The sequence below is a fragment of the Folsomia candida genome, unplaced genomic scaffold (genome assembly GCF_002217175.1).
Source record: "Folsomia candida strain VU population unplaced genomic scaffold, ASM221717v1 Fcan01_Sc014, whole genome shotgun sequence".
Taxonomy (NCBI): domain Eukaryota; kingdom Metazoa; phylum Arthropoda; class Collembola; order Entomobryomorpha; family Isotomidae; genus Folsomia; species Folsomia candida.
The window spans coordinates 3,406,335-3,547,730 of record NW_019091206.1 but is presented as its reverse complement, the minus strand read 5'-3'; the positions used below and the strand labels follow the sequence as shown (position 1 = coordinate 3,547,730).

Here is a 141,396-nt window from a genome sequence, read left to right as displayed (position 1 = left end):
TCTCGTATAAAATTAATTAATCAATTCCAATTTTATTAGAAATTTTTATTAGTTTAAATAACACAAATTTCGAATTTTGCAATTTTGACAAAATTTTGTAAGGTTTAACGCCGTTATAAATTTAATTGGGTGATGTTTTTACCTAACTAATTATTAGATTAGTTTTTCGAAGTTGGAAATCGATTACTGATCGTAATCAGTAAGCTCGTATAAAATCAATTAATCAATTCAAAAATGTCAATTTTCTATATAATTTTCAATCAGATTTTGACCATTGATAATTTTTGAACGGGTAGAACTACGGAGTCAATCTTATTTTTTGAAATTTTGAATTTCAAATTTTTTAATGGATGTTTTTGTTATTGTGGGTTTGCTACATTTCTTGCAGTGCGAAGAAAGCTGCGGAAAAAATGCGAGGTGCAAGAAACTGGGAGAAAGTGCACGAAATATGCGCCACCCGCCGTATGAAGGATAGCGGCGGGGCATAATTTCTTGCACCTTGTATTTCTTGCAGGTCAAAAATTGGTGGATTTGGCGTTTTTTTTTTGCGCAAGAAATTTCGAGGGACATACTTATTTTGCAAACCGATATTTAACACGTGTATTAAAGGCTTTGTCACCATACCTGTTCAAAACTTCAGTTTTCATTCAAAAGTCAGTCATCCCGATTGTTGACTGAAGATTTTCATTAACATTCAGTCATTTTCGTTCAAACTCATTCATTTCACTTCATCTGACTTCATTTCTTACTTCGCCCATGGATTAAACATAGGGTGAAAAATGAAATGAGTGAAAAATCCTTCATTCACAGTCATTCATCTGAAATGACTGAATCTTTCACTCATTTTCATTCAAATCACGGGAAATACATTTTCACTCCATCATAATCATCATAATCACTCAAATGAATGAAAGTGAACAGGTACATATGGTCACGTGGATTGCAAGCAACCGTTAAATTTAAACATGACCGTGTTTAGATGCAATGCTGTGGGGCGTCGAATTGGACGGACTACCTGAGTTCGAGAGTGACCCATTTGGAGCATGACTACCAAGCGGGACGGATTTTAGACCCCACCAAAGCCCAGAGACTGTTCCCCTTCTCCTGCTGCAAGGCCTGGTGGGTGAGAAACCTCTACTGCGCGGACAACGCCCACATCTGGACTTATCCCAGCACGAGTCGCTTGGAAGTCAAGAAATTTAGGGAACGGATTCATGAAGTGGTTCGTTTTTTGCGATATTTGGGCGATTAATTTTATGCAGATTGTGTCCGTTCATTTTACAATATGTGAATTTTGAAATACTCTAAAAACTTATACTAATTTTTAACCGAGTTGAAATATTTATGTTCCCGAAAAATATGTGTATGTGACCAAAGTCAGGCAAGGTCCAAGCCAAAAAATTATGTAAATCGGATGGAAAACTGGCGAAATTACGACATGGCGATTCATAGCGATGGGCGCCGTATTTCGACATGTCGACAACATCGAGGAAGACGTTCTAAATCGTCTAATACGTAGAACTTCGAGGTTCTGAAGAGGATCGTTCTCCATTTTTATTATCAGTGACCTCATTTGCATAAATAAATCTTACAGCGTCCCAGACGATACTGCATCAAATTAATCTCCCCCCCCCCAAAAATAATCCCCAACTTCAAAAACACTAAATTACAGAAGTTCGTTCCTAATATTTTGTTAGGGTTGCGCCCCCAAAGTGTGGCTTTCCTGTAAACGCCTCCTCTTCGACTTGGGTCAAGGCCTCTTCGTGTGGACGCTTTTCTCCGGAATTCTCCTCGTCCTTGAATCCTTCTCCATTCATTTGCAAATCCGCACGCTAAATACGGTACAAAATTTTTTGAAATCATGATTATTCAAATTTAGCTAAGCTTATGGCTAATCAGTTTTTTTAAAAGGCAATTCGATCCATCAAACAGCAAGAATTCGGCGTCAAACGGGCACGTGGCTTTACAAACGATGCACATTCCGATGATTTTGACGACGACGACGATGACGAGAAAAAATCAGCTCAGGCTTTCGACATGGAAGAATCCCCCTCAGAAATCGCTCCCCCCACGGAGGACGAAATCCAACACGTCAAAAGCAGAACGCCCTTCGCCCAGTTTCAACTCCGCATGCGACACACGGAACTCGGAAAGCTGTTGCAGGTTGGTTGGTTGTCAGTGGCCGCGGAAGGGTGGGGACAGAGGGATAATGTCCCCACTGTTGTTCGATGTCCGTATCAGCTGCCCATGTTATATATGTCCCCACCATACCTGTTCAAAAATTCAGTATTCATTCAAAAGTCAGTCATTCCGAATTCTGACTGAAGATTTCCATTCACATTCGGTCATTTTCTTTCAAATTCATTTCATTTAGCTTCACTTCATCTGACTTCATTTCTTCGCCCCAATGTTGTAAGCGTAGGGTGAAATTTGAAAGGAGTGCGAAATCCTTTCATTCACAGTCATTCATCGGTTATGACAGAATCTTTCACCCATTTTCATTCAAATAACAGGAGATTCATTTTCACTCACTATCATAATAAGTCAAATGAATGAAGCTGAACAGGTATGTGTATGTGTCTTGCAGACCGCGAGATCCGCCATGATTCCGGACGATGAATACGAGGACTCTTCGCATTTTCACCACGACAGCGACCATGACCACGAAGACGGCGAATTCGCCCTTAGTCATCACGGAGCGTCAAAATCTGGACATGTCTCAGTTTTGCGGAGGTCCCTAGTCTACTCCGAACTGGAGGAAGACATTCAGTCAGTTTTTTTAAATAGATACAAAATTGTCCAAAAAACTTCGAAATTTCGATTGAATTTTGACTTGAATCTTTTTCCCGAATTTCTTATAGGCGAGTGCGTCTCGAAGACCGGAAACGTGAGGAGGAAATGCAGTCAGTTATTTATTTTTTACTACAAAATTGTTCAAAAAACTTCAAAAATCTTTGTTTTGCTCAGAATTTGCAAGTGACCATTTGCAAAAAAAATATCTACAAAAAAGTGGTGTTTGCAGATATTTATTTTGACCTGCAAGAAATTTACTGCGCAAGAAACTACGTCCCGCCGCGCGTATTTAGTACAGCGCGTGGCTAGATGGCGCTTGTTTTTTGCACTTTCTTGCACCTCACTTTGCAGTGCAAAAATTGGCAAATCCGCAAGAAAATCTGTCACAAATTTCGAATTTCCACTAAATTTTGTCCCAATTTTCTTTTAGGAAAGCGCGTCGCCTTCAAGAACAGAAACGTCTCCTGGCTCAAAATTCCTTTTACTACGCGACCAAAAAGAAGCTGGAAAAGAGACGGGCCACCGCGACCAATCTTGATTTGTTGAGTTTCATCTCCATCCCACGCGCATCATACGCCGCCATCGAGCCCTTGGAGGAAGGCGAAGTTCCTTCCGTGCAAAGCATCGCGACGACGACGCGAGGTAGCAAAGCCAAGTCGACCACGTGGTTCCAGACGCCAGAGAAGAGAGTTTCGTTGGGAGAAGAAAGTTAGTTGGCCTCAGTTCTTTAAAAAAAATCACTGCAAAATATTGCATTAATGTATATGACTCATCCCAAAAGTGGTCAAAATCAGCACATTTTAAATTATTTCTCGCCTCTGGGAACTTATTTTAAAATTCTGGACACAAATTTGCCGTCAATGAGTTGATTGATGGAATGGCGTCGAGTTTTTTGAGCCAGTTTCGACGAGTTGCAATTTACTGAAGGTTTCTTAACCTTACTATACTTGACATGTATCTCTTCCTGTAAAAAGTGTCAAAATCTGCAGTGTACATTTTCAAAAAATTGACAATGGAAATTTTGACTTTCAATAACTTTTAACCCAGACTAGACTTTTATCTTCACAATCGGCAAAATCAACATATTTGTAATCCTTTATCATATCGGGAATGTATTTTAAAATTCTGGACGACAAATTTGTAAGCAAGCTATTGTCAATTTTTTACGAATACACACTCCAGATTTTGACCCTTTTTGAAGGAGGAGATCTCAAGTTTAAGAAGCCTTCAGAAAAATTGGACCTGGTTTCAAAAACTCAACGCCATTCCATCAATCAACTCACTGACTACAAATTTGTCATCCAGAATTTTACAATAAATTCCCAGAGGGGAGAAATCATTTAAAATACACTGATTTTGACCATTTAGGCAAAGAGTCCTTCGTCAAACTAAACGTAATAATTTGCAATTCTTTCACCCAGGAAAAAGGTTTTCTGCCCCCCAAACCCCCACCGACTACGAGAGCATGTCCCACGTTAATTTTCCCCTCCGAAGAAAATCCGATGATCAGCAACCCCCTCGAAGCTCCACGAATTCCTCCGCACTTCCCGTCCTGACGAAAAAGAAAAGGAAATCTCCCCACAAAAAGAGGCGAGGAACAAGCGTTGGATTGAAATTGTTTTCCAATCCGGAAGTCGGTATGCTAAATTTTGTTTGGCATCAGTGTTTCAGGTGCAAGAAACCACTTGCAAGAAATAATGGGTAGAAAGTGGTTTCTTGCAGCTGAATATTTTGACCTGCAAGATAATCAAGGCGCAAGACGCCCTTCCGCTATAATTACTTCATAAGTCGCGTGGGAAGATGGCGCTTATTTCTCGCACTTTCTCCCAGTTTCTTTCATATTCTTGCATTTTTCTGCACTTTCTTCTCTTCCAGTTCTTTCTTGCAGTTTCTTGCTTTGCAGTGTAAGAAATGTTGCAAAATCGCAAAAAAACAAACACTGCTTGTAAGAAAGTGGGTTTTTTGCAGCTATTTTCCCCCGCAAAAAAAATGCAAACTGCAAGCAACTCCTTCTTCCCGCTTTACTTGACACAGCGCCTGGCTAGATGGCGCATATTTCTCCCAGTTTCTTGCACCTCGCATTTCTTGCATTTCTTGCTTTGCAGTGCAAGAATTGTGACAAACCCACAAGATACATACGAAACACTACCTGGTTTAATTTTCTAGAAATTTGTATTAAACTTTTTTTTCAGAAAACCAACATCGCCGGGATGAAACAACCCTTGGAGGCGGAGGACACGGTCATCATCACCGAAGACCCAGCATAAATCCGTCCCATAGACGACGCCGGCGTTCCACTGGTCACCACCACCACCGGAAAGACTCCAAAGATAAGAGCGGCGCCATACTGCATGATAAGCCCTGGAACGAGTATTAATTCAAATACTCCCTCCACTTTTTTTGTTAACTTGCGCCATAGTTAAAATATTGGTGGCAAATTGTAAATGTATATAGATTTTTGTTTTAAATATTTTCCAAAATTTTATAACTAATTTCAACGATTGTTTTTTTACTCAAAGGAATGTAACCACAAAAAAATCCAATAGTACAAATTGTGTGAAAATAAAGGATTTTGGAAACTATATAGATAAATCTTAATCAAATGGAAATTCTGAAAAACCGAGGCCACCTTGAAAATGCAAAAAACAAACGGGTAAAAAAACAAGCTGAATGAAATTTTCCAAACACGTTTCCAAAAAATATAAATATATCAGCAACACCGATTTTCAAAATTATAAATATTACTAAAATACAATTTTTTTTAAAGCCGATGCCACCAGATCAATTAAACTGGTACGATCTGCATCCCTACGAAAAAAATCCAATTTAATATTAATTAAATTTGTGATCGATTGGCACTATAATGTGTTCAAAATCAGGGGATCCACTGTTCGTATTTTTGTAGATGATTTCATGTTGAAATTGTTCATGTTCGAACATTTATCAAAATTTTGATAAAATTTTGTAGCCTTCTCTGAAATCTGCTATCCTTCAAAGCAGTAAAATGTTTAGAAAATTTGGTAACCGACGCTCAAATTGTTATCATTTTATTTACAAATACTTTATTATTAATTACTTAATTCATTAATTCATTAATTAATTAAGATTGTGAATTTCTCTCCTCAGTAGACATCGTACCATTTACCGTTAACAAATTTCTGAAACTTTCTCCGACTAACGGAATCCGCGCAGGAATTTTCATCCCAGTTCATAATCCCGGTTACGACGTAGCCCCCACCGTCCGGAAATCCCGGCCCTGACCAGAAAAGCAATCTTTATTATCGCAAAATTCGCACTTCGTTGGACTCGATAACTCATTGCCAAAATCGTTAAAATCAACACATTTTAAATCATTTCTTGACTCTGGGAATTTATTTTAAAAATCTGAACAAATTTTTGGAGCAGCGAGTTCCCAATTTTTTAAAAATATACAATCCAGATTTTGTCCCTTTTTGAAGGAGGAGATCTCAAGTTTAAGAAATCTTCAGAAAAATAGAAACTCGCCGAAACTGGCTCAAAAAACTCAACGCCATTCCATTAATCAACTCACCGACTGGAAATTTGTCGTCCAGAATTATAAAATAAGTTCCCAGAGGAGAGAAATCATTAAAAATTTGACGATTTTAGCGATTGATCATCAACTCGTACGTTAATTAATATTAATTAATTAATTAATTAATTAATTATTAATATGTTGTCATCCAAACCCACCATGCCAAATGTCCGTCGTCTCTTTACTCCCAAGTCGCACATCGGTCACAACGTTGGCCGCAAGTTCGCCAACAAGTCGGCGCAAGTCGTCCAATTCCATGCGAAGTTTTGTAATTTCCTGAAAAAAAGTATAGAACATTTTCCACAAAACTTATTAAAATTTCCTCAAATTATCCCGATTTCCTTAAAATTTCATAAAATTGATTTAAAGTATTCGCAACTTCTCTTTCTTAAAATTGCATAACTTATACTATTCGTAATTTCTTAAAATTTATTTAAATCTTGCAAAATTACAATTCATTTCTTCAGATTATTCGCACTTTCTTTAAATGCATTTTGTCCCCTTAATTTTTTTTTAATTTCTTAAAATTTTTTTAGCTTATAAGTATCCATAATTTTTTTAATTCATTAAAATTTTTTCAAAAGTGCATTTTAAATCTTAAGATTTTTCGTAATTTCTCAAAATTTTGTTTTTCATTTCTTAAAATTGCATTCCTTAAAACAATCCTCAATCCATCGAGCCAATAATCCTTTACCTTTTTCGTCTTCACGACCTGCAATTGCACGACTTGTTCCGGTACGAGTTGCGAAATTTGGCACACGACCAAATTATGCTTCGTGCACGGAACGTTATACCAATTTCCTTGGTCTCGCGAAAAAAATGCGTTTGGATTCGGTCCAGGATCCGCACCGGGAGATGATGGAAATCCACCTCCACTCCCACCACCCGGCGCCGAGGGCGACGACCACCACGAACTCGGATTCGGCGGGGCCGGATCTCCCCCGCCCCCTGACGCCCCCGCCGACGCCGGCCTATTTCCGCCACTGGATCCCAGATTATAGTTAAAATTGTGATTATCTCGTGACCTCAGTTCGACACAATTCTTCATAAAATCTCCCGTCGGATTTCCATACGCCCATTTTTGATAAACCGAAAAATTGTTGAGGGATGTTCCTATTTTCAAAATATTTTTTTTTCTTTTATTACATTTCTGATATTAAGGTTTATGTATATGACTCGTCACCAAAAAAAAGTCAGAATCTCCACATTTTTAAGGATTTCTCGCCTCTGGGAATTTATTTTAAAATTCTTGACGACAAATTTGTAGAGCAACGAGTTCCCAATTTAGAAAAATATACACTCCAGATTTTGACACTTTTTGAAGGAGGAGATCTCAAGTTTAGGAAACCTTCAGGAAAATTTGGAACTCGTTGAAACCGGCTGAAAAACTTCAACGCCATTCCATCAATCATTTCACTGACTACAATTTGACCACAATTTTAAAATAGATCTCTCCAACGCAATGCAATGATTTTAAATTTACGCATCAACAATTCACCAAAATCGGGATAATCAGCACATTTTTAAATAAGTTCCCAGAGACAAGAAGTGACCTCTGGGAACTGATTTTAAAATTCTGAACGACAAATTTGTAGTCAATGAGCTGATTAATGGAATGGCGTCGAGTTTTTGAGCTAGTTTCGACGAGTTCCAATTTTTCTGAAGGTTTCTTAAACTTGAGATCTCCTTCTTTAAAAAGTGTCAAAATCTGGAGTGTATATTTCTTTAAAAAAATTGGGAACGACTCCCGCTCTACAAATTTGTCTTCCAGAATTTTAAAGTAAATTCCCAGAGGCGAGATATGATTAAAATGTGCTGATTTCTCCAATTTCGACCATGAATCATCAATTCCTACTAGTAGGTTAAAATTTTGCAAACAAAAATAAAGTAAATTTTGCAAACCGTCCAGCCAGCGAAACTGCGCACGTGGTCCGTCTCTCACAGCGCCGAGCCAAACATTATCCGCATATCGGGATATGTTAAAGAGCAATTTGTCCACGAATTCCTCCTCGTCTTTCGAACTTATCTGAAAACATTTTTGATCAAAATTTTGATTTTTTGTAAATAAAAAAACTTATCTGAAAAAATTGGAAATTTTTTTGACCAAAATTTTTTCGAAATTTCTCTCTAAAAAATAACCGCACCTGCAGCAGCGTTGCGTGCAAATTGACTTCGATCAAGTCGTCAAACAAGAGCTGCTTTTGACACGAGGAAATCGCAGCGGAATGCGTTTCATACAGGTTCAGAATTTTCAAACATTTCTAGTTTCGAAAATATTACACAATTTAAATTAATTTCTTAAAATTTAAAATTTCCTAAAATTTCTAAACCTCATTTTTGTACGGGATCCACCCAGAATGCAGACATTTGTGGTACGTCGTCCCCTGCCCGGAGACTAAACAAATTCATAAAATTAACAATTTAAACGTACAGAAAGGTACAAAATTTTATGAAAAATTTTATCAAATTTTTACCCAGCGTTGAGATCACAAAGGAACAAATAGTCAAAATTACGCAGAAAAAAGTCCACATTTTATTTATTTTCACTCGGTTTTTACCCAGTTCAAATTTTGATTTTGCACATGTTTGACTCCAAAAGTAAAAAAAAGTCGAAATAAATAATTCTAATGTGACATGAGATGTTTTCTGCTTTGACTGCATAGATTATTTTTCACAATAATTTCTTGATCAATTTGACTCCAAAATTTGCCAAATTTCGAAATGAAAATAATTGTAAAAAAAATCCTCCACCAATATATTTCCGTAAAACCAATAAAATAGTTTGTACAATCACAATAATTACTCTTGGCCCCAAAATTGGCAAAATTGCGACATACAAAAATCTATAAAAATTTACTACCAATATAAATATTTCCGCAAAATCAATAATATTTACTTGGCACGATCCCAATAATTACTTAATTATCTTATTTTACTCTTCCAAAATGGGCAAAATTTAGAATTAGAAATAATTCGAAAAACCTACTACTTCCAATTTTTCGTGAAATCGATAATTTACCCAAATCACAATTAATTGATTAATTAATTATACACGTTGCCCTCATTAAACGGCTGGGCACAGAAATTCTATTCCACGTCCCACAACGCCAACGTTTCTCCAGGAAATAAATGAATTCTGGATTTCCTACCTCGCCGCCTGCTTCCTTAACACATTAAAAACAGAATTGTGGTGCAAGAAAATGCCGTAAATTCCCATCCATTCAATTTTACATAAATCCATCCATCCGATCGTAACTCATGCTAAATATTTCTGCGATTGATGAGACTACCGCCTGACAGTGATTGCTTGTAGTACACGAGCTCAGAAAAAGATTAATTGTGACGACTTTATTCATCATCGCCCTGGGGAATTTATGGCTTCTCACAAAGAAACAAGCCTCTCTTCTGGCTGGAGATATGTACAGTCGGCTGGCTGGGTAATAATTTCCTATAATTGTTACATGCAAATTCAGTGGCCGCGGAAGCGTGGGTGAGGACAGAGGGACAATGTCCCAATGGTTATTCGATGTCCGCATCATATAAACCCTTCCCTCCCCTATCCTACAATGGTAATGTCCCCACGGCTTCCGCGGTCACTTAACGTAGGTATCACGTCTAAATAAAGTAGGCAGTGGCCGCGGAAGCGTGGGTGGGGACAGAGCGACAATGTCCCCAGAGTTAATCGATGTCCCCCTCATCTCCCCATCTTATACAAACCCGACCCTCCCCCTATCCTACAATGTTAATACCCCCAGATGTCTCCACAGCTTCCGCGGTCACTTAAAGTAGGTATCACGTCTAAATAAAGTAGGTAGTGGCCGCGGAAGCCTGGGCGTGGGCAGAGGGACAATGTCCCCACGGTTGTTCGATGTCCGCATCATTTCCCCATGTTGTACAAACCCCTCCCTCCCCTATCCTACAATGTTAAGGTCCCCACGGCTTCCGCAGCCACTGTGCATATATATTTCGTCCTGCAAAACCTTAACCTTGCCCTTTTCTCTACTAAAAAGTGAGAATTTAGGCTGCAGGCAGTATATGTACATAAATATGTACAAATACATACGTGGAGTGACTGGGTCACGTCCGGATTAGATTTCCCACGAGATTTTACAACTTATTAAATACCATTCACTTCTGCGTTAAGTTTGACTCGTTAGTGGTAACACCGACTTGAGTTAATTTAACCAACGCTGTGTGTGTACATGCATATTTATGTAGAGCACAATTAGTGCTTGAGCTTGAGGTGGACGACGGCGACGTTGGTGGTGGTCTGGTCTAGTTAAGAAGATGAATGAGTGATTGCTTTGTTTTATGGTCGCCGTAGTATTGTTCTTATCATTTGTCATATCGGTATCATTGTTTTCCCAATTTTTACCATTTTTTTCTACACTTATTTATTTATTTGCACATGTTTAACATTCCACTAACGAGGGTATTTCTTAAACATTACAATGAGCAGAATTTATTTATAATAAGTATTACGTTATGGCATGTAAAATGAGGAAATGAGGATAAATTTGGATGCAATTTTTGCTTAAAACATGATGATCACTGGATGAGATTCTCAAGTTGATCTTATAAGTAAATGAAAAACAAATTCCATCCCAATTTTAAAAAAAACATTCCAAACTCTAAAAATTTACGGAAAAACTTAAAAAAATATAGTTACTTAATTTTTATACACATTTCTTCGCAAAGCTTTGCCTCTAGAAGTATTAAGGTTGCAAGTTTATAACGTAATTAAGTGAGACAAGGTGTTGAATGAAGCCTATTCTGAACTTATAGTTTTTCGTAAATCAATAATTTAACAATGCAAATGATTAATTAATGGATTGTACATTTGTACATGATCAATTAACGGAATCAAAAACACGTTCTAACATTGGCAAATTTACTGCGCGTAGTTTTCCTCTTCAGATGCAAATATCTCTGCCAAACGTCTCCCAGCATATGCCCCCGGATTTTGAGTAAATTAGTGTCAATCAATGACGAATTTAATTAGGATGAAATTTGCGAAAGATACGATCTCCCAATGGGCACGTTTGGCAGAGATATTTGCATCCAAAGAGGAGAAAACGCCCTCTAAAGTTGACAAATTTTACATTTTCCAAATTTTTTATTGAGATGCTTCAACGTGTAAATAATTAGTTTCATGTTTCTTATTAAACTCCATTCATTCAAAATGCTTGGGACCGAAAGCGATCTGATGTTTAAATTTGGCAAGAAATACCAGTTAACATATTTGCATCCAAAGAGGAGAAAACATCCGCAGTAAATTTAGAAAGTGTAAAATTGGTAGCCTTTTAAGCGCGTTTCCTTCTCTTCGGATGCAAATATGTTAACTGATATTTCTTGCCAAATTAGAACATCTGCATGACTTGCGGTCTCAATCATCTTGAATGAGTTGAGTTTAATGAGAACCACAAAACTAATTATATAGACGCTCAAAATCGGAAAGCATACGTTAAGAGGCCTCCATTGCAAGAGATAGAAATTCAAACCTGTTCACTTTCATTCATGTGACTGATTGTGATAGAGAATGATGGTGAATGAAAATGAATTTGCTGCGATTTGAATGAAAATGACTGAAAGATTCCGTCATTTCAGATGAATGACTGTGAATGAAAGGATTTCTCACCTCTTTCATTTTTCACCCTATGCTTAATACATGGGGCGAATTAAGAACTCAAGTTCGATGAAGTGAAGTGAACTGAATTTGAAAGAAAATGAATGAGCGTGAATGAAAATCTTTAGTCAGGAATAGCGATGACGGAACTTTGAATGACAAAAAGCTTTTTTGAACAGGTATGTGGAAATTAAGGAAAGCAGAATGAAGCACAAAATGTTAGTTATGACAAAAAACGAGAAATTTTAACGCCGGATAACATGAATTTGCCAACGTTTACATAAGTAATCGGGGAATGGAGATGACTCCTTCTTTGTTTGGGACGGTTTTACTGAGAAACGGATAAATTTCCGCACATCTGGTTTGAGTTGTGGTCGGACTTCCACCATTATGTAACCGGGTTCCTGTTAAGTCAATTAGTATTATTTTTTAAAGTAATTGTAGATTTGAATAAAATTCTGAGTCATTAATTCTCTTTCTCGTCCGATTCATACCTGTTCAAAAATTCAGTTTTCATTCACAAGTCAGTCATCCCGATTTCTGACTGAAGATTTTCATTCATATTCAGGCATTTTTTTTTAAATTCATTTTATTTCATTTAACTTCATCTGACTTCATTTATTACTTCGCCCCATGTATTAAGCATAGGGTGAAAAATCCTTTCATTCACAGTCATTCTTCTCGAAATGACAGGAAATTCATTTTCACTCACTCACTATCATTCACCATCATAATCCCTCAAATGAATGAAGGTGAACAGGTATGGTCCGATTTATATTTGTCCGCCACTGCTTCTCCTGCCAAATGAATATGGATCAACTGACCTCCCAGGTCTCATCTCACAAGTGAAATTAAATTATGGACTGATTTATAAATTAATTTCAATTAATTTTATCAACATATTTTTATTTATTTTTTATTTATGAACAAATTTTTTTTAATGTTAAAGTTTGGCGTCGTATGAAAATAAAGTTGGTGCGTTAATACGAAAAACTATACTTTAGATAAAGGATCTAATTTGATTTATGGATTGATTTGTTATTTCATTTGAACTAATTACCGAAAAATATCTTAGAAATATATTTTTCCAAAGTTTCCTAAAAAGCATATTTCATTAAAATGCATGTCCTAAATAAATCCTAAACTTTAGCGTCGTATGGAAATAAATTGGGTGTTAATTAGAGAAAACAATAGTCCAGATGAAACGTTGCGAAGAAAGAAAAATTCTAGTTATGAACCCATTTTTATTTTCCTTTTAATTAATTACCTAAAAATTTCTTAAAAATACATATTCCAAAGACTTCTTCAAAATGGCATGAAAAATAATACCCAATTTAATACAGATAAATATTAATTATATTTTTTTACACACACATATACACACTAATTACACACTAATTTTCCCGGATTAATCAACTTTATTCGACTGAATTCTTTCCCAGTATTCCTGTTCACTTTCATTCATGTGACTGAGTATGATAGAGAATGATAGTGAATGAAAGTGAATTTCCTGTGATTTGAATCAAAATGTGTGAAAGATTCGTCATTTCAGATTAATTCAGATGAATGACTGTGAATGAAAAAATTTTCACTCATTTCATTTTTCACCCTATGCTTAATACATGGTACGAAGTAGGAAATGAAGTCAGATGAAGTGAAGTGAAGTGAAGTGAAGTGAAATGAACTTGAAAGAAAATGACTGAATGTGAATGAATATCTTCAGTCAGAAATCGGGATGATTGACATTTGAATGAAAACTAAATTTTTGAACAGATATGGTTGAAAATTGTTACTCAAGTTTGTTTTCAAAATGTACAAATTCCAGAGGTATGGAAATTTCCATTTTTGCTATTCCATGCTTATCAAGATGTGGATTAGATTAGGGGGAGAAAATAGAAAATTTTAATTCAGTATTTAGGAGGAGTACGTACGACCTTTTCAATGCCAGATCTTGATGCCCTTTGTATATGTCATAGGTCTATACGAGTGTAGAAAAAGTGAAGCCGGGTTAAGGTCCATGGGCCCTAGTTCGCCAGCCACACCCCTTTGAAGGGGCGCCCAATGCCAAACTAGCCGTACTAAAAAATTCGCCAAAAATTCAATTTTGCTCGGAGTTTCAAAATATTTACATATTCTTGATCCCAGATAGTTGCTTTATCATATCCAACATCAAACCCAACTTTTTTGAAATTTCACACTTTTTCGATACATACCCCTAATCAGAAGATTTTCAAAAATTTTGAAAATTTGAAAAGGGTCGAATTTGATGTTGGATATGATAAAGCAACTATCTAAGATCAAGAATATGGAAATATTATGGAAATCAGAGCAAAATTGGATTTTTGGCGAATATTTTATTGCGGCTAGTTTGGCATTGGGCGCCCCTTCAAAGGGGTGTGGCTGGCGAACTAGGGCCCATGGACCTTAACCCTCCTTCACTTTTTCTACACTCGTATAGACCTATGACATATACAAAGGGCATCAAGATCTGGCATTGAAAAGGTCGTACGTATTTCTCCTTAGGATTAGTGAGCAAATGTTTGTTACAATTTTTTTGAGGGTTTTGACGTCGACATGTGAAATTACGAGAATAAGGTAGAGAGCAATTTTATAGATCAATTATTACAAATTAGGATTCATTCAAGTTTTTACATAAGTTTTTCGAAATGTCATGAAAATTTCCATTTTTGCTGTTTAATGTTTTCCATAATTGTTTTGTGCTTATCAAAATCTGGATATAGAGGTTTAAAAAGTGGGAACATTTTTGTTAGAATTTTTGTAGTTAATTTGCGAAATATTGAAAATAGAGTATTGTTAAATAGCAAATCAGGTTGGGTGGATCATTCCGACCTAACAATGGAGGTCTCCCAGCGTATGCTCCCAGATTTGGACCAAACTAGCGTCAATCGATCACAAATAAGATCAGGATGAAATTTGCAAATGACACTATCTGCCAATGCTCAAGTGTAGCGGATATATTTGCATAAAAAGAGGAGAAAACGCACCCCCAAGGCTGGCAAATTTTTTATTTTCCAAATTTGCTGAGCATTTTTTCCCCCTTTGGATGCAAATATCTCCGCCAAACTTGCGCATTCGGAGATAGTTCACTCTTTATAAATTTGATTAAAATTTACTCAATTTTGAGTAAAATTTACCCTGGCAAAGGTGAAATTTACTCAAGGTTGAAAGATTTTTGCTCAACCTTGAGTAAATTTTACCTCTGTCGGGGTAAATTTTACTCAATAGTTGCTTTGGTGGCAATTTTACTCAACTGTATTTACAGTGTTCCATTTGCAAATTGCATGCTAATTTAATTTGCGATTGATTGGTACTAGTTTCTTCAAAATTGGAGATCATACGCTGGCAGAACTCCATTGTAATAGATGGAAAAGAAGGAAAATCAAAATGAATAAAAAAAAATGTCCCAAAAAATGAGAAACTTTAACGCCAGATAACGTGAACTTACGTAGATTTACATAAATATGGATTCGTTACAGGTAATATATTTTTTAGTTGATGACACTTGATGTAGACAAAAATTGGCAATTTTACATCTCACCTCGTAACGTTTGAGACGCAAAAGTTTAAAGTTTAGAAAGCGATGCATCCAATTAAATGGGAAGGATTGAATTATTTTCAGTTTTTCGCAAGTCAATAATTCGTTTATTAATTAGTTATTTACTATCGGATTATTTTATTTATTGATTAATTAACTTTCTACTTAACACATGACGACATTACTGCTCAAACTAGTAGACCCAGCATTACTACTCCGCCCATCATAAAATCCACCCCCATGAATCCACCTTTATAAAAAAATCACCAAAATTAATGACCCCGTTTCCTAAAATTGATCAACGTCCACGTCCACGTCGACCTTGTGGGGTGGTAATTGTATTGATCTGGATTTGTTGTAATGGTGGTGTTGGTGGGAAATGTGAGATTTGGCTCGTTCTGTTGTGGGTGTGGCTGTTTTACGGAGGATCTGATACAGTTCCGCACATCGGAAGGAGATGGTGGTCGGATGTCGCCCGTTATGTAACGGGGTTCCTATTAAGGAAATTATTATTTTTTTAAGTCGTTGTTTGACACGCCATAATTTACTTGGTTTTGAAAAGTGTAGCCGATTAGTTCTAAATGAGTTGGCCTCTACATGGTTGAGATTTTAAGCATTTTTGGACTCCCAAATAAATTCTGGATGCAATCATATAAATTCAAATGAAATAAAAAAAAGTTTCAAATTTTTGAGCCAGCTTGTTTAAAACTGATTTACAACTCATTTTGAACTCATTTAAAACTCATTTACAACTCATTTCGAACTCATTTACACTTTGGTCTCAAATTAAAAAAGTTGAAAATTTTGTACGTATTTGAAACTTGCACTATTTCGTTCAAAATTTATCTGGAAGTCCAAAAATGCTTAAAATATCATTTCTGCACGAGTTAATGACTAGTTATAGCGAATTTAAGGTCAACTCATCTTTCACTCATTTATAACTCATCTTTCACTCATTTATAACTCATCTTTCACTCATTTATAACTCATCTTTCACTCATTTATAACTCATCTTTCACTGATTTACTCACTTCAACTACACGATGCATGACGCCCATCGTTCTGATCGTGTTTACGCTATACAAAGGTGATCATGTGGAGGGAGACTGTGTCGAAATTTCAGGTAAATCGGCCGAAAAATTATGGGAAAGTTCATGGAAAACACGGTCACAGCAAATTCACAAAATTTCACAATTTCCGAATTTATTTATTTCCACAATTTCCACAATAAATATTTAAAATTTTCGAAATTGCCGTCTAAATTAACCAAATTTGAAAAAACCTGACACTTTTATAATTTATTAAGGTACTAATTATCAACTTTTTGTATATTTTTCGGATCTTATTCTATTCGAAGATTAATTTCACCTAAAATAAGGTAAGCCTTTATCAAACAATTTTCATAATTTGTATAATCGGCGTTGCAAGTTTCAAAAGTTTTACTAAAATAAAAAATATTGAAATTATTAATATAAGACAAATAAGACAAATTTCCTAAGAATCTAAAATCTATGAAGATGAAACATTTCTTTTAATGTTCAACTTCAGCGTCGTTTGGAAATAAAGTGCATTAATAAGAGAAATGCATATTACAGATATTAAATTAACGGAGCGAGAATTATGATTTGATTTTTATTAAAAAAGATCAATTTCCTAAAAATTTCGCAGCAATAAAATTTCGAAAAATGTTCTAAAAATTTCCTAAACATAAATTTCCTAACTCGTCCTCTTAACTTCAAACTGTACACCGCAAAACTGAGAGGATCAGTTAATTTCATTCCTTTTACCCGAAAAAAGAGATACACATTTTCCTATTTCGTCACAACGAAATAAAATTATGAATTGATTTATGAACTCGTTTTAAACAAATTTCCTAAAAACTTTTCCCAAAATTTCTCAAAAAAACAAATTTCATACACATAAATTTTCTAACTAGTCTCACTTCAAAATACACCTCATATCATTGCATCCCTTTCACCTATAAAATAATGTACATTTCACTTGTGTATGTCGTCACACACAACGGAAATTAAATGAAAGTTTTAATTATTTTTTTCAAAATCGTATAATTCTTTTATTTATGAAAAAAAAACATTTTAAAAAAAAATGTTAAATATTAACGTCGGATGAAAATAAAGTAGATCTGCATTAATACGATGAATAAATTTTTCAGGTCACAAATTTATGGATTTTTTTTCATTAAAACTAACTACGTAGAAATTTCTAATAAGTTTTATAAAAATTTCCAAAAACATTTATAAAAATGAATTCCCTTATAAATCTTGAAATATGCACCGCAAAATTATTTCATATCATCTCTCGAAAAGAGGTTCATTTCCCGTATTTCGTCAATTTAATTTTGTATTGATTAATGAATTCGTTATATTTTTATTCTCAAAATATTGTAATTTTTTGAAATTATGAAAAATGCATTTTATAAAAAATGTTGATCTTTGGCGTCGTATGAAAATAAAGTGGATGCGTTAACATGTAAAAACAATATTCTAGAGAAAGGCTGAGGTGACCTTAATTCGACTTATATGAATTCATTTTTTTTAATAAAATTAATTGGTTAAAAATTTGTTAGAAATATATTTTTGCAAAAATTTCCTAAAAATGCATGTCCTAAATACTTATATCTTGCTTTAAATTAATTACGTAAAATTATGAAATTAAATTATGGATTGATTTATGAATTTTTCCTAAATATTATTGAAGAATTATAAAAAATTAATTTTTACAAAAAAAATGCTCAACTAAGCGCCATATGAAAATCAACGGGTGTGTTAATATCAAAAAACAATATTTTAGATAAAAGTTAGAGTTACTGAAATTATTTAGAATTTCTGAACTGATTTATATTCCCAATAAAAAAATTAATTGTTTTCTAAATTCTTAGAAATTAATTTCCTAAAAATTTCCTAAAAATAAATTTTCAAAAAACTTTTAAAAAATGTTATAAAATGAATTTGCTAAATCCTCAACTTTACCCTCGTAAACAAATAAATTGGATGTTTTAAAACGAAGAAACAATATTCCAGATGGAACTTAGAAATAGTATTTATGAAATAATTTGTATTTTCATTTAAATTAATTACCTAAAAATTTCTTGGAAATCCATTTTCCAAGAATTTTTTCAAAATACATTTCCTTAAAGATTCCTGACACTAAAATCATACCTGTTCCCTTTCATTCATTTGAGGGATTACGATGGTGAGTGATAGTGAATGAAAATGAATTTCCTATCATTTGAATGAAAATGAATGAAGGATTCCGTCATTTCAGATGAATGACTGTGAATGAAAGGATTTCTCACTCATTTCATTTTTCACCCTATGCTTAATACATGGGGCGAAGTGAGAAATGAAGTCGGATGAAGTGAAATGAAATGAATTTGAATGAAAATGATTGAATGTGAATGAAAATCGTCAGTCAAAAATCGGGATGACTGACTTTGGAATGAATACTAAATTTTGGACAGGTATGACTAAAATTTGGATTGGGATGAAATTTGCAAATGACACGATCTCCCGTTTGACAGAGATGATTTCATCCGAAGAGGAGAAAACACGCAGAAAAGTCCGAAAGTCTAAAATCTGTCGACTTTACGGCACATTTTCTCCTCTTCGGATGCAAATATCTTGATCAAACTAGCCCATCGGGAGATCGCATCTTTTCCTAATTTCATCCTAATTAAATTTATGATTGATTTCCACTAATTTGCTCAAAGTCTGAATTCTTACCTCCATTGCAAGAATCGGAAACCAAAATAAATAAGAAAATGTTTTTTTCTTCACAAAAAATGAGCAACTTTAACGCCTGATAACGTCAATTTATGAAGATTTACATAAACATGGATTCATTCCAGATAAATCCATTTCAGTAAAATCCCCATCAAAATTTGTTGAATGTTGTAGAAAAAAGATGAACAATTTTAAGATTTTTTCCTCACTTTACAACGTTTGAGACACAAAAGTAGAAAAATTTGGAAAAATATTAAAATTAAAATAATTTGGAAAAATTAAAAATAAAATTTGGAAAGCGATGCATTAAATCCAATTAAGTAGAGAAGTAAGATGTATTTTTAGTTTTTTGCACAGTGCTAATTAATTAAGTACTCATTTATTCTTTAATTTGTTAATTAATTAACTTTCTATTTATTTAATAATACCAACATCTACTTAAAATATTGGATCTACCTCCATGAAAAAATCACCAAAATTGACGCCGCCGCCGCTTTCGAAAATTAACCTCCGACGCCGACGACGACGACGCGTTGTGATTGTGGAGCCGGATGGTATGCATAATCGATGCATAAATGATAAGAACTTTTGAGTGGTTATCATTTATAAATGTTTTGAATTGTTTTTTCGCAAGTCAGTAATTAATTAATTAACTCATTTATTCTTTAATTTATTGATTAATCAACTTTCTACTTAATACATGACGACATTACTACTCGGATTATTCGACCCAGCATTACTACTCCACCCGTCATAATTAAATCCTCCCCCATGAAACTGGGCGTTATTATTGTAGTTGTGGTGATTCTGCTGCTGCTGGTAGTGGTGGTGGGGGTGGCCACTAATTTGGGGGTAATTTGGGGGTGGGTGTGGTAGTGCTTGTTGGATAAAATGGTCGTCACCCCCATAACCATATGGCGTCGCCACAGATGTCGCCACGACGCCGGGCGTTATGCCTCCCTGACTATTAACTTGTGGCGTTGAATGGTAATGATGGTTAGTCGTACACGCGGAATAGTTGAGGTTCAAGTTGACCTCAAAGTTGAAAATGTCCGACGGTTTAAACGTGTCTTGGGAATTGTTAAACGCGACGAAACTCCCGTTTCCGGTGGGATCTTGGTTAACAAAGTCGTGCTGCGTCGTGGTCGTGGTCGCCACGTGGTACCCACAACTGCAGTAGAAGTGGGGCTGATTGCACCCCGGGCAGAGGGACGACTGGGGCGATGGTTTTGTCGTTGTCGACATGGCGAATTCTTCAGGGTGGATTTGACTTTGGGGAGGGGGTGGATAGTACCAGTCTGGGAAGGGGGAGGTTTGCTGCTGGTGGTTGTGGGGTGGTAATTGTATTGATCAGGATTTATGGTGGGGGTGTTGGTGGGAAAAGTGAGATTTGGCTCGTTCTGTTGGGGGTGTGGCTGTTTTACGGAGGATCGGATACATTTCCGCACATCTGGAGGGGGTGGTGGTCGGATGTCGCCAGTTATGTAAACGGGTTCCTGTTAAGACAATCATTATTTTGTAAGTAATTGTTCGCCACCTCATAATTATAATTTCCCTAAGTAGATTTGCATGAAATTTCGAGTCATCCTCTTTCTCGCCCTATTTGTACGAATTCTCGACACTGTTGTTCCATTATGTATTTAGAATCAAGATAGGATCTCCCAATGGGCACGTTTGGGCGATACATTTGCATCCGTAGAGGAGAAAATGCGCAGTAAATTTAGAAAGTGTAAAATTTGTTAGCTTTAAGGCGCATTTTCTCCTCTTCGGATGCAAACAAACGTGCCCACTGGGAGATCGTGTCTTTCGCAAATTTCGTATGGGCAAATATTAATGGTGACCCTAAGTGACTGAGTGGTATACCCTAAAAACTAACCCCTACGGTTGACTGAATGCCCTTCCCTAACTTGCAAATAACCATCCTTATTTATCTTAAACTTTACCCTAATGTCTCAACATATTTTATTTAACTAAATTATACACACTAAATAAAAATAAATACAATTTACTCAAAGTAAGTTCCTCTTCTAAGATTTCCTCTCAGAAGAGGAAAAAAAGATGATAAACTTTGTGCAAAATTTACCCACCCGTTGGACATTTTACGTACATAACTTTGGACAAATTTTGCACAATGATTGGATAAATTTGACCTTTTGGTTATGTCATCCTCTTTTTTTTACTCAACCTTGAGTAAATTTTACTTATTTTTATTTGGCATGCATTTAAAGCCTCTCCAAAAAAATGGGAAGTACCCTCCCAATATTTCAGAAGGACCCTCCATGGAAAAGTACCTCTCAAAGCTATTTTTGAATTAGGATTTTGGTGGCAAACTACCTCTAAAAATAATGGACGTTATGATTTTCTAACTTTATATAAAAAAGCATATAATTTATTTACAATTATAATTGGTGCTTCCAGAAAAATATATTTTTAACAATTACATGGTAATTAAGGCTTTTGTGGACTTCGTAGGTCGTCCACGCTTCCTCTTGGTACCCAGTGGTACAGTTTTAGCTTCAGGACAAACATCGAAATATTCTTTTTTAATTGCCAGACCAAGTACATGTTTACAAATGTAGTTTTTAGAAAAACTTGGACATGTGCATGTCGATTTTTTCCAATCAGTGCAATCAAATCGAACTAACCATATTCTACTCATTGTAAATTTATAAGAATCGAAGGATCTCCATGAACGTTTTTCTGTTAGGCGGAGGAACTTATTTATGTCTTCCTCCTTAACTTTCGGTTGATTATTTGGCGTGACGAAGAAGGTGATTATATTCCCACAAGTGCGATATTTAACGTCAGGTTTGCTCTGCCCCCAATTGAAGGCATCAGTTTGGAGTCTCAGGGTCAAAGTCGGGAAAGTAGCAAAAACTTTAGACTCAGCGTGGATAGGATTTCTTTGATTGGACCAAGCGGATGATTGATTCAACATGAATTTAAAAAGCTGTGCCATTGGTAGTCGCTCTCTAAAAGTACCGTGCTGCTTAATCCATTTATTTGTTGCTTCCAAACCATTATTGGTACTAGGATACCCCATCGCCTTTCCTTCATGCCAACCAGCACGTTGATTTACATGCTCTTCCACGAAGTATGTATAAAAGTCGGTCATCAAAGCATTATATGCGTATTTTTTACACCATAAGCCGGCAGCGATCGCAAAATCTTCATCCGACTTCGCAAGTTGTAGTAGAGAAATGTCACCCCGAACGTCAAACCATAGTTTTTTGTCTTTAACTAACCCTCTTTTAAGATCAATGTTTTTTGTTAGATGAAACCAACAATAAACACGAGTAAACTCATCACCAAAAACATGGGTAAAAGCCTTGGTGATAGCCTCAGCTGCATCCGCGATTAATATAGTTGGTTGATAATTCATCCTTCCATTTTTTATGCTGTCGAACAGGAACTCGAAATCTTTGGACGTTTCACTACCACATGCAGCGATCCCTACGGGATGGAAGACCTTGTCCTTATCCGAAATACCGGCAACAAGTACGGGAAAACCCTCCCAGCAAAGCATGTATGTGGCATTGGAGTGCAGAGCCTTCGACAGTGTTGTCAAATCAAGTAGTCTTTCCGTTGAAATAAAAACTCCGAACCATTTATTAATGTAGTCCACTTTATAGTTAACCACGTAAGCTGTGTCAATGTCATTAGGCTCGTGTGATAACTTAATGCACTCGGCTTCAAGGGCTCCGAGTGAGACAATGGGTGGAGCTTCCTTTCCCCGGTACGTAGTAAGGAAATTAGTTAATTGAGATTTTAAAGGAGGTTCAATTCCGCTCCGCTGCAATGCGTTGATAATGGCATTTGGTTTCTTTGTTCCATTCTCTAACAGCTTAATGATTTCCGATTTCAATAGTTGTGGTAAACCTAGTTCAAGAACTTATTTTATATTCGGTAAGTTTAAATGTGTAAAACAATTTATCAATTACCAACCTCTGACTTTCTTCGGGATATGATCGTGTCCAGTTACTGTTTTCTCTACGTTAAAACTGGTGGAGGTCAATGAGAGTACAATTCTCCATTTAGAAGAACATGAAATTGAATTCTTGCATACAAATTTTAAAACTGTACTGTCCTTTGTTTGATATTGGTTTTGGTAAACCCACTCCTCCTTCGCTAAAATGAATTGCTTTGCATCGTCAATATTATTTAGCTCAGCAATATGTTCCCACACACTATTTTTTTTTGCTTTTTTTATTACTGGGCCGTCCGACTCAGAGGATGTATGATTATCAAAATTTAATGTTCTAGTAATGTCAGCCATTTTTTCACTTTTTTAAAGTTTTTTTTAAACTGGAGGATGTGAATTGACAGTCAAATTGTGAATGAATGTCGAGTTGTGAATGAACCTTCCAAGGTTGTTGAGTCAGAAAGGTAATAAGATCAACCACGGATAAGAAATTAACATAAAATTATGATATGCAAAATGAGAGGCTCGTTCCATTTAACTGGAGAGAAAATTTAGAGCATTTAGAGGTTGCTTTCCATTTAGGCTACTTCTTAAATATTTGGAGGGTAATTCCCATTGTTTTGGAGAGACATTAAATTACTTCCTTTTTATTTAGAGTGTTTGTAGTTCGTATGTTGGTTGATTTCTCCATGTAATTGTCAATTATTTCAATAGCTACATATTTGTGAGCATGTACACAATAATCCGACTAGCATACATTCGCAGAGATTTTAATATCTCCCATATTTAAAAAGATGTATGTACCTCTTGGGTTAAAACGTGGACCAGGGAGCCCAAAGAAATGCAAGCGAACACTTGTTGTTGCCTAATTTTTTATTAATTTAAGACCCAATTCTAAGAAATGGTTTTGATAAATGAGAATCGAGATGGAATTGCCTTAAAAATTATGTAAATTAACGATTTTTAACCCTGAGAACGTTAGGGTCGAGATTCATTTATTAGCTATTATTTTCGACCTGTTAGGGAAGGCCATTCAGTCCACCGTAGGGTTTACTTCTTAGGGTATCCCATTCAGTCACTTAGGGTCGCCATTAAATGTGACCCATTTCGTATTAGTTAAATTCGTTATCAATTAACGCCAATTGGCTCAAAAATCGGAGAGCATACGCTGCGTGACCTCCATTTTGAGAAAGTGGACGAGGCAAAATTTCATGCAAATTTCATAAATCTTTCCGTCAATAATGATTTTTTTTATTTCTTTCTGAATCGTACCTTTTTAATTTTCCTCGGTTTTCGGGTCGATTTCAAATTTCGAAAAGCAGGGCTCTTATTATTTCGACGACCCCCACCGACCCGGTGCGGTGTTGACCTTGAGCCTGGTACGCCCACGCCGTCCCCACAATTTTTGACGACTTTGATCCCCACGGTTTTCCGAACCTCGACGTTATTGTTCTTCACTTCGGGGCGGGGATGGTCGTGAACTCCTTTCGCCTAAGGAAACATTTCACATTTATTTACATTTCTTCAAAATTTATTACGATTTTCAAAATATTCTTAACAAAATTTCATAAATTATGAAAAACACATTTTTAATGCACAACTTTAGCGCCGTGTGGAAATAAACCGAATATGTTATTTAGAAAATACTAGGAACTTAGATTATTCTTTTCTAGAAATTTAATTGCATTTATTTAAAAGTTTCTTGGAAATGCATTTTTGAAAAAAAAACTCCTAAAAATTTCGAATAAAAAAAACTATGCAAAATAGATTTTTATAAGAAACATGTGAAATTTTAGCATGAGAATAAAGTGGATCTGGATTAATTCGAGTAATTAGTATTTTAGGTTGATAAAAGATTTAGCTACATAGATTTATGAATCTTTTTTTTTCATTAAAATTAATTAATTAAAAATTTCCTAGAAATATATTTTTCCCTAAGAATGTTCCCAAAATGTATTCCTTAATCTCGAAATATGCAGTGCAAAACTAGCTTAATTTCAAATTTCCTAAAGATAAATTTCCTAACTCGGTTTGAAATACGCCGCAAAACGTGCTTCATTTCATCCTTTCTACAAGAGGCATTTCCCATACATCGTCACAAGTGAAATTAAATTCTGGATGGATTTATGAAGCTTTAATTATTTTTTGAAAAATATTTGGATTTTTTTTTCAAAATATTTTAAACTTTTTTGAAATTCATGAAAAATACATTTTTAGAACAAAATGGTCAACTTCAGCGTCACATGAAAATAAAGTGTGTCCGGATTAATACGTTCAACCAATATTTCAGATGACTTAAATTTTCTGTTCCTGATTTTTTTTGTTTTCATTAAAACTAAATACCTACAAATCAATTTTAGAAAATTTCCGAAAATTGTTATAAAAATGGATGCCCTAAATTTTTGTAAACCGTAAAGAAATTAAGTATAGATGCGAATATGTAAACATTTGTGCGTTTCAAATTATGAACAGCATTTCTTCCCTAAAAATAAATCCTTCATAATTTCTTCAAAAGTACAGAAATTTCCTAAAAATAATCCCATTTCGAAATACACCACAAAACTGGATTAATTTCGTCCCTGAAAAAAAGTGCATTTCCCTTATGTTGTCACGAGTGAAATATTATAAAAAATTATGAGAAATTGAAAAATAAATTTTTACAACAAAATGGTCAACTTTGGCGTCACATGAAAATAATGTGGATGAAGTAAGATTAAGAAACAATATTTTATTTTAGATTCGAGGATAGCTGAAGCGACCGTTTAATATTTTCCTAATCACCTAAAATTTTCATAGAAATTTATTTCCTTAAAATTTCCTAAAAATAAATTCTCGTAAAATGTTTATAAAATAAATCCTCAACTTTAGTGTCGAAGAAAGTAAATAAATTGGAAAGAATAAACAGTATTTCTGAAAGTTTCTGAAATTCTGTTTATGAACTAATTTGTATTTTCTTTTAAATTAATTACCTAAAAATTTCTTGGAAATACATTTTCGAAAAACGTCATCAAATTGTAATGAAAAAGTTTTACCTAAATCTTGAACTTAAGCTAGATTTGTGTCCCAAATTGTACTAGAATTATGAATTAAATTTCTTAAAATAAATTCCTCAAACGTTCTTATAAATCAATTTCTTAAAAATAAATTTCCTACAGCCAAATTTCCTAACTCATCATTCCACTTCGAAACTGATAATGGAGGTCTCCCAACAGATTTTGACCAGACTAGTGCCAATCAATCACAAATTTAATTAGCATGAAATTTGCACTTCCCATTCTGAGAAAATCCCTCGAAAGAGGCATTTCCCGTAAGTCGTCACAATTTAAATTTAAACATTGATCGATTCATAAATCTGTTTTAATTATTATTTTTTAAATATTGTATTTTTTAAGTTATGAAAAATACATTTTTACAAAAAATGTTAAACCTTAACATCGTATGAAAATAAAATAGGTCTGCATTAATGCGACATACAAATATTTCAGGTTACTAAAACTTAACAATTCTAGTTTATTATTTTAATTGAAATTGAATTCCTAGAAATCAATTTTAGAAATATTTCCTAAAAATGTTATAAAAATGTATTCCTTAAATTTTTACAATCGTAAGGAAATTAAGTGGATGTGAATATGTTGACTAAACATAACTCAGATGTGCTTTTCAAATTATACTAAAATTATGAACTACAATTCTTCCCTAAAAATAAATTCCTCAAAATTTGTGAATTCGTTGTAATTATTTTTTCAAAATAAATTTAAATACATTTTAGAAAAATTTCCGAATTTTCTAACAATGTCACAAAAATGAATATTATAAATGTTTAACTTTAACGTCGTATGGCAATGAATTGAACTTGTTAATATTAAACAATATTTAAGATACAAAAAAGTTAGAACAAGTGAAATTCGACTGATTTTATTTTCAGTTAAATTAACTGCCAACAAATTTCTTGGAAATACATTTTCGAAAAATTTCCAAAGAATTAATTTCCTAACAATAAATTTCCTAGCTAATCTCATTTCGAAATACACCCAATTTCATTTCATCCCTCTCGTTTGGGAAAAGCTAATACTTCTACTAAAGCTAATTTACTTCTCCTACATATGTCGTTACGCACAAGTGAAATTATGGATTAATTTACGAATTTGTTTTAAATAAATTTCCTAAAAATATTTTCAAAATTTCCCAAAAATAAATTTCCTAAATCGTCTCATTACGAAAAACACATTTCATTTCATCCCTCTCACCTGGAAAAAGATGGCGTTTCCCGTATGTCGCCAGAAATGAGTGCATGGAAAACCTACATAATTTTTAAATTAATTCCCGTCTTATCCTCCGCCTTGATAAGACCTTATCAATCATCCCCACATTTTCCCTACTTACCCGAGTTTCCTTTGCACGCGATAAGTATAAGCGAGCCCCCGCCACACTTTGGATTTGGACAGGGTCTCCCCAACTGTTTTTTTCGCGCCTTGTCGCAAATCGCGGGGCGCAGGCGCAGCTCGCCGCACGCCGTGGGGCCGCCCAACTTGCACCTTTTCGAACACATGAGGACGCCCAAGCAGGATTTCTTCAAGATGTGAACGTTATGATTGTTCGTGTTCCGCATGGCCCAACCAGAACTGCGATTTTGGATTTTTTTAATTAAAATTTTTGCAAATTCTGCCTCAAAATAAGTTGATAATTAGATAGAATTATGTTTTTATTATCAAACTGGTAGTTCGATTTAGTACTAAACGGTAATAATAATTATCTCGAAAAGGGTGAACAAAAATGGTAACTAAATTCCCAACGTTTTCACCATTTTTTTACAGGATCAAAAAATTTCAACCCTTAATAATTATAAATTTTAGATTATTTGTCCAAAAAATTATTATTCAAAATCGTACCAATATCTATTACCAATTTTATTACCGAATTTTGCTCTAAAATTTTATTGCCAATTTTATTACTAATTTTGCTGAGAGAAATTCCGTTACCAATTTTGCTACTGAATTTTGAATTTTGAATTTTGCTCCCAATTTTATCACTAATTGTATTAATTCTATTAATTCCAATTTCATTACTAAATCTGCTACCGAATTTTGTTGCCAAATCTTATTACAGATTTTATTACTAATTTTGTAAATATAAAGTTTTATAACAATATAATTCTAACTTTACTACCAACTTTTTCCATATTGCTTACCTGTGACGCCGAGCTGTAAAAATTCACAAAAAGTTAGTCGTTCCAATTTAAAAAAAAGGTATTAAAAAGTTAGGTTTGGGATTTTTCTTTATTTTTGCGATAGGTGTGAGATTTTTCTGGTGTCAAATCCGATATATTTTTTTTGTATTTAAGAATTTTTTAAAATTTTAAAAACCTAAATTTAGGTTCATGTGCGTGGGATTGGATGATTCTGCGCCAAAATCAGGACATTCTTTTAAATCATTTCTTCACTCTGGGAATTTATTTTAAAATTCTGGACGACAGATTTGCCGTCGGTGAGTTGATTGATGGAACGGCGTTGAGTTTTTTGAACCAGTTTCGACGAGTTCCAATTTTTCTGAAAGTTTCTTAAACTTGAGATCTCCTCCTTCAAAAAGTGTCAAAATCTGGAGTGTAGATTTTTTTAAATTGGGAACGACCTGCTCAACAAGTTTGTCGTCCATAATTTTTAAATAAATTCCCAGAGTGGAGAAATGCTTAAAAATGTGGAGATTTTAACTATTTTAGCGACGAGTTATCGAATTCAGGTCGTTGTCGTTCCCAATTTTTTAAAAATACACACTCCAGATTTTGACCCTTTTTGAAGGAGGAGATCTCAAGTTCAAGAAGCCTTCAGAAAAATTGGAAATCGTCGAAACTGGCTCAAAAAACTCAACGCCATTCCATTAATCAACTCACTGACTGCAAATTTGTCGTCCAGAATTTTAAAATAAGTTCCCAGAGGCGAGAAATGATTAAGATTGTGCTGATTTTGACCATGAGTCTCATTAAGTCCTAAAGAGCATCCACTAAGGTTTTTGACTGACGCAATAAAATGCTCAGAACTTTTTACACAGTTAATGTAATTTCAAAAAAATTGCATATGTTTACTACCAAAGGGTTTGGATTGCCATACAGTTCAAATTTTAATGATTCAATTCCGCCGTCTGCTACAGATTGCATTTTCTTCTTCCGATTTCGCGTCAAATTCCTCCCATAGACTGCACCTTCTTTCAAGCTGATTTTCTTCCATGTGTTCTTAAATTTTCGTAAGGTGTCTGGCGTTTCTGAAAGCTTAGAATATTTGGACTTAGTCAGCGCGCAGAATTTCTCAATTGGTCGCAGTTGAGTAAAATTTGGTGGGTTTCCAGTTTTTGGCACAAATTCAATTTTTTTCAGATGTCGGTACTGAGTGACCTTTTTGGCGTCATGGGACCTTGCGAGGTCAGGCCAAAAGAAAACTTTATTTTTTTATGATCTTTGGTAATAAACGATTCCAATCCCCCTTTAATACATGATTAAAGATAAACCCCCTGGTTTATAGTACCCTCCAAAATGACGGGATCGGAAACATGACCAATGCAAGACATGTGTTGCCAAATTCTTCATTGTTTTGTGAATTGGTCTTTCTTTTGGACTTTGTCTTCATAATTTACTTCACAGGGGTTGGAACTATGAAAAAAATGCCTTCCTGGAAGATTTGAAGTGTCATCTGTGACGTGGGGCTCATCGTCCATGATGACCACGTTTGCCCGAATTTTCTTGCATCACATATGAATCATTTCATTTTGTGTTGGTTTGTAATTTGGTGCTGGTTTTTTTCCCCTGGCTACAATCCCTAGTTTATGGACTTTGATTTTGCTTAGATAGCTTTTTGAAATGTTGACCTTCCTTTCCGCTGTAGCCATTGTCGTTGATGGATGATTTTTGAAGATTTTTTAAATCCGATTTTTGACTTTTGCCGTCGCTAGCTTCACAGGTCGACCAGTAGGGAATTCGACTTTATTGGATTCCTCGTACTTTTTTATGTAAGAATTGACATTTGAATGCGGAATACCTTCTTGCTAGAAAAATTGCCAAGTGATTTTAGAATCATAGTTTGTTCGATTTTTATGAAACTCAATCACTCTTGTTTTCAACTCTTGCCTTTCAACCCAAGTTTTTCTAGTCTTAGCCATGACTGGATAATTGGTGACATATATCGATGGAAAGCTTATAACTTGGTCTATTCAAAAATAATTTTTTTGAAATTTAATTTCGCTGTGTTGGCCCCTTGCGCGCCTATGACGGGGCAGTCAAAAACCTTAGTGGATGCTCTTTATGTTCACATTTTTAATTATTATTTTTTTTCATACCGGGTTCGGAATTGATGGGGTAGACGAGTCGGATGTGGTCATCGGGCCAGTCTTGATAAGCGTCGTGGTGGTTCACCGTGTTCGGAATCGTCGCGTCGTTTATGTCCCATTCCATCATGCAAATTGACGTCCTGCTCGTGGGCATATAATTTGTCCAGAATTTTGTATCCCCTTAATTAGTATGCGGAACACGTGCTAATTTGTTGTATACAATTTTGAAAAAATCTAAAATTGGAGAAACTTGTCCTTTATCATTTTGTCCTCGTTTTAGGAATTTTTTAATAAAGCAATACAGAATTTTTTACCCCCTATTATGTAGACCACGTGCTAATTTTTTGGCCAAAATTTTGAAAATTTCATCATTTGGAGAAACTTACAAAGAATCCTAAAAAAATCACTTTCTCATTTGCAGAATTCTTCTATAAACTTGTGCATAATTTTTTATGCTTTATGCGCGTTAATTTTTTAAACAAAATTTTAAAAAGTATTTTAAAAAAATTTGAAGAAACTAGTTGCTTAAAAATCACTATAAAAAATCACTTTCTCTTCATTTTAATAATTCTATACATATTGAGGTTTTTCAGTTGGACAAAATTTAATTTTCCAATTTCGAAATTTTACAGAAATTTCTTTCTCAAAATTTGTAATAATATGCGAGAGAGATATTCCATGTAGAAAACTGTATATATATCAATTACACACGTTTAATCTCACATTTCGAAACGGGGGCAAGGTGAGACTTTTACCGTAAAATGCACAAAAAAACCACACTAATTTTATAATATAACTAATCCCACAATACTTCCGTGTTCTCTTATCATTTTAAAAAGTAGACATGAGTGCTCCCAGAAAAATTACGTTATCAATTAATTAAATTCACGATTAAATTCTAGCCTTTTCTCTCACTTTCACCAATACGTTCTCCGAAAAATGTGTAATATATATTTCACTCTTTTACGTAATTCTTTAAATATTAATCCGATTTAAATTTTGGGTATTTTTTTTTATTTTCACTTAATTTCCAGTAATTCTGAATTAATTATGTATTAAAATCCGACCTGTGAAATCTCCACGTCCCACTTTACCAACTTCCTTTAAAATCGTAAAATAAATATTTCACTTGTTTAATTCTTTAAATAATCATATCTTAATCATATCTATAATCATATGTGGATTTAATTCTCTTAATTTCACATAATTTTTAAAATCCGATCCTCTGCAAATTCCCGAAATCCAACTTGAGTCTCACTTTTATCAACTTTCTCCAAAAAAACGTGTAATTAATACTTGATTCGTTTAGTTCTTTAAACAATTACATGCTTAATTACATGACTTAATTTTCTTAATTTCACAGAATTCCTTTAATTACTCTGTACTAAAATCCGATCTGTTTCCGAAATCTCTGTGAAAACTTTTTGTCACGTTGGTTGCACTTGATCTGGACCCGAAGCGAGACAACCCTTCCACTTGATCCGACCGGACATTTTATCCACCCCGTCATCGTATCGGGTAGTCCATAAAGTAGCCCTCCCATCCTCAAGGAGCCAAGTGCGTACGTAGGTTTACTTGACCCAACTAAATCTCTACCTCATCTCATCTATCTCTCCATAAAACTCACCGTGTAATCTAATCAGTAGCAGTAAGACCAGAAAACCAGCTTCTGTCTCATGAATCACGTATGTATAAAATCCAGTAAAATCTCATCTCTTCTCTCATTCCGTTATGGCTGAGACGGAGGCAAACTGAGACTGGAAATTTGCATGCAAATACATTTGTACGATAAGTAGTTATCAAAATCTACACCAATTCATAATATATATACATGCATTAAAATGTTATTACTTACTTATCAAACTTGTTTTGTAGAAGTCTATAACTTGCTACTAGGAGGGGTAGGACAATGGGGAAAAGTGAGACTGGAGATGCCTTTACATCGGTTAATCTTTACATAATTAAGTTATGAAAACCAATATTAATCATCAATTTACACTAAAATTTTAGAAAATCAATTTTGGAAACTCGAAATTGTAAAAATTATCAAAATCATTGTACATTTTTTCTTTCACTTGGACGCCGATACGAAAAAATGTACAAAATTGGTAACATTTATTATACATTAATCAGGTGAAGTGAGCTTTCCATGTTTAGATTTTGTATGGATGCAAAAAATCCGAAAAATGAATTTCGATCCGAAAAATGTAATTTTTTGAAAAATTTTCCAGAAAATTTAATATTAAAAAAGTATAAAATAATGCCACATAAGAAATCACTACATTAAACATACGCCGTTATTGAAAAAATGTAATCAACTAATATCGTAATCTTCGAAAGATCAAGTCAGATTCAACTGATTTTAATGAAATTTCATATTTTATATTTTTTTCGAAAAACTTTCTCCCACAAAATTTCACCCCTTTTAATGAAAAATATACCAATAAATAGCGTGACTTCAAAATTTACTCGTTATAAATTAAACATATTTATTTTATCGGGCCACCAACCAACAAAAGTATCTCTAAAACCTGCGGCATCTTTAATAGATACATAAAAATACCAATATTTAGGTTATCAAAATGCTGTACAAATCTCACCTAAAAATCATTACGCATGTAAATATTCTATCCCAGGTGTCGAATAAATTAGCCAAATGCCCTTAATCTCTGGTTCTCGTGGGGGTGATAATTCCAGGGTGAGTAAAATACACGTAAAATTAAATCAGGAAAGTAGAGCAAGCATAATGAAAGGGAGCCCTTTTTGATCAGATTGTGGATCAGACCACACCAAATTATTACAAAAAAACAGGTTTACATATTCTCTTAAGCACGAAATGGGTGTCCCACTTAATTGATATGTTTGGCTACTGAACCTGTCAAAGAATTAAAACCCTTCATTTTTTCCTTACTCAAGTCATAATTCATTCATTCCCAAACTAACGCACGTAACTCTATGAATTTATATTTTATCAAAATTTCATCAAAACTTAATAAAATTTCAATATTTCAAACTTATTGTAACAAAAATAAATACGTACATATTTAACATTTCAAATAACGTTTTACTCTAATTACAAGATATTGAACTAATTGATAAATGTGGCTTACTGAAGCTGTCAAGGAATTAAAACCCTTCATTTTTTTTAACTCAAGTCATAATTCATTCATTCCCAAAATAACGCAAGTAACTCTATGAATTCGTATTTTATCAAAATTTCATATAAATTTCGAAATGCACCCTTGTTTTTCTTCTCATCGTTCGTATTACATAATTCATCAAGGTTTTAAAAATCTTCACCAATTAAATTTATTCATCGGCTTCGCCATTTTATTAATTTTTTTTCACTCTGAAATATCAGAACTTACTTTTGGAAAAAAATATAAAATTACGAACCCAACGAATAAATTTAGTTGGCGAAGATTAATACTTTGTAATAAGATGAATTATGTAATACGAACGAAGAGTAAGAAAAAGAAGCGTACATTTTTTAATTTATATGTAATTTTTGTGAAATTTTGATATCATTGAATGGGAAAATACATATTTCATCACAATTTCAATTTAATCATTCAAAACTTTAGACGCTTTTTTATCGAACTCTAATTACAAAATATTTAAGAATTAAATATTTCGATACACATTAAACTTTCTTAAATACAAATTTCTCAAAATCTCATAATTGTACCCACATTTTGTTTTCTATTTACCAACAAATTTAATAACCTAATTCCAAGATATTCAAGAAATTTCGAAAAGCTAAATATTTCCATCGACCTTAAACTCTCTCAAATTTCGCATTTTTTTTTTTACTAATTTTTGTTTCTCTTCATCTTTAAACATTTTTCTGTATTTACAATCCGATTAAAAAGTTACAACTTTATCGACATTTCAACCGTAAACAAGCTCATGAAAAACTATTTCATCAAAATTTCGTCAAAATTGATTCGCTCAAAATTGTACATGCGCTTTTTTATCAAACTCTAAATTACAAGATATGTAACTATTGTAACAATTAAATTTCAAAATAATATTAAATTTTTGTTTAACACCAACATTTTTTTTTCTATTTATCTACAATTCTGAAAATCCAACGACCTATTTCCAAAATATGAAAAGCATCTCAAAAAAAGCTAAATATTTCCATCGACCTTAAACTCTCTCAAATTTCGCATTTTTATTTTACTAATTTCATCTTCATCACCAAACCTTATTTTTTGTATCTACGATCCGATTAAAAAGTGACAACTTTATCTCACCCATAATTTTGACCGTTATAAATATCAATAATTACAGGGTTGCATTTCCACCACCCACTTCACTTCATCCTCCCATCTCTCATTTGAATATTAAATATTGGTCAGTAGCCAACAATCAGTAGCTGGATTGTTGCTCGGTTCTCAAATAATTTCATAATTTATGACACCCTTCGACTTGGTCAGTTCATAAACCGAAAATGCTCACATCACCTGTTGCAGATGCATTTAGGTGGATTCATATCCTTCCTTACTAAAAATCAAACTTATGCATGTATGTAGATATGTTTCACATTTACGATAAAACAAAGCACCACCCACGTGTAGGGAACATTTACAGAATTATATGTGCATATTACATGTATTTAATTGTGTGCAAGAAAAACAATGCAATTCGTACGCTTTACCACAACTTTTGATATTTATTAAACATAGAAATCTCAATCCTTAATCGAGTAACTAGAGTTGTACAATTGGCAGGCATGGTACAAGCATACCTGTTCAAAAAATCTTTTTTCATTCGAAGTTCAGTCATCCCGATTTCTGAGTGAAGATTTTCATTCACTTTCACTCATTTTCTTTCAAACTCATTTCATTTCACTTCATCTGCCTTCATTCATACTTCGCCCCATGTATTAAGAATAAGGTGAAAAATGAAATGAGTGAAAAATCCTTTCATTCACAGTCATTCATCTGAAATGACGGAATCTTTCACTCATTTTCAGTCAAATCACAGGAAATTCATTTTCATCATTCTCCATCATAATCAGTCACATGAATGAAAGTGAACAGGTATAAATACAAATATGCTGGGAATTTGTGGCACAAATCGGCAAATTAACCTTTAAATCGGGAAATTTCCAATTTTTCTCAACTGTGACGCCGGGCCGAAAAATTAATAAAAAGTTAATTACTTCACTTTCAAAAAAGTTACATATTCATCATTTTTGAGATTGTTATCTGACAAATCTGACATATTTTGTTTGTCTTTTTATAATCATAGTTTGGACGAAAGCTTGCAAATAAATTAGTCAATTAATTCGATTTATGGCATAAATCTGCTACCAATTTTGATCCCAAATTTTATTTCAATTTTGCTTAAGTAGAGTTGTAAATACTATGGTCAGGGAACATAGTGTAGGGAATTCACGGCACTAATTTATGGGAATTTAACCAATAAATTGGCAAATTAGCGTATAAATCAGGAATGTATAGCGTAAATCGAACCAACGCTACTGACAAATTTTTCTCCCAAAATTTCCAAATTTTCTCACCTGTGACGCCGAGCTGTAAAATTAATAATAAGCCTAACGAACATAAATATGTAGTTCGGCTAGGTGTACTAGTCCGATTTTGTGTTTTTACAATATATTTGTAATCCTGGATGTAAGTTTGCATTCAGGAATGGCATAAATCGAACCTTTTTTGGCATAAATTGGACCTTTTTTTGGCATAAACTTTCCTTAGTCATGATAAAAACACTGGCCTTACGGACATGTCTAAATTTACGAAATATTAGGAAAAATTGTCATAAATGCCTAAAATTCTGGACATCTCACATCCCTACAACTCTCTTAAAAGGTGACACTGCTTCTAATTTTCACCTGAACTGAACTGCTGCATCCCCAGTCAACAAATTGCAGGTGTGTCCTCTCTCTCCCTCTCATCTTAATTGTTTTAATCTGTCGGAAGCAGTAGCAACACGATTTATTTACTTAATACTACTTAATACAGATTACAATACTTTACTAAAGATGAGATGACTACATGATGACGATCTAAATGATGGGGGGACGTCCCACTGCGTAAAACAGTAAAAATCGCCACGACATTACGTAAATTATCCACGAGTGGAGGAGGAGGGTCCAGTCTGCTGCTCTTACTTGCTTGCCAGCAAACAACTTTATTAATTTATCGTCCCCCGTCAAAAAGTGATTGGTTTCTGGGCCACGAAAAGAGTGCATGCATATTCATTCTTCTTCAGGAAAAATAGGGCTTATGTACCCGTCATGGTTGTCCGTCCGTCGATTAAGCTCGTATTTTAAACTGGTCCAATTAAATTGAAACTTTGCGTATATGTAGACTCATACCTGTTCAAAAATTTAGTTTTCATTCAAAAATCAGTTATCCGTTATCGATTTATGACTGAAGATTTACATTCATATTCGAATGTCATTTTTGTTCAAATTCATTTCATTTCACTTCATCGGACTTCATTTGTTACTTCGCCCCATGTATTAAGCATAGGGTGAAAAATGAAATGAGTGAGAAATCCTTCATTCACAGTCATTCATCTGAATGTCTCAGTAAATAATTTCCATTCAACTCACGGGATATTCATTTTCTTTCACTTTCACTCACCATCATAATCACTCGAATGAATGAAAGTGAACAGGTGTGCACGTTGTATATATGCAAAATTAGGAATTGGATACATTATAAGAACACAAAAAAACTTCTAATTCAATAAATCTCTACCAAAATGGTAACAATCCACCTGACTTAAATGACTGTTAATTAAATATTTTTCTTTATTTTACATCTCGGCGTCACAGGTAAGGAAAATATAGAAACATTCGTAATAAAATTTGGGATCAAAATTGGTAACAAAATTTGTAACAAAGTTGGTAACAAAATTTGTAACAAAGTTGGTAACAAAATTTGTAACAAAGTTGGTAACAAAATTTGTAACAAAGTTGGTAACAAAATTTGTAACAAAGTTGGTAACAAAATTTGTAACAAAGTTGGTAACAAAATTTGTAACAAAGTTGGTAACAAAATTTGTAACAAAGTTGGTAACAAAATTTGTAACAAAGTTGGTAACAAAATTTGTAACAAAGTTGGTAACAAAATTTGTAACAAAGTTGGTAACAAAATTTGTAACAAAGTTGGTAACAAAATTTGTAACAAAGTTGGTAACAAAATTTGTAACAAAGTTGGTAACAAAATTTGTAACAAAGTTGGTAACAAAATTTGTAACAAAGTTGGTAACAAAATTTGTAACAAAGTTGGTAACAAAATTTGTAACAAAGTTGGTAACAAAATTTGTAACAAAGTTGGTAACAAAATTGGTAACAAAATTGGTAACAAAATTGGTAACAAAATTGGTAACAAAATTTGTAACAAAATTGGTAGCAAAATTGGTGACAAAATTGGTAACAAAATTTGGTATCAAAATTGGTAACAGAATTGTTATTAATAAAACTCAAATAAAATTGGTGGATTAAGATATTTTCTGTAATGTTTAAAAATAAAGGGTTACATAAAATTTTCTAAATTCTTTCGTTTAAAATCCGGCATAAACTTTGGAAAAAAACTTAATTTTTGTATCTTTATTATTTTGTGAAAAAATATGTTATCAGTGTTTCATTTCTTGTTAGTTGTTTGCCACATTTCTTGCACTGTGAAACAATCCACGCAAGAAATGCGAGGTGCAAGAAACTGGGAGAAAGTGAGAGAAATATTCGCCATAAAGTACAGCGTCGGGGCGTCATTCATTTCTTGCAGGTCAGAATAACTGCAAAAAAACACTTTATACCCATTATTTTTTGCAAATGGTTACACATTTTCACCTGAAACACTGGTCATACACTGTAAAGCATCCGGTAGAATCACATATGTACTGCGGGCTGGTATTGATTTGGTAATAATTCATTACTGAATTTGTTATAGATTATTTGTAATTTATTTGTTATTTGTTTTGATTCTGAGTGGTAACGATTTCATTACCACCACATTACTACGTCGTAACGATCGATATTACGGATGCCGTTAGAGTCATATATGTACTCCGTCCGGTAATGATTCGTAATAATTCAATACCAGTTGCCTAAGAGTATACAAATATTGGTGGTGTTATACCCAACTCAATTTAATAACAACATGACTCGGGCCAAATAAGGTTACACTCTGGTCTTTAAAAACTTATAATTACAGGTTGCACAATATGCAATTGACAGATTTTGTTTGCTTATAACTCATTCCCATAAATTACATAATGCATGCATGCACATCTTTTTGGAGAAAGTGTATGCAGTAATTTTGCCCAATAATTTTTATTTAATGGCAATTTTTCTTAATTTTTTGCACCGTAGGGACCGCAATCAGATCCCAATTTGGCCCGATTTCTCCCCTCTCAGCAGACCCCAGATTATGTAGCTAGCTCCCATTTCATCATTAATTAGTGGGGAACGTTATCTTCCTCTTGTAAGCGAGGAGGTGAATGAATAGGTTCTTATCTCCACTTCTGGTCCTGACTCGTACTGACCAAAAGATATCTCGTGCAGCACAATTACATACTTAATTACGTCAACCCTCAACCGCTCCACTGCTAATACGTAGCTCTGCAACCGAAAAAAATTGGCACAATTTACTACCGAACGGTGACAATAATGCATGCAGAAATTGAGAAAATTTAAGATTATCCATTTTTAAAACACGTGTTTTCCACGTGGTGAAAATATTATTCCCTAATTTCTCCCTGCAATGTGTTACTAACTAGCAGAGATCGGCTATGTATGTATATATTTATGAACAAAGTGCAAAAAATATTTACGAAATAGGTACGATAAAATTAAGAATTTTCGCAATTATAGCTTATGTAGCTCCCATTTCATCATTAATTAGTGGGAAACCTTATCTACTTATCTCTTGTAAACGTGGAGGTGAATGAATAGGTTCTTATCTCCACTTCTGGTCCTGACTCCTCTCCTGACTGACCAAAACTTATCTTGCAGAGCACAATTACATACTTAATTACGTCACTAGCTCCACTCTAATAATTCCGTAACCACAAAATTGGCACAATTTGTTACCGAACGGTGACAATAATTCATGCAAAAATTGAGGCAATTTAAGATTATTCGTTAAAAACACGTGTTTTCCACGTGGTAAAAATGTTATTACCGTTTTGTCTCTGCAATATCAGAGGGCGGTTATGCACATATTTAATATTTTCGAAAAATGCCAAAATATTTACGAAAAAGTAAGGGAAAAAACAAAATTAAGAGTTTTCCCAAAATTTGTGCACATTTTATTACTAATAATTCTGCAGGCGAAAACTATTTTGACACAAAATACTGTGACAATAATTCAAACCTGAAAATTTATGGTTATCCATTAAAAGCACGTGTTATCCACGTGTTATCCACGTGGTGACAATGTCTTATTTCTCTCTACAATGCGTAGCTCACTATAGCAGAGGTTGGCTATGTATTTCATGTTTTCCAAAAATGCCAAAATATTTACAAAATATGTATATGAAACAAACAAATTAAGAATTTTCCCAAAATTTGCACATATTTAATTACGATACATACCAGTCCAGTCAGAGCATGATCTTTCCAAGTTGTTTTAAACTCTGCATCTTTACAAACCTCAATTTTGGCGTCATTGATTGTGATTTTTTTTTAAATCTTTTACAAATTTCAGGATAAACTTGCTGTAAACTAACAATAAATAAAAATAAATAAATAAAAAATTCTTTCACGTAAATGTAAACATGTATGTACTTATCTCAGTTTTTCTCAGAATTGTTATCAATACCGAACAGTAACAACAATAATTCGAGTTAAGCTGATCTGTTAATTTCGATTTTATTACATTTCTGGGAAGATTTTGATTCCCCCAGGTTGAAAATAATTCGTATTAAGCATCCCTGAAAATTTTGGTTTTATTAAATTTCTGGGACGATTTTGGCCCCAGATTTTTTAGCGTGTCCGTCCAGTCTCTCTTAAATACTTGGCATGGCTGCATTTCATGAAAACGAGAGGAGAACAAAGCAGGGATGAGATGATGATTATCACTAAATTAGTTGGTTTACAGGGATTAGAGGGAGTTCGTAGGAATAAAGCGAGTCTGCATTTATTTACAGGAGCAGCAGTTCCGGGAACATTGGGAACATTGGGGCGTGGAGGAAGGGAGCAGGGAGAGAGAGATATAAGTGTCACTCAGCAAACAAAACGGCGAGGACAAAGGCCCAATTATCCAATTTCTCGGATGGCTCACTTTACACAAAAAACTTGAAAAGGGTTCAAATCCTCCTCGGCAACAAACAACTATTAAGCAAATCTATGTATGTATGTATCCCCGCTTTTACGTAGTTTACTCCGGCGAAGAGGACAATTCTGGACGGGAAACTTTCATCTTTTTAAATGTACGATGGAAAGGTTGAGTTGTGTAAATACGAGCGAATCAAAGATATATTTCATGTCGTTAATTACATAATTGCGTAATATTTTCCACTATAAAGCCCCGGTTGAGATCGAAATCGGACTAAATTATTAAGAACAAATCCCATAATTTGTATATTTAGAGCATATTTGTGAATTAAGTTTTGAAAATTTCCTACATAAATTCTGAAAATTTCGCAAATTTCGTAATTTTATAAATTTACTTGAAAGGGTTCAAATCCTCGTCAGCAACTACAACTATTAAGAAAATCTATTCCCGCTTTCATGTACATAGTTTAACCGGCTCCTACTCCTGCGAAGAGGATAATTCTGGACGAGGAACAAGTTGGAGGACAGGAAACTTTCATCTTTTTATGGAAACGACGAGTTGTATAAATAAAAGTGAATCAAAGATCTATTTCATGTCACTAATTACGTAATATTTTTCATTGTTGTTAAGTCACAACTCACAATGGAGGTCTCCCAACGTATGCTCACAGATTTAGACGAAATTAGTGTCAATCGATCACAAATATAATTAGTATGAAATTTGCAACTGGAACTATCTGCCAATGCGCAGGTTTGGCGGAGATATTTGCATAAAAAGCAGAAAAAATGCGCAGGAAATTTGGAAAATGAAAAATATGCCAGCCTTGGGGTGCGTTTTCTCCTCTTTTTATGCAAATATCTCCGCCAAACCTGCGCATTGGCAGATAGTTCCATTTGCAAATTTCGTCCTAATTAAATTTGTGATCGATTGACACTAATTTCGTCTAAATCTGTGAGCATACGTTGGGAGACCTCCATTGTGAGATCAAAATCAGACTAAATGATTGAATTATGCACAAAAGCTCAGAACTTGTAAACAATTAAGATTATATTTCTAAAAGTATTATAAGTTTCGTAATTTTTATAAGTTTTGTAAATTTCGTAAGTTTTGGTAATGTGTCTTATCGTTAGTTTTCTTAATGTTTTGCGTTTTTAGCACGCTAATGTTTGTTATTTGCGGAATTTTATTGACTTGCGTACGTTTTTTAATTTTTGTAATTTTGGTAAATTTAGTATCCTTTATAATTTTCTTAATTATTTGCTTTTTTTAGTACACTAGTTCTTGTACGAAAATTTTATTGGGTTAAATTGATTTTTATTTATTTTTAATGCCAAAAAATCATTTTCTACAATTAATTTAATAATTCGTTTTAATCACTTTTTGCACATTTTTAAGCACAAAAAATAATTGTACAATTCGCCGCCGTAATTTTTAATTAATGAAATTTAATCTCATTACTTGTAAAATAGATACATAGGTTCGGGAGTTAGAACCAAGTTTCATAATAATTAAATACATAATTGTGCAATTAATTAATTCCGATAAATTTAAACTTTTTCTCAAAATCTCAACCCATTCTCTTCTTTAAGAAAATCTGATTTTTTAAATATGGACTGTACTTCCGGTTGAAAATACATTTTGGTCTGACAAAAAATAATTTTTAAAATTAGTTAAGATTTCAACGCCGTAATTTTTAATCGACGAAATTCAATTCAATTACTTGTAACATAGATAAGTGAGCTTAGGATTATTAAATATACACAATTACACAATAATTACATATAATAAATAATTAATTAATTCCTAAAAATGTAAACATTTTCCAAAATCTGAACCCACTCTCTTCTTTAAGAAGACCTGATTTCAAAAATCGTGTCCTGTACCTCCGATTGATAATTTAGTACATTTTGATGAGACAAAAATAATTAGTAAAATCAATTGTAAATAAATTCAACGCTGTAATTTTTAATTGATGAAATTCAATCTCATTGTTTAGAAGATATGTAGATAACCTCTGATATTAGTACTAAATTATTCATAATTAAATGGATAATTGTGCCGCTAATTAATTCCCGTAAATTTAAACATTTCCCAAAATCTAAACCCAATTTCATCGTTAAGAAGACCTGATTTTAAAAATCGTCGTGTCCTATATCTACTTCCGGTTGAGCAGGTTAATTCCTGAAATCCTTTGTCCTCCTGCCACTTTCTCTTTGCTTGCAGAGTTAACGAGGCGGTAGATTTGTTAAAAAGTTTCTGAGCGAGGAGACAATTTTGTTATTTGCATTTGATGAGAGCACAACAGCAGTGGTAAACAAGGACCCCACCAGAAAACACTCATTACGAGGTCCAAATCCGTCCTTTGTTGTAAATAAAAGTGGTAAAGAGACGAAGTTCATGATTTTGGGCACACAAAAAAACGAGAGAAACACAGACAAAAACTTTCTCCACCTGCCGCACATATTTATTTTCATTCTGTTCTGCACAGAGGAAAAGTAAAATTTTGGGAAATTTTGTAGAATTTGAAAGTTGACATTCGAATTTTTTTCTTATTTTCTGAAAGTCTGATTAAAATTTAGGTAAAATTGTGATATTAATAAAATTGTGAAAAAATAAGAAATGCAGACAAAAACTTTCACCCATCATTCACTTTTTCCCTCCATCTGCAACGCATTTTTATTTTCACTATGTTGTGCAGAGAGGAAAAATAAAATTTTGGGAAATTTTATAAGTTGGGATTTATTTTTTTTACTGTAGGACTTTAAAATTTTTTTTACTGTAGGACTTTAAAATTTGCATGATTTTGGATAAAAAGAAAGAGAGAAATAAAAAACTTTCACCCTTCATCCACTTTCTCCACACTTTTTACTTGGATGCGCAAAGAGGAAAAATGTAATTTTGGAAAATTTTTTGAAACTTGAGCGACACAGACTTATTTATTTTTAATTTGATGATTTTAAAATAAAAACAGGTCTGTGTTTTTCCACTGAAGTTCTAAAAAATGTTATTGAAAATGAAGTAGAATTGTAATATTAAGGAAATTTTGAAAAAATAAGAAACATAAACAAAAGCTTTCACCAAACCATCCACTTTCTTCACCTGCCAGATATTTCACGCGTTTTGTAAATAAGGAAAAAATAAAATTTTGGGAAATTTTGTAATAAGAAAAAAATTTATAAATTTTTTACAATGATTTTTACAATGTTTACATTTATGTTTTTTAGAAATTTGTAGGATTTTAAAGTTGGCAGATCTCGATTATTTCCTCTAATTTCCTAATTTAGAAAGAATTGTGAGATAAAGGACAAATTTCGAATTTTTCACTCTTATGAAAAATGTAGTAATGCTATTTACAGGAAATTAAAAAATATATATTAAAGAAATTTTGATAATCTTGGAAAAATGTGTAAGTTGAGCGACACCGAAGAATTATTCTTTTGGAGGATTTTTAACTTAAAAGTTTCAGATCATTTTCCAGAAAGTGGGACTCAACATGAAAATGAAATCTGATATTAAGGAAATTTTATAAAATAACAAATTTTGCATCTTTCTGAAGAATGTGATGACATTATTGAAAAAAATATCATGAAATTTTGATAATCTTCGAAAAGTTGAACGGTACAGATTATTTTTTTACAGAAATTTGATACCCTTGAAAAGTAACTGATTTTGAAACCGAAAAGGTGATGCGATTCAAATGGTGAGATTGTTGCATAAAACAATAAAAATATTGCTAATATTTACAGGAAAAATATCAAAGAAATTTTGATAATCATGGAAAATTGTGTAAGTTGAGCAACACAGATGAATCTCATTTTAAGATTTTTAACCTGAAAGATTCAAGTCGTTTGATCTTATTTTCTGAAAATGAAAAAGAACTGATAAAATAACAATTTTTGCATCTTTATGAAAAATGTGATGACGCTGTTTACATTAAATTTTAAAAAATATCACGAAATTTTGACAATCTTGGAAAACTTTACAAGTTGAACTTGATTGTTTTTACAGAAATTTGATATTTTAAAAGGTAATAGATTTCGACACCGAAAAGTCCTTATATGCAATTCAAATGGTGTGAGTGATTGGTACATAAAACAATAAATATATCTAGGAAACTTTGAAAAAAATTGAATTTTTGAATACGTACGTTTTTTAATAATTTTTTATTCAACAAATTCATTAATTTCACGTGGAAAAAATTGTGCAAGGAAGCTGAACAGCGAAGATTGTTTTTTACAACTTAATCAGATTTAAAATTTTGCATATTTGCGAAAAAAGTAATAATGCTATTTACAGAAAAATTTAAATATATTAAGGAAATTTAGAAAAAAACTTGAAAAATTGTACAATGTTGAACGACACAGATTTATTATTTTTAAAATTTTCAACTTAGCAAATTCGGATTTTTTTACCCCGTTTTCTGAAAATGACAAAAAGAGCTCTGATATAAAGGAAATTTTGGAAATTCCGTAATTTTACACCTTTATGAAAAATGTGATGATGCAATTTACACGAAATTTAAAAAAAATATCACGAAATTTTCATTAGAAAATTGTGCAAATTAAACACCGCAGATTAATTTTTGCAGAGATTTGGACCCTTTAAAACAACAGATTTTGAAAGATTCAAGGTGTATGCGATTGAATTGTTGCATAATAATTAAAATTTAAGAAACTTTGAAAATAATAAGATTTTTTAAATTCATAAATTCATTCACCTCTATGAAAAATGTGATGATGATATTTACAGCTAATTTTAAAAAAATATAACGAAATTTTGAAAAGCTTGGAAAATTGGGTAAGTTAAGGCACACAGATTGTTTTCTAAATAAATTTTGAAGGTTTAAAACACGATAGATTTACCGATTCGTTTGTAGGAGATGAAAATGCAATTAGATGATGTTACATAAAATTTTAAAAAATACAATAAAATTTTTAAAAAATATGACAAAATTTAGGAAACTTTGAAATGATGGAATTTGTAATTCAAGCACTTGTATAATTCTTATTATCACTACAAATTCTATTATATCATTTTACGAGGAAAATTCAGGTCAGTTGAAAGACAGATTAATTTTGACCAGATTTAAAATTGAATCCACTTATCTCATCTTTTTACATCCTTCACTTCACTATTGAACGAATTCTCATGCTATGAAATGAGAAATCTCACTTTTCCCACATAAAAATCCACTTTCAATTCAATTCCTTGCCCAATTTCGGCTAAATATTTGAAAATTTTGAATTTTATCAGTATTACGTAAAAGTATCGTGTCTTTCACATTTAACACTTTTCTCGCTTTTCTAAATGCTTCAATTGATGTATTCTCATGCTATTAAATGAGAAATCTCACGTTTTCACGTTCTCACGTTCCCACTTAAAAATCCACATCCTTCTCCAATTCTTCTTATCAAATTTCGCCTAAATTTTTGAAAAATTTGAATTTTATTACGTAAAAGTGTCATATCTTTCAGATTTGGCAATTTTCTCGCTTTTCTAAACGCTTCACTTCTTACGCTTTACTTCTTCATGCTATTACATGAGAAATCTCACTTTTCCCACATAAAAATCCACTTTTTTCTCCATTTCTAACCCAATTTAGCTCTCATATTCTCAATTTTTGCATTTTATTACGTAAAAGTATCACATCTTTCAGATTTTATCGGGTTTTCCCAAAACTTACCACTAATTCCGATAAAATCGTGAAAAAACAGTGAATTTCAGGGGGAGGGAGTTATTTCCAAGACCTACGTTTTTTCCCACGATATAAAACACGGTTTCTCACCCGTTGCTGCAACTCATATCCAAATTTTTGTACTAATTGACCCAAAATGATTTTAGATATCATAATTACTCAAAATTTGCACATTTTTTGCACTATTTTTCACAAAAAACGGTAAAATTTCAAGGAATTTTATTTCCAGATTTACGGTCGCAGAAATACCCCAAGCCGCGGGAAACTCAAATTACTCCTTCATTCGGAAATCGTCTCGAGTCGTTGACGGAAGCAAAGTTTTGTTTTTATTTTAAAAAAGCTTCTTTTAATTTCAAAGTGCAATAAAAATTTGAAAATTTTATAAATTCAGAAACTTTACTGAAATGGGGAGAGAGGGGAAAGGTTGGAATGGAAGGAAGTCAAAGAAACGAGGCAGAGAAGAGGAAGAAGAGTTTCATTATGAGGAAGAATTCGACCAAGATGACGATTCGGTTCAAGGTAATAGTTAAAAATAGTTGTAAATAATTATTAATTAAGATCATTAATTAAATAGTCAGAGGGCGGATATGTATTTTACGAGAAATCGCTGAAATATGTAGTTAATATTACGAAGAAACGTCATAATAATTTAGAAATCTGTAAAAGAAGAACAAAAATACGAACATATAGCTCAAAATAGTTAAATAATTATTAATTGAGATTATTAATTAAATAGTAAGAGGGCGGATATGTATTTACGAAAAGTCGCTGAAATATGTACGAAAACACGACAAAATAGTTCAGAAATATGTACAAAAAAAAAAAATACGAACTTTCTAAAAATTTGGATGTTTTTCAATTTAATCAAATTAAATGAAGTAATTATTAATTAATTTGCAGAAGGAGTCCCTGTCGCGGCGAAACGAGACGCCGAAGCGGCCGAAGAAGGAGCGTCTGTCGTGCCGGATGATGAATTCGGAGCGAAAGATTATCGTCCTCAAATGGAGTTGAGAAGTGATCATGAATCCCGACCAATTTGGATGGTGAGTTAATTAGCAAATTAGTTAATTGATTAATTAAATTAAACTACTTAAATTTCAAATTCCATTTCATGAACTTCCAGGCTCCAAACGGCCACATTTTCCTGGAAGCGTTTTCTCCCGTGTATAAACATGCGCACGATTTTTTAATCGCGATCGCGGAACCGTTAAATCGTCCCGAACATATCCACGAGGTGCGTAATTTCAACTTATCGCCAAGTTTACAATACAATTAATTAATTAACTGACCATTTATTTATTTATAATTTTCGCAGTACAAACTAACTGCCTACTCTCTTTACGCCGCGGTCAGTGTGGGCCTACAGACTGAAGACATTATCGAGTACTTGACGAGATTGAGCAAGACCACGATTCCCGACGGAATTATGGAGTTCATCCGCCTGTGTACGCTGTCCTATGGAAAAGTGCGTTATACAAATTTAATTAACATTATAATTATCTTAGGGTTTCATGACTTGTCACTAAAATCGTCAAAATTAGCACATTTTTACTCTTTTCTCCGCTCTGGGAACTTCTTTTAAAATTCTGGACGACAAATTTGCAGTCAGTGAGTTGATCGTTGGAATGGCGTTGAGTTTTTTGAGCCAGTTGCGACGACTTCCAATTTTTCTGAAGGCTTCTTAAACTTGAGATCTCCTCCTTCAAAAAGTGTCAAAAGCAGGAGTGTACACTTTTAAAAATTGGCAACTGCTCTATAAATTTGTCGTCCAGAATTTTAAAATAAATTCACAGATCTGAGAAATGATTAAAAATATGCTGTTTTTTGACGATGAATCCTACCTTAACACTAATTTTGATTTAACGATTCCCTCCCCAGGTCAAGCTGGTCTTGAAACAGAATCGCTACTTTGTCGAATCCAGTCATCCCGAAGTACTCCAAAAACTTTTAAAAGATCCCGTCATTCAAGAATGTCGCTTGCGCCATTCCGACGACGAGGCCTTTGTCGAATCCAGCATAACAAAAACGAGTGGCGCGGCCGTACTGAATTCCGCCTTTAGCACGACGAACAATCCGACCTCCTCCACCGCCACGGCTGGGAATAGCAACGCAATAAACGGAAATAGTGGTCACACCACTGAAAATGGGGGGCCTTCCACAAATGGCGAATCCGGACCCACTTTACCGTCCGACATTACGGATTACTATTCTAAAATTGACGCCGACAATGACGACGAAGAGGAAGAAAAGGTCGTCTCCTTCGAAGTGATTCAAGACAAGATTGAAATTTTGCAGAAGCGCTGCATCCAACAGGAATATCCGCTCCTGGCTGAGTACGATTTTCGAAATGATACACGAAATCCAGATATTCAGTGAGTCGTCGTAATTGTAATTAGTATTTATTTTTTAATAATGAGACAAAGAGAGTAATTAATGATTAATTAATTGCTTTGTGTGTATAGCATTGATCTCAAGCCTTCCGCAATCCTGCGTCCATATCAGGAGAAGAGTTTGAGAAAAATGTTTGGAAATGGGAGAGCCCGATCCGGTGTGATAGTTTTGCCTTGCGGTTCGTACAGTAAACAAAATTAACGATGGCTCTTCGCCAAAATTGTTAAAATCAACACATTTTTAATGATTTATCGGCTGGGAAAATGTATTTCAAAAATTCTGGACGAAAATTTTGTAGACAGGTTCTTGTCAATTTTAAAAAAATATACAGTCCAGATTTTTACACTTTTTGAAGGAGGAGTTTAGGAAGCCCTCCGAAAAATTAGAATTTATCGAAACTGGGTCAAAAAACTCACAGCCATTCCATTAATCAACTCACTGATTACAAATTTGACGTCCAGAAATTTAAATAAATTCCTAGAACCTAAAAACGACTAAAAATGTGTTGATTTTGATGATTTTGGTGACGAGGCATCCAGTCCTTTGTGAATTCTTTATTAATTTGTAATTAATTTACAGGAGCTGGAAAAAGTTTGACCGGTGTGACCGCCGTCTGTACCGTGAGGAAGCGGGCCATCGTCCTCTGCAATTCTGGCGTTTCAGTGGAACAATGGAAACAACAGTTTAAATTATGGAGCACAGGTGACTTACTAAATTGTTAGAAATCTGGTATAGTCATGCAGCAGGCAGGTAGTGATTTATTGGTATTAAAGTTGCTACCGCTTGGTACTAAAATTATACTGGTCCGCAAAAAATTGCTGCCCATATGGTAAAACTTTAATACCGAGCCATTACTTATCAACACCACTTTGGTTGAGTCATATATCAATACCGCTCGGTATTATTTTAAATAATTTTATTATTGAATTTCGCACAGTTAGAGATCTGGGATAGTCAGGCAGGTATTTACTTCTCGGTCATATATGAAATATAATACCGCTCGGTGTTATTATTTTAATCATGGATTTCTAAGAGTGTACTACTTTCTTTGACGATGAGGGTACCGACTATCTGAATTTATGGGGATAATAATTCTATTATTTTTAAATTTTTAGCTGACGACGCCATAATTTGTCGTTTCACGTCCGACGCGAAGGACAAGCCAATGGGGTGCAGCATCCTGGTGACGACGTATTCCATGATTACGCACACGCAGAAGAGATCCTGGGAGGCGGAGCAGACGATGAAGTGGTTGCAGGAGCAGGAGTGGGGCATAATGTTGTTGGATGGTGGGTGGACAATTAATTAGTAAATTTAAAGATGGTAATTTGCTAAATTTTAATTGAGTATTGATTAATTTCTTCAGAGGTGCACAGTATTCCGGCAAAAATGTTCAGGAGAGTGTTGACCATGGTGCAGGCACATTGTAAACTCGGACTTACAGCCACTCTAGTCCGGGAGGATGATAAGATTGCAGATTTGAACTTTTTAATCGGTCCAAAGGTTAATAATTAATTATTCGATGACTAATCGTCAAAATCAGCACATTTTTTTACCCATTCTTCGCTCTGGGAGATTTTTTTTAAATTCTGGACGATAAACTTGTAGATCAGATCGTTCCCAATTAAAAAAAAAGTATACACTCCACATTTTGACATTTTTGAAGGAGGAGATTTCAAGTTTAAGAAGCCTTCAGAAAAATTGGAACGCGTAGAAACTGGCTTAAAATCCTGCCACATTCTATTACTTGACTTATTGACTACGAATTAGTGAATTCCCAGATCAGAGAAATGATTAGAAATATGTTGATTTTGACAATTTTAGTGATGAGACATCGAGTCCTGATTGATATTAATTAATTGAATTTCTCTTTTCAGTTGTACGAAGCTAATTGGTTGGAACTTCAAAAGAATGGTTACATCGCTAAAGTTCAATGTGCCGAAGTGTGGAATCCAATGACGCCAGAATTTTACAGGGAATACTTGAATTCTGGAATTTCAAAGAAAATTGTGAGTTAATTTGTATTTGTTTTTTTGAAAACCACGTGACAAAAATATTTTACTTTAGCTCCTGTGCGTCATGAATCCCGCAAAATTCCGCACCTGTCAATTCCTCATTCGCTATCATGAACGACGCAACGACAAAATAATCGTCTTCTCCGATAACGTTTACGCCTTAAAGCATTACGCCATGAAGCTCGGCAAGCCCTTCATCTACGGACCAACCTCGCAACAGGAGAGGCTCCAGATTTTACAAAATTTCAAATTCAACCCAAAAATTAACACGGTTTTCGTATCGAAAGTGGCTGATACTTCGTTTGATCTGCCAGAAGCCAATGTCCTCATTCAAATCAGTTCCCAAGGCGGGTCGCGACGTCAAGAAGCGCAACGGTTGGGACGTATTTTGCGAGCGAAGAAAGGTACTTGTGCGCAAATTATAGTTAATCAATCACTATCGAATTGATGTCACTAAAAGCGTCAATATCAGCACATTTTTAATCAATTCTCGCCTCTGGGAACTTATTTTAAAATTCTGGACAACGAATTTGTAGTCAGTGAGTTGATTACAGATAATAGTTTTTTTAGTCAGTTTCGATGAGTCAAATTTTTCTGAAGATTTCCTAAACTTGAGATCTCCTCCTTCAAAAAGTGTAAAAATCTGGAGCGCATATTTCTACAAAATTGGCAACGACCTGCTCTAGAAGTTTTAAAATAAATTCCCAGAGCGAAGAGATGATTAAAAGTGCGCTGATCTTGACGGTTTTTGCGTTAAGTGTTCGAGTCATTACTTAATTGCTAATTGTTCCTTAGGCGCAATTGCTGAGGAATACAACGCATTTTTCTACACTCTCGTATCTGAAGACACTATCGAGATGAATTATTCTCGAAAACGGCAACGATTCTTAGTCAATCAGGGCTATTCCTACAAAGTGATTACCAAATTGGCCGGATTGGAGCAGGTAAAATATTCATAATTATTAATTTCCCAAAAAATAACGCAAAATTTTGAATCCATAATTTTTTCACTCTGCAGGAGGACTTGCACTATAAGTCCAAAGAAGAACAAGTCCAACTCATCCAACAAATTTTGGCCGCTCGGGACGATGCCGAGGACGAGGAGCGAATTCCCGGCGAAGGTCGGGGAGCCGGTCCTTGGGGTGCTTTTGGTCGTCGCAGTGCCAACCTTGGTTCTCTTTCCGGTGCGGATGACGCGGTTTATCGGGAATACCGAAAAAATGCAAATTCCGCTAATAAACATCCACTATTTAAAAAATTTAGACAAAAGTAGTTTAGAAGAATCTCTCCGTAATAAAAAAATACAACACTTTTTTATAAATTCTTTGATACAATTTTCATGAAATTAACTACATATTTATTTCGGTTTTACTTTTAACAGATTGATAAAATAAACTGGGAATTAAAATAATATTGGTAATTAATTTATTTATTTGCATATCCGGTAAAATCAATAGTTTGAAAAGTTTTATAAATATATCATTTAATTAATTTACATACATAATTCGGTTTTACAAATAGAAAACGCTGGTAATTTATTTATTTGCATATCCGGTCGATTTAGTTGACATGTTTTATACCTAAATTAATTAATTTGCGTATCAATTCGATCCATTCTAACATAGCTCACAGTGCTCAAATTCTTTTTTATAATCTTTCAGCTTAACAGATTCCAATCGCTGCATACAAAACTGAATAGACGCTTAAACTACACTATTTCTGATGAACTCACCGGATTTAGTATTTAAAATCAATAGTTTTAAAAATATGCAAATTAATTAATTCCCATAATTCAATCTATCTCAGCAGTTTATACAAAAGTAGTAATTCAGATTGGAGATGAATCTCTCCCCAATAAATAAAACATTTTTTTAAATAAAAATACAATTTGCATGAAATTATTCATTTTTGTTTTACTCAATAACAGTATTTTGTAAAAAAAAAAACTTGTAACTTATTTGCATATCCGCCTATTTTAGTAAAATCAATAGATTGAAATGTTTCATAATTATGCAAATTAATTAATAAGCAAAATTCAATCCAGTGTAGCAACATCGTAACAGATTTGTTTAAAATCTAATATTTTTTCATATTTCAATCGCTGCATAAAAATCCATGTGGCGCTTAAATTGCACAACTTCTCATGAACCCACGCCACGCGTTAAATAATGGAATCTTATTAAGAGTAAAAGCCAGCTCATTGTTGATATTTCGTGCAAAAAATGTGGAGTGGAGTGGGATTCAAGAGATCATTCTCTCATCTTCGCAAAAAATTTCCGACAAAACGATTCCTGTACGAACTTGTCTCGCTCAAGTTGCGAATTGGCAAGACCAGACTAAACATGCAAAATGTATGTATGGCACGGCACCATACAACGCAGCATCGTGTGCGAACAAAACGTGCGAATTTTTTATGCGAATTTTATTCTCTCACTTATGAGTTTATTTTCGCCTATGCAGAAATATCCCTGTTAATAAGTATATTTACCTATATTCATTGATTCGCAAATTGACAATTAATTATTTATTGGCATCGTGGTGGGTGATGTTTGCATAAAGCAACGAGTGCGAACAAAACGTGCCAATTTTTTATGCCAATTTTCTTCTCCTACATATGAGTTTACGCAAAAATATCTCTATTAATAAGTATATTTACCTATATTCATTGATCCGCAAATTGATAATTGATTATTGGCATCTTTGGCGTCGTGTAGTGGGTGATGTTTGCATAAAAAAGGGTTATTTGGCAGACGACTTAATGCTAATAATGAATCGCACATATTTTTATTATTCGCACTATCACCGCACCGACGACCGACGAGTGTGATAACAATTTCGTAACATGTGCGAAACGTAACGTGAGTACAATAACGCGATTAAAACGAGAAGATATTAAATATCATCATCATTGGGAATTTAATGTTCACCACATGCGAAAATTTAAATGAACCCGAAATGCATGAATCGGGAATTTCATAGCATTTATAACATAATAGGCAAGCCATGTGATGAAATATGATAAGGTAAAGATAAGCCTACCCTATCAACCATTGCACTGTATAGTCCAGATCTTTTTTTGCACGGAATTATTAAAGCATGAGTCGCAAGCGTGGTTTAGCTGGCGAAATCTGCCACAATATTTGCAACGTTCTTTTTCGCATGTATGTTCGGTCCCGTTTGTCCTGGAATATTGCCATATTTTTCTGTCCCGTGCACTGCATGTCATTTGGTAGACGAGCGGGGGGCTTATCGATCTCTCATTCATTCATCTAGTGCAAATTATGCGGTGGGAAATATTTCGCATTTCATGCAAAATATTTGCAAAATACATGCAAAATACAGACACTAATCATACCACGTGTATATGATAAATGGCAACAATGATTTGCACGCAAAAATTAATAAAGCTAGTGCAAATTGTGTATGCAGTTGCAAAAAAAATTTGCATTTTCATGCAAAATACATGCAAAATACATGCAAAATACAGACACTAATCATACCACATGTAAGTAAATGATAAATGGCAACCATGATTTTCATCCACGCAAAAATGAATAAAGTCACTCATAAAATTCAATAATTAATCAGTAAAATTCATTGATTGATTTCCATTCAAAAAGAATGGAACTGAAATGAAACGCACAAAACCACAACATTTCGTGACGAAATCCTTCTTCCATCCATTTCTTTGATTTCCTTTCAATTCAATATGCACATAAATTCCATTGTTATCAAAGAAAGAAACCTTTATAAACCTTTATAAATAATTCCTCAAATTATTAAATTTCATATAAACGCATTGTACATCGCAAGCTATTAGTTATCTCTTCTTTCTTATCGAGCGTCAAGGTCACGAAGCACGATTGCTTGACCTTAATAAGTATCCAGGTAACGCGTCTCCCTTAAGGGAGACGCGTAGACTAGACTAGACTGACAAAGTTTCAAATAATTTTGGTCACAAACAAATTTCAGAAATATAAGGTTAATTAATACAAATTCCCACTTCTCTAAGGATAAGTCAGCATTTATCTCAGTTACCTCAAGAATTAAATTTAACACAATTAATTAAACACCATCGTCGTTAGTTAGTTATCTTATCGACAGCGTCAAGGTCACGAAGGTGCTAATGTAAGGTCCAAAAATACTGGGTCACTTGGCAGATAACCCTTCTTCCCCTCAATCTCATCAACGTTACGTTACCTTATCATCATCCATCTATTCTCTTATCCAGCGTCCTCGTCAAGGTCACGAAGGTGCCACAGCCACTATATATTTCCAAAAATATCGGGTTAGTTGGCAGAACTTTGCTTATCAGAAACGTTATACCTTATCATCATCACGAGTTACACTATATACTACAAAGTACGATATAAAATGACGTAAAAGTGCAATTTTACTGGAGAAAGGAGCGAGTCAGACTGGAACTGGAGAAGCAAAAGTGCAATTCACGTCTCAAATTGGCTCAGTCGTGCTCGAGTTGTCCACCGAGTTGGACGTGCATTTCGCTCTCTCTCGGTCTCTGATCAACAGAATACCCGGTGAAAAGAACAATATAAGAACAAGGACAAGAACATTAAAAATTGTGAAAAATGGGGGGGAAAAGTAGTAAAGCAGATATCGCCAAAATGGGAAAAGTCGAGGATAGCAAGTAAGTCATTTTTAGTCGCATTTTGGGAACTTTGGGGGGGGGCATGTGGGACCATTAGAATTGTGGGAAGAGGACTTATCAACATGGATAAGACACGACTTTGCTGAATTTCTGGGGGGACAATGTCCCCCTGTTTCCGTTGATTCCGTTAAAAATCGTAATTTTAACTCATTTTTCTCCCTCACTTTTTTTCTAGGATGGCCGAAGCAAACGGGACATATAACTCTGAAGGGGGCGATAATATCGATAAAGGTGGTGGCGAAAAGAACGGAAAGAACAAGAAGGACAAGGACAAAGACAAAAAGGAAGAACCCGCCATTCCTCCCGTCCCTTATCTGCATTTGTTCCGCTTCGCCACGACGAGGGACAAGTTTTTAGCGATTGTCGCCTTCCTAGCGGCCGCCGTTTGTGGGGCGAGTATGCCCTTGATGGTTATCTTTTTCGGAAGGGTGACCGACGTCATGGTCAACGATGGGATGAATTTGACAGAAATCTGTCCCGATAGACCGCCCGAGGAGGAAGGGACTACGATAAGCTTTGAGGACATGATGTAAGTCCGGGTTTTATTTTGGTTAAATTTTGCACACAAAAAATTGCAAAAAATGAGCAAAAATAGTGGTGAATCATCATATCATATAACTTCTAAAGACATATCTTTGATTGGATTAACTCCAGTTTTATTTTTTACAAAAGAAATTGCAAAAATAATCGCGAATTATCCTAAAACTCCTCAAGGCTCAAACTATATTTCGGATTAGATCAAGTCCAGTTTGTTTTCAACGTTTTTCCACAAAACAGTTGCAAAAATGTGCAAAAATCGTTGGGAATAATACCTTAAATATATTTCTGATTGCATTGTCTAGGGCTCAATTTCTTTGTCGATTTTTGCTATTGTTCCGCACCGCACCGTGCCACACGAGGTGCAGAGTCACGTCGAAAATAACGTTGGGCCTCATTTCTTAAGTAAACTTTCCTTTGTGCAAAATTTCTTTCGCAAAAAAAAGAGAGTGAATGCAAAATATATGTTACGGTGAGCGAGGGAACGAGTGAGTCAGTTGAGCATATAGGAATCTCTCCTTTCCTTAGGCAAAGTTAAACTTTGCATGTGCAAAAAATTCTATTAATGCTTGCAAATATTATGTATATCGATTTTTTCAAAGGATTTCCCTGCATGTTTGCCATTTCTGTTAACGAATTGTGTACAAGTTTGATCCTGGTGTGGAATGGAAAATAATATGGCGTGGCGTGAATATTGTGGAGGATTATTTAGTTCAAGTGCTTATACTATGACATTTACTTGATAAGTGAACGTCACGATCAGGTTGAAACTTGTCCTCGACAACATGGCGCAATCGAGACTGTAATATTTATGTTGCTTAAAAGGTTAATTATTCGCAATATTTGCGAATTTTGTTTCTCCCAAGAATTTAACTTGTCCTCCTGGACTGGACAAACATGGCGTAATATTTATACTGCGAATTTGTTATTTGTGCAATAATTGCGACTCTTTTCGCCCAAGATTTTCTCATATTACGAGAAATATGATTCCATCCAATAATATTTGCATTGCTTTTTAATCTCATAAAGTGAAGAACAAAGTCTGGGATCGTTTTTTCCCGTTTTTTTATTGATCAAACAATTCACAAATCTGCCAATGTTACCATCCTAGTGTTGGACATGACATGACATTTATTCGTAATTTATATTCGTAATTTGGTCGTGGGTGTTGATTCGATGAAGCAATCAACGGCTACCATTTTCACTATTGTACTCATTCATTCATGGTCACGGTTTATCTGACCATAATTCAAAAAGTCCATCGTTTCTGGAACCGTTTTTTTTTAACTTTTACATACGTCAAACCTGAAAATATTAATTGAAATGCGTTAATTTTTGTAGGTACAAAATTATGAAATATCGTAAAATACTAAAATTTAGCCAGATCAAGAACGACGAATAGCAGTTTAATTTTTAATTTTTGTAGCTAAAATTTCAAAATATTGGAAAATACTAAAATTCAGCCAGATTATCAACGATGAAGAGCAGTTTAATTTTTAATTTTTGTAGCCAAAATTTCGAAATATCAGAAAATACTAAAATTCAGCCAGATTATCAACGACGAATATCAATTTAATTTTTAATTTTTGTAGCTAAAATTTCGAAATATCGCCCAAAATTCAAAACCGTGGTGGTTGAAATATTTAGCCAGATGAACCCCGATGAATTAGCGATTTCATCATTTGTTTGCTTTCCCTCTTAATTGATTCGCACCTTGAGTACCACTTCACCTTGACTTTGAATGTGAAGACCTTCAACTGACTAATGCATGTCCATATAAATCAACCGAGAAAAAAAACGGGAGGGGAGGGGAGACGTCGCCCATTTCGTCGACTCTTTTATCTTTTTGCTATTTTTATGTACGAACTAATATTGGCATTCGCAATAATGCAAATGTTATGTCAATTTGCTTGCATCCTTGTTTGCTAAGTAAAATTCTGTCTTGGGGAAAAGTCAAGTAATTTGCAAGTTGATTCAGTGACTAATTACTTATCGAGAAAATGCACACGTCATTCTAAAACGTAAAGATTATTCATCATCACCGACTAATTATTAAGGAAATGAATCGTTCTTAAGTAAATAATGACGCCACACAATGTTTCTAAATGTTTCTAAAATAATAAAATTTCGATTTTTTTTCCAGGAGAAAATTAAAAGAAAACTTTCTCGGCGAAGTGGAAACATTTTCGATAAGTCTGAGCAGCTTGGGGGCAGGCACATTTTTTTGCAGTTACATCTTCATCACGCTGTTTAACATTGTGTCAGAAAATATTGTGAGTTCGATTAATTAATTAATTAATAAGCACAATTGTTTAATTGATATTTAACTAATATATTTATAAATATCTTGATTGAAGGCTTTCGAAGTACGGAGGCAATACTTGCAAGCCCTCCTGCGGCAAAACGTCGGCTGGTATGATACCGTTCAGGACAAGAATTTCGTCTCCAGAATTTCAGAGTGAGTCAAAAATTACATAAAATTTAGGTCTCCCAGCGTATGCTCTCCGATTTTGAGCAAATTAGTGTCACTAGATCACACATTTAATTGGTGTAAAATTTGTAAAAGACACGATCTCCCAATGGGCATACATACGTTTGACCGATTTGCATCCGAATAGGAGAAAACATCCAGTAAATTTGGAAAGTGTAAAATTTGTTAACTTTAAGGCGCTTTTCCTCCTCTTGGGATGCAACTATCTCTGCCAACCGTGCCCATTGGGAGATCATATCCTTTGCATTTGTCATCCTAATTGTCATCGATTGACACTAATTTACTCAAAATCGGAGAGCATACGCTGGGAGACCTTCTTTCTTAGAAGATTTGAGACAATTTTTATTTATTAAAAATAATTTTAAAAATTTCAGAGATTTAGTCAAAGTGAAGGAAGCCACTGGTGAAAAAGTTGGTCTATGCGTCTTCTTCATGTCGACATGTTTCCTCTCCTTGGCTAACGCTTTCTGGCACGGGTGGAAACTCACCTTAGTCGTCCTCTCGTCCGCCCCAGTGCTCGCCATTGCTACAGGTAAATACATACAAAAATCTGTAATTTGTCACTAAAAGTGGGTGACCAGCTACTTCAAAATCCTCTCTGACACCAAACCAACCACCATAAAAGGCAATAGGCAAGCAGCTAACCGATGATGCAAGGTTGATAAGCATGCATCCAGATTGATAAGCCCATACATATTATTACTTAACAGAACAGACCACCTGACTAATTTACATACATACACAAAAACCTGGGAATGTTTACACATTCATAAATATTTTTAGAAGCGAGTTACAGAATTTTGAACCGGATCAACTTTGAACTGGATCAACTTTAAGTAAAAGATTCCCATTTAATTTCTCGGTACTCGAGGGCCATTAAAAACGTACTCATTTTCAGCAGAATCCTGACAAATGAATACAACACGTGACGTAAGACGGACAACAATTGAGATAACATGAACGAATATATGCCCACTTGACGGAGATCAACAAGATTAGAGCACAATTACAACATCATTCACATCACAAAAATGAGTGATTTGTGATGATGATGAAACGTTTAGAGCAGCTTAAGTAACCTTAAGTAACCTTATCATCAATTAGGGCACCTTTTCGCTACAATTATTAATAAAAATTCTCCATGTGACTGGCGAGTTCACGTGGCAGAATTCAGCAGTGACCACGGAAGAAGCTGTGGGGACATTAATATTGTGGGATGGAGGGGAGGGATGGGTTTATATAAGATGGGGAGATGATGCGGACATCGAATTACCGTGGGGACGTCCCTCTGTTCCGCGGCCACTGAACATCAGTCCAAAATGCACTCGAAATTTAATAAGTGTCAGATTACACAGAGTTTTAGTGGAAAAACGAGGAAAATGTTTACTTTATTTGTAATTATTACGAATTTTGATAATCAAGACATGCGTAGAAAAAGATGAGAATTTTGTCAAAGATTTTTGGGTAGTTTTTGGAAATTCGAAAAAATTGCCGTCATATTTCTGGGCTGGTGTCAAGTTTTGCAGTGATAAAAATTCAAATTCCTTCAAAATCTAATCCTTTCCCTCCTTCTTTTTCCAGGAATCGTGGCCGGAATCCAGTCCAAACTGGCCACCGATGAACAATCCAGCTACGCCAAGGCCGGCAACGTTGCGGAAGAAGCGCTCACCAATGTCAAAACCGTCATGGCCTTTTCCGGCTCCGATAAAGAAATCGAACGCTACGAAGACGGTCTCATCCAGGCGAAAGCCGCGGCCAAAAAGCGCGGCGCCATCTCCGCCTTTGGCGTTGGCCTTATGTGGTTCATCATCTACGCGTCGTACGCCCTCGCCTTCTGGTACGAAACATAGCAAGCATACCTGTTCACTTTCATTCATTTGATTGATTATGATAGTGAATAAAAATGAATTTTCTGTCATTTGAATGAAAATGACTGAACGATTCCGTCATTTCAGATGAATGACTATGAATGAAGGATTTCTCACTCATTTCATTTTTCATTCACCCTATACTTAATACATAGGGCGAAGTAAGAAATGAAGTCGGATGAAGTGAAATGAAATGAACTTGAACGAAAATGACATATGAGTGTGAATGAAAATCTTCAGTCAGAAATCGGGATGACTGACTTTTGAATGAAAACTAAATTTTTGAACAGGTACGGAACCAAGCTCATTTTAGAAGGACGGCCCAAACTCTGTCGAGGCGAGGACCCCGAATACACCGCGGAAACGATGCTTATCGTTTTCTTCTCCGTACTCATGGGCGCCTTCAACATTGGTCAGAGCGCCTCATACTTTGAAGCCTTCGCCGTCGGGAGAGGTTCCGCCGCCGTGATTTATTCTATAATCGACCGAATTCCGGAAATCGACTCGTACTCGGAGGAGGGCAAGAAACCCGCGCAACGATCCCGGGGTCGACTTTCCTTCAGAAATATAAACTTTCAATACCCGTCCCGGCCGGATGTCCAGATTCTGAAAAATTTCAACCTTAACGTCGAATCCGGTCAGACCGTGGCGCTTGTGGGGCACTCGGGTTGCGGGAAGAGTACTGTTCTTCAATTACTGCAACGATTCTATGATCCGATTCAAGGACAGGTGTGCGTTGATGGCGAGGACATCAAGAATTTGCATTTGGGTTGGCTCAGATCGCAGATTGGGGTCGTGTCCCAAGAACCTGTCCTTTTTAATACGACGATCCTGGAGAATATTCAGTACGGGAGGGAAGACGTGACGCTAAAGGAGGTCGAGGAAGCTTGTAGGCAGTCAAATGCGCACGGGTTCATTTGTAAATTACCGAATGTAAGGGGATAAAATATTTGAGCGAACAATTTCACTGCAAAAATTGTCAAAATCAACATGTTTTTAATCATTTCTCGGCTCTGGGAATTTATTTTAAAATTCTGAACGCCAAATTTGTAGTCAGTGAGTTGATTAATGGAATGGCACTGAGTTTTTTGAGCCAGTTTCGACGAGTTCCAATTTTTCTGAAGGCTTCTTAAACTTGAAATCTCCTCCTTCAAAAAGTGTCAAAATCTGGAGTGTATATTTCTTAAAAGAAATTGGGAACTCTCTGTTCTACAAATTTGTCGTCTAAAGTTTTAAAATAAATTCCCAGAGCCGATAAATGATTAAAAATATACTGATTTCGAATCTGCCAGTCATCGAGTCCTACCTTAAATACTTACTTTTCTGTAGGGGTACGAAACCGTCGTGGGAGATCGAGGCGCCCAACTTTCCGGGGGACAGAAGCAGAGTAATTATTTAAATTAAATTTCCCAAAATTAATTGTAATCCTAACCAATTAACTTTTCTCTCACAGGAATCGCCATTGCTCGCGCCCTCGTCCGGAACCCGGCCATTTTACTGCTTGACGAAGCCACCTCCGCGCTCGACACGCAATCCGAATCCGTCGTCCAAGCCGCCCTTGATCGCGCTCGACAAGGCAGAACCACCCTCATCGTGGCACATCGTCTCTCCACCATCCGCGGAGCTGATCTCGTCGTTGCAATTAACGATGGCGACGTGGTGGAGAAAGGGACGCACAAAGAACTCCTCGCCGCCAAAGGGCTTTATCATGGCCTCGTCCTGGCGCAAATGCAGGGACGCGGAGAGGACATTGATGAAGAAAGTGACGAAGAAGACATGGCCGAGAAGCAAAGAATTTTAGAAAAAACGTTGGAGGAAACGAGACGAAAGAGTTTCACGGCGCTCGATGATGACGAAGTTATTCCGCATTCCGGCATTGTTTCGGAACACTTGATGGATGTGAGTTAATTATTATTTACATAGTTAATTAATCAATTAATTAGTTAAGTCTAACCTGACCAGGAGAAATACTTGGTCACCGAAGCCCCCTTAATTATTAACTAGTTTAGTTAAATCATTCATTTAATTAATTTGTTAATTGTCATTTTTCATTATTATGGGAAAAATTTGGTCAATGAAGCCCCGTTAATTTTTAACTTATTTAATTAGGTAGTTAATTAATTAATCCATTAAAATCTGCCCCACTCAGGCGAAAGATTTGGCCACCGAGTTAATTATTAACTTCTTTAATTACTTAAATAATCAATTTTAATTAATCAATGAAAATGTTGCCTCCTTAGAAAAAAGACTTGGCCAAAGAACCTCTATTAATTAATAACTTGATTAATTAATTCAAATTAAATTTTATAAATTAAATTTTTAAATTCTAAATTTTTAACTAAAATCTGTCCTACTCAGGAGAAAGACTTGGCCAACGAAGCCCCCATGATGCGCTTGATCAAGATGAACTCGCCCGAGTGGAAGCAAATCGCGGTGGGGATTGTCAGCTCGATCCTGCAAGGCGCCCTCCTCCCCTGTTACGCTATCCTCTTTGGCGAATACATGAAAATTCTTACGTACCCGGACGACGATGCTGAACGGAACGCCAACCTGCTCGCCATCCTTTTCCTCGTTCTCGGAATTGGCGCAGGTGGCGCCATGTTTTTGCAAATGTTCATGTTCGCCCTGGCTGGAGAAGCGCTGACGGCTCGGTTAAGAAAGGATACGTTCCACGCCATGTTAAAGCAAGAGTTGGGGTGAGTTAATCGACTAAATAATAATTAATTAAATATATGATTAATTAATTTACTAAAATTTGAATAGAGTAGATTTCACATTTAACTTTGCATTTCTTTTGCAGATGGTATGACGATCCAAACAACAACGTGGGCGCATTGTGTGCACGATTGAGTGGAGATGCGGCGCATGTTCAAGGGGTAAGTTGTCATTAATTACGAACTAATTTGCATAATTAATAAATTAAGTAATAAATTAATTCCTATATTTACAGGCTACCGGAAGTCGTGTCGGTATTATTGTCCAATCTATCGCTACCATCGCTATCGGTACATATTTCTTTGCTTAAAACACTCTTAGAAAACTGGTATTAAATCATTACTGACCGGAGTATAAATATATCACTACCAGCACTGGTAATAACGGGCATTACCGCTTAGTAATGTTGTGGTCATGAAAAATTTACCAACTACTATCAATCTGGTAAAAAAATACCTGTATATATGTGACTCTACCAGATTTCTAACAGTGTAACCTACTAATTATATTTAAATTATGCAAATAATATTTAAATGTACATTTACCTTAACAGCCGTCGGTCTCGCGATGTACTACAAACCCACGCTGGGTCTGGTGGCCATGGTCTTCGTCCCGTTCGTCATTGCGGCCACATATTTCCAAATGCTGCTCATGATGGGGCACGATCTCGGGGAAAAGAAGGCGATCGACGAAGCGTCCAAAATTGCCGTCCAAGCCGTCGGAAATATCAGAACGGTGGCCAGTTTAGGAAAACAGAAATCTTTCGTGCAGACTTTTAATGACATTTTGAAGTCGTCTCATGCGTAAGTTTAGAAATTCTTTGAAAAAAACAATTTTGAAAATTTTATAAACGAATTTTCGTTATTTAAACAGAAAAATTGTAAAGATGGCACATCTTCGCGGAGCCGTGTTTGGTTTTGCGCAGTCCGTCCCGTTCTTTGCGTATGCAACGGTCATGTATTATGGTGGATATTTAGTGGAGAATGAAGACTTGGCTTTCGACAAAGTCTTCAAGTAAGGAGATTATGCAATTGTAAAAATTCGCAGTGTTAATTCATTAATTGTTGCAATTAATTAATTATTTCTATGCACAGAGTTGCAGAGGCTCTCATCTTTGGAACAATGATGGTCGGGCAAACCATGGCGTTTGCACCGAATTACAATAAAGCTAAGGTTTCCGGGGCCAGAATTTTGCGACTTTTGGACAGGAAACCAGCAATCGACAGCTCGCCAGGAGTTGGACTTCAAATTGTAATTTTTAATTACTTGATTAACTAAATATTTCTTAACGTAGGACTCATCGCCAAAACCTTAAACTTCAGTACAGCATATTTTTAGTCATTTCTTGGCTCTGGGAATTTATTTTAAAATTCTGGATGACGAATTTGAACAACATATCGTTGCCAATTTTTAAGAAATGTATACTCCAGATTTTGACACATTTTGAAGGAGGAGATCTCAAGGTTAAGAAGCCTTCAAAAACATTGGAACTCAATGAAACTGGCTCAAAAAACTCCGTCATTCCATTAATCAGCTCACTAACTACAAATTTGTCGTCCAGAATTTTAAAATAAGTTCCCAGATGCGAGAAATGATTACAAATGTGATAATTTCATCGATTTTGGTGACCAGTCATCGAATCCTACGTCAACTGTTTTACTAAATATCACTACTTAATTACAGAGGAACAGTTCCGGCTCCGTGCTCTTTGACCGGGTCGCCTTCGCCTACCCGACCAGGCCGACTGCCCGCATCTTGCGCAGCCTCTCGTACGGGGTAGAACCCGGTAAAAGCGTCGCTCTCGTGGGTCCTTCCGGCTGTGGAAAGTCGACCTGCATCCAACTCATCCTCCGCTACTACGACCCACTCTCCGGCACCGTCAAGTTTGACGAGCAAGACGTCGCCTCCCTCAACGTGGACGCGCTCAGGTCGCAAATGGCCATCGTCGCCCAAGAGCCGGCCCTTTTCGATAGAACGATCGCTCAAAATATCGCGTACGGCGATAACTCCAGAGTCGTCCCGATGGAGGAAATCATCGATGCCGCGAAACAAGCAAATATTCACAGCTTTATTGCATCTCTTCCTGCCGTAAGTGGAAAACAAGTGCAGATTTTATGCAAATATGCGAGACAATTTGACTTATCTCTTTATTTATGCAGGGGTACGAAACCCGCGTCGGGGAAATGGGGACACAGCTCTCTGGTGGACAGAAGCAGAGTAATTAATTTAATTAATCAGCAAAACTTACAACGAATGTTTCTGAATTTTAGCAAATTAGTGTCAATAGATTGCAAATTTAATTTGTATGCAATTTTCGAAAGACACGATCTTCCAATCGGCACGTTTGGGCGATATGTTTGCATCCGAAGAGGGGAAAACGCACAGTAAATTTGGAAAGTGGAAAATTTGTCGACTTCGTTCGCGTTTTCTCCTCTTCGGATGCAAAATATCTCTGCCAAACGTATCCATTGGGAGATCGTGTCTTTCGCAAATTTCATCCTAATTAAATTTGCGATCCAATGACACTAATTTGCTCAAAATCTGAACAACATACGATGGGAGACCTCCATTTTACAATCCTAATCAATTATGTAAATTGATCTTATAGGAGTCGCCATATCTCGCGCCCTCGTCCGCAAACCAAAACTGATCCTTCTCGACGAAGCGACCTCTGCGCTGGACACGGAAAGTGAGCAAGTCGTCCAAGCCGCCCTGGACGCCGCGTCCGAGGGACGAACCAGTATAACCATAGCCCACAGGTTATCCTCAATTCAAAACGTGGACAGGATCCTGGTCATCAATCAGGGCGAGTTGTACGAAAGTGGGACGCACTCAGAGCTGCTGGCCAAGCAGGGCTTATACTTTCGACTGTGGAACATGCAGGGTCAACATGCCAGCGGAAATCATGCGTCTTAACTTTACCTTAATTTTAATTAAATATTTACGTACGAGTATTAAATTCTAGTTAAATCTGATAATTTATTTAGTTACGAAAAGATGAATGACAATGCAAACGTGCTACACATTCTGGACGAAATAATAAAAATACAATTTTTACAGAAAAATTAAACATGTATTCATTTTAATTTAACGATTGGCATCATATTTAGTAAAATTTTCGTAATTTCATAAAATTGGATTTGTCATCATGTCACGGTAAAATTGGACCATCGTTTTTTGCAAATAATTTAATTGTGCACTTTATGCGAATTTTTGTACATGAAAATTATTAGATCTACATATGTATTGAGAAAGATGACAGTAAGTTGAAAATTTTGAAATCATTTTATTTGATCATCATTATTTTTTGCAAATACTTTAATTTTTGCATTTTACGCAAATTTTGGCATGTTCCCCTATCAACGGATTTTGTCCCAGACGGTATAAAAGGACCGTTTTTCTCGGCGAGATTTCAATTCTTCTCAGATCTCCGAGCCGTCAAGTCACTCTTTTCGTCATCCTCCTCAATTTTCCACTTTTTCAATCCAATTCACTCCGAACATGTCTTGCGGACGACCAAACCAGGGATCCTGCTGTCCCCCACCCTGCTGCCCACCGGCCTGTTGCCCGGTAAGTTTTCCCCCTCATTGTTCCCAATTTTTCCCCATATTTCCAAATTCTTCCGTTTTTTCCCACTTTTCCAATTTTCCCCCCATTTTCCTCTATTTTTCCCCTTTCTCGCCAGACCTTCCCCCCACTCATTGGCTAACTTCCCGACCAGATTCCCCCGATTTTGAGATATTCCCCCCCAAAAAATCCATATTTTTCCCCCATTTTTGCATTTTTTCCAATTTGTTCCCATTTTCCTCTTTTTACAAGATCTTCCCCTCTTTCTGACCCCCTTCGCAACTACTTTCCCCTCATTTTGAAACCATCCCCCCTCAAAAAATCCCCCATTTTTGCCCCTTTTTCAACTTGACCTTTCACTTGACCTCCCAACTTTTTTCTCCCTCACAGCCCGTCATCATCAAGACGCGCAGCCAGAATCAGCAGGGTCAATGCTGCATCTTCCAACTGCCCCCGGTCAACATTGTTTGTGAAATCCCACCCCCACAAAACCAGAAGAAACCACCAAAGGGTAAGTTCTAATCTACATAGATAACCACTTATCCCCTTCATATTTTTTCCCCATGTTGACCTCTCTCTCTCTTATTTTCCCTACAGTTTGCTGTGTCCCCATCGTCGTGTGTGAGGACGACGATCAAGGTCAAGGAGGTCAAGGCTGCTGCCCGTCCCCATGCTGTCCACCACCCCCCTGCTGTATGCCGATCTCCTTCTCCTGCCCGTCCCCCAACAACGGTGGTGGTGGTTGTGGAGGTGGAAATGGACGACGCTGTTAAGACGACTGACCACTCGACCCGGATAACCCCTCATCTCTACCTTACCTATCGTCACTTATCTACATATGTAAATTCTAAATATTCTCCTTGTCTAAAAACCTTATCTTATTCTCGCTTTAAAAAAATCTATCATGTAAAACTTGTACATTTTTATACGCAAAATCATCCTGAGTAAAAACATTGCTCGATAACTAACCAATAATAATCTTGTCGTCTTTTCATTCTAATTTATTAACTATTGTACTTATGAATATGATTAATCAATAGTAATAATTTGCATAATCTCTGCCCCATCCATCGCCGTCACTTATGTAAATTCTAAATACTCTTATATTGTTCCATAAAAAATCTTATCTTCTTAAAAAACTCAGTATTTTTATGCAAAAAATCATCCTGAGTAAAAATATTGCTCGATAACCTCCAATAATCTTGTCTTTTCATTTTTAATACATTTTAATTCATTTTATTTTACTCTGCGCAAAAAGTTTGCTGCGAGAAACATCAATAGAGTATAGAAATTATCATTTGTATTCATTCATGTAGCTATTAATTTTACTACGAATATAATTAATTAACAGTAATAATTTGCATATTATTATCGAATAATGCAATCAACTCTTAGTCTTAAGAACGGTATAATAGTAAGTAAACAATTCTACGTAGCTAAATGTGTATCATCATTTGTGTGTAGCTAAATATTATAAAGCACCAAAAAATCATCAGTTATCATCGTTAATTATAATAATCATCAATAATTATTATGAAAATGCGCATAAATCAATCAAGGTCGAGTTGCCGGTAAAAATTAAGGTACAATTTGACCGGAGGTGGGAGCATGGGAAGTTGTCCGATTCGGGTTCGCATCTCGACCGAAGCCGGGTTCCGTTTCAGTCTGCCGGCCGGCGTGTTGTCGAGCAATGCTTCTTCCGCGTCTTCTTCTGCCACCCGCCGTTCCGCTTCTTCAGCTTCACGCTCCATTTCCTCAAATACTTCGGCGGGCGGGGGGTTCAGGGGGCCACGCAAGTAACGAGTCTTCTTATGACTGCCGGCCTTCTTACGTTTTCGCATCTTCTTGCTCTTGCCCTTCTGGGCGTCGGCGTCAGCGTCGTCACCTTCGTCGCCCAACATTTCTTGGTCTTGGTCGTCGTCATCTTTCCGTTCTGGCGAATCCGTCACGACCACGCCGGACTCCGCGCTGCCGGAAATGGGTTGATGATGTCCATTCTTTGAGAAGAGATGATTCGGATTGATTCGTCGCCCATCCATTTCTTCGTCGCTATCGTCGGATGGCGAGGTGTCGTTGGATGATGTCGAAATCGTGGAGGATGTCAGAGACGAATGTGACGAATAGTGACATGCCGAGTCATAATTACTTGGGGAACCTTCACTTCTTTGTCCGGTAGAAGTTGAAGCAGCGGCCGCATTAGCCGCAGCACGTGCCCGCATGAACGGGGCGGCGGATTGAACGGCGTCAATGAGGCCGGACAATTGACGAAATCCACCCCTTTGTTCCCTTCTTTGGTAAAGTTCGCGAATCCGGCGGAGAAACGTGTCACTTCCGTTCGCCCCGAGGAAACCGTTGCCCGGTGGAGCGTTGTTGTCGGGTTCGCCGGCAAGGGGCAAGTCGTCGTTACGTCGGGAGAGGATGCTATGAGGTCGACTACTTGACGACTGGGGCGTTGGGGGGACGGCGGAGGAAGAGGAGCTACTCGTGCTAGGGGCTGGTGCTACTGGTTCTGGCAGAGTAGACGCTTGTGCTTGTGGTGGTGGTGGTGGGGGGACATTGTCCCCTTCCAAAGCGGGCATTTCGTTATCACTGTCAGTCTGCGTGTCATCCGTGTCCGTCGCGGGGGACAATACGTCGTTCATTCCTTCTTCGTCGTCTTCGTGATCGTGGTTGTCGTGCACGACGAGTCCACCGTCGTAATATTCGTCGCCGGAAGAGTTGTCATTTCCGAGAGAGTAGGCGACCGCGACGAAACCGGTTTCGCCATCGTCACCGCTGCAATTGAGACAGACAGTTAACTTAACAATCTAACAATGGATCTCCCAGCGTCTCCGATTTTGAGCAAAATAATGTCAATCGACCATCAATTTAATTAGTGTGAAATTTGCATAAGACACGATCTCCCAATGAGCACGTTTGGCAGAGATATTAAAAAAAGAGATATTTTTTTTTAGATATTTTTAATATTTGCATCCGAAGAGGAGAAAATGCGTCGTAAAGTCGACAAATTTCACACGTTCCACATTAACTGCGCGTTTTCTCCTCTTGGGATGCAAATATTTCCGTCAAATGGGAGATCGTGTCTTTCGCAAATTTCATACTAATTAAATTGATGGTTGATTAACACTAGTTTGTTCAAAATCGGAGAGCATACGCTGAGAGATGTAAATTGCAAAGTTTACAAAGAGACAAAATAAAATTTGTAGCTCAAGTCTTACGCTGATTGTCTCCTTTGCACGACGAGAAGTCGACTGGCGCGACGACGCTGTTCCTGTCGCAATTGTCGGCGACGGTGTCGACGCTTCTTTTTCTCCTTGCCGGGCGGCATGCGGCCGTCCGGTTGCATAAATCCGCTCCGAATAATGCCACGTATTTCCATCCGACACAGTTCTTTCAGACTTAATGGGTTCAGTTTAGCTGCGTGGTTAACACAAAGTTGATTAATTGCTTATCATTAAACTTCATCAAGGTTATAAACATATTGTTTCTTACGAAGAACGACTGGTTTCTTATCGGTTCCTCCGCGTGGTGGTGCGATCAAGGTTGCGAATGAGACAGGGAGCAGAGACTTTCTCTCACTTGTAGTTTCAGATATGCGAGTTATCTGCATGAGCGAATCGTTTACTGGCATTACACATATTCCTCCAACCTGGGAAAGAATTAATTAAAATTAAATTTCCAGTAATAACTCAACAAACTCAACGCTCTAACTAAACATCGGACTCAATGACTTATCATCAAAATAGCCAAAATCCACACACTTTCCACATTATTTCTCAGCTCTGGGAATTTATTTTAAAAATCTGGACGACGTATTTGTAGTCGTTGCCAAATTTTTAAGAAATATTCCAGATTTTGACACTTTTTGAAGGAGGAGATCTCAAAGTTAAGAAGACGTCAGAAAAATTGGAACTTATCGAAGCTGACTCAAAAAACTCGACGATATTCCGCCAATCAACTTACTGACGAAATCCAGAAATTTAAAATAAATTTCCAAAGTAGACGAATGATTAAAAACGTGTTGAGTTTGGCGATGAGTCTGCAGTAATTCAAATTTAATTAAAATTAATAAAGAATCTAAACTCACTTTGAGCAAATCAGTCACATTTCGAATCATTTCTTCCGGGCAGGCCGCCCCACAGTAAATCCTTTCGTAGCGAATACTACTCGAGATCGGGTTCAAACAATTCCCCACGACGAATTCCGGCATACAAAAATCAAATCCATCAATTGCTGGCGATATGGAGAGGAATTCTTCCAGTTTATCTCTACAAAAATTATGTAAACGTTGTATATAAAACTCTTAATTAATGAAATAAATATCTATTTTAGCACACCTTCCATACTCTGCGACCTCCGGGTGCAATTCAATCCCATGATTAATCCCATTCTTTCCAATCATTAGGCCACACAAGGTGCTAAAATACCCCGTTCCGGACCCCATATTCAGGAAACTTGTGCCTTTTTCCAGCTTCAAATTCTCCAGCACGACGGAGTAAATACAGGGCGCGGATAAATGCAGGTTCCCATCTTTCCAAGCTAAATCCTTGTACGCGTTGGATTTGAATGCATCCGTGTAATACAGGGCACGGTCTAAATTTATCAAAAAAGGTCAAATAAAACACGATTTTCAAAACACAGTATTTTGAGCTCTGTTCTTCCTAAGGTTTGGATTTCCGGGGCTGTTACACCCACAAAAAGACGAAAATCTATGTGGAGAAGGCAATAGTCATGCGAAAATGCGGGTTTTGTGAAGAAATTAACTTCTCACCATTGCATTATTTTCACAAATTTTTAAAAAATATAGTATTTCGCCACCGATAAAACGTAAATTTCTTTAGAAATCCTGTATTTTCACATAACTGTTGCCCTCTCTGCATGTATTTTCGTCTATTTATGGGTGTAACACCCCTGGAAATCCAAACCCTGGGAAGAACGGAGCTCAAAATACTCTATCTTTACAAAGTAGTTAACTTATTCATAAGAATGATAAGTCGTCATGAATGAAGTTGAATGATTGATAAGTGAACAAGATGCCTTACCCACAGCTCGGAAGACATGTTCCACCTTGGTCGTCTGTAATTAATTAAACCCTTAATTAAGACACCAATTCATTAATTAATCAAATCAATTTAAACTCACCTTAATGTAATCAGATTCCATTAAATTGTCAATTAATTCGTCATTACTCTCCCCGGAACTTACAGCACCTCCCATTTTGAATCCGTCCTTTACTTAAATTCGTCTTTTCCTTCTTTCTAAATTGTTTCTTAAACGTCGAAGAAAATTAAGACGCGAGATCGGTTAACTTATCATCTTCACAAATGTGTCGTTCTCCAGTTAAAGTTTAATCAGCCAGCATGCCGTATGGCGCAGTTAATTAATTATTGTTATTGTACAAATCTCTCCAGTTTTGTGTGCATCTATCCAATCACAGAGTTCAATGGGATCCTGACAAGACAAATAGAATGTTAGATAACACCTTATCAATAATAAACTTAAAAAACATCACAATCTCTCTCTCCTCCACTTTCCAAACAATGAAATGAAACGAATTCTTTAATTAACCTTTAAACCCTCTACGCTAAATTAACCTAGTATTAAATCTTACCTTATCCAATCTAAGATAAGGTAAGGAATCCTCGCAATTAATTAGCAACCAAAAGTTTTGGTCCAAAACTAACAATCTATCTCTCTAGATAACCACTTTTCCATGTAATGAATTCTCTAATTAATTGACCCAGTAAACAATTACCTAAATACTCTCTAAATCTTAAATCGTACCTTATCCACTCTAAAGATAAGGCGTCAATTATCATTATTTAAGAATTACAAATTAAAAACACCAATCTCTCTCTTTTCCATGCAACGCAATAAATCCTTTAATTAATTAACCCACTAAACCAATTACCCAAATTTTCTAAATCTTAACTCTTACCTTATCCTTATTAAAGATAAGCAATCCTCCCAATTACTTCCCAAAACTATTGCGTTTTGTCTCCAAGAATGAAGAAATACTTTCAGAAATAGTATTGCGGAGTTGTCTTTTTTACGGAAACTGACGAACCTGCAGTAAATGTTATTACGTCCAAGCAAACAGCAGATGGATGGATGGGAACGTGCAGACAAATCGTAAATTAATCGTAAATTTAAGGTTTAATTGGGATTAAATTGGGAATAAATTTCAACATAATTTTCCCCATTGAACTTATCGGTTCACGGGCAGGGTGGATATTCACTTTTTTGTTGATACCCGATAAAAAACGTATCATCTTCTCTAACATCGAGACTTATTCGGTGGTCGGGTTGCTGGCTGTTCGTGCTAACAAACAAAACAAACCAGATCAAGTAAGTAAATAGTATGAAATGAAGAAGGGATTTCCCAACAAATCTATGCAAAATTTCCATCAAGCATGAAACAGATTTCATTCTGCGTAGAAATTGCGAATCGATCTGATTTCGAGAATTGAGTAGCTGCGTCTTGTTAAGGATCGACATGAATTCGACATGGTGTCGTACAATTCATGCTTTAAACCAAATGTAAATATGCAAAATTTCCATCAAACATATTTTAAGACAGATTTAGATTTGCTATTTATATAGAAAGAAATTGAGAATCGATCTGATTTTCAGAATTGGGTACAAATTACATAGCGTCTTTTTTATGAATATGTACGATCAACTCTATCGACATGAATTTTCGATATGGTGCAGTATATCACATGACATAACTAATGGTCAAAATATATGTATGCAAAATTTCCATCAGGCATGAAACAGATTTGCATTCTGCGTAAGTAGAAATTATTTGATTTCTGATCATCGAAAATTGAGTTGCGTCTTTTCTTTTGTATGAGTACGTGACAAACTTTGATTATTTCGACATGAATTTTCGACATGGTGTTGCAATATAGTAGTCATGCTCAGAATCTGTGCAAAATTTCCATCTTCCCAGATAAATTTCCATTCTGTAATTCTATTTGCATAGAAAGAAATTGGGAATCGATCTGATTTTCAGAATTGAGTACATGTACAAAACTGCGTCGTTTGTATGAATATGTACGATCAACTCTACGATCAACTCTATCGACACGAATTTTCGACATGGTACGTGCACGTAGGATAACTCATGCTCAAAACATATGCAAAATTTCCATCAAGCATCATCTTCTCATCATGCAGATTTCCGTAATTACATAGAAATAAATTGCTAATCGATCTGATTTGCGAAAATTGAGCTGCGTCTTTTGTATGAATATATATAATAAACTTAGATTATTCGCCCATTTCGACATGGTGTCGTATTTACAACATCACTTACGTAACTCATACTTCAAAACCATGTTAGTGAAACATTTGAAATTATAAAATGCATGTCTTGTTGTAAGTACTATCAGGCAGTTTCAAAAATATGCATTACGTAATTTGTATAAATCTTGCAAAAATTGCAATAACAAAGGCTATTTATAGATATAGGAACAATTGTCATATTTATATCAAATGCATAAATATTTATAAGCATCACTAATTATTTTTAACAAGATTAAGACCAAAAATATGTAAATACATATATAAACTTTGTAAAATGTAACAAACATTATGTAAATATTTATTTCTAATAAAAAACGTGCTAGTATCGCTGTGAAAAATAACCCCCACCAGTTCCACAGTATTTGAATGGTCTTCTAAGATTCCGACCGCTAAAAAATTTGTGAAATATAAATAAAATAATTACCAAAATTTTAAATAGAATATTTAATTCATTAATGATGATTCGCTTACGTTGACGCCCGAAGCAATAATTTCTCATTGACAAATTCTGAAGAACTTGAAGATTCCCCGACTAGAAAATCTGTCTCTAAGATAATGTCGATCCCTTGAATAAGTCGGAGTAGTTGGAGACTAGCCAGAATTTTGGGCCATTGTTGGAAATCTTCAAGGCAATATAGGTTCACTTCACATTCTAAATGCTGGTATTTGAAAACAAAATAGTAATTATAATTTCAAATCGAGTCATATTTCCGAATTTATTAAATGAGACGCACCCGAATTACGGCATCATTTGTGGAATTCCTTTCTCCTGCTCCCTCCTTTTCAAGCTGAATCGAGAACACGGGTGGCGTTATGGGGAAATTGGAGGTAAATGTGACCAATGCAGTGATCCGTGCTAGAAAGTTATCAATTTACATGGAATACTTAATACTTTCTCGGAGTTGTGTCGTTTTTAACGCAGGACTCGATCACTCATCACCAAAATCTGCACATTTTCATTTCTCAGCTATGAGAATTTATTTTAAAGTTCTGCACGACAAATTTGTAGTGCTGGTCGTTAAAAATTAAAAAAATATACTCCAGATTTTGACACGTGACAATTTGAAAATTCGTGAAATTTGTCAAATTCGTGAGGTTTGCCAATTCTTGAAATTTCCCAAAAAGTTATGATTTGTAAGATGACAACGATGATTAAATTATTTATAAGTGCATGAAATTAGTAAACTACCATGAAAGATAGTAAATCGAATTACGAGGTCGTTACAAACTGACAGATAGTTATTTTTTTTTAGACTTAATTAAGGCAATTATGATATTTAACAAATAAACAAATCTATGAAATTTGCAAAATTCATCTGTATGTGCAAAACTCATGATCGCCCAGTTTTCCCATTTTTTTACCATCTTCAGGTCGTTCCCAATTTTTTGAAAATATACACTCCAAATTTTGACCCTTTTTGAAGGAGGAGATCTCAAGTTTAAGAAGCCTTCAGAAAAATTGGAACTCATCGAAATTGGCTAAAAAAAACTCAGTGCCATTCCATTAATCAACTCACTGACTACAAATTTCTCGTCCAAAATTTTAAAATAAATTCCCAGAGACGAGAAATGATTAAAAAGGTGCTAATTTTGGTGACGAGTCATCAAGTCCTACGTTAACCATGCATACCTCGACCTCGCTCCAAACATGCTCGAAAAAATATATTCTCTCCAGCCACGATATCCGTGCGCAAATGTTCTTTCGCAAAAGAGTAGCTACAATAAGTCGTAAAATTGATTGATTCCCAAGATTTAAACGTGGTGGACAATTTGGCTGGAAACAATTCCTTTGCATCGGTCGGAATCTCCAAATTTTTCGCTTCTGCAAACATAACCAATAAGATAAGTAAATATTACTTTACACAAATTAAGGACTGCTCACGAATAAACTGAAAACATGCATAAAGCGATATTTGACTTGAAGTATTTGAAAATTGAATACCTAAAAGTTTTAACTGTTCGTGTAACGCAGTTTGGTTCGAAAGACGCAATTTGATCTTTTTCAAGACGATTTCAATATTCAGATAACTCGTTTCCATCTTAGGACGACTTAAACTTTCGTCATTTGCATCGGAATGCTCCTATTTAATAGAAATTATTAATAATTCTTATCAAAATCAAAACCATTTGAAAAATTCCTTACAGTCAAAGGAGGAAATTCCACACCCGCGAGTCTCTGCGCCCAGAGAAAAGGTCTGCCCGTCGCGGACACAAAATCTGCAATTTCCTTCGTATCAACTTTTTGAAGTAGGTACCGATTAGCCGGATTTGGGCTGTATAATCCCGTATCGTCTGGAAATAAGTCTTCCAACAAACTCTCCGATGACGCGATTTCGCAACTATTTATGAACAAAAGAAAATTAAAATCAGAATAAAACCAAAAATGTATCACTAATTATAATTTTTTATATCCAATTACTCTGGAATTTTGTTGACGTCGTCCACCGTTTTAGCCTTTACCGTAATGATTTTGAGTTTTCTCAGGTAAAAGAATTGAATCAGTACGGCATTTGAACCTGAAAAGTTTTAGTAAAATTATGTAGAAAAGTTTCAAATATTCACGAATCACGTTATTTTTATTAATTTGAATTAATACCCTTCGAGCTAACGATCCACTCAATCCACAAGGGATGTTTTTCTATTAATTTGTTCTTCGCATCTTCCCGTGATAAGTTATTTGAGCTCTTTTTCCGTATTACTCTTCTTGATGTCTAACAAGAAAGAATTTTTTAGGAAATAATTATTCAACTGATCAAAAATTGATTAAAAGTAATATTTATTTACCTCCGTCTCATCGAAATCCAGCTCTTTGTCGGAATCAGAATCATCTTTGTCTTCTTCTGGGGTGACCATTAATTCTTTAGCTGCCTCCACATTTCCACGTAGATGAACTACCAAATCCATTTTTTCTGCTAAATATTAAAAAAGTACATTAGAGTTGGAGTTGTTTGGGGATTTGCTACATTTTTCGCACTGAAAAACAACCCACGCACGAAATTGCAACAAACACAAAAAATGCGAGGTGCAAAAAACTGCGAGAAGTGTGCGCCATCCAGCCACGCGCCTTATGGAGTAGTTTCTTGCACCGTGCGTTTCTTGCAGGTCAAAATATGCAGCTGCAAGAAACCACTTTCTCCCCGTAATTTCTTGCAAGTCGTTTCTTACATGCGAAACAGAGCATTGAGAGCACTTGCATATAAAGAAAATCTTTTTAAATATTTGTTATACCGTTTGCTTCCCTGAACGCATTCGACTGAACGAACAAAACGTACAATTCTGCCGGAAGATATTGTGCGATTTCGTTTTCTTCCTTTTTCGACGATATTTCAATTCCAAAAATCTGCTGGAGAGGTTTTGTCGCATCCAGGATGCTGTTCAACAAGGGACAAATGCTGTCAAGTTTTCCTTGCGTGTCAGTAATACGTTTGGACGCAGATTCCTTTTCTTTCTCCAAGGAATTGCAATCTTCAGTAAGTTTTCGTCTTTGAACAAATTCGTACTCTAGTCTTGCGATTCGTTGTAAGTGTGGATCCGATTTGGTAGACTTCTAATGGACAATTAGTTAATATAGAACAATTAATTTAATTTAATTAGTAGATTTAATTAATGTTTAAATTACGGTTTTAGTTATCTTCTCTGGCGCTTCTTCATAAAATTGCTCGATCGGAATGAGATCAATTAATGCGTCTTTTCCCCTAAAATTTGAAAAAACAAGGATGAAAAATAAAACGTCAAATCGTTTTTTAAATCGCAATTTTCATAAATTTCTTCGTTCATACTTATATTCCTGAACGGCTGCGGCTTGCTTTTGCAATATTGTCGCTTCATACAAAAGGTTTTGAAGGTGAAGGTGATCAGAATCTACGCCACTTCTCACACTGAGCTGCTCGTCCTTGACCGACTTTAGTTTCAATTTCATCATCCGATTTATTAAACGAAGGCTCGATAACTTCATTAGACCTTCTTCCATTTTGTCTTCAAAATCGTCCTGTACGAATAAAATATTATTGTAATTCCAGCAATCACAAGAAGACAAGGTGAGATAAGGGCAGAATAAAAATTTAACCTCATCTGTCGTGGGTGTCGTCAGCATGGACATAATTTCCTGCAAATTCTTCTCCAGTTCTGCACAAATATTGTGACCTTCGCTCAAACTTTGCGTTGCATTGAGAGATTTGGCCAAATTGTTCTCATGCTCGACAACGCTCTAAAAAACAAACCATAATTAAAATAACTGAAATTGAAGCCACTAATTTCTACCACGAAATGAATTATTATCCTCACTTCATACAACTCTTTCTTATTCAACGTTACTGGATCTTTATCCACGTCCATCTTCGATTCTGTGGGTGGGATTAGATTGGTTTTCCCAAAAGATGATGAATTGGTCTGTTTTGAACTAGAAGGGTCGGATTTACCGCAGGAGGATGATGATAACGACAGTCTGCCGGATTTCACTAGTGGTTCTCTTTCATTTCTGAGCCGCCTGTCCTCCTTGGACGATAGACGATCTCTTTTTAAGCTACTGCTGCTGTCCTTCCGCCCTCCGCCAGAATTGGAACGGTCAAGGCGATCTCGATCACTTCGGCTGGGTTGTTTCGCCATCGCTCTAACTTGCAATTAAAACCTTCCTGTAATTTGCAATCGCAACACGTTTATGATTAATAGACTTACCACCTACACCGTGCCAAATAATCAATTATTTTTAAGTACAATTAACTAGTTAATTAATTGTTGAAACTTTAAAGAACAACTTTTGCGGCTTTTCACTTTTATTCAGCGGTATAAAATAAATATACATTTGAATTTCCCGGCGCGATTCAGTCTCAAATTCTCAGATTTATTAAGAAACTGAGGTTAAGATTAGATAACCTATTTTTAAATAAATTAATAAATTATTCTCGATAAGATAGTTCAGGTAAGAAGTTATCTCTCATTAAAATTCAAGTACAGAAGAACGTATCTTACTAATAGTAATGTTTCTTTTTCATTACAGGCCACGTGTGTTCATTAGATTTGACATTATTTCAGAATTTGTTAGACAAAGAACATTAAGATAACCTATTTAAATAAATTAATAATTATCGATAAGCAAATTCAGGTAAGAAGTTATCTCCTATTGAAATTTAGCTACACAAAAACTCACCTTACTAATAGTAGCCCTTATTTTTCATTACAAATACATTAAATTTGACATAATTTCAGAATTTCTCACCCAAAATCACTTATCTTTACTTAAAGTGATGATATACCTCATCCGACAAGACCTTCAACTCAACAACGCTGCAAATAACAAAACTGACGGGTCCCCCACTCCGAGAACGATGGTGACCATGACTCTCCCCAAGGGTCAGCTTCCCTGTCCCCTTTCCAAAATTGCATTCATCAATAAATTCAAACTCCCGAAGGATTCCGTTATCAAACTCCAGTATAAAGGGAAGCTCATCCCTTGGTGCATGGTAGAAAAGTGCGACTTGGTCAAAATTACGGTGTGTCGACCACATCAAAACGGTACATACATAAGAATTTCATAATTACATGTAGGTCTCTCAGCGTATGCTATCAGATTTTGAGCAAATTAGTGTCAATCGATGACCAATTTAATTAGGATGAAATTTGTAAAGGCGAAGATTTCTCAATGGGCACATTTTGCAGAGATTGTTGCATCCGAAGAAGGAAAAACGTGCAGTAAATTTGGAAAATGTAAAATTTGTCAACTTTAGGACGCGTTTTCTCCTCTTCGAATACAAACATTTCTGCGAAACGTCCCCATTGGGAGGTCGTGTCTTTCGCAAATTTAATACTAATTAAATTTGCTATCGATTCACACTAGTTTGCTCAAAATCGGAGAGCATGCGCTGGGAGATCTCCATTGCTAGTCATTTACATAAATTCAATTTCACTAAACTTGCCTCTACAATAAATTTCAGTAAAACCCGAAATTTTGGAGGGCCCTTCCAACACGGACATTTTAATGCGGAAAAAAATGGCCGACCTGGGAATCAGGCTTGCATCCCTCGAAGCCGTCGCCGACCCGGCCACCATATCAGCCAAGACGGACCGGGACCTTCAACTTTTGACCAAACAGATATCATTCTTAGGGAACCGAGTGGCCGAAGCGGATCACGCCGAGTGGATCAAGAAGACCTAATTTATAACTAGTTTAACTCGTAGGCATCGAAGACGTATCACCAAAGTTGTCAAAATCAGCACATTTTTAATCATTTCTCGCCTCTGGGAACTTATTTTAAAATTCTGGACGACAAATTTGTAGTCGGTGAGTTGATTAATGGAATGGCGTTTTTGGAATGGAGTTTTTTGAGCCAGTTTCGACGAGGTCCAATTTTTCTGAAGGCTTCTTAAACTTGAGATTGCGTCCTTCAAAAAGTGTCAAAATCTGGAGTGTATACGTAGGTGTTTTATTATTAATTTTCAAAAGGTATGTTCCGCACTGTTTCTGACCAAAATTTTGATGAAATAACAAACTTCAAATACATTTAGGAGGCTGTGATTTTTTTCAGCTCTGTGGGTTAACATAAACACTAGCAATAACTCATTAAAATTTACCTCGACGGAAAAAATGCTAGATTTGCAAATTACATATCGTAGTGTGATTTAATTTTTAATGCTGGATGGGTAATAAGTGTCGCAGATTTATGGTTGAATCCTTAAAATTTACGATGAAGACTGCCCAACACAAAACACAAATTCAATTGGGTCAATAATTTTAAATGATGGCGAAACGAGGTCTCGGGCAAAAAGTCGCCAGGACGCTCAAAATCCGTTTCTTCCACAGAAAGGCTCCGGAAACTAGAGGAACAAATAATGAGAGATCCGCGATTGAAACTGTCCTATTTAGCAGATGAGATGGGTGTTTCAAAACCAGCAATTTGTTCCATGTTAACTGAAGACTTAGGTATGAAAATGGTTTCCGCCCGTTGGGTACCAAAATTGCTTTCAGCATCTCAAAAACAGGATCGAGTCGACTTTTGCAATGCCAATTTTAACCTATTAAATGAAGACTTGAACCTGCTCAATATTTTATTAGTTGCATATGGTACTTGGGTTTACTATTATGACCCGGTGACCAAATAATAATTCCCTCAATGGAAGCACGAGGGGTTGCCACCGCCCGTGAATTGAAAAGTGCAAAAATCTGACAAAAAAATGATGATGACCACTTTCAAGGATACCAAAGGTCCCCTCCTTATAAAATTTATTGCTGTAAATACTACGGCCGTGTATGCAGGAACCCCGAAGGAGCTGCGTCCTCCGGTTGAAAAGAAACGTGGGGTCAAAATAAAGAGTTGGCCTTTTTTTAGACGACAACGCGCCACCTCATACCTGGCTTTTTGCGAGGGTTAGTGCAGACGAAAATCGCTTTACCTGCACAAACCACACCCCGTGCAGTCCGGACTTGACCCTTAGTGATTATTATTCGTTTCGAAACTTAAAGAAAAACATCAGGGGAAAACGGTTTTCGGATGATAATGAAATCAAGTCGTAAATTTTGGCATATTTTCGAGGTAAATTTTAATGAGTTATTGCTAGTGTTAATGTTAACCTACAGAACTGAAAAAAATCACAGCATTCTAAAAGTATTTGAAGTTTGTTATTTCATCAAAAGTTTGGTCAGAAACAGTGTGGAACATACATTTTGAAAATTAATAATAAAACACCCACGTATTTCTTAAAAATTGGGAACGACCCCTGCTCTACAAATTTGTGGTTCAGAATTTTAGAATAAATTCCCAAAGCTGAGAAATGATTACAAATGTGTTAATTTTGACAATTTTTGCGATAAGTCATCAAGTCCTAAATTACATGTGCACATTTCCCTGTAAATTTTGTATCGTTTTGTTATATATCATCAAGTTTTCTTTTTATTGTTGTTGAACAACATCATCATCTATGCATAACAAATTTAAACATATTTAATAAGGCAATAAATTTGAATGTTTTGCTTGTAAAGACAAAGTATTGTGTTCGCTAATACCCTAATTATTGTAATTATCTTAATTAATTATATAAAGATCTACAAGAAAACATGGATTGTAAAACAAGTTAAAGTTAAAAATAATACTCACGAGTATCTGGAAGAAGCTTATACATAAATTTATGTTATTCTTTTTGGGAGTTGATAAATTTCTGCCTGGTTAATAAATTTAAATCTGTTAAATATTAAACAAATCTCCGGCCGAGGGTAGTGGAGCTAACCCGTCCGTGACCGAGGGCAATTTTGACAAATCCGGCATACTTTGTACATGCGACTTCATCTCTTCTAGTTTCCTGGTCAGGATTTTACCGTATTGTTGGTGTTCCTGTGAATTCAGTCAATCAAAATTCATGAATTTTTCATATTTACTATCCGGTAATAATTTCAACTGAAAAATCACTGATTTATCTGTGGTAGACAAAGTACTTTGTCGAAATACAATATTTTAAGCTCTGTTCTTCCAGGGTTTAGATTTCCAGGGCTGTTACACCCACAAAAACACGAAAATCTACGTCGAGAAGGGAAAAGTCTTATGAAAATACAGGTTTTCAAAAGAAATCAACCTTTTATCGAGCCGTCAAAATGCATTAATTTCACGATTTTTCAAAAACGTTGTATTTTGACCGTGATAAAAGGTTAATTTCTTAAAAAAATGTGTATCTTCGTATGACTTTTGCCTTCTCCGTGCAGATTTTCGTCTTTTTGTGGGTGTAACACCCCCGGAAATCTAAACCCTGGGAACACCGGAGCCCAGAATACTGTATTTTGACAAAATATTTTCCCCACGTCTGTTAAAAATCACACACCTCCAATCTATGCTCGGCCTGCGTTAAGAGATCCTTTTGAAAATAGATTAAATCTTGCAGTTTCATCGACACGGTTTTCCTCTCCTCCAACTCGGCGTCCAACTTGACATTGTAGTCCTTGAGGAGGTCGAGGGCAGCCTTGATCTTGTTTTGGAGGTCTCTCGTCACGTCAGAATCAATGCAGAGGGTATCCACCCCCTTCACGTCGGACACTTCTGGAGGCAAATTTGCAATCTTGCCCCGTGTCGCGGCATCCGTGCTGGGCATTTTTTCCAAAGTCTGTGAAGATGCAAAATAATCATGTTAAATTTGTGACAAAAGTAACAAGTTTGAAAGGGTGGGCAAAATATTTTGCAAAAATAGAATATTTCGAGCTCCGTTCTTCGTAGGGTTTGGATTTCCAGTGGTGTTACACCCACAAAAAGGCGAAAATCTACGTGGAGAAGGCAGCAGTTTTACGAAAATACAGGTTTTGTGAAGAAATTAAATTTTTATCGCTACTAAAATACCTGATTTTAAGGATTTTTTAAAATTCAGTATTTTAACGGCGATCGAAAGTTACTTTCTTCACAAAGCCCGTATTTTCGAACGACTGTTGCCTTCTCCACATAGATTCTCGTCTTTTTGTGGGTGTAACAGCCCCTGAAATCTAAACCCTGACGAAGAACAGCTAGTACAAAACACTGCATTTTCACAAAGTATTTCCCCACCCGTACAAATTTCCGTTCTCTTTCACCTTAAGGAGCGCAATTAACTCCTCCTCCGTCGGGGGATCTTTATACGGCGACGGCGACAACTTAATTTCCATCTGCGACACGCCATCCACCTCCCATTCTTCTATTGTATTCATATCCTCCGCAATCATGGCTTGTTTCCTCAAATTTTGAAACTCTTTGGATCTCGCTCGTCTTTTTTTCACGGCGACAGCGTCAGAATCCGGCTCATCCGTGCCGCCTGTGAGTGTAATTACTTCGGGCGTCGGAGAAATACTGGTTCCTTGTTGTGTCGAGGAACCAGTTGCCACTGCTCCTTCCGTCGGTATCGTGGGCGTCGTGGAGGCATTATTTTGTTTTTTCGGGTCTTCTTTACTGTGCTTGTGGTGATGATGGTGGTGGCGTTTTCGTCTTTCTCGTTCTTTGTCTTTTACTGCCAGCTTATCGCTACTACCACTTTTCGACGCGGAGGTCTTTTGACTTGAGGCTGCTGCTTTATCCGTATTGTTATTACTTGAGGTATTATTTGTATTATTGGTGACGGGAGGTTTGACCGGTTTTTCGATGGCTTCTTCTAGCAATTCGTCGACGTCGGGACCATGTAAATCATCCCACATTTTACGATATGAGCTTTCAAAGTCTTTGATTAAAGCTGTAAGTACAAACAGATTTAAAGTTTACACTTAAAATTTGTAAACCCACGGCCTTTGTGAAAATAGCGTACTTTGAGTTCTGTTCTTCCCAGAGTTTGGATTTCTGGGGCTGTTACACAACACCCACAAAAAGACGAAATCTACGTGGAGAAGGGTATAGTTCTAAGAAAATGCATGTTTTGTGAAGAAATTAACTATTTATCGTGGTCACAATACATTGTGTTAACGATTTTTAAAAAATACAGTGTTTTAGCAGTGATAAATAGTTAATTTCTTCACAAAACATGCATTTTCGTACGACTGTTTCCTTCTCCATGTTGATTCTTGTCCTTTTGTGGGTGTAACACCCCTGGAAATCCAAACCCTGGGAAGGACAGAGATCAAAGTACACAAGTAATTTATTCATCCTGATTTGGCGACTTACTTACCAGACTCGTAAATCCCACGATCCTCCCAAATCTTTAAAATACGAAGGATACTCTTTTTCATTTTATCTTCCGGATTTCTTGCCATGTATTCCAACGCCTTTTTCAAACAGGGGGCAAACAATTTCCCGAAATCGCCCCCTTTCTTTTTACTGTTTTGAATAACATCGTTCACTAAATAGATGAAAGTTAGTTTCCTATGTTCTTGGGCTAATTAATTAAACACAGACAATTAGTTAATACACAATTAAACCCTAAATTAATTTAATTATAGTTAAAATACCTTTTAAAAATTCTTTATACCAAACCTTCACAATCGTGTTGACATGTTTTTTATGATGCAGCAGCCACAAGGATAAAGTCTGGATGGAAACTTGGGTAGAATTTAACTCGGCTAATTTACGTTCAAATCCACTTTCCGTAAAACCGGACATTATATTTTCGAAATTTTATAAACAAAATTAAACTAAAATTTTAAAAAATAAACAAAATTTTGGAAAGACACGGAGGCGAACATCACGAAATTTAGAGCGCAATTTAGTCTCAATTTGCCTCACTTTGAAATTCGCGTCCCATCCGGCAACCAAAAATCAGCTTCCAAGTTTTACAAAAATCTGATTTATTTACGAATCGGAAACTTATATATTTATAAATTTTTGGGAATTATGAAAATTTCAAAAATGTGACGTAAACTGTTCATTATTCGGGTCGTGATAATGTGACAGTAGTAAAGACGGTGTGACGATAAGGGGTGATCCGTAATTGTAGTTATTATCTAATTAAACTGGATTTCTGTGAAACGAGTAAAAAACGTTCAGTTTTAGATTTATTTACTTATCTAATGATAAGATAACGTCTCATTTAAAATAGTGGGGTCCAATCCGGCAACAGAAATTCAGCTTGTAAGGATAAGTAACTTATCATAAGTTCGAATTTGCACACAAAAATCTGATTTTAAGAATCAAAACTTATATTTAAAAACATTCAGAATCACGAAAATTTCAAAAATGTGACGTAAACTGTTCATAATTCGGGTCGTGCTAGTGCTAATGGAACAATTAAATCCAGTTAATTAAATACAGACAATGAGTTATCGTGATTTTACTACATAATTAATTATCTAACTGACTTTCTGCATAAAAGAACGTTATCCACGTCCCGTCATCTTATCTACTGATAACGTCTCCCTTAAAATGATGAGTCCCATGGTTCGTGCCGCCATGTCACCAGGACCGGGGATGATGTCGATGGATCGTGGCCCCTTAACGCCATCCATGGTGAATCAGTCGATGCCCTCGGCGACATCGACGCCACAACAGCAGCAGCAACATGGCGGTCAATTAGTCGCCATGCACCAACAGCTCCAGCAATCCCAGCCCCCGCGGGGTCAATCCCGCTCTCGTTGCTTATCGACTTTATCGTGCAACGGACTTATCATGATCTCACCGTATTGACGGAGCTGTAAGTACATACATTAATTTAATTGGCTTAATTATTAACGAACTAATTAATTATCTATTTAACTGCAGACTACCACGAAAAACGGATATGGAACGAAAACAGGAAATCTTCAACTTTTCCGCGAGAACGAGACTGCTTGCAGTCAGATTGTTGGCGTTGGTCAAATGGGCGTCATCCGCGGCGAAAGTGGACAAATCTGTGGTGCGTAATTAAATATTTAATTGTCTAGTTATTAAAGTTAATTGTCATCCCTTTATAAATACATAATTAACTTTTATTTATTACAGCACATAATGGCCTTTTTAGAGAAACAGTCAATGATATTTGTTGAATCGGCGGATATCTTGTCGCGCATGGCGAGAGAAACTTTGGTTCACGCTAGACTCCCAAATTTCCACGTCCCTGCTGCCGTCGAGGTGCTCACGACGGGGACGTATAACCGGTTACCGACGTGTATCAGGGTACATTAAATTATTAACTAAAATCACTTAACGCAAGACTCAATGACCCATCGCCAAAATAATCAGTCATTTCTCCGCCCTGGGAACTTATTTTAAAATTCTCGACGACAAATTTGTAGAGCAGGAATTTTCCAATTTATAAAAATGTGCACTCCAGATTTTGACACGTTTTGAAGGAGATCTCAAGTTTAAGAAGCCTTCAGAAAATTGGATCTCGTCGAAACTGCCTCAAAAAACTCAACGCCATTCTATCAATGACTTCAAATTAGGCGTCCAGAATTTTAAAATAAATTCCCAGAGGCGAGAAATCCTTAATAATGTCTTGATTTTAACGATTTTTATGATGCATCATCGAGTCCTGCATTGATTAAGTAACTAATTAATTATGATGCTAATCTACTCTTAACTAATTCCAGGAACGAATCGTCCCACCCGACCCGATCACCACGATCGAAAAGAAAACGACCCTAAACCGCCTCAACCAAGTAATTCAACACCGCCTCGTCACCACCCAGCTGCCCGCGCAGATGCGCAACCTAAAAATTGACAATGGTCGCGTCCTATTCCGCGTCGAGAACGAGTTTCAAGTCTCCATCACCGTGCTCGGGGTTTGTTTGTTTGTACTTATTATGCATTTGAAATTATCTAATTATCTTTCAATTTGTTTGTAGGACGGGCCCACGATTCCCTGGCGGATCATCGAGATTGAACTGCTCGTCGAGGATAAAGACATCGGCGACGGGATGACGTTAGCTCATCCACTGCAGATTCACTTTATCCATCAATTAGCGCAATCTCGCCTGGACACGTCGCACTCTCCGCTGAAGGAACTTTACGACATTTTACACGCCTTTGCCCAATCCCTCCAGTTGGAAGTGTTGTACTCGCAGGTGCTCAAGTTGTGCAGGGAACGGCTCGGCGATCTCGTCTCGATTGAGGAGTACACGGTCGGGAGGTCACTCATTTTGGGATATTGGAAGTTAGTCTAAATTTTTGTTATCAAAATACGTAATGAACAATTGCAAAATAATTAGTGGACGCAATTTTAACCAACTTTTATAAAGCGTATAGATCAAACTTGAGATGGAACAAGCTATATTTTGAACAAAATTGTAATTGGCAATTCCACTAATTTTTCTATTTCGGACGTTAGTCTAATTTTTATAGAGTTGATTAACATACGAAATGAATCATAATTAGTGGATCCCATTTTAAAGAGCTTTGACGAAAATTAGTAAATTATAGATCAAAGATAAAAGTCGACATATGATATTTTTTTAAATTTTACTTGATAATTCCATTCATTTTGGAAGTTACTCCACTTTTGCGTGGCGTAAATTAAAATAAGAAATAAACAAGGGCAAAATAATTAGTGAATGCCATTTTTAATTAACTTTTATGAAAATCATAGATCAAAGACGAGATGCAACGAAGCATATTTTTAAACAAAATTACAATTTTAATTCAAAATTCCTAATATTAATATAGAATCTGTCTGAAGAATATTTTTGCTGATTTTTATCCTAATCAAATTGTATCTTATTTCTTCCAGGGAACTGAGCGCCCTCGACCCAAAAGCTGAGCTTGGTTATCGTCTCGTCATCTCGACCGATCCCGCCGACCCTGCCCAACCCCTCGGCGTGACCCACCAACCTCCTCTCACGATGGAGGAGGCCAACCAAACGTGCGAAGGCTTGAGGAGCAATCAGCTCGAGAAGATTATGGTGCACACGGTCTACCTCCGCAGCAAGAATCGTCTCTCCGACTTGAAGAAAGAGGTCGAAATATTTCTCGGCGTTTCGTGTACCCTGCAAGGATCGCCCCCCATTTTGAGCATCCCTGTGTTGGCGCATTGTCTAAAGTGAGGAGCTAAAAATAGATGGGGAGGAATTTGCATATTTAAATTCATTTTGATTATCTATCTCCAGATCTGAGCAACTCTTGGTCACCGTGAACATTCAGACGGGCTCGTTCCTCGTGCACATACCTCAATTTGAGCACCCCTCGCCCCACGTGGTGTCGGATATCCAGCAAACGCTCAACTCTCCGTCGATTGACACGCCAAAGTTGAAGGAGCTCATTTCACAGTTGAGGTGAGCAGTTGTACTTTAGTTTGAAAAGTCGGTCAAGAAACAGACCGACGGACATGACGATTACATAAGTCCTGGTTTGGGCTAAAAATTTTATATTAAATGGACCATATTTATTAATCGCAGATACTGGATAACTGAGCGTCGCTGTGAAAAAACGCTGCAACACTTGCCGGCCAGTGCGGGCGACCGGATTACCCTGCTCAAGTGGGATGAACACCCAATCCTCAGAAATATTGGGAAGCAACGCCTCACCATCAAGTTTCAAAGGCATCCTTACGCAATTTTGGTAAATTAACTAGCTTTGTAATTAGCAGGGGGCCAGGGATATGTACTAACGACAAATCGCTGAAATATTTACGAAATATGTTCAAAAAATTAGGGTTTTCGCAAAATTTGTAGTTTTGAATACAATCTTCTGGATTTTTTGTGATCCAATTTCTTTGAACACAAAAAATTCGTCTCACACCGTTGAAATATTTACGAAAGGTATATTTATGTTTATGAAATATATAAGAGATTTACGTATTTTTCAAATAATAGTTTTTATCATTATTTACATGTCTGAAAACCCAGAAACACTTATCGATGTCTTGCAATTTTTATGATCTATTAGCGCTAGAGAACACACCCACAAAACTTTACCGTCGGCAGTCATCAAATGAATAACCTGAAAATAAATACAAATCCCCCCTCTGTTAATTAGTTAACTATTAGTTAACTCAATAATAATGTGATGTATTGTATGTATGTATTATGTTTCTAGATCGTCGAATTTCACGAGATTGAGGAGCACTTGACCGAAATGGAGTACAACTTTTACCTCGTCATCGTCAAGAAAGCTTCGGCCGATGAAAATGAAGAATTTTTACCTCAGAGCCACATGCCGGGCGGTGTCGTGCCAAAGTTCTATTTAAAACCGGTCACCGTCATGCCGCTAGACACGTTCGCAGCCACGCATGGACCATACACGGAAGTTGATGGTTAGTTGTTACCCATTAATGTAGAACTGGATGCCTCATCGTCAAAATCAGCACATTTTTAATTTCTTGGTTCTGGGAATATATCTTAAAATTCTGGACGAATAAATTTGTGGAGCAGGCTGTTCCCCATTTTTTTTAAAAATATACAGTTCAGATTTTGACACTTTTTGAAGGAGGAAATCTCAAGTTTAAGAAGCCTTCGAAACTAGCTTCAAAAACTCGTCGCCATTCCATTAATCAACTCACTGACTACAAATTTGTCGTCCAGAATTTTAAAATAAATTCCCAGAGCCGACAAATGACTAATAATGTGTTAATTTTCACGATTTTGATAAGAAATCATCGAGTCCTACGTTAATTCTCTCAGAAGAAACTCTAATTCTAATTTACTTGACTTTTATTTTCGAACAGTTCTCGACTTCAGTGAGCGAGTCCTCGGGAAGAGAAAGATGGGTTCACCACACGTCAAACCGGGCGAGCCGTCGTTAAAAAAGCAGAAAAATCCTGCCTATTTCGTACCTGAATTAGCCCACATTGTCGCCATGTGTGACGAGCGGCTGCCTTTTGCCCTGTTAACGGTGGAGGTCCGTTTTTCCTCATAATTCTTGAAAATTTACTGCCATTTAATAATTAAGAAAACTAATTTTACCAATTTCAGTTCTCTAAAGTGGGCATAATCCACTCAGGATGTACCGTTCTGGCGCAAGGGTCCTGTCTGGGCGTCGGCATTTTCCGATTTCCCTCTACTTTACCAAATATTCCACAATCCACGCTGGAAAAGCTGGATTCCTTCGTGGAATCGGCCTTCGTACGGACACAGACACAGTTGAGGGGGCACAAAACGTGGAATTTGGACATTCGGTTTACCAAGTGGGGTGGCAGGTACTTAAATCCAAAAAATACAGTTAATTGTGACACTGTCATAATTATGTCACCAATTTTTGTCACTAATTTTGTTCCACTTCGTCACTAATTTTGTGTCACTAAACTTCGTCACTAATTTTGTGTCACTAAACTTTGAGACTAATTTTGCTCCATTTCGTCAGGAATTTGGTGTCACTAAATTTTGTCATTGCCACTAATATTCACACTAGTTTTGACACTAAATTGTGCCACTGTTCCACTTCGTCATTAATTTTGACACTAAGTTTTGTTCCATTTCGTCACTAAATTGTGTATCCCTAATTTTTCTAGCGAACCTGTCCCCAACTCTGAAAAGCCGCTCCACTTTGTCTACGACATGGCCTTATCGTCGGACGACCACGTGCCACAAATTGTCCGAAACATGCTCGATGACTGGCTCGCGATTGCGAAAATGTTTCATCTCGTGCTCCGGTCAAATTGGTGTCGGAGGATGGAAGCGTCCAACTTGGTCGCGGTCAAGTCTTTCCATTGGAACAGACTCGTCCTCTCGTACGGCCCGAGTCGTGCGGCCAATGTCACCATCTTCTACAGCATTCAAGACAAGTGTTACAAGCTATCGTTTGGTGAGTTAGTGGTTACATATTCAAATAAGTAGTGTCTGGAGGTTTGTCAGCGTGTGAGATCAGATTTTGAGCAAACTAGTGTCAATCGAGGACAAGTTTCATTAGTATGAAATTTGCGAAAGACGCGATCTCCCAATGGGCACGTTTGGCAGAAATATTAGCATCCCAAGAGGAGAAAATGTGCAGCAAATTTGGCAAATTTTGCACTTTCCAAATTTACTGAGCATTTTTTCTTCTGTTTGGATTTTGCAAATATTCCTGCCAAACAAACGTGCCCATTGGGAGATCGTGTCTTTCACAAATTTAGAATTGGCATTTTAAAATGTGTAAAAAATTTCAGAATTCAAAAATTGTTTATTTTAGTTTTGAACCTTGTCAAAATTAGAAATATGTAGCCAGCTAAAAATGTGGGTAGAACTGCAGATGTGCTCAATTTTTTGCACACCAAAAAGTGGCTCTGCCCACATTTTATCCAGCTACAGAGGTCCACTCCTGACGAGGTCGAAAATTAATTGGCGAATTTCGCAAATCTGTAATTTTACACATTTGCAAAAATCTCCACTAAACCAATATACAAATACATCAAATTAATCCTCGAGCCCCCTCCCCCAGTGCAAATAACCTTGAAAACCCTCCATAATTAATTTCCTCTCTATAATTTCTAGGCGGAAGCCAATCTCACAATCCGCACACCTTGCTGCGCCTCCAACTCCAACAATTCATGAACTCTCCCGACGGAACGCTGGATTCCTTAATGAAACTCCTCAACGACACGTACGAACCGTTATACGCGCTCACCAAGCTGCCCTCCACCCCGCAACTGGGCGTTCTCTTTGGCAAAGACAGCCCCCACATTCCCGTCCAAACCTTCGTCCTCGTACCGAGATCGCCCTACCACGTGTCCATCGTCTACTGCAACGTGTACTGTTTGGACGTCCACTTTCAGAGCGAGGGCCTCGTCTCGATCAAGGACGGAGCGTACTCGCAATTCGATAAGAGCCACGTGCTCGGAGAGTTCTCTTTGACGCAGGGGTTGAAGGTGAATGGGTGTAATTTGAACAATTAACATATGATTCGATGGCTTATCGTCAAAATGAACACCTTTTTAATCATTTCCCCACTTTGGGAATTTATTTTAAAATTCTGGACGACAGATTTGCAGTCCGTGAGTTGATTAATGGAATGGCGATGAGTTTTTTGAGCCAGTTTCGACGAGTTCCAATTTTTCTGAAGGCTTCTTAAACTTAAGATCTCCTTCAAAAAGTGTAAAAATCTGGAGTGTATATGTTCAAAAAGTTGGGAACGACATGCTCTGCAAATTTGGCGTCCAGAATTTTAAAAGAATTTCCCAGGGCCGAAAAACGATTACAAATGTGTTGATTTTGACCTGAAATCTCCTTCAACAACTCTCCAAACATGGAGCTTAGATTTCAAAAAAATTAGCAACGACTTGTACTACAAATTTGTCGTATAAAATTTTAAAATAAATTCCCAGGGTAGAGAAATGATTAAAAATCTGCTGATTTTGATTATGAATCATCGAGTCCTAAGTAAATTATGTAAATTAGATGCAAACGAATAATATGCTAATCCTATTTTTTCTCTATGCAGGCATTTTTGTCCAAATATGTCGACGAGAACGCCATGTTTCGACGTCGCTCACAATCGGAAGACGACAATCCTCCCTCCCCGATCTCTACCATGATGGAAATGGATCACAGCGTGGGGACGCCCGGATCTGGGGGAGGCGGTCCAGGATCATCCAGTCCCTTCTTGACAAGGAGTCAACAGCCTTCCAGCCCTGCTCCGGGGAGGTCAAACCCACACACGCCGGCCAGTCCACATATCCAACAAGCAGTAAGTGCTACCGCCAACTTATTTAACGTAGGACTTGACGAATCATTGCCAAAATCGTCAAAATTAAAAAATTGGAAACAAACCAACCTAAAATCTGATTACAATTGCAAGTCGTACAAACTGTCTACAGAAAAAGAGAAAACAAAATCAGATTTGTATGTAAAGTCACAACGACGATAAAAGTAATTAGTTAAGAAAAAGAAATTTAGTAACTTTAATTAAAGGTAGTTTGGCACAGTTTCGGTAAGTTGTTCAATGACAGGTAGTTATTTTATTGTTAGACTTGATAACCAATTATGATAAAAATGAACTAGAGCCTTAAAAAATTCCCTGAATTTACAAAAGTCACAAATCAGATTTGTATGATGACAACGACGATTAAATTATTTTAGAGTGTGAAATTTAGTCAGTTTTTATGGAAGATTGTCATCTTGAGACATGATAACCAAACGACAATTATGATATCGAGGAATTTAATATTTTTACAAAATCCACGAAATCTAAAATATCTACGACATTCCCGAAATTTGTAAAATTCAATAAATTTGATAAGTCTTAAAAAAATAAATTTGATAAATTTGATAACATTAATGCATAATTCACTAAAATTTTTATAAAATCTACAAAATTCTCCCAGTTTCGCATTTCTTTTACCATTTTCTTTCGGAAATTGGCAAATTGAAACAAAAATCCCACTCACAACTTCAATAATGTAGCTATTTTCTATACTCTAAATTATTTCTCGTTTTATTTCCAGCAAAACCAAAATTCGACTGGATTCAGTCCAGCGGCCACGTCCCTCGCAAACTTGGCGTCTCCTCCGTCACTCAGCCATCTCAGTCAGCAAAGTCCAAATCCAAGTTCGGCCATGCATCACCACCCGACGCCGTCACCTTCCACCCTGCTTCCGGCCCCGTCTCCATCCGCAGGGCCGATGTCCGTCCCAACCCCGTCACCAAACCCTGGCTCGGCCGCGCAAAGTTTGGCGGCACATGGACCTGCGAGTGCAATGGCGTCGTTGGGCGGAGGTGGTGGAGGGGCGAGCCACCCGTCCCCATTTTTCCACGCGGAAAGTTCTCCCGCACCGATGCCGAGTCCGTGGGCGAATGCGGGTTCGCCCGGAATGCCACGACCCGCGACGAGAGTGGGACATTCACCGCAGGGACATGTGAGTCCAGATTGGTTAATTGAGCTTTGGCCGAGACATGGACAACGTTCTTATCGGATCGCGAAATATTTTTTGCGAAACAATCAGCTCAAAAATTTGAATTATTTAAAAAATAATCAGCTCAAAAATTTGAATTATTTAAAAAATAATCAGCTCAAAAATTTGAATTATTTAAAAAATAATCAGCTCAAAAATTTGAATTATTTAAGAAATACAATTAATTTTTTGCGAAACAATCAGCCCAAAAATTTGGATTATTTCAAAAATACAATTAACTCCTAATTGAAAAGCTATTGAAGATCAAAATTTTATGAGATGTTAAATAGCATAAAATTTGATTCGAGATTTGAAAAACTTTCAGGCAGATGTTTAACCAAAAATCTTGACGGACATACATATTTCGCAAGCCGATAAGACATGTCAAATGCTTGACCACCGCGAATTATTGCAATAATTAGATTAACATATTATCCTAATTTGCATGATTACGCAAAAATAGTTCTGTCCCTTCAAAATCTATTGAACTTAAAAGATTGATGAGATGCTAAATAGCATAAAATTGGGATTTTGAAAATTTTTATCTTCACAAACTTTTGAATGAGTAAAGCTACCGTGTTAATTTTATTTTTGAAATTATCCCAATTTTTGGATTGATTTTTATGCAAAACGGCACTATTTCGAGTTATTTCGCAAATTGAAAAACACAGGCCAAAGCATTTATCATGGAATTTGGAGTGATAAAATTTTGGTTTTTCTTCTTCTTGCAGGGGGACAACCGTCAAAGTGTATCGACGAGTCGCGTCCTTCCTCAGAAGAGTTGGGCCGGCGCAATCCCCACGACGCTGACTGCGGACGCGCTTGACATCCTGTGCACTCCGACGACCTCCGTGGATGGCGTGGACAATGAGAACGGCTACCCGTGTCGACCTCTCGAACGATTTTTGGGTTGCTCCTACTTGAGAAGGCAACTTCAGAGGATCGTCACTTCAGAAGATAATGTGAGATTGAGAGTAACTTAAAATGGAAATTTCTTAAATTTCTGAAAATGGAAGTCTACCAGCTTATGCTGTCCGATTTTTAGCAAACTAGAGTCAATCGATCACAAATTTATTAGGATGAAATTTGCGAAAGACGCGATCTCCCAATGGACACGTTTTGCAGAGATATTTGCATCCAAAGAGGAGAGAAAACACGCCGCAAACTCGACAAATTTTACACTTTCCAACTTTACTGCGCGTTTTCTCCTCTTGGGATTCAAATATCTCGGCCAAACGTGCCCGTTGGGAGATCGTATGTTATGCAAAGTTCATCGTAATTAAATTTATGATCGATTGACATGAGTTTGGTCAAAATCGGAAAGCATATGCTGGCAAACCTCCTTTGCTAAACTTCTTGAGGGTATAAATTTACATATTATGTTAATTTTCAGCTCCACCCACAACCCAACGAACCCGGCGTGATAATGTTCCGCTCAGACTCGCTCCAATTCCGCGTCAGTCTAGACCCGAATCACTTCCAGTCTCTCCACTTGAAAGTCAACCCGGTCCCAGAATCACAAAATTTATGGAGTCCGGATGAAATTCAACTGTTGGAAAAGTTTTTCGCCACCAAAGTCGTCAGCCCACCGTTTCGGCCGTACGGTTTGGCCGCCTTTGCGAAATTGGTCTCTCTTCCCACGAGAATTATTAAGGACTGCCTTCAGATCATCCGGCTCCAGTTGATTCCCTCCATCGTGGAACAGCAAGGCTGGAAGTGGAACGTCCAACTGTGTCTGACCGTTCCCCCCTCGCAGATGCCGATAGTGAGACCGGGAATGTCCGCCATTGTGACGTCGCACAGCAAAATTTTACTTTATGTAGGTTCAATCAATTACTATCGAATTGATGTCACCAAAATCGTCAAAATCAGCACGTTTTTAATCATTTCTCGCCTCTGGGAACTTATTTTTTTTTAATTCTGAACGACAAATTTGTAGTCAGTGAGTTGATTAATGGAAAAGTGTCGAGTTTTTTGAGCCAGTTTCGACGAGTTCCAATTTTTCTGAAGGCTCCTTAAACTTGAGATCTCCTCCTTCAAAAAGTGTCAAAATCTGGAGTGTGTATTTTCAAAATTGGAAACTCCTTGCTCTACAAATTTGTTGTCCAGAATTTTAAAATAAATTCCCAGAGACGAGAAATGACTAAAAAATGTGCTGAATTTTGACCATTTTGGTGCTAAACCATCGAGTCCTTCGTTAAACCGTGGATCTGATTTCCCATCGCAAAAAGTCCCCAAAATTATGACGGTTTTTTATGCATGCAAAAAACTGGAAATAAAAATTCCCTCCAAACAGAAATCGCACCCACGATTAATATTTAACCTTTTGACCTTTAATTTCTCTAACAATTTATTTATTTTTCGCGTGCAGTTACTGTTAACTCGAGCGTACGGAAATAATATTGAACTCCCCATGTTGGACGATCAAGGACAACCCCAACTATTTCAAGAACCCGAAAAGATTCCGTTCGTCGTGCTTCCCTTAATTCATGAATTGACCGCAAATTCCACCCAGTTGGCGGAAAAGAGGGCTGTGGGACCTCGTGAGTTACACATTTCTTTTTATGCAAATTGTTTCGCAAAATTTACAATAATTTATTATCTTTAGCTCCCACCGAGTACATCGTGATCAGCGAGCAGCTCCGTCGCTTCGTCCAATTTCATCACTCGATGGAATGCTCCATCTTCCCCGCGGTGCAAGATCTCTTAATGAATCTGACCCTCCCACCGGAATCCGGTCCGGGAAGTGTTCAGATGCAGCAGCAACAACAAATGGTACGATAACGTATCTAGGACTTGATGATTCTTCGCCAAAATCAACACATTTTTATTCATTTCTCTGCTCTGGGAACTTATTTTAAAATTCTGAACGATAAATTCGTAGTCAGTGAGTTGATTAATGGAATGACGCGGAGTTTTTTTAAGCAGTTTCGTTGAGCTCCTGTTTTTCTGAAGGCTTCTTAAACTTGAAATCTCCTCCTTCAAAAAGGGTCAAAATTTGGAATGTATCTTTTCAAAAAATGTTATACCACAAATTTATTGAGTAGTAGTCGTTGCCAATTTTCTAAAAATGTACACTCCAGATTTTGACACTTTCTGAAGGAGGAGATCTCAAGTTTAAGAAGCCTTCAGAAAAATTGTAACTCGTTGAAACTGGCCCAAAAAACTCACGGCCATTGCATTAATCAACTCACTGACTGAAAATTTGTCGTTCAGAAATTTAAAATAAATCCCCAGAGAGGAGAAATGATTAAAAATTGACGATTTTGGTGATTAATCATCGAGTCCTACATACATTAATTAGCCATGTTAACAATGCCGTAACGCCTGACTTGATTTATTCCAGCAGCAACAAATGCAAGGCCCACCGATGATACCTCCCCAAATGGGGCAGATGGGTGGTCCCCCCTTCGCCTCGCCACATGCGGGTCATGGAATGTAAATAAATTCTATTATGCAGCCTCCCCATGAAATAATTAACATCAACTAGTTAGTTATTTTGACAACGACATCTAAAATATGTATGTATGTACATAAATACGTAGGTAACTTTAAATCCAATGTGTTAATTAAATACGAATTCTAACTATAAATAGGTTTAGGTAGGATATATATTGACCCAACAACCCAAATGTATGTACTTATTGATAATTGTTTGTGTACCATTTTTGAGCTTTTCTGGTTCCAATAATAATTAACCTGAACAAATTCAAAAGAATAATTCCAACATGCAAATTATTGAGATCAAATTAACTACGAAATTATTTAATTTTCATGTGTTTCACGTCATTTTAAAGGGAATTTCACCACGAAATTAACCCCATCAATATTTTTCACCTCCGACCAACCCATGATCGTGAGGACGAGGCCAAAGGTCGCAAAATGACAAAATTATGACATTTTATAGGAAATTTCATCCATTTTACGTCAATTTTTTATGTTCGTTTGACACCACAGTTTGTTTAAAGATGCTAATTTACATAAAAACAAAAATTTCAAAAGCAGCATTCCTTAACTCCGATTTATTTTTTAAAAACATTGAGACTTTGCCCAAAATTCTATGTACAATTAAAAAACAGTCATATTTAATTAACAATTAATTATGTACACGAGGGTATTTACACATAAATACAGTTTAAATTTACAGATATACACTATTTACACCGGTTTTTTTCTATATAACAAAATGTACATTGGTCAAGATTAGCGTGAGATTCTTAGGTAATTGGCATTCGTCCCCTTCGTGGTCGTCTACCTGCAGCCACACTGGTCCACCGCGACGTCTGGAAATATTCGGTACACGATGGAGTTCTCCTCCTCCTCGATCCACGCTTTCACCGGTTTGTACGACACCGGGACGCAGCACGTCTTGGGAAAGTTTTTCGGAATGTCGAAAATCTTGTGGAGTCTGGAAAACGATCATTTATTGATTTATTTATCATCATATAAGCTAAACAACAGTGTTTCTATTCTTGCTGTTGGTTTGCTATGTACATTTCTTGCACTGGAAAGCAAGCAAGGCAAGCAATGCAAGCAATGCGAGGTGCAACAAACTGCAAGAAATAGGCGCCGTATTAAGCATACCTGTTCACTTTCATTCATTTGCGTGATTCGTTTGAGCGGTGAGTGAAAGTGAAAGTAAATGAAAATGAAGTGATTTAAATGAAAATGACTGAAAGATTCCATCATTTCAGATGAATGAAAGGATTTCTCACTCATTTCATTTTTCACCCTGTGCTTAATACATGGGGCGAATAAAAAATGAAGTCAGATGAAGTGAAATGAAATGAATTTGAAAGAAAATGACTGAATGTGAATGAAAATATTCAGTCGGAAATCGGGATGACTGACTTTTGAATGAAAACTAAATTTTTGAACAGATGAGGTACATATAGCGGCTGGAAGGAGTTTCTTGCGCCTTGCATTTCTTGCAGGTCAAAATATTTCCCTGCAAGAAACCACTGTCTCCCCTTTATTTCTTGCACGTGGTTACTTTCAGCCTAAACACGGCTAAATAAATTTTGCATAATATGCAAATTAATATGTATCTACCTGTGGCGATCCTGGAAAAATGTGTGGAGCGTGTAGTTGAAGTGGTCATTCTGGAGTGGGAATGGGCACGCTCCTGCACAGAAGCCGAGTTCCAATCGCTTGGGTTGGACCATGTCGTACCACTCGATGTCCGCGTGCGTGTCCACGTTCCAGTCCTCACGGTGACATAGACTGTTCGGAGCACGTGGTTCTTCCAAAGTCGGAATGGAATTATTCGTTTCTCCAGAAGAAGTGGAAATCGACCGCTTTCTCCGTTTCATTCTACAAATTAAGAAAAATTTGTGTAAATTTTGCTTCAAAATTCGAATTAGATAATTAAAAAATCATAAAAATTTAGCTCAAAATTCGAATGAATTTACACTACTTATTATTCCAAATATGTTTAAAAATCCAAACTTATTGAAATAATTATTCAAAACATAGCTCAAAATTCGAATTCATTTTTAGCAATTATTCAAAATTTGTTTACAAATTCGAATTTATTCTAAAAATTAATCAAAATGTGGTTCAAAATCGAATTTAATTCAACAATTATTCAGAATTTACCTTAAAATCGGAAATTATAAAAATACAGCTCAAAATTCGAATTGTTTAAGCAATTACTAAAAATTTGCATAAAAATTCGAATTTATTAAACCAATTACTAAAAATTTGCATAAAAATTTTAACAATTAATCAACCAATTAATCAAAACATAGCTCAAAATTCGAATTTATCTACAGCAATTTATCAAAATACGCGTCAAAATTCGGATTTATGTCCACAATTATTCAAACCATAGCCTAAAATTCTCAAATTTATTCCTTACCCTTTCATCGCATCGAAGTCATGCCGGTACGAAAATATGACGAAGGGTCTCTCCACCTGCAGGTCAAATCTGTCAAACTCCACCCCCGCACCCCCCACAAGTTGAACCTCAAATTTGTGCGGATGTTGCAAAAATCTCTCCTCCTCCGAGCAGGACAGCACCGCCGTCTTAAACGCGTCCGTGATATCGAGCACGTAAAACTTGTCGCTTTTCGCCACTGCAGAAACTTCCGAGAAAAGCGTGTCGTTAGTTTCCTCGTTATTTACGACCTGTCAAAAAACGGGAACCAGAAAAAAATATACATGTAAAAAAAGTCGTTAAAATTAAACAGTTGGAAATGAATGGACCCACACAATCATTAAGAATGGAGGCTTCCTAGCGTATGCTCTCCGATTTTGGGCAAATTAATTAGTGTGAATCGATCACAAATTTAAGTAGGATGCAATTTACGAAAGACATGATCTCCTAATGGGCACGTTTGGCCGAGATCGAGATATTTGCATCCGAAGAGGAAAAAATGCCCAGTAAATCTGTAATAAAGAGTAAAATTTGTCGACTTTAAGGCGTAATTTTTCCTCTTGGGATGCAAATATCTCAGCCAAAGGTGCCCATTGGGAGGTCGTGTCTTTCGCAAATTTCATACTAATTAAATTTATGATCGATTCACACCAATTTGCTCATAATCGAATTGCATACGTTGGGAGACCTCCATTCTTAGGTAGGATTAGTCTCAAATTCGGTCCACGAAAAGTGTATGCCTAAACTGAACCAGATTTCATTTTCATTCAACCCTGCACGACTTGTTTACTTAAACTTGGTGAACGATTCGTCTTGGTCAGGATTTGGAATTTAGATGAAACGGAAAGTTGGCATGAAACTGGACACCCCGTAAATAAAAATTCTCCGTAAAACTCTCTCTTACATAATTTTTCTTCTTCTTTAACGCCTTCACGCTCGCAGCCAGTTTCATTATTTTGTTATTATTTCCTGGACGTGGCAGGTCACTCGTCGCTGGCCTCGTCGTGAGAACGATTTCCGCCGTGACGAAATCTCCCAGGGGTTGCGTTTGCTGGAAAATGATGGACAATCCTGGAATTTCTGAGGGTGCTGAAAAATAAAAACAAAAACAAACCCATAAAATTTATTGGATGAGTGAGAAATGAAACGAAATGAAAAGTTATTTTTCCCTGCATGGCCGGAAATTATGTAGGAAAACGAATTGGACACGCAGTGCGTGCGTATCCTGGACAAAATAAAGCAGGCTTTGTATTCTTGAGGTCGCAATTTTTTGCATAGTTTGTATGGTGCCAAGTGTCAATGAAGTCCAGAATCTGGACAATAAATTCTAGAGGTCGTAATTTTTGGAACGAGGGTCAGAATTTTTTTGCACACTTTGTACATAAAATGAAGTTTGTATTCTGGAGTCCAGAATCTGGACAATATTTAAATCCTGAGGTCACAGTCTTTGGCAGATTTTTTTGCACAGTTTGTAAAGTGCCGAGTGTAAATGAAGTCTTTGTTTTAATGCCATTTTTTACGAGGTTTACGAACATATATAAATATTCCTGAGGTCAAAATTTGGCCTGAATTTTTGAAACAATATTTATACCATTTTTTTGGAGCGGACATAATTTGCAAAGTGCCAAATGTCAATGAATTCCGTATTCTCGACAATAAATTCAGCTTTAATTTTTGCAACGAGGGTCAAAACTTTTTTGCACACTTTGTAAAGTGGTGCCAAGTGTCAATGAAGTCTTTGTTTTAATGTCGTTTTTTACGAGTTTTGCGAACATATGTATGTAAATATTCCTAAGGCCAAAATTTGGCTTGAATTTTTGCAATGATATTTACATATGCCATTTTTTGGAGCGGACATACATACTTTGTAGGGTGCCAAGTGTCAATGAAGTCTTTGTTTTAATACCATTTTTTACGAGGTTTGCTATTATTTTTAATTTCCTCTCTCTGAACTCTGACCCCAGTTCCGTCAACATACACAATTAATAAGTAACACCTATGTACGTAGAAGGCTACTGACTTTGTTGTTTAAAACAACTTGTTTTGCTGTATTTACGATGAGTGAAACTTGGCTGGGTGTTGGATTATCGTCGTAAAAGATAAAATGTATCACATTGTACAAGACATTCACACACTATTTATTTTTGTGGTCAAGTTTGTCACGTATGTCGGCATAATTTAGTGCAATGACGCAACGGAAATGATTTCAGATCCAGTCGTGACATGAATTCAGCAAGGCTGGTTTAAACGCGGATATGCTCTAATTATTTAATTTTCATATTCTAACATTTTTAACGTCTAATTTTCTATCTTATTATGTACCATGTGCGTTTAATTTCTTCATATGTAAATTTGTGTTAATTATTTATGCTTATCATGACCACGATAAGCGACAGGCAGGTGACAAGTGCGGATTACTTCACGGATTATCATGAAATTTGTTGCCCTCCTAAAAACGTGATTGTAATTCTCCTAATTTTAAATTTTTGCGTTTAATTTCCCCCTGAATTTTTAGGTTACATATTTAACTATTCAAACTTATCATGATAAGCGACACGAATTCAAGTCCGGTCTAGACACGGATGTATTTTTATTATTATGAGACCTTATTACGTCTTTATTTTATCTGCTACACAATTATTTAGCTATATGTACCTTCATAATTTCATATTTTCGGCGTTTAAATTTCTCCAAGAAATTTCCAAACTTTTCCTAATTATTTCAGCTTATCGTGACGATGATAAGCGATACAAACTCAAGTCCGGTTAAGACACCGTGACATTTTCAGCCACACATTTAGATTAGACGCCTATCTAATCCAATTACTATGTGATTTTCGTAAGTACTTTTATATTTTTAGGGTTATAATTTCCCCCAGAAATTTTTAAATGTACGTGTAAAATATAATGTTAATTATTTCGGCTTATCATTCGCACGATAAGCGGCATGAATTTACACACACGGAGATACAAATACAGCTGCGGAGTGGAAGAATCTAATTTTCTACAAAATTATTAAGTATCTCCTGATTTAAAATTTTCGGCGTTTAATTTCACGAAATTTCTTACAGGAAATTTATGTAAATTATTTCAGTTTATCATTTTGAGCACGATAAACGACATGCATACCAGTCCGGATATTATTAAGTTTATCTCATGAAATCTTTAACACTACTCAAGATTTCATCTTGTATTTTTATATGATTGTTATCATTTTAATGATAATTTTATATCTTCGGCGTTCAATTTCAGGAAATTTCTAAATGTATGTATATGTATAAAGTTAATTATTTCAGCTTATCATGAGGATGATAAGCCATGTAAATTCAAGTCTGGGTAACTACCACTGAGAATATGCATCTGACTTCCTACACACTTAATACGTAATCTTCGGAATTTTATACTTTTGGCGTGTAATAAATGCTAATTATTTAAGCTTATCTTAACAGGATGATAAGCGGCACGAATGTAAGTCCGGTTTTGACACGGATGATATGATTTAATTATTAATTCTTAACCCCCAAGACGTCCAATTATTATGTAATTCTCATAATTTTATAATTACCCCTTTAATTTCAGGAAACTTTTCAATGTATGTAAACTAATATTAATTATTTCAGCTTATCTTGAGCTCGATAAACGACATGAATTCAAAACCGGTTAACTGAAATACATTATGCTTTAATTCTCAAAATTTTATATTTTCAGAGTAAATTTCGTAGTATATTTATGTTGACTATTTATGTTAACTAAGCTTATCATCAGAATGATAAGCGACATGAAGTGAAGTCTGGGTATATTTTAATTATGTATTAATCATATTACCACATTCCATCTAATTTCCTACACAATTCTCTCGTAATCTTCGAAATTTTATACTTTTTGCGTTTAATTTTGCATAATGTATGGGAAAAATGCTAATTATTTCAGCTTATCTTGAGACGACGATGATAAGCGACACGAATTCAAGTCCGATTTGACCACGGATATCTTTTTATCATTAAGCTTATCGCAAACGTGAGAATGAATAATCTTTCACAATTTATTATTAAGTATCATCATAATTTTACATTTTCGGAGTTTTAACTTCTCCAAGATATTTCTTAAGTAATTTATGCTAATTATTTCAACTTATCATCAGGGCGATAAGCAACATGAGTTCAAACCCGGTTTACTTACACGGACATTATGTTTTAACTATTAAACTTATCATCGGCCGTCAATTGTATCTAATTTTCTATCAAATTATTAGTTTGCCCTTTTAATTTCATATTTTCGACGTTGAATTTTTTCAATAAATTTATAAGCGTATGAATTTAAGGGTAAAATGTTGCTTATCATGAGGACGATAAGTTATCGGGTTTTTTTACACGAATAAAATTTAATTGGTAAACTCTTGTTAGTACAACTGGTCCACGCAGTTATCTAAATTTCTATTTATTTAATCATACCCATCATAATTTCATATTTTCGGCGTTTTAATTTCTCTGAGAAATTTCTAAGAATGGGACCTTTTTTTAAGCTACACCGGGATTATGTAACGAATTATATCAAAAAATCGAGCCAAAAATTAGGAATCGCATTATGCGTATCATTCCGTGGAATGACCCCTTTAAAGAAAAATATTGGGGTCAAAGTACCCACAAGCGCCTTGGTTTTCGCCTCGTGGAGAGAAAATTTACTACAAAATTGAACTTTGACCCCCAATATTTTTCTTCAAAGGGGCCATTCAACGGAATGATAAGTGCCACGTGATTCCTAATTTTTGACTTGATTTTTTGATATAACTCGTTACATAATCCATTTATAGCTTGAAAAATGGTTTGATTGTAAGTGTATGTATAAAATGTTAATTATTTCAGCTTATCTTGATGACGATAAGCGGCACGAATTTCAGTGCAGAAATATCTAAATTAATAAACTTATCTTAAACCGTTTTAACGACAAAAGAGGAATTTCATCTTCAAAATAATTATCACGTAAACTTTATGATTTTACAGTTTCTGCGTTTTATAATAGCTTCTCCACGAAATTTCTAAATGTATGTAAATTTATGGTAATTATTTCAGCTTATCAATCAGCTCGATAAGCGATATGTAGTGGTCTCAACGGTGCGGTTCGGTTCGGTTCTTGGAAGAACCGGTTTGGAACCGAGAACCAGAATTGAAGAACCGAAACAGAACCGAACTTTTTTTAGCTGGAACCGAACCGGAACCGGACCAAACCGTGACCGAACCGGCGGTTCGGGTCAAACCGGTAGTGTTATTAATATGCAATAAACAACAAACAATGCTAATTCACGTGTTTCTGATGAAATTTCACATGCAAGCCAATAACTTATCTGTATTTAAACAAGCAAATTCTAACACATGTCAACAGCAAAACCACTTATGTATGTATTATTGAAGTTAGAAAACAATTCCAAGTTTGGGGTGCAACCAAGTCAAAATTCCATTTTGGAAACTTTGGGGTGTGACCAAGTAAAAATTTCATTTTGGAAACATTGGGGGTGTAACCAAGTCAAAATTTCATTTTTGAAACTTTGGGGTGTGACCAAGTAAAGATTTCATTTTGGAAACATGGGGGGTGTAACCAAGTCAAAATTTCATTTTGGAAAGTTTGGGGTGCAGTCACGTCAAAATTTCATTTCGGAAACTTTTGGGGGTAAAAATTTCGTTTAGGAAACTTTGGGGGTGAAAATTTCATTTTGGAAACTTTGGAGGTGTCATCAAGTCCAAATTTGGTTTTGCAAACATTGTGGATGTAACTGTAACCAGGTCAAAATTTCGTTTCGGGTAACTTGGGGGGTGTGGCCATGTCAAAATTTCATTTTGGGAACTTTGGAGGTACGGCCACGTCAAAATTTCATTTTGGAAACTAGGTGTATTTCGGGAAATTCGTAAAACTTTTTCGGAAATATGATCAACTTCGCTAATGTATTTATGTATGTAGTTCGGTTCAACCCGAATCGGCCGGTTCGGTTCGGTTCTCTAAGACTTGGAACCGGAACCGAACCGGTAATAAAAGTTTCGGTTCGGTTCGGTTCTCCGTATAAACCGGAACCGAACCGAGCCATCGGTTCCGGTTCGGTTCTATGAGAACCGAGAACCGTTGAGATCACTAGCGATATGTATATTACTTGCGTTTTAATTATATGGACTTTTACATAAGTTTGCTGCATCACCTTCTGTAAACTAATGTTATGTAATCCTTACAATTTTATATTTTCGGCGTACAATTTCAGGAAATTTCTAAATATGTATTAAATTTTAATTATTTCAGCTTATCGTGTGGACAATAAGCTGAACTACTTACACGATTTTAATTTATATGTAACCTTCGTAATTTACATTTCCTTAAATATGTTACTGATTTCAGCTTATCATGAAGACGATAAGCGCCATTTCAAGTCTAACTTACTCACGGATATTACCTTTTAATTACTTGTGACATTTTTACGAAATCTAATTTTGTGTACAATATTTATGTATGTATTTCTCATAATTTTGAATTTGTCGCGTTTAATTTCAGGAAATTTCTAAACGTATGTAAATTATTTATTAAGCTTATCATTAGGACGATAAGCGACATAAATTAAAGGCCGGGTAACTCACATACACGGATATTATTTATGTTTTGATTATTAAGCTTATCGGGAAATTTTTAATTATTTCAATATAATTGTAATTATAATTTAATTTTTTAAGTCAGAAAATCTAATTTTTACACAATTTTTGAGTACCATAATAGATTTGTATTTTCGCCGCTTTAATTTATTTATCCTTGAAATTTCTACATAAATGCACATATGTATTTATGAGTAAAATGTTGCTTATCAGGAGGATTATAGGGAATTTATGAAATCCACATTGCTACAAAATAATGTGTGTATCCTCATAATTTTATATTTACTTTGTCTAGGAAATTTCTAAATGTGTGTCAATTTATGCTAATTATTTAAGCTTATCTGGAGCAAGATAGGCGACATGAATTCAAGCCTAGTTTATATAAATGGATATTGTTTTATCGTGAGACTATAATCTAATTTTATCCATAATTCTTATGAAATCCTAACGATTTTATATTTTCCGCGTTTTAATTTGTCCATTAAATTTCCAAACGTATGCAAATTTATGGTAATCAATTCAGCTTATCTTGAGCACGATAAGCGACATGAATTCAACTCTGGTTGACTCATACGGATATCATATCTTAATTGACTTATCGAGATTCTTTACGCGACTGACCACTTACTTTTGATTCAATTACTATGTAGTTTTCGTAATTTTATATTTCCGGCATTCAATTTCAGGATATTTCTAAATGTATGTAAATTTATGGTAATTATTTCAGCTTATCATAAGGACGATAAGCAGTCCGAGTAGCTTACATGGATATTACATTTTAATTATTAAACTTATCGTGACGATTTTACATGAAAGAAAACGAAATCTAATTTTCTATCCAATTATTATGTAATCCTTATAATTTTATGTGTAAAAGGGGCCGAGTGTCAATGAAGTTTTAGCTTTAATGTCATTTTTTACAACGTTTACGAACATATGTAAATATTCCTGAGGTAAAAATTTAGCTTGAATTTTCGGACCGAGGGTCACCATTTTTTTGCACACTTTGTAAAGTGCCAAGTGTCAATGAAGTGTTTCTTTTAATCGCATTTTTTACGAGGTTCGCTTTTATTTTTAATGCTTTTCCTCTCTCTCTGAACTTTGACCCCTGTTCCGGCAACATACATAAGCAATAAGGCTACTGACTTTGTTGTTTTGTTGTATTTACGATGATTAGCAGTGGCCGCGGAAGGGAGCGTGGGTGCAGAGGGAAAATGTCCCCGCGGTTGATCGCATCGGTGTCCCCATCATCTCCCCATCTTATATAAACCCCTCCCTCCCCCATCCTACAAAGCTTGGTGTCCCCAGATGTCCCCACGGCTTCCGCGGTCACTGATAATCAGTGAAACTTTGCTCGGTGTTGGGTTATCGTCGTAAAAGATAAAATGTATCATAATCACAGAACATTCACTCACTATTTATTTTTGTGGTCAAGTTTGGCATAATTTAGTGCAGTGACGCAACGGAAATGAGTTCTCAGATCCAGCCGTGACACGAATTCAAGTCCGGTTTGGATACGGATATGTTCTTATCATTGTGCTTATCGTGACCGTGAGACTTTTAACCACATTTGGTTCATTTCTACCTCATCTTGTACATAATTAGCCATATGTATACCTTCATAATTTTACACTTTCGGCGGTTTAACTTCTCCATGAAATTTCTGAACTTGTGTAAATTTATGTTAATGATGTATGTGATTTAAGCTTATCACGAAGGCGATAAGCGGCACGGGAATTTTGTTTTAATTATTAAACTTATCATGAAATTTTAACTGCAACTGACCATATCCAATTTATTCATATCTAATCTTCATAATTTTACATTTCGGGGATATAATTTTCTTAAAAATTATAAATATATTAGCGATTTAAGCTTATCGTTAAAACGATAAGTGCCACAGTTTAAGCACGGATGTTACATATAAATTACTTGTGACATTTTTACGCGAGTTTACGAAATCTAATTTTCTACGGAATTAAGTATTTATCTTAATTTTGTATTTTTCAAAGTGTACATATTTATGTAAATTAGTCCGGCTTATCATGACCACGATAAGCGGTATAAATTCAAGGCCGGTTTATTTACACTAACATTTTGTTTTAATTATTAAACTTGTCGTGACATTTTTAAGCGCATGGAAATAATACATCTAATTTTCCACACTATTTATATGCAATTTCTAAAATTTTGTTTTTCCGGCGTTTAACTTCACGAAATTTCTAAATGCATGTATGAAATGTTAATTATTTCAGCTTATCGTAAAAGAGATAAGCCACGTAAATTCCAGTCCGGATAAGTTGTAGGATTATTATGAATTGACCACCTTCCATCTAATTTCATATACAATTCCTACGTAATCTTTGCAATTTTATACTTTTGGCGTTTAATTTCTCCACTAAATTTCCAAAGGTGTGCAAATTAATGATGCTAGTTATTTATTAAGCTTATCATGAGGGGATGATAAGCGACATTTCAAGTCTGGTTAACCTTCCCGGATATAAAGTTTTAATTTTTACATTTTTTACGTAAGTTACAAGATCGAATTTTCTACACAACGATATCCTCATAATTTTGTATTTTCGTCGTATAATTTCTGAATATTTGTTAATGTATAAAATTATTTCAACTTATCAGAAGGATGATAAGCGACATGAAGTCAAGTCAGGTTAACTTGGATGGATGCTATATTTTAATTATTAAACGTATAAGGTCACAAAATCTAATTATCTTTCCAATTTATATATAATCCTCATAATTTCAAATTTTCGGCTTTTACCTTCTCCACAAAATTTGTAAACATGTAAATATGTAAATTTATGTAAATTATTCCAGCTTACGATAAGCGACATGAATCCAAGTCCGGTTTACTTCCACGGATATTACGTCTAAATTATCAAACTTATCCTGAAATTTTCCAACACTCCGTACTTTATCTTCTATTTAGAATTGTAATGCAATCCTTATAATTTTATATTTCCGGCGTTCAATTTCAGGAAATTTCTAAATGCTTGTATAAAATAAAACGTTAATTATTTCAGCTTATCATGATAATGATAAGCCACGTAAATTCCAGTCCGGTAAGTTGCACGGATATTATGCATCTTCTAAGTATTAATTATAACAACATTCCATCTAATTTCCTACACAAGGATTACGTAATCTTGGCAATTTTATACTTTTGGCGTCAAATTCTGCATTTGGATGTATGTAAAAATGCAAATTCTTTAAGCTTATCTTGGGCTGATCTTGATAAGCGACACGGATATCTTTTTATTAGTATTTGTAGACTTATCGTGACATTTTCAGTCACATTCGAGCGAAAATATAATATTCTATGCAATTAAATGTTATATACATATCTTCATAATATTATATTTTAGGCATTTTAATTTTCCACAAATATTTCTCAATGTATGTAAATTTAGTTATATTAATTATTTCAGTTTATCATTGGGACGATAAGCCACATGAGTTCAAATTCGGTTTAACTTATCTTTAGCCTTCCATCGTATCTAATTTTCTGCAAAATTAGTAATTACTCCACGTATGTAATTTCATATTTTCGGGGTTTTGATTTCCTCCTGAAATTTCTAAATTTATGAATTTTTAGGTAAAATGTTGCTTATCATGAGGACGATAAGTGACACCCGGTTTTCACGCGGATGGATATGAACTTTTATCACCTCGGCTGGAAGCAATTCGGACCTGTATTTCATTCCATTCATAATTTCCCTTAATTTAATATTTTCGGCGTTTCAACTTCTCCACAAAATTTATGTAAATTTATGTTAATGATTTCATGCACCTTATCGTGACCATGATAAACGACTTTTTAAATCCGATTTACTAATCATCTATCAAACTAACCACATCTATTTTACCACCGAATTTATATTAGCGGCGTTTTAATTTCTGCATTCAATTTATGTGTCAAATGTCAATTATTTCTTTGAGCTTATCTTTAGCAAGATAAGCCACCTGCGTTCAAATCCCGCTTACTTGCAAGGATTTTTATTAAACTTATCGTGACACTTGTGAATGAACTTGATGATATTAAGTTTTCTATAAAATTATTATGTAATTCTAATTATTTTATGTTTCCGGTGTTTTAATCAGGAATTTTCTAAATTTATGTTAAGTATTTTAGCTTATTTGAGAGGACGATAAGCGACACGAACTCTAGTCCGGCTTACTTACACGATATTTAATTATTAAACTGGATTTTGGACGGTTTGTAAAGTGCCGAGTGTCAATGAAGTCTTTGTTTTAATGCCATTTTTTACGAGGTTTACGAACATATGTAAATATTCGTAAGGTCAAAATTTCGCTTGCATTGTTGCAACGATATCTATATACCATTTTTTAAGCGGACATAGTTTGTAAAGTGCTGAGTGTCAATGAAATCTTTGTTTTAATGCTATTTTTTACGAGGTTTACGAACATATGTAAATATTCGTAAGGTCAAAATTTCGCTTGCATTGTTGCAACGATATCTATATACCATTTTTTAAGCGGACATAGTTTGTAAAGTGCTGAGTGTCAATGAAGTCTTTGTTTTAATGCCATTTTTTACGAGGTTTACGAACATATGTAAATATTCGTAAGGTCAAAATTTCGCTTGCATTGTTGCAACGATATCTATATACCATTTTTTAAGCGGACATAGTTTGTAAAGTGCTGAGTGTCAATGAAATCTTTGTTTTAATGCTATTTTTTGCGAGGTTTGCTTTAATTTTAATTTCCTCTCAAATCTGACCCCAGTTCCGTCAACATCTACAAGTATTTAATACCTAGAAGGCTACTGACTTTGTTGTATTTACGATGAGTGAAACTTGGCTGGGTATTGAGTTATCTTCGTAAAAATAAAATGTATCAAAATCACAGCACAGTCAAACACAATTTATTTTTGTGGTCAAGTTTGGCCTGTTTGTCGGCATAATTTAGGAAAGAACAGTGACGCAACGGAAATGACTTCAACTTTAGCCGGGACACGATTTCAAGTCCGGTTCGGTTTAGACACGGAGATGTTTTAATTATTAAATTTGCATATCCTGAAATTTGTAACCTCGTGGAAATTTTGAAATGTATGTAAACTTATGCTAATTATTTTTGCTTATCGTTACGACGATAAGCGAGAAGCGACATGAATTCACATGACATGAATTCGGGTTTACACCAAGATTCCTAGACTTTTTAGTATGTTTCCGTGGAGTGAATGTATTCGAATTATGTAATGCATTACATTATCCTAATACATTTCTTCCACGGAAACAAGCTAAAAAGTTTAGGAATCTTGGGTTTACACAGTTGCTTATCGCGAAGAATTCGACTACATCCAAATTCTTACACGATTAATATGTAATCTTTGCAATTTTATACTTTTGGCGTTTATTTTGAAAAAATGGGGATTATTATTTAAGCTTATCTTGAGAGGATGATGATAAGCGTCACGAAATACAGTTGGGTTTGGACACGGATATCATTTTTCATTATACTTAGTGCCAATGAAGAAATGATCAATCTTTAACATAATTTATTATGAATCTTCGTAATTTTACATTTTTGGCGTTTTAACTTTTCCATGAAATTTCTAAATAAATGTATGTATTAAACTATGTAAATTTATGGCAATTATTTATGAAGCTTATCATGAGGACGATAAGCGACATGAATTCAAATCCGGTTTACTTTTACAACGGAGACTATTTTTTTAAACTATTAAACGTATTTATCACCAGCCTTCAATCGTATCTGATTTTCTATCAAATTATTACATATTGCTTATAATTTCATGTTTTCAGCGGTGTATTATGAAATTTCTAAATGTATGAATTTACGGGTAAAATGCTGCTTATCATGAAGATGATAAGTTACATCTTATCGGGTTTTCACACGGATAAGATTTAATTGTTGAACTCTTTCAGTTTGAAGCATTCATCCAAATTTTCCCAATCCTTATCCTTAATTTAAATATTTTCGATGTTTTAATTTTTCCACGAAATTTCTACCAGTATATAAATTTATGTTAATTATTTGAGCTTATCATGAGCTCAATAAGCGACATGAGTTCAAGTCCGATTTAGGTAAACGAATATTCATTGTTTCCAGTATCAACGCATAATCCTAGACATCTAATTTTTTCTCCAATTTATCTGTAACCCTCGTAATTTACATTTCCGGCGTTTAATTTCCTTAAAATCATAGATATGTTAATGTTTTAAGCGTATCATGCAAACGATAGGCGGCATTAATTCAAGTCCAGTTTACTCACGAATATTACTGAAATAATTAAAATAAGATTACACATATTTAGAAATTTCCTGGAAAAAGAAAAATATAAAATTATGAAGATAAATACATACATTATTTTGTAGAAATTTAGATTTCAGAAATTCCTTATCGTCATCATGATAAGCTTAATTAATTAACATTTTTAGAAATGTTAAGCAAATTAAAAGCTGGAAACTAAATTAATTATTAAACTTATCATGATATTTCTGCATACAATGTGTTCGTGAAACCTAATTTTCTATTCATTTTATATAATCCTCATAATTTACATTTCCGGCGTTTAATTTCCGCAAAAAAATTATAGATATGGTAATGATTTAAGCTTATCATGAACACGATAAGCGCCATTTCAAGCCCAGTTTAGTCACGGATATTACGTTTTAATTAGTTGTACCCGAGTTTACGAATCGTAAACTCGGGTACAAGAAATCTAACCTTTCAATTATTCCGCACATATTTTTCATAATTTTTTGCATTTTCCGCGTTTACTTTCTCCAAGCAATTTCAAAACGTGTGTAAATTCGTTAATTATTTATTAAGCTTATCATGAGGACGATAAGCGACGTGAGGTCATGTCCGGTTATCTTAACGTTTTGATTTTCAAACTTGTCAAGTGTTTTGCATAATTTACAAGATCTAATTTTCAACACAATGTTATCCTCATAATTTTATGTATTTTCGGCGTTTAGTTTCAGAAAAAATTTATGAATATATATATATTAAAAAATTATTTAAACTTATCATAAAGACGATAAGCCACACAGATAATATGTTTTAACTCTTAAACTTTTCGTGAAATTTTGAAATGAAAAGTCACAAAATCTAATTTTTTATGCTTTATGTAATTCTCATATAATTTTATCTTTTTGGCGTTTTAATTTCTCCGCGAACTAATTTCTAAAGGTATTTAAATTTATGTTAATTATTTCAACTTATCATAAGGACGATAAGCGACATGATGTCAAGTCTGAATGACTTGCATGGATGATATTTTAATTATTAAAGTGATCATAAAATTTTTAGCGCATAAAATCTAATTATAAATCCAATTTATATTTAATCCTCATAATTTAATATTTTCGGCGTTTAACTTCAGGAAATTTCAAAATATAAATATGTTAATTTATGTAAATTATTTGAGCTTATCGGAACCACGATAAGCGACATGAATTCAAGCCCGGCTTACTTAGAGGGATACTATCTTTTACTTATTAAACTTAGAAATTTTAACCGCAATTGACCAAATTTTCTATCAAATTTATCCACATGCAATCCTCCTAGTTTTATATTTCCGGGGTATAATTTCCTTAAAATTTCGAATGAAATGTAACTAACGAACTAAGGAATTGTAAGTATATTAATTAAATAAGCTTGTCATGAGGGCAATACAGGGTTACAAAAGCTAATTTTATACACGATTATTATAATTCTAATCGTAATAATTTTACATTTCGGCGTTTTATTTCTTAAAGAAGCTTCTAAATGTGCATAAATTTATGTTAATTATTTAAGCTTATCATGAGGACGATAAGCTGAACTATTTACTTACACTTTAATTATTTCACTTATCTTGACATTTTTAGCTGGCAGCCACCATATCTAATTGTTTATCCAATTGCAATGTAATTTTATGTAATTTTACGCTTTCGGCGTATAATTTCTAAACTTGTTAACGATTTAAGCTTATCATGAAGACGATAAGCACCATTTCAAGTCCAGTTTACTCACGGATATTACGTTTTAATTAGTTGTGACATTTTTACCGGATATTACGAAATTGAATTTGCTATACAATTATTCCCCACATATTTCTCATAATGTTGAATATTTCGGCGTATAATTTCAGAAAATTTCTAAATGTATACAAAATCTGCATAATCGAAATCTTACGTAATCTTTATAACTTTATATTTTCGGAGTTTTAATTTCTCCATGAAATTTGTAAATCTATGTAAAAAAATGTATGTAAATTATGAAACTCGTGATATTTATTACTCAAATTTCAAAATCTAAGTTTCTTCGTAATTATTGCGTATCCCCTAAATTTTGTATTTTCGGCGTTAAATTTCAGGAAATTTCTGAATTCAATTTCAGAAAATTTCTGAATGCATGTATAAATCTTAATTTTTTAAGCTTATCGTAAGCACGATAAGTGATATGAATTAAAGCCCAGCTTATTAAACTTTCGTGAAATTCTTAATAACAAGTCACAAAACCTAGTTTTCCATGCTCTACGCAATCCTCATACTTTTATATTTCCGGCGTTTCAATTTCTCCACGAAGTTTCTACATGTATGTAAATTTATGTTAATTATTTCACCTTATCATGAGGATGATAAGCGATATGAATTCTAGTCCGGTTAATTTACACGGATATTATGGCTTGTTTATTATTAGGCTTATCGTGAAAACTTGAACCACACCCCAAATTTTATCTTCCATTTATAAATGTTATGAAATCTCGTAATTTTATATTTCCGGCGTTTTAAGTTCTCCACGAAATTTCTAGATAAATGTGTGCAAATTGATGTTAATTAGTTCAGCTTATCATAAATACGAGGATGATAAGCGGCACGAATTTTAGTCCGGTTAACTTGCACGAATGTTACGTTTTAATTATTAAACTTATCGTGAAATTGCTAGTAGTAATTCTCAAAATCTAATTTTTTCTCCAATTTATATGTAACCCTCGTAATTTACATTATCGGCGTTTAATTTTCTAACAAAAATATAGATTTGTTAATGATTTAAGCTTATCATGAAAACGATAAGCGCCATTTCAAGCCCAGTTTACACACGGATATTGATTTTATACAATTATTAGGCACATATTTTTCATAATTTTGCATTTTCGATGTTTAAGTTCTCCCTGAAATTTCTAAATAATTATGTTCATCATTTGTGCTTATCATAACGACGATAAGCGACGTGAATCTTGGTTATCTTGTCCGGGTATAACGTTTAAATTTTCAAACTTGTCACATTTTTTACGTGTAAGTTACAAAACCTAATTTGCTACACAATGTTATCTTCATAATTTTGTATGAGTTGTCCCCACATTGAAAGTGTCAAGGTTCCCTCTATTGGTTCACCCAGTTAAAAATGAATTTCGCACATGTAAAAATAAAAAAAAATTGGCAAATTTGATAAGCTTTATAAAGCCGAAGACAGAATTTGATTATCTCTTTTCGTTCAAAAATGACAGCACAAAATTTAGAGGAAGTGGAAAAATTAGTTTGCCACTTCATCAAAAAAGTGTATTTCTCGGATCGGAAAAGAGCACATCACCAATTAATTGTTCAAGGGATGGCCCGGACAAAATCAGTCATACATTAGACATATCTTAGGATCGTGAAAATGCAAATTATAAAATTTGGCCTTGTCAACCTGTCCGCCAGGACACTAATATACTCACGCGAAACGTGAAGAAATCTTTCTGATGCAACACCAACATATCCATGAGGCTTGCACCCAGACAACTAAAAATTTCAAAAACCTATCTTCGCAGGATCAATGCCAATAAGATGGGCTTCAAAACGTACAACACTAAAACCGCGCCAAAGTACAATCAAGACAAAAAAGGAGGAGCCAAAGCTATTTGTGAAAAACTTGTGTAGAAAATGTTAAAACTGACACCCCGAAGTTTGATGTCATGAATTGTTAAAACTACGACCCCGTTGACCTCGTAGCATCAATCGTGTAAAGTTCTGCTCATGTGGAAGTAAGAATGACGTTCGTTCGAAATTTCAATTCAAAACCAAGCAAAATTTCGGATGAAATATATAAAATGGCTGCCGATCGACAAAAATGGGAGCGTCTCAAATCGATTCGCCTCCACGAAGAATTTGAACTTTTGGATTTGTTTCAAAGAGTGTATCACCAGGAGATTGACCCCCTCTATCAAAAACAAACACGTTTTATTTTTCCCTGGCATGGGTACGTACCAGAATGCCAAAATAGTGACCAGGTACCTCGAAGGGAAAAAAGTTGATTTTGTCGATAAAATAGACAAGGCTCAAAAAGTACCTCAGTGTCGACCTATTAAAAGAATTTGGGCATTACTTAAGAAATAATACTGTCATAAAAAAATGATATCACAAAATTTGGACGAATTTCATCGGGTTATGGAGAAAACCATCATAGAAGTTGATGAAACGAGTGGCGAAGCGCTCATGAAAGGTGTGCGACAAAATCTTCTCTCCACGGGTACGGAAGGGGTATTTGCACAACTAAAGGATTAAAAAACTTCGGTATGCTCATCGTTAGTATTCCACAAAAGTTTCATTTGATTTGATTCATGCATTCATTTTCTGCAGGTCAAAATAGACTGACACTTTCAATAAGGGGACAGTTAATATTTCCAACGTTTAGTTTCAGAAAACTTATGAATGTATATTTCATTAAAAAATATTTCAACTTATCATAAGGACGATAAGCGTCATGAAGTCAAGTCTGGTTAAGTTGCATGGATGCTATGTTTTATTTATTGAACTTATCATGTCCCAGAATCTAATGAATTATCTCTCAAATTTATATGTAATCTTCATAATTTCATATTTTCGGCGTTAATTTATTCACGAAATTTCTAAATTTACATTTCTGTAGATAGGTATGTAAATTTATGTAAATTTATGTAAATTATTTCAGCTTATCTTCACCACGATAAGCGCACTGAATTCAAGTCTGGTTTACTCACAGGAATAATTAAACTTATCGTGAAATTTTAACCGCAAATGACCAAATCTAATTTTCTATCAAATTTATCGATATGTAATCCTTCTAATTTTATATTTCCGGGGTATAATTTCCTTGAGATTTCTAAAAGGAATTGAAAGTATTCTGGCTTATAATGAGGACAATAAGAGATTACAATATCTAATTTTCTACACGATCACTACAATTATAATCATAATAATTTTACATTTCGGCGTTTTATTGCTTAAAAAAACTTGTAAATGTATGCTAATTATTTCAGCTTATCAATCAGCTCGATAAGCGGCATGGATATTACTTACGTTTTAATTATATGGACTTATCGTGAAGTCTTTACATAAGATTTACAACGTTACCTGACGTTTTGTGATCCTTATAATTTTATATTTTCTGCGTTCAATTTCAGGAAATTTCTAAATATGTGCATAAACTGTTAATTAGTTCAGCTTATCAGGAGGACGATAAGCTGACTACTTACTTACACAGTTTTAATTATTAAGCTTATCCTGACACCAAATCTAATTATGTATGTAAATTTATGTAAATTATTTATTAAGCTTATCATGAGCACGATAAGCGACCTGAATCCAAGTCCGATTTACATACATGGATATTACGTTTTACTTAATTATTAAACTTGTGACATTTTATACTCAAGTTTCAAAATCTAATTTTCTACACAATTCTTATGTATCCCCAAAATTTTGTATTTTCGACCTTTAATTTCAGGAAATTTCTAAATGTATGTATAAAATCTTAATTATTTCATCTTATCATGAGCGCGATAAGCGACACGAATTCAAGCCTGGTTTATTTACACAAATAAAATTGTTTAATTATTAAACTTTTCGTGAAATTTCAAATTTTTAATGACAGGTGACAAAATCTAATTTTTAAACATTATGTAATCGACATAATTTTATATTTTTGGCGTTTAACTTCTCGAAATTTCAAAATTTATGTTAATTATTTCAGCTTATCATTAAGAAGATAATCGGCATGAATATTCTAATTGTAAAATTAACCAATCATGATATTTTTAGCGGAAAAGAGTATCATTTTACATTTTCGCCTCTTAACTTTTCCACGAAATTTCTAAATGTAAATGTATGTATTTCAATTTACTTTAATTACTTAAGCTTATCTGGAGCTCAAATTAAATTCAAAAATACAAATACTTCGACATTTCAGCGATTTTTCGGAAATATATATAATGATGAGCTCCGATATGTCATATATATATTTCGTAAATATTTCAACGTTTTTCGGAAATATTTTTAGGGTTTTTGCAAGAAATATGTCAGAGATTTTTCGTAAATATTTACATATCCGCCCTCTAATGATAAGCCCCGATATGCCACTTATCTAATTCAGCATTAAATAAATTTAAAAATCTTCAAAATATACATATTTACAAAGTTACAAAGTCACAACATTTTTATTGATGACTTTAGCACGTGTTTCTCCACATGTTACACAATTTAATTATTCACGTTCTCCTTTCTTATTTCTTCGTGGGAAAGATAATCGTAAAAAATTTAAGTGTTATCACTTCCAGACAACGCAACAAGTGTGGCTCCGTCATTCCTCGATAAACAGATGCATTACTTTAGTGCAAAAAAATAAATGGCATCGTTTCGCACATACAGATGTGTAAATAGAGGTTGCAAATTTCACTGAAATTCGATCCAAATCCTGATACGATAACCAACCTGACCTAATATTATTATTCTTTAATGATCGGTTTACTAATTTATTATCCAATTGCACCAACAAGGTCACCTTGTCAAAAATCACCATGCAAAAATAGTTTGCAAAAAAACCTAAATTGCAAAATTTTGCGAGAAACATAAACTACAAAATTTAAAATCAAACTACAAAAATTTTAAAAACCAATAAGGTTACCCTTGCAAAAATAGTGTGCAAATAATAAAAAAACTACAAAATTTTGCGAGAAACACAAATTACAAAGGTTCTCAAGAAATCCAGCCCATACAATTCTCATTCATAATTTATGAATCATAAATCTAATTTGCAAAAATAATGTGCAAAAACATTGCAACTTTTTACAAGAAACACAACCCACAAAATTTAAAACTAGACTACAAAAATTTCACAGAACACCAAAAAAGTCACCCTGTGCAAAAATAGTGTGCAAAAAATTACCAAATTTTGCTACAAACTACGAAATTACTCATTAAATTAAAACCAGCATACATACTTAATTCTCATTCTCAAATCTAAATTACAATAATAGGGTGCAAAATTTTGCGAGAAACACAACCCACAAAATTTAAAACTAAAGTACAAAATTTTTGCAAAATTCCAAAATTCTCACTCACCTCTAATCTCCACCGGAAGCCAGACCCTCGCCAGTGGCGAATTTTCTTCCTTATCATCCACCACTCCCAGATAATCCCTCCCATTTTCCTCCTCCTCCTCCTCCTCCCTCTCAAAGACCCCCACCCTCCCAAACCCCCCGTCCAGATAAGCCCCATCCAGATAAGCCGGCAGTTTGAGCAGGCTGCTATGTCCCAACTTCTTCTTAACCTCGGCCATCCCAGAAATCTCATTTTTCTCCTCGGCAATCTCATCATCCTCTTGGAGCAGGTGAGACACGACCTCGTTTCCGGGGGTGAGACGAGACGACGATTCCTTACTGAGCAGCGTCGTCGTGATGGATCGACACCTTATCGGAACACCACTTATCAAGAATAAGAACAAGAACAAGAACAATGTCGAGGACAAGGTCGATGAGGACAACATCGCAAAAATGAAGAAGAGGAATGCGGAATGTGGAACAATGTGTGCGAATTTATGTATGCAAATTATTTATGTATGTATGTATACCGATGAGCTAATAGTTTACTTTTCTATTGTCTTCAATTATTTAATTGATAATTAACTAATCGGAATTATTTAGGTATTATTAACTCGGAATTCCGAAGAAGCACAAAACAATTGATCGGCTTTAATTTTCCTGCACGTGTGTGTTTGTATCGTCTACGAAAATTTCTCAAAATTTGAGACACATTTTATCAATTTATTCCCGTTTTAAGCTAATAAATAGTTTAGTATTATTGGAAATTATTTAATTGTTAATTAATTTAATCGCAATTAGAATAATACTTTCACAATTTACGGGTGTGTCGTCTACGCAAATTTCTTAAAATTTGATCCACATTTTATGCATTTAATCCAGTTTTGAGCTAATATTTATAATATATTGTCTGAAATTATTTAATTGCTAATTAATTAATCGGAATTATGAATGTACTAATTTCGAAGAAGGATTGTATCACAATTAAGTTTTTGCAAGTGGGTTTGTGTCGTTTATGAAAATTTCTTAAAATTTGTAACACATTTTATGCATGTAATAACTGTTGTGTGCTAAATAGTTATCTATTTAGATTTAATTAATTCTTAATTAATTAATCGGAATTAAGTAGGTACTCTTAACTCGGAAGAAGCACAATTGACTGACCGGCTTTAACTTTTTTGCATGTGTGTCGTTTGCGGAAATTTGTTCAGACATTTTATTTAATCCAGTTTGTCAAACTTAATAAATAGGAAGTGGCCTTAATTTCGCGAATGTCATACGTTACGTTACGTTTCTCCTTACTCGGTGTCGGATATTATTTATATGTTTGAAAATATTAATGGCAATAAAATTATGCACCTCCCGGCTAAATAGGTGGGCTTTTATTGTATAAATTATTTTATTTATTTTTTATTTTACTAGTCGGCAATGAAGACAAGTTTTTGCACGCTCGCTTCGAGACAAAGTGCCAATTGCTACTGAGTGGCAGAAACTGTGTGCGAATTTACTTATGGATCTGTGTGAGAACAACGAGATTCGCAAAATCTTTTTGCAGGGAATCTGCTGGAGACGGACGAAATGAAATACGAGTCGTCGTTTTGTGTTTAAGAGATTTTCATGTCATTAATGAGCTTAACATTTGATATGTGCAAAAAAGAAGGTGCAATTATTATTGTCGCGAATTTCTAAAATTCGATACTATTCTGCTCTTATGCAAAAAAGACAATGCAATTATTATTGTCGCGATTTTCTAACACTCGATACGTACATATGTGCAAAAAAATAAGGTGCAATTATTATTGTCGCCAATTTCTAAAATTCGATACGTACATATGTGCAAAAAAAAGAAGGTGAAATTATTATTATTGTCGCGATATTTACAAGATTAAACGAATAAATAATGGTATTTATTCATTCATAAGGCTTCGATCCGTGCTGGATGGAGGTGTCAAGTTGAAGTCGTTCTTATCTCGTCTGAAGGGAAAGTTGGATGAAAGATGATAAGGGATTTAGATATTTGAGATTTTTGGCGATTTTTTGAGCAGACTTCATGACTGAATTTTCGCAAAAAGTTGCACTGTAAATGATATGTATTTTTTCAACGAAAATATTCCCATATTCGAAATTTTGCACACTTAGGAAATGATTGCATGAATAAATTTGTGCAAAATTTGGACTACAAATAAACGATAATACTGATAAGCTATGATAAGCTAGATATAATAAGCTATTAGATATTTTTGGAGATTTAGCACAAGACTTCATTCAGGTTTCTGATTTTTTTGCAAATGAAAAGTGTTCACGATTTTTTTTGCCAATTATAAGTGTTCGCGAATTTTTTTTGCTTACTTGCAGAATTTTTGTTATATGTATTATTGTATATATAAGTTTCCATTCATAAAAATTCCAAGCTGTTGATGCATTTCATTCACTCAAAGATTATTTTGCTACCTTTACATAAAAAGAGTTGACAAATTTTGTATGCACACAAAATCAGACTACATTACAATAAATCGACTCAATGTCGCCGATTATGCTAAATAAATAGATACGCGTTTTCGCATATTATACAATTTTTGCAACCTCAAATATAATGGTGAGTTGACCCACCTCTTCTTATCATCACCGATATCTCCCTCACTCATCACTTATCCAACTATACATATTTTTGGCGACAATCCGGCGACAAATATTTTTCTTATCCGATTTGGAATCAATTATAGTCGGTCAATAACCAATAAAAATCTTACTTCCTTTGTCTCAAAACGAGAATGACACCTTTTATTTTTCATAATTATTTGTTGAGAAAAAAAGAAACGTGACATTTTTACAGTTGGTGGAAAAAAAATGAGGTCAACTAAAAATATTTAAGTGGAGATTTAATAACTTAATTTAAAGGTTTTTTTATGGTGCCGATGACCTATCGCAGTTTGACGACTATTTGCAAAAAAAAGTCATGCAGAATGATGCAAAAAGTTAATAAAGATAAACAAATCGGCTGGTTAAAAAAATTTTGTACACTGTTTTTCATGCACAAAATATGCATGAATACATGTACGTGCAAAAAAAATTGCAAAAAACTATTTTCTCAATTGCTTTCTCCGTCTTCAAAATATTTCTCTTTTTGCATACGTACGATTTTATTTTTGTTTACTAATATACTTTCTATCTCATTTTAGCATAAGACGTGACATTTTTAATTGCCAAATATGTCCCAAATGTCCAAAATAATGTGAAAATACTTACTTTAATTAATGCAATATTTAAATGGAGATGATATGTCGTAGTTGTACGACTATTTGCAAAAAAAAGTAATGCATAATAACATAAAAAATTAATAGAGATAAATGAATCGACCATAGTTTTGTTAATTTTGTATACTGTTTTTCATGCGTAAAATATGCATGCATAATCCATGCAAAAAATTTGCAACAAATTTTCAACAAACTTTTTTCAATTGCTTTCTCGGTCTCCAAAAATCCAATCTTTTTGCATACGTACGATTTTATTTTTGCTTACTTACTTTTTACCTCATTTTAGTATAAAACGTGACATTTTAAATTGCCAGACAAGTCCTAAATGTTCAAAATAATGTGCAAATACTTTAATTGGTGCAACTAAGAATTACGAATAATAATTAACGGTTTAATTGAACAAATTATTATTTTGACGAGACGAGAACGAGATGAGACTTTGCTCCGCGGGATGGTCTTTGTTTTGTGCGGGATGAACCCTCAGTCAGTCACTTGTCCTGTTCTGTTCTCTGTTTTTGTTCTCTCTTCCTTCTGCTGACCGAATTGAAATTAAAGTTTGTGGTTTGATAAGTTTAAATACTACTTAACAATTAATTTTACACTAAGAATAAAGGTCTCCCAGCGTATGCTGTCAAATTTTGAGCAAATTAGTTTGAATCGATCACAAATTTGATTAACATGAAATTTGCAAAAGACGGGCACGTTTGGCAGATATTTGCATCCGAACAGGACGCAATGAAAATTTGATAAGTGTAAAATTGTGATCGAAAACTGGTAGTAAAATTAAAATTTGTCAATTTTTTGAGCACATTTTCTCCTCTCCGGAAGCAACTATATCTGCCAAACGCATATCGTTTGAAAATTTCATCCTAATTAAATTTGCGATCGATTCACTCACACTAATTTGCTCAAAATCTTAGAACATACGCTCGCCGACCTCTATTATAATTTATTAACTAATTATTCCTCTCTTTATCTAATCAAGAGATCTAATAAACTTCCAAATGGCTCCAATCTCGTCCAAGACGGGAAGTCCGATGAAGACGTCGTCCTCTTTGAATGTGGAGGAGGATGTCACAAAGGCGAAAAAAAGTCGGTTGGCGATAAGTGACGTCAAAACAGAGCTGCCCGATTACGACTCGGCGTCAGAAGATGACCAAGAGTTTCCGGAACTCAAGGTGAAAAAGGAGGAGGAGGAAGATGATAATGAAGAGGAATTTCCATCTGTGGCGACGACTAAGCCGGCTGGACGGGAAACGTTGAGGGCGACGAGGTCACAGACCTCTTCAAATAAGGGATCGAGCTCCAGTTTGGGGACAGGTGAGGGGAAAATTTGGCAATATTTTGCATTACGATACTCATGACCAAAATCAGCACATTTTTAATCATTTCTTAATTGAGGGGGAAATTTGGCAATGTTTTGTATCGCGAAAACTTAACGCGTGACTTGACTTATCTCAAAAATCGTCAAAATCATCATAATTTTAATCATTTCTCCACTTTGGGAACTTATTTTAAAATTCTAGAGGGCAAATTAGTAGTCAGTGAGTTGATTGATGGAATGGCGTTGAGTTTTTGAGCCAGTTTTGACGAGCTCCAAATTTTCTTTCAAATTTTCCAAGGCTTCTTAAACTTGAGATCTCCACCTTCAAAAAGTGTCAAAATCTGGAGTGTACATTAAAAAAATTGGCAACTCCCTCTGCTCTATAAATTTGTTGTCCAGAATTTTAAAGCAAATTCCCAGAGGCGAGAAATGATTAAAAAATGTGCTGATTTTGACAATGAGCCATCAAGTCATACACTAAATTTCATCAATTTTAACTAGCCATTAACTTATAATATTTACTAATTCTACAGGTGATGAGACAACCAAACGAAGCGGCAGCATTCATGACCGTCTCGGTGACCAGACCGGCCGACGTGGCTCCATTCACGATCGACTCGGCGAACGCGGCAGTGTTCACGATCGGCTCGGCGAAAATACACTCAAACGACCCCTCAGTTCGACCAGTATGCGTTCCTCCAACGATTCCAAGCCAGGTTTTGAAGTGGAAACTGACGTCACAACTTTGGGCAGGAGACAGAAACAGATCGAATATGGGAAAAATACACCGGAATACGTTCACTATGCTGAATCAGTGCCACGGTGAGTGAAAAAAAATTGCAAACAAAAATTTGCACAAATTATACTTTTTAGCAAATTTAGGTTAACGTCAAAATCAGCACATTTTTAATCACTCCTCTCCTCTGGGAAATTTTAAAATTCTGGCCGACAAATTTGTAGAGCAGGGATTTGGCAATTTTTTGGGAAATGTACACTCCAGATTTTGACACTTTTTGAAGGAGGAGATCTCAAATTTAAGAAACCTTCAGAAAAATTGGACCTCGTCGAAACTGTCTCAAAAAACTCAACGCCATTCCATTAATCAACTCACCGACTGAAAATTTGTCGTCCAGAATTTTAAAATAAATTCCCAGAGCCGAGAAATGATTGAAAATGTTAAGATAACGCAACGTTAATCTTGTTCCTCTCAAAATTTTCACAAATTCCCATTCTTTTTCCAGCCCCGATCGTAAACCATTTCACCCAAAGACGCCCAACATGCATCGAAAATACAGTCGTCGCGCGTGGGACGGTCTCGTCAAACAGTGGCGGCTCAATCTCCACTGCTGGAGTCAAAAAGCCCAAGACAGCGGCGCCGAGCTCAAGATGGAGCTGGGCGAAAGTGCGGCCTCATTAACGCCAAAAGAAGAAGGTTTAAACGACTCTTTCACCTCGGAATCCACAAATGTCGAAACGGACTCCACCTCGTCCTCCATCTCGGCCGCGTTTTCGGTCGGAGTCTCCTTCGCAAACCAAGTTTTGCTCAAGGTGGAACCCAAACTTGAAAAGGACGACGACGACGACGGCATCGAAAACGACGCCCTCGACACCACGATGACTGAATCATCTCAGCAAAGTCAAGATAAAGAAGGGGACGATAAGTTGGGCACTTCTTGGGCGGACGAGGTCGAGGAAGAGTATTACGAAGGAAGTGATGGTGGTGAAGGGGAGATTATTACGCCACCATAAAAATGGCCCATTTTTCAAGGTTCTAGTTTTTTTTAAATAGTACACGAGTCTTGTAAAATAAGTGTTAAATAACTACATAGTTTCCCATTTTCGAAAATTTCCAAAATTTACGTCTATAACGTTGTTCTAAATACTTCTAGAAAAGAAAATGTTGGCTCTTTGTTATCAATTAATGATCAATTAATTATTGCACAAAAAATGCAGATTAATCATATATATTTTTCGCTTTATAAACACTTCTTGTTGAGATTTCCTCCTAAATTATTTGCTGCCAGTGTACATACTTTTGTATAAATAGTTACATGATGAATATCTTACTGTAAGTGAATCTAGGTCCATAAATTAAGTTAATTATGCAGCAAATGTATTTGTGTAATTTGGTATTTAAATATACGACTATTTAAACGAGTCGTCATCATGCAATGTAAGACGAGAATGTGAAGAATTAATTAATTAATATGATGCGAATTTTTTTGCAATGCTCAACTTTTCCCAAGATGATAGTGTAAGAGCTCAAATTTGCTAAAACTTTAACTGTATTCAACATATTTGCAAATGTGACATTTCAAAGGAATAATTTCGGCTCAGCTTCTCGTCTTCCCATAAAAATAACTAACTTTTTTAAAAAATTTGACCACCCGGCCAGGCCAAGCCACTAAACATTTATCCCTTAATTTTAATTAAAAATTTGACTACAGCACAATTAATTTAATTTAATTAGATGACACGAAATCTTAACTATTTAGTAGGATAGATCTTCTCATATTAATTAATTTATAACCTTATGAATTTTTACTAAATCTGCTGGACTTTCAAAATCCTTACTGACTCATTTTCACTCTGTATGAATTACTTACGTATTTTATTATTAAAATGTCATCCATTAAATATGTACGAGACTTTAATACCTTGTTAAAATGTTGATTATATATATTTTTCCCTACTTATTTACATATTTGCAATAATAATTAATGAATAAAAACTATGTTAATCAATCAAACTTTGACCATCTTTACCACCTCAACCGGCATAAAAATCATTAACTTTGGCCACTCACTAAATATTTTTCCCGTAATTTTAATTACCAATTGACTATACATCATAGGTAATTAATTTAATTTAATGACCGGAAATCTTAATTATTAACCTATTTTATTATTAACATGTCATCCATTAAATATGTACGAGAGACTTTGATACCTCGTTAAAATGTAGATTATGTATTTTTGCCATACTTATTTACATATTTGCAATAATAATTAGTAAAAAAAACTGTTAATTAATCAAACTTTGAATTGGCTTTCCTACCGGGACGGAGGTCCAACCGCTTCATCCATCATTTCGATAAGCACGTAGTCCAAGTCTGTTTCTTCCGGTGGATTGTTATCCTCCGCCATAATTTCCTCCTTATCATCGTCCTTATCATGACGGTGGTCAAACTTGGCGTCGGGACGATGCAGCGTGGTCGGTGGACCTTCTTCAACGGGGCGTGATTTCTTCTGGTCATCTTTCGTCGTCGGAAGAGTCTTTTTGTTGGGACGGTTATCTATTTTATAAGCAGAAGGCGGATATGAATTTACGAAAAATCACGGAAATATGGATTCAATATTTGCGAAATATGTAAACAATTCGATAATAAAAAAATAAACGCCATAATATTTACGAAATATATAAATAAATATGTACGACCTAATAAGGACTTCCTCAAAATTTGCATTTTTGAATTAATGCTCTGGATTTTTCTAAACAGGCAATTGGGTAAAAAAAAATTATCTCACTTCGTTGAAATATTTACAAAATATATGAATCTTTTTAAAATATGTAATTGATTTGCATACTTTTCAAATAATAGCAGAAATATTAACAAATGTTTCTGAAAACCTAGAAATGTAAAAATATTTAACAAATATTTTGGCATTTTTGTGATCTATGCGAGTAAAGGGAAACACCCAAAGTTTGCCCACCGGTCGGAATCAAATGACCAATTTGAAAATGAATACATATCCGCCCTCTATTCATGATAAATGGTTGTCGATTTGACATCGATTTGACCTTAAATTTATTATTACGATCCACTTACTACTCGCGAATTCCAGTTCTTCCAACCAAACGCTCAGTCGTTTGACCTCGTTCCCCTTGACGCTGGCACGATGAAAGGTCACATTTTTAGCTCCCTTACCGTCGTCGTCCTTATCATCCTTTTGGTCACCTAAATTTTTGACCCCGTCCGTCGACCCCTTTTTCGTCATCCACGCGCTCGCCTGTGCACATAATTAGTTAACACTTTAATTTAATTGTCGTTCAGTAATTAAATAAAATTTCCTAATTAATTAACTACTAAATTAACACTTTAAGTATTTAATCAACGTAGCGTCGTACCCTTAAAACAGCGCGGACAATGCCCCAAACGTCTTTTGGGACGTCGAAATCCGCCCAAGTTGTCTGAAACACGTCGACATTAACTTTGGGGTCGTTTTGTCGCAAAATGTACTTTTTTGCCATCCATGCCCACGTGTTTCTGGCCTGGAATTAATTTTTTCACAAGAAAATTAATTTAACGTAGGACTCAATAATTCATCGTCAAAATCGACAAAATCAGCACATTTGTCATCATTTCTCGCCTCTAGGAATTTATTTTAAAATTTCTGCACGGCAAATTTAAACAGTAGGTTGTTTCACGTTTAAAGAATATACATTCCAGATTTTGACACTTTTTGAAGGAGGAGATCCCAAGTTTAGGAAGCCTTCAGAAAAATTGGAACTCGTCGAAACTGGCTCAAAAAACCCAACGCTATTCCCATAATCAACTCACCGACTACAAATCTGTCGTCCAGAATTTTAAAATAAATTCCCAGAGGCGAGAAATGATTAAAAAATATGCAGATTTTAACAAGTTTGGTGGTAAGTCATCGAATATCATATTTTTGTTTATTTCTCGCCTCTGGGAATTTATTTTAAAATTCTGGACGACAGATTTGCCGTTGGTGAGTTGATTAATGGAATGGCGTCGAGTTTTTTGAGCCAGTTTCGACGAGTTCCAATTTTTCTGAAGGCTTTCTAAACTTGAGATCTCCTCCTTCAAAAAGTGTCAAAATCTGGAGTGCATATTTTAAAAAATTGGGAACTCCCTGCTCTACAAATTCGTCGTCCAGAATTTTAAAATAAATTCCCAGAGCGGACAAATCCATAAAAATGTGCAGATTTTGACGATACTTTCTCACCTCTCTTCTCAACCTTGCCTCCCTCTTGGACTCCTGCAACGCGTATAAATGAAGGTTCGGAAAGTCCTGGTGTTCCGGGTAGAGGTCGAGAGTGGCCGCGGTGTGGCGGAGGGCAAAGGTCAACACGTGTCGCATCCACCAGGACGTGAGAACGAGGAAAAACGAGCAGAAGAAGATGCTCGGCCCGACCGGGATGGGGTAGGGCAGCTCGGCGTAACGTTTCAAGGCTTTGATGGGGTGGGGGCGTGGGGGGTAAATCCGCTTCGTGTACTTTCCAGAGATCGCGATCAGGTGCGCGGTCAGCTCTTCCGGGATGAACTCTTCGACCGAACCTTCCACAAAGTCGACCTGTAGGTTTGCAAAATTCGTAGGTTTGAAAAATTCGTAGGTTTGAAAAATTTGCATAAATTCATTTGCAAAAATTCCTAGCTTTGCAAAATAGATATCCATCTAGATATTTTTTGCAAAAATCATCCCAAAAATTGTGATTATGTTGAAAATAAAATTAGAATTGCAGTAGCGGATTCAAAATTCCACCACCACAAGGTCTTCGGCCCGTGTCAGAGTTTAATAATTTTCATAAAATTGGGATTTCAGATATTTTGACCTTAAATACCTTTCGACCGGGTCTAATTTTTTTAATAATCTTAAATAATTTTGGGGTTTCAAAGCACAAAAATAAAAAACACAAAATTTCGACAGCAATATTTATACTTATTTGTAATTGGTGGAATTTTGGGGGGTAAGTTTTTGCCTATTAGTAAAAAAAAGATATTGCAATTTTACTTTTATTTTCCAAATAGTTCCAATTTTGGCTGCTTTTGATCAAACATTTCGCAAACCGATACACAAGTTAAAGGCTAAACCGCTGCTAATTATTGAAACAATTGGATTAGCATATTATCCAAATTTGCAAATAATTTACATACATGAACGCAATCACCCGACGCGTCATCCGGGTCGAGGCAAGGGTTCCCGTTCGAATTGAACTTTTCGTCACCAGCCTCCTCATCAAATTCGGGGTCAATATTCACATTCGGGTTCTTCTTCCTCACGGCGGAAGTCGGCCTCGGAAATAAATTCGTGGCAAAAATTAGGATCAAAATGAACACATGAATTTGTCCCATTTTGATTTTTAATTAATTTAAATAGTGTTTTCTGTCTTTGGAGAAAGGAAAACGCGGAATGACGTATTTTGAAAAATTTCATAACATGAAAATAGTGAAAGATCGAAGAGTTTCACATTTCCATAACTAGCAAATCATGCGGCGTAGCAACATCACTTGCAATTTTTGCGGTGAAATTTTGGAAATAAATTCGTGACCAAAATTTCGAATTTTAATTACTTTAGTTTTTTTTGCGAGGAAGACGCCGAATGACGTTTTTTTTTAAAAATCATATATTAAAAACAGTGTTAATTAGATTGGCGAATAACCCTTGGAGGAGGTACTCACGTCAACATTCGAATATTTGAATACCTCGCAAATTTAACATAACTTGAAAATTTCATCGTTTTCTAAGATTTCGGAACTTTTTTTTACAGAAAAGAAATTAATTTTTATTGAAGAACACATTGATTGGTACAAAATATATTTCAGAAATAAATTCACGACAGAAATGCGAGAGGAAAAGGCCGAATTGCGTATTTTGACTTTCATAACCTAAAAAAACAGTGATAGATCAAGTTTAACAACTGGGGTAAATATTATTGGAAGTACTCACCTTCACAAACCTTCACATATTTGAATATCCATACCTGTTCAAAAATGCAGTTTTCATTCAAAGTTCAGTAATCCCGATTTCTGCCTGAAGATTTTCATTCACATTCAGTATTTTCCTTCAAATTCATTTCATTTCATTTCAATTCACTTCGTCTGACTTCATTTCTTACTTCGCCCATGTATTAAGCATAGAGTGAAAAATGAAATGAGTGAAAAATCCTTCATTCACAGTCATTCATCTGAAATGACGGAATCTTCAATCATTTTCATTCAAACCATAGGGAATTCATTTTCATTCACTATCACTTACCATCATAATCACTCAAATGAATGAACGTGAACAGGTATCTGCATATCTTGCAGATTGAGAATAATTGCGAATTTTTACGAATTTTGCGAGATTTCGGAAATAATAAATTCGTGTCAGAAATTAGGATTAAAAAGAACCAAGTAATTTGTCACATTTCGATTTTTTATTAATTCAGTTGTTTCTTTTGTTTCAGGGAAGAAAATGACGAAGGACGTTTTTCGAAAAAGTCCATACCGTGAAAACAGTGGTAATTAGATAAATGAGTTAAAATTCGGCGTACTCACGTCAACCTTCGCATATTTGCATATCTTGCAAATTGAGTATAGCTTGCGAAATTTTGCGAAATTTGCGAGATTTCTCGAATAATAAATTGGTGCCAGAATTTAGCATCAAACGGAAATTAGGATAAGATAAGAAAAGTTTAGAAAAATTAAGATAAGATTTAATCAGTCAAATTAAATTATTTTTGCAAGTAAAACGACGAATTTGGTATTTCGAAAAAAATAACAATTTCGAAAAAATAACAATTTCGAAAAAATAACAATTTCGAAAAAATAACAATTTCGAAAAAATAACAATTTCGAAAAAATAACAATTTCGAAAAAATAACAATTTCGAAAAAATAACAATTTCGAAAAAATAACAATTTCGAAACAATTACCACAAATGAAAAAATAACTTCAAACCATATTTTGAACACATTTTATATTGTCTCTAGATTTTTCAAAATTTATTAATCCACCTTACCTTTTTATTTAACCAATTTAAAATTTTTTTGGGAGGGTAAACGCCGAATACAAAAAATTTGAAAAATTTATTTAACAAAAACATTTACAGGTTTTTGCCTAACTTTCTCTTCTTAGAAGAGTCTTCTAAACCATTTTCGAACACATTACATAATTTATTTATTCCAGTTTTACGCACAATTTTTTATCCTCATATCATTTTTCCTAGATTGATTAATCAAAATTTATGTCACTTATTTTTTAAGATTTAACCAATCAAATTAAATTAATTTTGCAAGTAAATCGACGAATTTGATATTTAAAAAAAATAACAATCAAGAAACAACGACAGATCGTAATTTTCAGGAATGAAAAACCAACTTCAAATCATTTTTTGAACACATTATATATTTTTCTAGCCTTAAGCTGTTTTCTCACATCAATTCATCAAAATTTACTAATTTACCGTGTTTTTTTCTAGATGTAACTAAATTTCATCATTTTAGCGAGAGTAAACGCCGAATATCAAAATTTTGAAAAAATTATTTACCAAACACACCTACAGATGAAGATCCTATTCTGCCACTTCAAAACCATTTTCGAGCAGATTCTATAATTTATTTGCCCCAATTTTATGCTCATTTTTTTAGTCTCATAGTTTTTGTTATATTGATTAATCAAAATTAATACTACTTATTTTTTTAAGATTTAATCAATCAAATTAAATTAATTTTGCAAGTAAATCGACGAATTTGATATTTAAAAAAATAACAATTAAGAAACAACGACAGGTCGTAATTTTCAGGAGTGAAAAACCAACTTCAAATCATTTTTTGAACACATTACATATTCTTCTAGCCTAAAGCTGCCTTCTCAAATAAATTTTTCAAAATTTATTAATCCATCTTATTTTTTGAATTAACTAAAACAATAATTTTTAGGAAGGTAAACGCCGAATACACAAATTTTGAAAAATTTATTTACTACAAACACTTACAGAATTACAAACATTTTTCATTCAAAGTTCAGTCATCCCGATTTCCGACTAAAGATTTTCAGTCATTTTCCTTCAAACTTTTTTCATTTCACTTCACTTCATCTGCCTTCATTTCTTACTTTGCCCCATGTATTAAGCATAGAGTGAAAAATGAAAAGAGTGAAAAGTCCTTCATTTACCGCACCGTCATTCATCTACAACGACTGATTCCTTCATTTATTTTCATTCAAATTAAAGGAAATTCATTTTCATTCACTATCATTCTCTATCATAATCAGTCACATGAATGAAAGTGAACAGGTATGGAATAAAGTATTTCGAAAAAAATATAAAGTTAGAGATTTTGGTACCCAGGAATAGAAAACAATTTCGAACACGTTTAATTTTACTTGCCTTAAAATTGTTTTCGCAAATAAATTCATCAAAATTCATTAATCCACATTCATTTTGTTTATAGATTTAGTCAATTTAAATATTTTGTGGTAAACGCTGAATTAAAAAAAATTAGACAAATGTATTTTCTACAAACAGTTATAGATTTATTGTGTACTGTATACTATTTTTATTTTTTAGTATACGTCCGTCTAAAGCTATTTTCACAAATTAATTCATCCATCATCTTTCCTCATACAGAGGATGAGTATGGCAGTGCAGCGTGGAAATGTTGCTGCAATTTTGGGATCTCTTCCAGCCGGACGAGAGCTGGATGAGATTTTTTTACTGTAGGACTACGAAATAGGTTAAGTTTTTTTTATATATTTCGGATAGGGCAATTTTGTGAAGCGCTGAGCGTTTAGACTTTTCTCAAAAGGAATAATTGTACACATACATACATCTCTGCGAATATAATCTATACTAAAATGAATAAACATGTGTACGATTCATCCAAATTTATTAATTCATTTGTTTTAATTCAGTTTTCAGATTAAATTAATTTAAATATTTTTTCATTAGTTGAGATACACATTGTGGGTTGACGGGTGTTAAACAATTACAGATCTCCAGCTCTTTAGTAAGTATTTTCTTTACAATTTATCCTCGTCTAAAGCTATTTTCTCAAAGATTCGGTGCTTTATAAATATCCGCAATTTTTGCATTCCTGCATATAAAATAAAGCAACAAAGTTATTTAAACACAGTTTTGGACAAAAACATTTGAATGAAAACTGAATTTTTGAACAGGTATGGTTTGCACGTAGATATGGTTTAATTATTTATTGAGCTATCGTATCGCAAATGTGCAACGTATCTACTTTTCTACACAAAAATATGTAATTTTCTAAATTTTATCGATTCGGCGTTTTACTTGTACAATTTTTAAAAGAAATCCTAATTATTTCAGCTTATCTTGAAACGACGATAAGGGGCACGAACTCAACTCCGGTTTGGACCATACCTGTTCAAAAATTTAGTATTCATTCAAAAGTCAATCATCCCAATTGACTAAAGATTTTCATTCACATTCACTCATTTACTTTCAAATTCATTTCATTTCACTTCATCAGACTTCATTTTTTAATATTCTTCAACATTAATTCAAACTCATTTTCGGAAACATCCTACTGTTTATTTGTTCCAGTTTCATACAGAATTTTATATCCTCATATTATTTTTCTTAGATTAATTAATCAAAATTGACCTCATTTATTTAGTTTTTAATTTTATCAATTAAATTTAAAAGCAAAACGACGAATAAAGTATTGCGAAAAAAATTTTAAAACAATTAGAGATTTTGTTTCCCAAAAATGCAAAACTATTTCTAACCATTTTTAGAAAATATTTTAAGGGGTGATCTGATACAGTCTCACCGCTACCTGACGGGGAGTGTGTAACTATGCCCTCCCATAAGCTCCCATGTTATAGTTTTAAAAACTTTCAGCGTCGTCAAAAGACAATAAAATTTCGATTTTTTTGCACCAATCGACGCGTATATTTAGTCCCCACAAAGTTACTGAAGTTTTAAAGGATACGTGGAGTATACATGGAAAAATGCGACTTTTTCTGATTTTTTTTCGTAAAAAGAATTATGGTGTGACCATGAAAGTGACTTTAAGGTCAAACTTCAGTAACTTTGGGAGTTGAATATTTTGACACATTTTGCAACAAAAAAAATCCGATATTAATGAAAAAATAGAGGTGCTCAAATGTTTTGAAAACTTGGTTTTTAGAAATTACGAAATAAACATGCCCGTCAATTCCAGTTTCCCCAATTTTTGTTATGTTGTAGGTCTTTAGTAGTAGAACAATAGTCAAATTGGACTTATAGTCGAAATCGACCTGCGTGACCTTGTTTCGGCATCGAAAGGTTGGTAGGTCAAAGGTTACCGATCCCCACAAATGGGGTATCATTGGAAAGGTCTAGGTGAGAGGATTCCAAATATATATACTTTGTTGGGTGTATGACCACTCCCTCATGTTCCAGAAGCAGAAAAATGAAAATCTTCAATTCTCCACAATTTAACACAGCAAGTAGATTGAGAGCTAACATGCAGTAGATGGGCACAAACTCAGAAATATTCTTCGGTCTCTGGAAATTCAGGGAGTGGTCATACACCCAATAAAGTATATATATTCGGAATCCTCTCGTCGAGACCTTTCCAACGATACCTCACTTGATAATAAATCCCAATTACAGTTTCGAAAAATTAATTTTAAAATAAAATGAAAATTGTATGAGCTGAACGCCAAATGACTAGTGAAAATGTTTAATAGTATTAGAATCTAAACCTCGCTCTTACCCCTCCTTAAATAATTTTAGTATTTTTTTTAAAAATACCAAAGCAGACGCCGGATAAGGAAAATGTTGAAAAATGTATTTATTCAAAATGTTTAAAGATCATATTTTTTTCCCATGTCAACTTTAATCTAATTTTCGAATACCTTATTTCATGATTTAGTGGTTACAGTTTCCTGCAATTTTGTATCCTCAAGTCTTGCCTGTTTCACATTGATTTTATTCATGATTTATTAATTTATCATATTTTTATTATTATTGTAATTAATGAAATCGATGCCATTATATTAGATAAACTAGCGTATAGCCCGGCCAAGGCCGGGTTCTAGAGTTCCAGTGGGGGGTGTGCCCAAAGCGAAAAATCCATCATACTATACTTTAAATAATTCGCAGTGAAGACTTTGTCATACTACATACATACATCAGAGTGAGGGTTTGCCCAAATCATACTGCATTTTAATTAACCTGGTCACAGTACAATTTAATTTCCCCCTGTGGGTGTAGTTGAATAGTTAATTACTTAAATTCCCGTCGCGTGGGAGTAACTGCATAGCTAACTATTTAAATTCCCACGCTTCACGCTCCCGTTAAGTTCCATAAACCCCGTTAACTTCTACAATTAACGCCAAGCTATTGACGGATTCGGATTCAGCATCAAAAATACATTCGAATTGATATGCGACATAACGAATAAGCCATATTTGGACACCACGGTCACGGCAAGGTCACGGGGGCCTCGGAGGTCAAAACCATTAATGGCGTTGGATTCAGCGTAAAAAATACATTCGAATTGATATGCCACTCGCTGTGGGTGGAGTTTCTCAAACTAAAATAATTAATTAATAGTGTTTATCAAGATCACTTATCATGATAACCACTATTGATGAGTGATGAATGTATGTATACTGCTCACTCACTCAATTTACTTGCACACTGCAAATATACAAAGACATATAATTTGAGATTGATGGCAAGCGTACGTGAAAGTCACGTGCAGGCGAAGTGAGACTCATGCAGAAAATTCATGCATGCAACCGTTGCTCCGCATCCTTCTTTGTCTCCTCTACGGGGCAATTTGCATTGAGAGCCACAGGGACCCAGGCAGAACTTAACACTAACGCTTTATGGAAGTAGATTAGGTTTATAAAATCAAGGTGATTTTATAAGTTTTTAAACCGAACCAGGGCTTATGGAATTGTCATGCCCGTCTGTCTGTCCGTCTGTCTTTCGATAACTCTCGAACGAGTTGTCCGATTGACTTCAAATTTTTACCATATGCATATTGGACAAAGTTTTGAAACGAGTTCGAAGATGGGCGAAATCGGTCCAGTGGTTGACCGGTGGGGGTCATCGGAGTGGGTGAGGTATTATGCACCAAAATTTCAAAATTTCAAAAATTTCAAAAGCTGAAATTTGGTACAGATGTTGTTAATGGCCCCTAATAGATAAAAATTACTTCAAGTTGGAAAAATTTTCCTCTTGAGGGACCATATGGGGTGACCCATACTGATTTTTCGAAATCGTCATATCGAGCTGAAATTTGGCAGAGAGGTTGCTTATGGCTCTTAATTGAAGAATATACGCAGGAATTAATAAAAATTTCATCTGGAAGGACCATATTGGGTGACCCCCACCGATTTTCAGAAATTAACATAGAAAGCTGAAATTTGGACCAGAAATCCTTACTGCTTTTTCATGAAATAATATGAAGTTAAATATGAACAAAAATTAATCAGAAGGGCTATCGAGACGACCTCCACTGGGAAGTAGACAAGGGGATGGGATGGTAAATATTTTTAGAATTTGGAACCTAGTCATATGAAGGATTGATGCAAGTGCAAAATAGTAGCACATAATTTTATAGAAAACTACTGATAAATATGGGTTTACAATCCCTGGTTCGGGCTGAGCAAAGCTGTACTGATAGGTTATTAGTAATTGTAACAAGATACAAACAACGATGCCAAATAAGAAAAATTCGGAAAAATGTATTCTGAAAAATATTCATTACTTATTCACTCATTCATAATTTGTAAAAATATTCATTAATTATTCACCATTTCTTCATTATTCATTTTACTCAAAATTCACAGAATTAGACGAATTTCTCAACTTTCCGTATGTATCAAGTATTGAGTAAAAAATGAATGATGAAAAAATATTTAGTCATTATTCATTCACACGAATTGAATAGATATTCAATCAATATTCATTTATTCAAAAATCAGAATAAAATATTCATTCAATATTCATTAAAATTTTGAAAATTGAATGAATACTTCATTCATCACTAAATGAATGAATGTGAACATGTGTGATCAAGGCTACATTCCAGCTTTAGTTGGTTATGATTGGAAGCATTTTCGAACACCTTTCGTGACCCAGAGGTCCCAGAACAGTAAAAACAATTTTCCTTTGTGCTCATATCAGTGTTTTAGGTGGTATTGTATGCGAGTTTTGAGTTTGAATTGCTGTGTCTTAGCTTTACCTTCTTCTATATGTTCAAATAGCTAGTTTAAAACTTATTCATCTCCGTGTGTTTTTTACAATTTGAAGATTTTAATGCACCAAAAGATCGATAATTTTTAGGGTTACAAGGTAACGAGGGTAGATTTTGGATTTTTTGCTTCCATGAGACAAGCCATTTCCATAAGAGGATTTCGCTTCGCTTCCCTTAATAACCATTAAGAAACAGTTACACTTCATGATCGCTAATGTCAATGAAAGTCTTCAGTCAAAAATCGTGATGGGTGACTTTTGAATGAAGAATACATTTTTGAACAGGTATGTTCAGGCATTGAACCAGTTTCTTTGCTGAACACATTTGAAGAATTATTTCGTATGCAATTTGATACTCATTATTTACAAAATATTTCTGAATAAATAAATCTAAATTTATTTTCTTACTTTTTAAAATTGAATTAACTAAAATTTTATTATGAGTTAGGGGACGAATAAAGTATTTTCCGAAAAAAATAATTACTCACAAACAATGACAGATACAAAAACCCTGTGATTGCCAAATATTATTTTAGATTGATTCTGTATGCAATTTTTTCATATTTACAAAGTGATATTTTTCTATAATAGATAGATCAATCAAAATTTATTAACTTTGCATATTTTGCAATGCAAGTCTTTTACGTGTACAACTCAGATCGAGTTGGGACCAATTTTATTTTGTTCACCAAAAAAATAAGCATACCCGTATTTTTTTCATTTTTCATAATGCGCTAATTTGAGCGCGAGGCGCGAATTTTATAACATTTTTCAGCCATAACTCGCTTTTTAAAGATTCTGTAAATTTTCGAATTTTAGCGCGACTCCAAAAATTCGAAAACATCTCTTCAGAATGACTAACCTGACTTATGAAAAATCCAATTGTCTCGAAATTTGAATTTCAAAAATTTTTGCCAGTTTTTGAAATTAATTTAAATTATAAACTCTTTCAAATTTTAAATTTTTCAAAAAATAATGCATTTGGATTTTGTAGAATTTCATTTTCATTAACTATCATAATCAATCAAATGAATGAAAGTGAACAGGTATGTTTACTATATCTAAGCGACGATTAATTTGTTACAGCTTTTAGCAATTGTTTTATTTCACTTGTCACTTGTATAATTATTTTTATTCTAGAAAAATTACCTAAAACTGTACCAATTAAGGTATAAAATGTGTTCGAAAACTGTTTTACCCTCGAAGTATTTTTCCTGAACGAATTTTTCAAAATTTTTGAATTCGTCGTTTACTCTCGCAAAAAAGGACTGAAGTTAATTAAATCTAAAAAATCAATGCGACTTAATAAATTTTGTTAATTTTCGAATACATTTTAGAATATAATTGTTTCCATTGTATGCAATTTTTTTATTCTTATTTTTGACAGGTTGATTTTCACGAAAAATGTATTAATTCAACTTATATTTTTTCTAGATTTAACTAATTAATTAAATTATTATTGATTGAGTTAACCGATAAATAAAGTGTTTTTGTACCTATTTCAAATCATTTCCGCCTAAATTGTATATTATAGTATTCTGATTCTAAATCTGAAAAATCAAAATTTTTATTAATTTTGACAATATACAAATAACGACGCCGAATAAGAAAAATTCTAAAAAATTTATTTATTAACCTCTTTAGGGCTAAGGGCTACTATAGTTGCATAGTTTTAAATCCCTGAGAGATGGCATGCTACTATTGTCGACTTTTAAAATTGTCCCATGGAGACTAAAGGCGACTTTTGTCTCTAAATTAAAACATCCCCGTGAGACGACGGTCTAGTCGATTCCTCAAAAAATGTCCTGGAGACGACGATCGACTTTTGTTGCATCACCATATTTTCAATCGCAAATTGAAAATAATATTTTTTTTCCTGCTTCTTACTTTGTTTTGGCGAAAATTTCAAACATATTGTTAGGACACAATTTCATCTTTAATCAGCGACCCAATTTAATGAATGTATAACCCATATTTGGACGCAAGTTGAATGTGAAACACACATAATAATATCGTCGTGTAATGGTTGCGTGAGGGAGAGCTCTCCAGCTCTCCAGTTATAACATGAGTTATTTAAGACGAGATGGTTTTGTGCTGAGGCAGCATTTTTAGTTATCTTTAAATGACCACCACTAGTACCTAAGTAGTGTGCATAATTAAATAACAGTGCTTCATTCAATGAGTGCTTAATTAAATGTCTTAATCTTAAAGTCCATTGAATTGTGTACAATCGTTTTGCCAAATTGGCACTTTAGGTTAATCATCATTTTTAGACTTACCCATCCTGTGTGGACAGGAATAGTTTAGTCGTTCTGTGGAGCGTGTGTGTGTGAGATCCTTTCAAATAAACCTTGATCAACCCCAAAACTTAAGAGGCAGTTTGCGACACTTTATTTTGCACAATGAGATAATGCTGCAAATGTATTTGAATATTTTAAATGTATTATTCTGATCATGCATAGCAAGCATTATATTTTACAGCAAGAGTCCCCAATCTCAAGAATTCGGCGACGCACAACATCGCGGTCACAAGTCGTCCCAACTCCAGTGGTTATCCATTCCACGATAAATTCGACGTGGGGAGATGGAACCAATTTCCACCCTAGACCAACGCAGTTTGTGCCCCCACTAGGAAGGTTTCATCGATCATTCAATGCTGACTCAGATTCTACACCATTTCAACTGCTTCGAATGTTTATCGACGACGACATGGTGGATACAATTTGTCTCGAATCGAACGATTATACGCCCGTCATCAAAGCCAAATTCCCAAAAGCATTGAAGAGGTGGACACCACTAAGCCGTCAGGAGTTTTGGAAATTCATGGGTCTATCAACACTGATGGGAATTGTGAAAAAAGGAGATGTGAAGGATT

General features: G+C 35.1%; 14 protein-coding genes across 20 annotated transcripts in view; 8 read left to right on the top strand and 6 right to left on the bottom strand.

The window, feature by feature from the left end:
* Positions 1-2,602: 2,602 nt before the first annotated feature.
* LOC118437629 lies at positions 2,603-5,217 on the top strand. Its single transcript, XM_035856804.1, has 5 exons — positions 2,603-2,769; positions 2,862-2,903; positions 3,224-3,501; positions 4,215-4,430; positions 4,986-5,217. Exons 1-5 carry the CDS (start codon positions 2,603-2,605, stop codon positions 5,168-5,170), a joined length of 888 nt encoding a protein of 295 aa, XP_035712697.1. The 3' UTR covers positions 5,171-5,217.
* A 607-nt stretch (positions 5,218-5,824) lies between these two features.
* Positions 5,825-9,473, bottom strand: LOC110856020. The gene is made up of 7 exons (XM_022104461.2): positions 8,821-9,473; positions 8,677-8,741; positions 8,491-8,607; positions 8,249-8,372; positions 7,041-7,459; positions 6,505-6,622; positions 5,825-6,049 (listed from the first exon to the last, which is right to left on the bottom strand). Exons 1-7 carry the CDS (start codon positions 9,005-9,007, stop codon positions 5,916-5,918), a joined length of 1,164 nt encoding a protein of 387 aa, XP_021960153.2. The 5' UTR covers positions 9,008-9,473; the 3' UTR covers positions 5,825-5,915.
* Positions 9,474-19,732: 10,259 nt separating this feature from the next.
* Positions 19,733-27,802, bottom strand: LOC118437568. Its single transcript, XM_035856705.1, has 4 exons — positions 27,577-27,802; positions 27,441-27,493; positions 24,466-24,684; positions 19,733-20,767 (listed from the first exon to the last, which is right to left on the bottom strand). The coding sequence occupies exons 1-4, from the start codon at positions 27,800-27,802 to the stop codon at positions 20,297-20,299; spliced, it is 969 nt and encodes a 322-aa protein (XP_035712598.1). The 3' UTR covers positions 19,733-20,296.
* Positions 27,803-46,734: 18,932 nt separating this feature from the next.
* Positions 46,735-52,275, top strand: LOC110855824 (general transcription and DNA repair factor IIH helicase subunit XPB). The gene is made up of 13 exons (XM_022104216.2): positions 46,735-46,977; positions 47,359-47,501; positions 47,582-47,692; positions 47,774-47,923; positions 48,337-48,830; positions 48,921-49,027; positions 49,429-49,551; positions 49,965-50,138; positions 50,216-50,352; positions 50,727-50,858; positions 50,917-51,268; positions 51,660-51,808; positions 51,883-52,275. Exons 1-13 carry the CDS (start codon positions 46,863-46,865, stop codon positions 52,135-52,137), a joined length of 2,442 nt encoding a protein of 813 aa, XP_021959908.1. The 5' UTR covers positions 46,735-46,862; the 3' UTR covers positions 52,138-52,275.
* Positions 52,276-55,316: 3,041 nt separating this feature from the next.
* Positions 55,317-66,214, top strand: LOC110855932 (ATP-dependent translocase ABCB1). The gene is made up of 18 exons (XM_022104361.2): positions 55,317-55,512; positions 55,709-56,062; positions 58,214-58,343; positions 58,428-58,528; positions 58,936-59,093; positions 60,143-60,398; positions 60,720-61,362; positions 61,759-61,816; positions 61,883-62,328; positions 62,788-63,125; positions 63,230-63,305; positions 63,380-63,434; positions 63,698-63,947; positions 64,018-64,158; positions 64,239-64,395; positions 64,828-65,232; positions 65,304-65,361; positions 65,753-66,214. Exons 1-18 carry the CDS (start codon positions 55,454-55,456, stop codon positions 66,058-66,060), a joined length of 3,993 nt encoding a protein of 1,330 aa, XP_021960053.1. The 5' UTR covers positions 55,317-55,453; the 3' UTR covers positions 66,061-66,214.
* A 259-nt stretch (positions 66,215-66,473) lies between these two features.
* Positions 66,474-67,686, top strand: LOC110856021 (putative small proline-rich protein 5). Its single transcript, XM_022104462.2, has 3 exons — positions 66,474-66,714; positions 67,102-67,222; positions 67,309-67,686. The coding sequence occupies exons 1-3, from the start codon at positions 66,646-66,648 to the stop codon at positions 67,482-67,484; spliced, it is 366 nt and encodes a 121-aa protein (XP_021960154.1). The 5' UTR covers positions 66,474-66,645; the 3' UTR covers positions 67,485-67,686.
* Positions 67,687-67,893: 207 nt separating this feature from the next.
* Positions 67,894-73,024, bottom strand: LOC110856002. Its single transcript, XM_022104442.2, has 8 exons — positions 72,650-73,024; positions 71,854-72,162; positions 71,754-71,787; positions 71,049-71,304; positions 70,799-70,979; positions 70,204-70,360; positions 69,930-70,128; positions 67,894-69,486 (listed from the first exon to the last, which is right to left on the bottom strand). The coding sequence occupies exons 2-8, from the start codon at positions 71,926-71,928 to the stop codon at positions 68,262-68,264; spliced, it is 2,127 nt and encodes a 708-aa protein (XP_021960134.1). The 5' UTR covers positions 71,929-72,162; positions 72,650-73,024; the 3' UTR covers positions 67,894-68,261.
* Positions 73,025-74,162: 1,138 nt separating this feature from the next.
* On the bottom strand, positions 74,163-78,834 carry LOC110855908 (THO complex subunit 5 homolog). 4 transcript variants are annotated; one of them, XM_035856715.1, is made up of 16 exons: positions 78,697-78,817; positions 78,441-78,631; positions 78,307-78,365; positions 78,089-78,229; positions 77,802-78,010; positions 77,642-77,717; positions 77,251-77,569; positions 76,807-76,934; positions 76,619-76,733; positions 76,442-76,538; positions 76,166-76,361; positions 75,965-76,103; positions 75,653-75,844; positions 74,757-74,878; positions 74,494-74,681; positions 74,163-74,411 (listed from the first exon to the last, which is right to left on the bottom strand). In XM_035856715.1, the coding sequence occupies exons 2-16, from the start codon at positions 78,625-78,627 to the stop codon at positions 74,342-74,344; spliced, it is 2,238 nt and encodes a 745-aa protein (XP_035712608.1). In that variant the 5' UTR covers positions 78,628-78,631; positions 78,697-78,817; the 3' UTR covers positions 74,163-74,341. The 4 variants fall into 4 exon arrangements, with proteins under 4 accessions (XP_035712608.1, XP_021960013.1, XP_021960012.1 ...); XM_022104321.2 differs by having other exon boundaries at positions 78,307-78,635; positions 78,697-78,834; XM_022104320.2 differs by having other exon boundaries at positions 78,307-78,631.
* Positions 78,832-81,999, top strand: LOC110855966. Of its 3 annotated transcripts, none has more exons than XR_004836186.1 (5): positions 78,834-78,940; positions 79,019-79,123; positions 79,228-79,533; positions 79,953-80,221; positions 81,828-81,999. XR_004836186.1 is itself a non-coding variant. In XM_035856716.1 (4 exons), exons 3-4 carry the CDS (start codon positions 79,266-79,268, stop codon positions 80,171-80,173), a joined length of 489 nt encoding a protein of 162 aa, XP_035712609.1. In that variant the 5' UTR covers positions 78,832-78,940; positions 79,019-79,123; positions 79,228-79,265; the 3' UTR covers positions 80,174-80,347. The 3 variants fall into 3 exon arrangements, 1 of the variants encoding a protein (XP_035712609.1); XR_002548532.2 differs by having other exon boundaries at positions 78,835-78,940; positions 79,953-80,218; XM_035856716.1 differs by lacking the exon at positions 81,828-81,999 and having other exon boundaries at positions 78,832-78,940; positions 79,953-80,347.
* On the bottom strand, positions 81,888-85,159 carry LOC110855965 (regulation of nuclear pre-mRNA domain-containing protein 1A). Its single transcript, XM_022104405.2, has 5 exons — positions 84,899-85,159; positions 84,619-84,825; positions 83,561-84,189; positions 82,825-83,103; positions 81,888-82,343 (listed from the first exon to the last, which is right to left on the bottom strand). Exons 1-5 carry the CDS (start codon positions 85,047-85,049, stop codon positions 82,197-82,199), a joined length of 1,413 nt encoding a protein of 470 aa, XP_021960097.1. The 5' UTR covers positions 85,050-85,159; the 3' UTR covers positions 81,888-82,196.
* A 648-nt stretch (positions 85,160-85,807) lies between these two features.
* On the top strand, positions 85,808-97,893 carry LOC110855924 (mediator of RNA polymerase II transcription subunit 14). Of its 2 annotated transcripts, none has more exons than XM_022104345.2 (20): positions 85,808-86,076; positions 86,145-86,277; positions 86,364-86,537; positions 86,954-87,145; positions 87,209-87,516; positions 88,090-88,398; positions 88,466-88,630; positions 88,754-88,916; positions 89,394-89,610; positions 90,022-90,194; positions 90,269-90,492; positions 90,805-91,097; positions 91,763-92,136; positions 92,709-92,954; positions 93,712-94,122; positions 94,890-95,120; positions 95,552-95,977; positions 96,530-96,701; positions 96,767-96,933; positions 97,505-97,893. In XM_022104345.2, exons 2-20 carry the CDS (start codon positions 86,164-86,166, stop codon positions 97,598-97,600), a joined length of 4,455 nt encoding a protein of 1,484 aa, XP_021960037.1. In that variant the 5' UTR covers positions 85,808-86,076; positions 86,145-86,163; the 3' UTR covers positions 97,601-97,893. The 2 variants fall into 2 exon arrangements, with proteins under 2 accessions (XP_021960037.1, XP_021960036.1); XM_022104344.2 differs by having other exon boundaries at positions 85,942-86,076; positions 97,508-97,893.
* Positions 97,894-98,151: 258 nt separating this feature from the next.
* Positions 98,152-121,453, bottom strand: LOC110855839 (bone morphogenetic protein 8A). The gene is made up of 5 exons (XM_022104232.2): positions 120,011-121,453; positions 100,941-101,125; positions 100,019-100,287; positions 99,211-99,471; positions 98,152-98,566 (listed from the first exon to the last, which is right to left on the bottom strand). The coding sequence occupies exons 1-5, from the start codon at positions 120,432-120,434 to the stop codon at positions 98,410-98,412; spliced, it is 1,296 nt and encodes a 431-aa protein (XP_021959924.1). The 5' UTR covers positions 120,435-121,453; the 3' UTR covers positions 98,152-98,409.
* Positions 121,454-123,686: 2,233 nt separating this feature from the next.
* LOC110855876 (histone RNA hairpin-binding protein) lies at positions 123,687-127,037 on the top strand. The gene is made up of 4 exons (XM_022104271.2): positions 123,687-123,796; positions 124,228-124,562; positions 125,100-125,388; positions 125,808-127,037. Exons 2-4 carry the CDS (start codon positions 124,247-124,249, stop codon positions 126,313-126,315), a joined length of 1,113 nt encoding a protein of 370 aa, XP_021959963.1. The 5' UTR covers positions 123,687-123,796; positions 124,228-124,246; the 3' UTR covers positions 126,316-127,037.
* Positions 127,038-140,975: 13,938 nt separating this feature from the next.
* Positions 140,976-141,396, top strand: part of LOC118437628 (piggyBac transposable element-derived protein 4-like) — a 1,042-nt gene continuing 621 nt past the window's right edge. The window contains exon 1 of the mRNA XM_035856803.1: positions 140,976-141,396. This exon is cut by the window's right edge and continues 61 nt beyond it. Within this exon, the coding sequence (XP_035712696.1) occupies positions 140,976-141,396 (421 nt within the window).

What these genes read in the sequence shown, in the direction of transcription:
- LOC118437629 (XM_035856804.1), top strand. Translation starts at nt 2,603, where the DNA reads ATGATTCCGGACGATGAATACGAGGACTCTTCGCATTTTCACCACGAC. An exon ending in AGTTTCGTTGGGAGAAGAAA is followed by an intron (nt 3,502 to 4,214) that starts GTTAGTTGGCCT and finishes TCTTTCACCCAG; the next exon opens with GAAAAAGGTTTTCTGCCCCC. An exon ending in GTTTTCCAATCCGGAAGTCG is followed by an intron (nt 4,431 to 4,985) that starts GTATGCTAAATT and finishes CTTTTTTTTCAG; the next exon opens with AAAACCAACATCGCCGGGAT.
- LOC110856020 (XM_022104461.2), bottom strand. Translation starts at nt 9,007, where the DNA reads ATGCAGTCAAAGCAGAAAACATCTCATGTCACATTAGAATTATTTATT. An exon ending in CTTTGTGATCTCAACGCTGG is followed by an intron (nt 8,742 to 8,820) that starts GTAAAAATTTGA and finishes GAATTTGTTTAG; the next exon opens with TCTCCGGGCAGGGGACGACG. An exon ending in GGATCCCGTACAAAAATGAG is followed by an intron (nt 8,608 to 8,676) that starts GTTTAGAAATTT and finishes TTTCGAAACTAG; the next exon opens with AAATGTTTGAAAATTCTGAA.
- LOC118437568 (XM_035856705.1), bottom strand. Translation starts at nt 27,802, where the DNA reads ATGCGGAACACGAACAATCATAACGTTCACATCTTGAAGAAATCCTGC. An exon ending in GAAACGCCATCTTTTTCCAG is followed by an intron (nt 24,685 to 27,440) that starts GTGAGAGGGATG and finishes ATGTTTCCTTAG; the next exon opens with GCGAAAGGAGTTCACGACCA. An exon ending in AACCGAGGAAAATTAAAAAG is followed by an intron (nt 20,768 to 24,465) that starts GTACGATTCAGA and finishes TTGTCTTAACAG; the next exon opens with GAACCCGTTTACATAACTGG.
- LOC110855824 (XM_022104216.2), top strand. Translation starts at nt 46,863, where the DNA reads ATGGGGAGAGAGGGGAAAGGTTGGAATGGAAGGAAGTCAAAGAAACGA. An exon ending in TATTTTGCGAGCGAAGAAAG is followed by an intron (nt 51,269 to 51,659) that starts GTACTTGTGCGC and finishes ATTGTTCCTTAG; the next exon opens with GCGCAATTGCTGAGGAATAC. An exon ending in AATTGGCCGGATTGGAGCAG is followed by an intron (nt 51,809 to 51,882) that starts GTAAAATATTCA and finishes TTCACTCTGCAG; the next exon opens with GAGGACTTGCACTATAAGTC.
- LOC110855932 (XM_022104361.2), top strand. Translation starts at nt 55,454, where the DNA reads ATGGGGGGGAAAAGTAGTAAAGCAGATATCGCCAAAATGGGAAAAGTC. An exon ending in TTCCGGGGGACAGAAGCAGA is followed by an intron (nt 61,817 to 61,882) that starts GTAATTATTTAA and finishes TTTCTCTCACAG; the next exon opens with GAATCGCCATTGCTCGCGCC. An exon ending in ATGTTAAAGCAAGAGTTGGG is followed by an intron (nt 63,126 to 63,229) that starts GTGAGTTAATCG and finishes TTTCTTTTGCAG; the next exon opens with ATGGTATGACGATCCAAACA.
- LOC110856021 (XM_022104462.2), top strand. Translation starts at nt 66,646, where the DNA reads ATGTCTTGCGGACGACCAAACCAGGGATCCTGCTGTCCCCCACCCTGC. An exon ending in GCCCACCGGCCTGTTGCCCG is followed by an intron (nt 66,715 to 67,101) that starts GTAAGTTTTCCC and finishes TCTCCCTCACAG; the next exon opens with CCCGTCATCATCAAGACGCG. An exon ending in CCAGAAGAAACCACCAAAGG is followed by an intron (nt 67,223 to 67,308) that starts GTAAGTTCTAAT and finishes TTTTCCCTACAG; the next exon opens with TTTGCTGTGTCCCCATCGTC.
- LOC110856002 (XM_022104442.2), bottom strand. Translation starts at nt 71,928, where the DNA reads ATGGGAGGTGCTGTAAGTTCCGGGGAGAGTAATGACGAATTAATTGAC. An exon ending in ACATGTCTTCCGAGCTGTGG is followed by an intron (nt 71,305 to 71,753) that starts GTAAGGCATCTT and finishes TGATAAATTTAG; the next exon opens with ACCGTGCCCTGTATTACACG. An exon ending in GTGCAAAGGAGACAATCAGC is followed by an intron (nt 69,487 to 69,929) that starts GTAAGACTTGAG and finishes TCTCAATTGCAG; the next exon opens with CGGTGACGATGGCGAAACCG.
- LOC110855908 (XM_022104321.2), bottom strand. Translation starts at nt 78,627, where the DNA reads ATGGCGAAACAACCCAGCCGAAGTGATCGAGATCGCCTTGACCGTTCC. An exon ending in CGAACAGTTAAAACTTTTAG is followed by an intron (nt 75,845 to 75,964) that starts GTATTCAATTTT and finishes TTATGTTTGCAG; the next exon opens with AAGCGAAAAATTTGGAGATT. An exon ending in ATGTTTGGAGCGAGGTCGAG is followed by an intron (nt 74,879 to 75,652) that starts GTATGCATGGTT and finishes ATAACTTTCTAG; the next exon opens with CACGGATCACTGCATTGGTC.
- LOC110855966 (XM_035856716.1), top strand. Translation starts at nt 79,266, where the DNA reads ATGATATACCTCATCCGACAAGACCTTCAACTCAACAACGCTGCAAAT. An exon ending in GTGTCGACCACATCAAAACG is followed by an intron (nt 79,534 to 79,952) that starts GTACATACATAA and finishes AATAAATTTCAG; the next exon opens with TAAAACCCGAAATTTTGGAG.
- LOC110855965 (XM_022104405.2), bottom strand. Translation starts at nt 85,049, where the DNA reads ATGTCCGGTTTTACGGAAAGTGGATTTGAACGTAAATTAGCCGAGTTA. An exon ending in TCGTGGGATTTACGAGTCTG is followed by an intron (nt 84,190 to 84,618) that starts GTAAGTAAGTCG and finishes TTGTACTTACAG; the next exon opens with CTTTAATCAAAGACTTTGAA. An exon ending in AGTTAATTGCGCTCCTTAAG is followed by an intron (nt 83,104 to 83,560) that starts GTGAAAGAGAAC and finishes GCATCTTCACAG; the next exon opens with ACTTTGGAAAAAATGCCCAG.
- LOC110855924 (XM_022104345.2), top strand. Translation starts at nt 86,164, where the DNA reads ATGGAACGAAAACAGGAAATCTTCAACTTTTCCGCGAGAACGAGACTG. An exon ending in GACATTCACCGCAGGGACAT is followed by an intron (nt 94,123 to 94,889) that starts GTGAGTCCAGAT and finishes TTCTTCTTGCAG; the next exon opens with GGGGACAACCGTCAAAGTGT. An exon ending in AAAGAGGGCTGTGGGACCTC is followed by an intron (nt 96,702 to 96,766) that starts GTGAGTTACACA and finishes TATTATCTTTAG; the next exon opens with CTCCCACCGAGTACATCGTG.
- LOC110855839 (XM_022104232.2), bottom strand. Translation starts at nt 120,434, where the DNA reads ATGTTGTCCTCATCGACCTTGTCCTCGACATTGTTCTTGTTCTTGTTC. An exon ending in GACTTCGATGCGATGAAAGG is followed by an intron (nt 99,472 to 100,018) that starts GTAAGGAATAAA and finishes CTTAATTTGTAG; the next exon opens with AATGAAACGGAGAAAGCGGT. An exon ending in TTTTTCCAGGATCGCCACAG is followed by an intron (nt 98,567 to 99,210) that starts GTAGATACATAT and finishes ATCGTTTTCCAG; the next exon opens with ACTCCACAAGATTTTCGACA.
- LOC110855876 (XM_022104271.2), top strand. Translation starts at nt 124,247, where the DNA reads ATGGCTCCAATCTCGTCCAAGACGGGAAGTCCGATGAAGACGTCGTCC. An exon ending in GAGCTCCAGTTTGGGGACAG is followed by an intron (nt 124,563 to 125,099) that starts GTGAGGGGAAAA and finishes CTAATTCTACAG; the next exon opens with GTGATGAGACAACCAAACGA. An exon ending in TATGCTGAATCAGTGCCACG is followed by an intron (nt 125,389 to 125,807) that starts GTGAGTGAAAAA and finishes TTCTTTTTCCAG; the next exon opens with CCCCGATCGTAAACCATTTC.